This window comes from Conger conger, chromosome 12 (genome assembly GCF_963514075.1).
Source record: "Conger conger chromosome 12, fConCon1.1, whole genome shotgun sequence".
NCBI classification, from domain to species: Eukaryota; Metazoa; Chordata; class Actinopteri; order Anguilliformes; family Congridae; genus Conger; species Conger conger.
In genome coordinates this window covers 21798986-21941756 of record NC_083771.1, presented here as the reverse complement: position 1 = coordinate 21941756, position 142771 = coordinate 21798986, and the positions used below count along the sequence as shown (strand labels likewise).

At 44.0% G+C, this 142771-nt stretch overlaps 6 protein-coding genes across 16 annotated transcripts in view; 5 read left to right on the top strand and 1 right to left on the bottom strand.

The window, feature by feature from the left end:
- The first annotated feature begins 1222 nt into the window (after positions 1 to 1222).
- Positions 1223 to 41749, top strand: LOC133105446 (tropomyosin beta chain). 8 transcript variants are annotated; one of them, XM_061215567.1, is made up of 9 exons: positions 1223 to 1512; positions 6489 to 6614; positions 23326 to 23459; positions 25258 to 25375; positions 27069 to 27139; positions 29617 to 29692; positions 31334 to 31396; positions 32080 to 32149; positions 40347 to 41749. In XM_061215567.1, exons 1-9 carry the CDS (start codon positions 1399 to 1401, stop codon positions 40427 to 40429), a joined length of 855 nt encoding a protein of 284 aa, XP_061071551.1. In that variant the 5' UTR covers positions 1223 to 1398; the 3' UTR covers positions 40430 to 41749. The 8 variants fall into 8 exon arrangements, with proteins under 8 accessions (XP_061071551.1, XP_061071549.1, XP_061071553.1 ...); XM_061215565.1 differs by lacking the exon at positions 29617 to 29692 and adding an exon at positions 28597 to 28672; XM_061215569.1 differs by lacking the exon at positions 40347 to 41749 and adding an exon at positions 34469 to 35182.
- Positions 41750 to 47805: 6056 nt separating this feature from the next.
- zgc:114200 (Gamma-secretase subunit Aph-1b-like) lies at positions 47806 to 58364 on the top strand. Of its 2 annotated transcripts, none has more exons than XM_061262911.1 (7): positions 47806 to 48376; positions 48831 to 49001; positions 51558 to 51631; positions 53076 to 53198; positions 53662 to 53789; positions 54924 to 55047; positions 55597 to 58364. In XM_061262911.1, the coding sequence occupies exons 1-7, from the start codon at positions 48264 to 48266 to the stop codon at positions 55623 to 55625; spliced, it is 762 nt and encodes a 253-aa protein (XP_061118895.1). In that variant the 5' UTR covers positions 47806 to 48263; the 3' UTR covers positions 55626 to 58364. The 2 variants fall into 2 exon arrangements, with proteins under 2 accessions (XP_061118895.1, XP_061118896.1); XM_061262912.1 differs by lacking the exon at positions 47806 to 48376 and adding an exon at positions 48445 to 48703.
- Positions 58365 to 61255: 2891 nt separating this feature from the next.
- LOC133105458 (arginine/serine-rich coiled-coil protein 2-like) lies at positions 61256 to 68165 on the top strand. Of its 2 annotated transcripts, none has more exons than XM_061215589.1 (10): positions 61256 to 61424; positions 62227 to 62323; positions 62816 to 62853; positions 63926 to 64101; positions 64652 to 64804; positions 65462 to 65584; positions 65732 to 65811; positions 66200 to 66663; positions 66989 to 67078; positions 67536 to 68165. In XM_061215589.1, the coding sequence occupies exons 1-10, from the start codon at positions 61419 to 61421 to the stop codon at positions 67719 to 67721; spliced, it is 1413 nt and encodes a 470-aa protein (XP_061071573.1). In that variant the 5' UTR covers positions 61256 to 61418; the 3' UTR covers positions 67722 to 68165. The 2 variants fall into 2 exon arrangements, with proteins under 2 accessions (XP_061071573.1, XP_061071572.1); XM_061215588.1 differs by having other exon boundaries at positions 65462 to 65608.
- si:ch211-110p13.9 (uncharacterized protein LOC562347 homolog) lies at positions 67873 to 71861 on the bottom strand. Its single transcript, XM_061215590.1, has 4 exons — positions 71218 to 71861; positions 70822 to 70951; positions 70599 to 70732; positions 67873 to 70172 (listed from the first exon to the last, which is right to left on the bottom strand). The coding sequence occupies exons 1-4, from the start codon at positions 71338 to 71340 to the stop codon at positions 69342 to 69344; spliced, it is 1218 nt and encodes a 405-aa protein (XP_061071574.1). The 5' UTR covers positions 71341 to 71861; the 3' UTR covers positions 67873 to 69341.
- Positions 71862 to 76447: 4586 nt separating this feature from the next.
- Positions 76448 to 122072, top strand: LOC133142209 (CAP-Gly domain-containing linker protein 1-like). Of its 2 annotated transcripts, XM_061263283.1 has the most exons (23): positions 76448 to 76566; positions 86040 to 86288; positions 87283 to 87818; positions 89888 to 90012; positions 90393 to 90600; positions 92149 to 92346; positions 92813 to 92916; positions 93167 to 93227; positions 95895 to 95999; positions 97248 to 97760; positions 99218 to 99334; positions 100331 to 100388; positions 101539 to 101622; positions 102710 to 102866; positions 103530 to 103662; positions 111417 to 111523; positions 116859 to 116964; positions 117236 to 117288; positions 117628 to 117745; positions 118475 to 118616; positions 120098 to 120150; positions 120811 to 120938; positions 121786 to 122072. In XM_061263283.1, the coding sequence occupies exons 2-23, from the start codon at positions 86201 to 86203 to the stop codon at positions 122000 to 122002; spliced, it is 3411 nt and encodes a 1136-aa protein (XP_061119267.1). In that variant the 5' UTR covers positions 76448 to 76566; positions 86040 to 86200; the 3' UTR covers positions 122003 to 122072. The 2 variants fall into 2 exon arrangements, with proteins under 2 accessions (XP_061119267.1, XP_061119268.1); XM_061263284.1 differs by lacking the exon at positions 99218 to 99334.
- A 4883-nt stretch (positions 122073 to 126955) lies between these two features.
- The window catches only part of ttc28 (tetratricopeptide repeat domain 28), a 300074-nt gene continuing 284258 nt past the window's right edge, over positions 126956 to 142771 (top strand). Inside the window, exons 1-2 of the mRNA XM_061263292.1 lie at positions 126956 to 127194; positions 141442 to 141729. Coding sequence (XP_061119276.1) covers positions 127165 to 127194; positions 141442 to 141729 — 318 coding nt within the window. The 5' untranslated portion in view covers positions 126956 to 127164. The remainder of the gene's footprint in view (positions 127195 to 141441; positions 141730 to 142771) is intronic.

Here is a 142771-nt window from a genome sequence, read left to right as displayed (position 1 = left end):
TTCATTTATCTTTTATTTTGATACTATTGGCTATGAAACGTAAACTGCGCGATGCGGTCGCCAACTTTAAAGCATTGTAAAGGACAGTTTTATGTGTTTATTTGAAAGCATTAACGTTCAATAAAGTTGGTTTTCTCTAAGAAAATATCAATGTTATTTCTTATTCGTGTTGATAAGAGTGCTTTTAAAATGACAAAAATGGGCAGAACATTCCATTTGGGCATTTAGACTAAATGGAATGGAGCTATATTTCACATTTTATACACAGACACGTGGCGATTATCCAACTTGGACTTGGCTCTGCACTTTCCGTAAACAACAATTCACAAAATATTTGTGCCGTATCCATTATGTGGACCGTTTCAACCTGTAGTCTAAACCGATATTAATTTTGGTTCAGTAAATATCGATTTTCCACAGTGTTCGTGCATTGGAATAGATGTAGAGCCTATGCAATGAGACTACCTTTTCCTTGGAACCCGAGCAGCGCTGTGGAGCGACGGTGGGAGGCTGCACTTTGTGGCAGTGACCGTGGAGACCCTGCTCAAGTTCAGCCGCGACAGCCCCGCGGTCCATGCAGATATCCTGACCACAGCTGAGGGATAAGTCATTCGAAGCCATATAGTCTGATGCAATTTATTCGAAAATATCCGGTCTGAATACTGTATGGACACACTTATCAAGTTACGGTCAAGGTCGTCATGAATACACGGTGGTTCATTCTGCATACCGTTTCAAAGAAGCCGAACTACCCAAATTTGCAGTAGCTTCTGTTTAGAGACACCGGTATTCGCTCAACAGAGTAAGCTTATACATGGGTTGAGTATCAACAAATGACCAGCATCGACAAGAACAATATGTTGTCGTATTTTAATGTTATAGATGGAACATTTATTTGATTTTAAAATGCACTGACGCTTTTTGCCCTTTATTTACATTATTTACTTCGGAATGAAAAGATTAAAAGAAATCGAAAGTGAATTATCCCTTTTTCCTTTGCTGGTATACGCATCGTCCCTCCAGAGATATATTTAGGGGTGAAATTTCATTCCATTGAGATATGAACATCGAGAGAAATCGGAGCCTTCCAAAGATGGACAAACTCCTTGCGCTAAATTCTAAGCCAATTCTTTCGAACAAATCACAGGCGCCCGACGTCACTCTCGGTTTAGAGTGACTTGACCGAACTTCCCAAAAAAGTCTTTGGTTCCTTTGGCGAGAATTCCAACCTACCTCATTACCCTATCCAGGCAGTCTTTGTTTTATCACTCCACTCGAACCCGGTGGTGGGTGCAACAGCAGTTCTCTGCGTCTCTCGGGGGTCCGCGCGCATCAGTAGTTAACACTGCTTTTCTTATCCTTAACGCCTGCTATTGGGAGAACACCACAAAAGCAACCATGGAGGCCATCAAGAAGAAAATGCAGATGCTGAAACTGGATAAGGAGAATGCTATTGACCGCGCTGAGCAAGCCGAGGGAGACAAAAAAGGGGCAGAGGACAAATGCAAGCAGGTAGGGGCGACCACTGTATTTCCAAGTGTCTCAATTCAATTATACAATATGAACAAGTAGCCTACTGCCCACAGTGTTAACTATAGGAAGTTCATCCAGTGGTTGGATTTGAAATGGACTACTTTTTACGCCAAATAAAATGTAGCAAATGTTGCTGTTTGATATTTATTTTGATTAACGGGAATTTAATGTTCAACTGCTTTTCCTTTAGAGAAAAAAATGAATTAAACCTCATATGCAGTTGATATTGCTCTTCAATACATACCATGATACTCATACATTTCTCCGATCAGCGTTTAGGGTGTCCGTTAATTGACTGTGTTCACCAGGATTGATTTATGAATTTCAAAAACATGTCCAGTCAACCTTAAAAGAACACGTCGCGGGGTTACACGTATTTGTCACAACACTTAGGCAAATTGAGTGTGGTTTTGGCTACATTTCGTTTTAATGTGTTGGCCAATTCATCCTACTCCACAATTATAAAGGCCTACATATATTTATGGAATATCTTAAGCAAAAAGCACGTATTATTTGAATTTGTTAATGCGCCTATCCTATTACTGACGACGTATTTTATGTGGTCTCTTGGAGGAGTGTCGACTCCTCAGTCATTTGATTCTATGTGACAGATAACCCCGAGTTATACAACTCGTGTCCCCAGCTCGCTCGAAGTTTCCTTACACAGCACTCTCAAGTTCTTAACACGGGAACGTGTCTACCCTCTCACCTTCAAAACCAAGAGAAACTCGGACCGTGAACGCAATGCGCACGGTTGCGATTCTTGATGGAAGCCGGCAGTCGCGAGGAAGAAGTGCATTAAGGAGAAAGCTTGGGTCTATTATCACGCTTGTTTCTGGTTCATACCTTTCTGATACTTTCAAAGTAAAAAAAGATAACGATAATTACACATACAGGCCTATTATGTGCTATAGGCAAAAATCTCTGTCATGATCTGTTCAGGTAGAGTGCAGCTCTTCTGGGCATGGGAATGACTACATTCTGCAATTAATCAGTTACAGTAATTTGTATTGCAATTACTGGCGATACAAATATGCTCATACAGGATTGACATGTCAGACGATAATAGGAGTTATATGCGTTCTCAAGGTCAGACACACGCGGTGCGGTGATTGGATAAGGACAGCAGCAGCATTACGTTCTACGGCCTTACATCGATGATGGATCCCTGCCGTTGCTCTGGATTGTGGGTATTCGTACCCTAGACGGTTATTACATTGTCACAATGTGGTTCTGCCTTGTGTTTTCACAACACTTTGAGTGAAATGTAACAGCTTGTGCCAGGGGCAGAGTAGCTTCTGGTCTTTACATTACTTGTTTTAGTAGAGCTTCTTCTTTACTGTAAGCTCTGGAGACTATATTTTTATTCCCTCCCCGTCCTCTGATTCTAATTGCTTTTGAGATTTCTGTGGTCACTCTGTATTTTGGCCCCTCTCCCAGAATGCAAAGCTCTCATCTTGGCTCCACATCGAATTTGGTTTTCCTCTCTTCCCTACTTGGACAAATATTCTTGGAGAAACATAAATTGGGCATTCCGTTGATGGATTGCTGTGGGAAGTTACTTTTACAGGGTAATCTGTCGAAAGATGCCATCTTGATGCTTCGAGCTGCAGTTGTGCCCAAAATCCTCCCAGTAGCTTTGCCACAGATGTTAATTATTTAACCCAGGTCTGGTGGCTTGGCCATCGTTGACATTACATTACAGTAATGTACATTGAGCTGGTTATTGCTAGGTTTAGAGCAAGTCGGGGCACTTTCCAAGGAGAAAGCCCACCTCTGGCCAACCCTGGAACACACAGGTCACAGCACTGGGTCCAATCGGACTGCACAGCTTTCCAACAGCTGCTTTTTCATTTTAACCTACTTCCTCCATCTCGTTAAGTGTGGACTTTGGCCTCGGCCCACTGGACCTTGACATCATTTGGCCTAGTCCTAATTTCTGCCACTGCCTGCAGAGACTAGGTATCCTGTATCCTGATATTGGAACTGGCGGGATACGCTTTTCTGAATCTCAGGGCTGTCTTCGCCCTGTTTAGCCCTACAAACTTCCAGTGTTATGAGCCCAGTTTGACTCTGTGATATAAAATAAATTATATCTGAAAATGTGCTTTGTATGTATATATCATAAATTAATATTCAGGGATTCTTCTTCTGACAAATCATCACAATCATGGAGGCGGAACTTCAATCGGAGGTTATTGGAGTTAATTTGGTCATTGACTTACAACAAAAATTCCCATTGATTTGTTAAGTCCAATCATACCTCAGGAACTCTCACAAACGAACTCCCATTTCCAGGCACAATAGAGAAGGAATGTCTGGGGTCAAGACCTTTCTGAATCCATCCCAGACGTCTCCCTGGAACCACCTGCATGCTGATAACATCTTCAGGCTACCAGGATTCCTGTCTCCTTGCTCAGTTTCTTTTCCTTTTTGTAAGATGTTACCGAGTTCATGCGGTATGACCCCACTGGCCAGCCATACACAGAATGACCAATTAAGGAAGTCTTCCTTTCTGAAAGAGAAGTGGATCTTTTCTTCTGTCGTTCAGCATGACAGTGGCCTGTCCTGTCCGGGCCTCTTTTTTTGAGGAGATGCCTTCCTTGAATACTCATTCCACCCTTGTGGGGGGGGGGTCAAGGCTCTGCCAAACTGGGCTATGCCCGAGGCCTTGTCTCCTGCCCACATGAGACAGCGGCAGTGGATCAACATGGCTCCAGTCTATTTGTGTTCGGGGAGCTGCGATGCCTGGCATAGCTGGATCCAAAGGCACCGGTAGAATTTGACAGTGGTAACATAAGAATAGCATTTGTCATGGGCACATGCCACCGTGCCGCCCCCTCCCCTCCCCTCTTGACAGCTAACGTCAAATGGCATTGACTGTCACATTTTTTTAACCTTTGTTTCCATGGTGACTCATCATATCCATTCACAGGTGAGGTCATATCTTCGATTGGAATCTGACCGGTGACAAATAAAACTGTAGGACCACTGTTGGGGTGGGGGTGGGGATTTTCGGGGTCCCTTCAGCGGAGCGGGTGCCAGGAGATTCCAAAAAGGAACAGCGCCCCATGAAAGCACATCCCCACTGCCTTCAGTCAACAATGCCGTACTGGCCCAGTTTATCTCCATAGACGGGGCCGCTGCGTACCTCAGAACCTCTCCCCCGATATTCCCCACAGCTAAATAAAGCAAGGGAGACGCCTTCATCCAAAGAAGACAATAAATGTATGGGAGGGGGGTGGTTTTTTTTGTTTTGCTTTAATGAGACGGCGCTGTTCATTGTGTTGTGGCCGCCAGGATTCTGGGTAATGCGTGGCTGTCGACGGGGGGGGGGGTTAAACGGGAGAGGGAATGTGACCAGCTGCGGCCATCCTGCCTGGTCTGATCCACAGTGACTACATGAGCTGTGCCTTTATGATTCCATCCTCCTGCCATCCCTGGATCTGCCCTGGCACTCAGCTGAGCGCTGAACAGATTTACTGTCTGATTTTAACAGCCAGGACACGTGGTCGCCGGGATAAGACAACCTACTCAGAGCCGTTCAGGAGAACACTTAGGTATTAGGTATTTATTAGACTTAAAAAAAAAATTTTTTTTAACTTATTGGTCTTCAGCTGCTGTAGGCTATTTGCGTTACTGTTACCTTCCTGTCAGCTTTGACTAGTCTGGCCATTCTCCTCTGACCTCTCACATTAACAAGGTGTTTCTGTCTGCAGAACTGCTGTTCACTGGATTTTTTGTTCTTCGCACCATTCTCTGCAAACTCTAGACTATAGTGCTTGAAAATCCCAGGAGATCAGAAGTTTCTGAGATACTCAAACCACCCTGTCTTGCACAACAATCATTCCACGGTCACAATTCTGACATTTGGTCTGAAAAACAGCTGAATCTCTTGACCATGTCTGCATGCTTTTATGCAGTTGCTGCCACATGATTGGCTTATTAAATATTTGCATTGACAAGCTGGTGTACAGGTCTACCTAATAAAGTGTTCACTGAGTATACAATGGATCCTAAAATACTATTAATACCATCAATATTTTAGTCAAAACGTTTGACACATACTTAAAGCAAAAGTGGCAAATAATTGCCCTCTACGCAAAGGTTTTGGTCTCATAAACCAATACAATATACCATGACCCCCATAAACGTTGATAACTGATTTTCAGGTTTTGGTGTCTAGTTTAGACCATTCTTGTAGGAAACAATCAATAAACAAAGTAACAGTGTAATGATTTTGTGAGTATATGCTCTACAACAACACACTGAAACTTTTTGAATACATTGTCATATTAATGTTAGCCATGACTGTAATAATGGTGCCCATGTCAAAATAATGAATTGCCATTTTCACTATTGGTATAACATGCCAACAGTAGTCCATACACAATTTTACGCGATATTAAGTAGAAAATATAAATCAGCATTAATCTTTTTCTATTACAGACTTTTTAATTACTTTATCACTGTGCAATTCTCAGATAATATCATGTTTAAATTCACAATCATACATCACAGAAAAGTTTAACATCCATCACAGGAAGGTTTTGCAATTGCAAGTAATTGTAATGTGGTGAGATAAAAGCATCTGTTGCATCAGTAACCAAGGCTGCAACAGATCCATAACTTCAGCATTGATTAAGAGACCAAAAACCAAAAACAATGACACAACAGAGCCTACGTGCTTATTTGAAGAAAAGCAACATTTCTACCATTGATAGATGTGGTCAGTGATAGACGTGATCACTGAGAGATGTGGTCAGTGATAGACATGGTCAGTGAGAGATGTGTGCAGCGATAGATATGGTCAGTGAAAGATGTGGTCAGCGATAGACATGGTCAGTGAGAGATTTAGTCAGTGAGAGATGTGGTCAGTGATGTGTGTCAGTACCAGCTATGGGCAGTAGGAGCTACAGAGTGCTGACGGCGGTGCGTCTCCCCTTGCCTCCCAGCTGGAGGAGGAGCTGCAGGCCCTGCAGAAGAAGCTGAAGGGGGTGGAGGATGAGCTGGACAAGTACTCCGAGTCCCTGAAGGACGCACAGGAGAAGCTGGAGCAGGCGGAGAAGAAGGCCACAGACGTGAGTGATCGCACAAGAGAAGTCCAACACTGACACAACACTGACATAACACTGACGTAACACTGACACAACACTGACATAACATAAGCTAATGGCAAGAACAGGCCATTCAGCCCAGCATTGCTTGCCTTTTCCTTCCCCTAAGTGTACCTATTGCCTAGTTTGCCTAAAAGCTAAATAGAATCGAACAGCCCGGTCTTGAAAACCCCCAGTGTTTCTGCCTCCACTACATGTACTGGCAAGCTATTCCACACATTGACCACTCGCAGACCTGGGCAGACTGCACTGTACTTAAACCCTGACACACCTGCTGATTACCATCATGTTTAAACCATTTCTACATTTTTCTAACACGTAGGTATTTGTATGGTCACATTTGCATTCCCTACATTCAGTGAGCTCACATCTAGGAACTGCTATGACCCTAACCCTAACCTAATCTTATTAATTTAGCTGGATAAACAAAAACTCTGTTTTATAGCTAATTCAAATTAATTCTGTGAACTCATCACTGTGGACACCAAATCACTGTCGTAAGACTTGTGATTGGATCTTGGATCAGTGTCAATTTATATTGTTTTCTATGAAAACCACAAGATGGCGGTGTTGGTACATATATCACAGAAATGCAAACAAAAATCATATTATGTGGGAAAAACTACTAAAATATATGTTTTTTATGTTGGCAGAAGCAAAAACATCAACACCCTAGTTATAATCAAGTATATACACAGATGATAACTTAGTAATACTATTTACAGTATCTCATACTGATTTACTGATGTGCGCCAGGTTATGATTATGTTATCAATGATCATTAGCAGTAGATGCAAAGTATCAGCAGTAGGATCGAATAACATAAAACAAAAGAATGTTAAAGTGTTGAATAATTTTTAAATGGATGGCATTTGCAGTTTTACAACTGCTTTGGCTGTAAATTTGGCCCATTTAGCCATTGCTGTCATTAGAGCAGATTTGTAAACTCATACTCTGTGCAAATGTTCTCAGTCGTAAATGTAGGTTTATAAATTATCAGGCTGTCATATCGCAGCGTTCTCCATTGCCCCCTGGTGGGCTGAGTCAGCACTACATAAGGGTCGACAACCTGTACCTGCCACTCAAACAGTGACAGCCCCTCCTCTCCGTAGTTATCTCTGAGTCCCAGTAGAAACTGGGCTGGGCGGGTGACCTTGGTGTCGACAGCTGGGGTGGAGAAAGTGGCAGACTGTACAAGTATCGGATTCTGTAAACACACCATAAACCGTGTCAACGCCCTCCTGTGAATGCTGTGTATTTTAATGAATTTCAAGGAGGCGGAGTGAGCCTTGCTCTTGTAAGTGCATATGCAGGTGTGTGTGTGTGTGTGTGTGTGTGTGTGTGCTTGTGTGTGTGTGTCAAGCTGGACCAGCCGCAAGATCATTTGTGCCCATCGCGGAGATGAATGATCTTGTCGACTCGTTGACAGTTTGCTCTTTAAATATCGCACAGGTGACCTTCACTAGGATTAATTCCCAAATAATCTCTGGAGCACTTTTAGCTGCTGTTTTAATGGTGGAAAAATTGCCCGCCATGTCCTGGCACACACCAGCGCACCTTCTATGCTGTAGCAGCCTGTGGTGGTGCACAGACCCTATAGGTACACATCTTCAGTGCTGTTCCTACTAATGAATTTTTCACCCCTTCATTTCATCTGGGAAGTGCGTTGAGTGCCATGTTTAAGAATCACTTTATTAAGTTATTTATAGTACTATTCCTGACAACTCTTCCTTTCAGGTGCAGTGAAGTTCATAATTATTTGGACAGTGACATTCTAAAGGTGTGTAATTCCTATGATTCACTCCACATGGACCTCTACTGTCAACTTTAATTAGAGGGTGTATACATCCATATGGAGCGCACCGTGTAAGAATTAAACTTGTGTGGCTGTCCAAATACTTATGGACCTCACTGTAATTGTGTTTATCCTCTGTCTATCCATGAGGAATGAATATATTGTATATGCATGGTGTCTTTAGAGAATAGTGGTGCATAAGCTGAAAGTTTGAAACTAGGAATGTTTCCATGGAGTTTTCAATGAATATGTGGAAATGAACACACTTTTATTGTTTTGAAAACAGTTCCATGTTAGGCAACGCCTCACAAGGACACTCTAAGCTGCTCTGCACTTTTGACCCAACAGAGTTCAGTGCTCGGCTTTGTGAATGGAAATAATATAACTGCCTGTGTTTTAAACACTAATCTACTGCACTAAGAGAAGGTCAGGTCACCACACCTGCTTGAGAGTTTTATAAATGTAGGGCTATACCTGCCTTCTTGTGTGGAAGTGTACAAGAAGCAAATCTTAATATTATTTGGAAAATTTGCAAACTTTTTTTTACATTTACTGTGTGATTTGTAAAGGGTCTTAATCATAATGCCATTTTCCAAATTTACAAACCTTGTTGTAGTAAGCACCCATCCACACTGGCACATGGAATGGTGTGGGAATGTGTGCTAACTGTAGCCCTCATAGCCACACTTATAAGGCAAAATTCATCACAAACATGTTTGAAATACTTTCACTGGTGTTACTAAAGACACCAGTAAAGTTCTTGCAGCTAACATATAATTATAAAAAGGCATCTGTTTTCAGTAATATTCAGAACAAGATTCTTCCATCATATGATTGTTTGCTTAGTTGATTTTCAAAATTATCCAGCATCTCAATCTTCAAAGTATTTTTGTGTGACAGCAATGATATGCAATTGTTCGCATGGTAAAGAACATTATCAGCCCTGTAACATTGTTACATTCTGAGGTTCTATCATGGGCCTGTCCCCACATTGGCCACTAATTACCCCATTAATCAGTCATAAGGCCATCCTGACTCTCCCCTCATAATCCCACCCTATCAGAAAGCAGAGTGTTGCTGCCAGTAGGGTTGTTATTTTAATGTTTGCCCTCAAATAAACCTTCAAAAATGCTTGGCTTTAGTAGTCCTCCCCTCTGTCAGATCTGAGAATGAAAGGGCGTTTATCCCACGCCACAGCCTAACCTTGCAGGACAGAGGATCCCAGCTAATACCATCTGTCTGCTCACTCCCACAGCTCAGCCCTTTTTTAAATCTCCCTCCTTTTCCTGCCACTGCTCCATCCATCCCCGATTCCATCTCTTCCTGCCCGTTCAGCACCTAATAAAATGACGTCAGTGGTGTCCATCTAAAATTTCCCTCTGGATGAATAAAGTATCTATCCATCTATCTATCTATCTATCTATCTCAGGTTCGACCATCGGTTTGTCCTCTGTGATAAATCTCTCAGCTCTCCCAGGCTTAGCGTAACTGCACACACTGAATAACACCGTGACACACCTCCACAGGGGCCTTTTTTCCACAGCGTAAGTTCATACACACACTGCATATGAAGGGATTGTATCTCACACAAGTAAGAATTTAGGACTGGCATCTTGGTGCACCCGCACTCCTGACTGCAGATATGTTAACGCCCGGGGAACTCCTCAGGGCAATCCAATACCCGTCTCACCACGCGATGGCGGCTCCGTTTTTAGACGTGGCAGAATGTTAGATGGCTGTATCACTTTGCGGTAATCACTGCTGTCACAGAGATGCTGAAATTCAGACGGTCTTCAAACTGCCCAGTGACCATTATATCAAGTGTTAATTTGCTTGTATACGTTGTGCCTGCATAAGGTTCTGCATGGAGTAGACTTTTAAGATTGGAAACGTCAGAATCCTTTAATAAACTGGCAGTTTGATGGGGTTAACAAGCACATACTCTGAGTATCCCAACTCTGTATCTTATCTTTTTTATAAGTCTCTGGGGGGGGGGCACAGTAGGGAGTGGTTTGGAATAGCCCCCTGCCCCGCCCCCCGCCCCCCCGTTGGGTTTTTACAATTATGTGACTAAAAAAGGAAAAGAATCACAAGAATGCAGCCATTTGTTTATAGTGTAGTGAAGTCATGGTTTCCAGCTCTGGCTCAGTGCTTTACAAGGAGCGACTCCCTATAGACGTGACTGTGTGAAAATCCATCACTTTCTTTATAAAAGAGGATCAATCTCTTGCTGTCTCTCTCTCTCTCACGCGCGCACACACACACACACACACACACACACACACACACACACACACTCTCTCTCTCTCTCTTTCTGTCACTTTATCTGTCATTCTATCTCTCTCTATCTACCTCTACTGGTAAATCATTACCCAGAGCTAGGCCAAGCCAGCTATAATATAATTTTCTGAGGTTTGGCCTAGATTCATACAGTGCATCCGGAAAGTATTCACAGCGCTTCACTTTTCCCACATTTTGTTATGTTACAGCCTTATTCCAAAATGGAATAAATTCATTTTTTTCCTCAAAATTCTACACACAACACCCCATAATGACAACATGAAAGAAGTTTTTTTTTTTAATTTTAGCAAATTTATTACAAATAAAAAACTAAGAAATCACATGTACATAAGTATTCACAGCCTTTGCCATGAAGCTCAAAATTGAGCTCAGGTGCATCCTGTTTCCACTGATCTACCTTGAGATGTTTCTACAGCTTAATTGGAGTCCACCTGTGGTAAATTCAGTTGATTGGACATGATTTGGAAAGGTACACACCTGTCTATATAAGGTCCCACAGTTGACAGTGCATGTCGGAGCACAAACCAAGCATGAAGTCAAAGGAATTGTCTGTAGACTGCCGAGACAGGATTGTCTCAAGGCACAAATCTGGGGAAGGGTACAGAAAAATTTCTGCTGCTTTGAAGGTCCCAATGAACACAGTGGCCTCCATCATCCGTAAATGGCAGAAGTTCAGAAACACCAGGACTCTTCCTAGAGCTGGCCGTCCCGTCTAAACTGAGCAATCGGGGGAGAAGGGCCTTAGTCAGGGAGGTGACCAAGAACCTGATGGTCACTCTGTCAGAGCTCCAGCGTTCCTCTGTGGAGAGAGGAGAACCTTCCAGAAGGACAACCATCTCTGCAGCAATCCACCAATCAGGCCTGTATGGTAGAGTGGCCAGACGGAAGCCACTCCTTAGTAAAAGGCACATGGCAGCCCGCCTGGAGTTTGCCAAAAGGCACCTGAAGGACTCTCAGACCATGAGAAACAAAATTCTCTGGTCTGATGAGACAAAGATTGAACTCTTTGGCGTGAATGCCAGGTGTCATGTTTGGAGGAAACCAGGCACCGCTCATCACCTGGCCAATACCATCCCTACAGTGAAGCATGGTGGTGGCAGCATCATGCTGTGGGGATGTTTTTCAGCGGCAGGAACTGGGAGACTAGTCAGGATTGAGGGAAAGATGAATGCAGCAATGTACAGAGACATCCTGGATGAAAACCTGCTCCAGAGCGCTCTTGACCTCAGACTGAGGCGACGGTTCATCTTTCAGCAGGACAATGACCCTAAGCACACAGCCAAGATATCAAAGGAGTGGCTTCAGGACAACTCTGTGAATGTCCTTGAGTGGCCCAGCCAGAGCCCAGACTTGAATCCGATTGAACATCTCTGGAGATCTGAAAATGGCTGTGCACCGACGCTCTCCATCCAACCTGATGGAGCTTGAGAGGTGCTGCAAAGAGGAGTGGGCGAAACTGCCCAAAGATAGGTGTGCCAAGCTTATGGCATCATATTCAAAAAGACTTGAGGTTGTAATTGCTGCCAAAGGTGCATCAACAAAGTATTGAGCAAAGGCTGTGAATACTTAAGTACATGTGATTTCTCAGTTTTTTATTTTTAATAAATTTGCTAAAATTTCAAAAAACCTTCTTTCATGTTGTCATTATGGGGTGTTGTGTGTAGAATTTTGAGGAAAAAAAAGCATTTATTCCATTTTGGAATAAGGCTGTAACATAACAAAATGTGGGAAAAGTGAAGCGCTGTGAATACTTTCCGGATGCACTGTACATTACTTGTGGGACAGAGTTTCTGATTGTAGCTTAAAAAAGCATTTGAACAAGTCATAAAAGTCATGTTTTGTAAAGAAAAGAGAGAAAAAAACCAAAAATAAACTACTGACAGGTATAATATGTGAATACCTTCCATATCATCTAAACCATAAAACTCTTCATAAATAGCTATGTTAAACCCATCAGCTTTCACAAGCTTACTTTCTCAACCCCCTGTTATTTACTTGAAGAGGCCTATGGTATAATACCACAAATATTTACCAAGTCCCTGATTACACAAATCTAATAGCCACAAGTCACTTATTTCCTCAATGGCTTCTAATTCATACAATAACAATACCACATGCATTAAAGTCAAATAAAACCTATACATTGCATGCAAACCAATATTTCTTCAGGTGTAAAAAGGTGTTAGTTTGTTCTTATTAAGCCTGCCTTCCAAATAGTTTTTTTTCCTGAAGTCATGTTTCCATAACTTGTAGCTCACAGGCAATTCACAGCCAACCTTTTGCAATGTTTAAACCAAGTGTTCAGGGCTTTTCCTGAGCGAACAGTAAGACTGGGCAACTGTCACAGAGGCAGTTGGTCAGGGTGCCAGGGCATTTTCACCTGAATATCAAAGCTGCATCTGGACTTTAATCCCCCAGGTCTCCTGTAGTCAAGCCCCTGGTGTTCTGGCTTTATGTGTTGCTCCACTGTACCTCACACCACAGTCAGTATGGGATAATATACAGTACAACAGGCCAAAGGATCACCTGAAGAAGGGAGGGTTTCAGTCCACTGTCTCTGGGGGTTTTCAAGGTGTGAGACCACAAATATGTGACGAGAATGTTCTTAACTGAACATTCTAATGCTGATGTAACGATCACTACCGGTAATTGAAAGCAATGAGGTTGGAGAACACTGACTTAAGTGTACTCTTCAGAGGGTTACATGAACCACTGATAACACCGAAAACGCTAAGACCAGCACACACTGTGGCCCTCCAGGACTACAGTTCGACACCTGTGCATTAAACTGAAGCACTTCAGTAAATATTCAGCTCCATAAATTGATTGTATATATATTTTTTAAAGCATGTAGGTTCTGGGTAAAACAGGGTAAATGCCCAAATGTAAAAGTGAAAGTCTAGTTAAAGGCATTAACTGGGTAAAGAGGGTCAGAATGAGGTGGATAGGGTCTCACCAACAGGGGGCAGTATAATCCCTATAAGCTCTCTCTGCAAGTCTCAGGCATCTGATGGGACCAGGCAGGGAAGGGGGTCAACTGTGACACTTTGCCCCAGGCCCAGGGTTTAGTATATGAGCTGGACATTACATTTCATTACATCACATTACAGTCATTTAGCAGACGCTCTTATCCACAGCGATGTACAATGAAGTGCAAATGAAAGGGAAAGCCTGATGAGGTGAGTTCAGTCTGTGCTTGAAAGTGGTCAAAGACTCTGTCATGCACAGGAAGGTCATTCCACCCGTGTAGGGTCAGAACAGACAGCAGCAGTGGCCGAGACGTGTAGGGTGTGACTAATCGAAATTGGATTCGGAAAGGATAGGCTGTTCTTTTTTTATGAATAAACTTTATTCAAATTAATGTCAAATTACAAAACATACAGTAGAACATTTTGTACAAGAGACAAAACAGCACAATACCTTTCATTATTCCCCAAGGAATGTGCCTCTTGTTTTTATATGTCTAGAGTGCTTCTTCGTTTTAATTCTGTTGTAATTTGTTGTAATTTGTCTCTCCTGGAATAAAAACCTGATGTGCTGTAAAGTCACAACTTTGCCTTTTAGACCATAGCTCTTATTGTGGCAGGACATGGACCAGGGAAACCCAGAGCACTGATCCCAGTTCAGTGCTCCCTAAGGCACAAGCCAATGGTCCCTAATTGACCTCATTGTCACCATGCTATCAACTGAACCTGACAGACAAAGGGGAATCGGGTTACATTTAAACATGAACATGTGTCGAAGGAAGCTTCAAAAAACAACACTGCAAAAAAGTCTTAAACACTTTTATTTTGTAATGAGACCTCAAATCTTTTTTTTTCTCAAAAGTAAAAAAAACTGTAGCTTGTTTTAAGTTAAATGTCAAGTCTGTTGGCAAATCTAGAAATGAGTCAAACTTCCTCACCTCATTGGCAATATTTTTCTTATTTGACAAAAAACTTATAGAAATAAGATTTTACATCGATATATACTACTAAAATAATTACTGAGATTGACTTATTTTTTTGATGCTGGCAGTGAAGCAAGTAAATGCATTAAAGAGAAGCACTGTAGCGTAGGTTAAGGCAAATGACTGGGACACACAAGGTCGGTGGTTCTAATCCCGGTGTAGCCACAATAAGATCTGCACAGCCGTTGGGCCCTTGAGCAAGGCCCTTAACCCTGCATTGCTCCAGGGGAGGATTGTCTCCTGCTTAGTCTAATCAACTGTACGTCGCTATGGATAAGCACATCTGCCAAATGCCAATAATGTAATGTTTGCCACTGCTGCAAAAACAATGACAGGAATACAAATAAGCCATCATCATCACCTCAAAGCTGTCACAGCAGAGTAACTCAGTCTGACTCACATAATAACTATATTTTTGAGATCTATGCAGGTAATTTTCCTGCCATTTAGCAGAAGCTCTTATCCCAAGTGATGTACAACACAAACACAAGTGCACAGATGAGGGGTTCTGCGCAGTATTTTCCTCTTGGTGGGGAAAAACAGGGCTGCCAATTTGAGTAAGATTTTCATTTTGAGACTCTCTTGTGAATAGGAGGGGGGTGGTTAGGGGGATTGGCGAATTTTGATCGCTGACCAGGCAGGACGTCATGTAACCCTGGGGTATAATCTACGAGAGAGAGCAGCCTGACCTTGCTGCAGCTGTGTCACTGATAATGTGCTAGCTGAAGGGTGGGCAAAGGGAGGGGTCAGGGGCCGTGTCTGTTTCTGGATTGCACTCACACTTCTGCTCTTAAACATTCCCAATCAATTTGTGTGATTTGTACATTTTACATGAATGTATTAATAGGCTAGTGAACGGTGACGCCAGCTGAAGACTACAGTTGTGTCCCTGTGTGAAATGTTTTACCACAGTCTTATCTTCAAGTCAACTCCCGTTGGTGCATGCAGCTAATCAGCTAGTTGAGACTGTGCTCAGGTCAATGGTGGAAACCAAATCCTGCATGTACACTAGCCCGACAGGAATGTAATTCTCCACCCCTGCGCTAGTCGGCTTGCTGTACTGTATTTGCATGCAAGCCATCACTGGTAAATTCATGCAAGGATATGAGGGTACTCTTCATTCCTTCACGAGTCTTTACATGTAGTAATGTACATAATGCATGATTACCTTCACTGTTTTTTCATTATGTAACTTATTTATTTATTTGACTTTGTAGGTCAACTGAGAGGGTGCATCCCAATACTCGGGCATCCTCCTTTCCTCCCCCATACTTTGGGCAAGGAGACGATTGGAGGAAAGGTCTTTTGAGTATTGTGGTTTGCTGTGGTGACTTGGTGAACCCAAAGCTGTAGGGTAGGGAATAATCAGGCTTTGTGTTGTCAGTCATTTACAGGTGGGTGATTAGGTGGACAGGTGTAGAGATCAATTTTTGTGGGAATTTGTCCAATATGCCACCACTTTTTATAGATATACAATAAAATAAGGTAAAGACTGTGGTGACTCAGAAGTTAATGTCTCTCCAGGATGGAACATTGCCAACCCCATGTTTTTTGTTTTGTCCTGTACAGTAAATTTGCACAGTTAATTTGGGAGTCAAATCTAGTATTGCACTGTCACAATTCCAATCTTAGTACAGGCTCTAACAGAGCATTGTTTGGTTTGCTTAAATTTACTCCTGGAGGTTGGTTTCAGCATTGCCTCAGTATTACTTACGTGCTATTTTACAGAACTGCCATCTGATCAAAATAAATTACCTTAATGCGCATATGCGCATGTATGCAGACAGTATGACACTCTGCCAAGGAAAGCAAGAGAAAACTTCAAGAACATTAATCTGAATTACACTAAAAAGTTGTTTTGTAAATACGCCTGTTTCTCATCAAAAATATAGAAATATAGTTTCTAGTATGTAATCCCAAGGGCGAAGAATATAAGCGTATCAATGAGTTATGGACCATTTGTCATGTAACAGGGGTGTGCACTAGGGCCGATCCGTTTCAGGATTTTGTCCCAACTTCTCTAAATTATTTTATTAGCTCAACCATATCTTTATCTGCCATTTGTACAAACACCAGCTGCCGCAAACTGCATGTGTATCGTGAAGATGTCTACTGTGCTCAAGTAAAGGAATAAGCCAGTGTAGTTCAGTGTAGAGCTGTCAGAAAGCTAAAACTAAGGCAATTGGTATGGACAAAACGCAGCATGCAGATCTGTACCCTCTGGAGTTCTGCACCCCTGTCATATAACAATAAGCTGTCCTCGGGGTTTTTTTCTAAGGTGTTAGTAGTTCTTTAACATTCAGCCGGCCTCTGACCTGTGACATCATCCGAGGAAAAGGAAAAAAAACGGAGGCGGAGAGGTGGGGAGTGCGGCGGAGTTCAACTCGACCCCCCCCCTCATTCCGAGAGAATCCCGAACGCGGTTGTTCTGCGCTAGAGGACAATGCGAATTAACAGCTCACCTTAAAAGGCAGGATTTTCACAAACCCTGACGCATCTTTCCCGATACAGGCGTCACAAAATAGCCACTTTTTAAGGATTGGCTTACGCTTAGGTCGACCCCTGGAAGTGTTGAGTCGTTTGTCTTCGCTTTACAATAGTTAAGGTGTAGACAGACGTTGTCTAGTTCATTTGAAAAGACGAAAGCGAAATTGCCTCGACGCACAGAGACTTTGGCATTCGGAGAATACTTGGGACACACTTGCCATGGCTGGAGCAACGTCGATCGAAGCAGTAAAAAGAAAAATACAGACCTTGCAACAGCAGGCTGACGATGCGGAGGACCGGGCCGAAAGTCTCCAACGGGAGGTGGATGCAGAGAGACAGGCCAGAGAAAGAGTAAGATCACTTGTAACATTGTTGAGTCAGACTTTGTCATGCGAATATATCTTGCGTTAGGAAATGTGCATGGATAATTTCGAGTCTATTACCGTGCTGCATCGTGCTGCATGTTCTTCGGTTCACGCTACCTGCGTGTAAATACCCGTTACCTTTCAGCATTAGAATGTGCGTAAACGGTCGCGTCATTGTCCGTCCATCCCGTGAAATAAACTCTTATGAATGTTACATTATTTCCAGGTTATCCGTGATGCGCAAGTAACCTGTTACAATATTTCGTTACAGCAGGTTACAATCGAGGACATGCGAAAGACTACATGGAAGCAAGCTATCCAGTTAATTCAGCTATTACTAAAATGTCGATACGGTTTGTGTTCAACTGCACTTATGGACTCGACAAGTTCATTGGGTATTTAAAAAATGCATGATTAGATGAACGTTTTAGCGGCCTCATATTGTAACCGGGAAAATGCAGTCTACACTTTTATTGTACACGCGGATATAGACATTCAAAATTACAATTAATTTTGAGTTAAGAACATTCGGGTTTAAAGTTTCATTTTGACACATTAAGCACAAGGGAACCCCCAACTTTCTATGCATTATTTAAAAAAGGATAGACTGAGTTTCAGATAACATATGAAGCGATGAAGTCTCAAATGTCCTGCGGTGTGTGGGATGGTGAATTATTGTGCAGTAATGAAGCCTTATTTGGGTCTGAGTCAACGATTTCTTCAAAATGGAGGGTGGGTGTTGGCCGAACTGGATGTTTCCCAGCAGAAACGATGACTGCCCAGCGTGAAACTCAAAATTAAGTGCTCTCTAAAAATTACATTTCACAAATACGCCTTCTGAAGTCGTTTTGCGCCGCGAGGTTGCGGAAATGTAAACTATTTTTGACCGTACACTGAAGTCTGAAAACCAACAGCGAGACCTTTTTTTATTTATGCTTTAAATAATCTCTCTTATTTCTCTAACGAGGAAAACATTAAATCATCTGCAGTCCTCCCCTCTGATTAATGCTTGTCAATTTATATTTAAAACGTTCTCTTTTTGAGTCCGTATTAAGGATGTTCGAATGTAGAGCTATGTATTAGATTGTAAGACATGGTTTTGGAGCATAATACTGTACTCAAGGTTTTGTGTCTCCAGTTTACCGTGTTACATTGCATGCTTAGAGTGGTCTGAAAATCAGTAGTTCTCTTTACTCCAGGTTGTCGATAATTATTTTAAATTATGCTTTAATACTTCCAGTTGCGCATTTAATACGTGTATCTTGCTGTTAATATTTGAAAAGGGTATAGCTTATGCTGTAATTCTTAAAGTAGTGGTACGGTAAGATCCAAGGCCTTTACTACAAAGGAGAATAACACAGTGCCGTTTACAGGTCTGAAGCCTTTCCAGAATAGTACTTGTATGCGCTGCTTCTACACACCCTGGGGGCAAATCCGGTTGAAGTCATTGTAGCCTGCCGCCTGTTTGTTTAAACTGATTCACTGTTGTCCATGAGATGAGTACTTGAGCTGTTGGCTGGGAACGGCGCCGATGGCCTGCTGGACAGTGTACAATTAGGCGCGCTTTAGCCCGCGTGCATTTATCCCTGAAATCCAAAAGGCCATCGTTTAATCAGTTAATGAGCCGATTTCCCTCTTGTACGCACTTCAGAAATGCTTATTCAACTCCCCTCACTGCTTAAAATAATTTCCTTTCGATTTCTCAATTGGAACAGTGACCTGCAAATGATTAACCCTTTTTGTGTTTTGTATCATTGCAATGCCATGTTCAAAATAACTAACACAAGAGTACACAGTATATTGTCGAAGTTTTACTTCGCTTAACTGAATAAAAGCCTGAGGGAAAAAAAAAACTATAGGCAATGCAAGCCTGTTTTACATATGAATTTATTGGGGGGGAACTCAAGTTATTTGGATACTAATCGGAAATGGAGCCGTGGGGAGGTGATTTGGGGTGCTGTTTTGTCAACTTGGATCTGCTTCCCGAGCCCCTTCCTGAGGGCCTGTAAGAGTAGGCCTGGCTTTCTTTGGCTGTGTGCCTGGCAGGCCAGGTGAGGTGGTTAATAATTTCCTGTCTTGTCCTGGCCTTGGGAATATGAAGTGTGCGCATGCCCACTGCCGTGAAAACAAGGCCCTAAGATTTGCACACCAAATATTTCCTTCAATGGGCTGGCATGTGGTGGGGCTGGATGTGCATGATGGGGGGATATTTTAAACTGTTGAAAAACACAATTTCGGGCTGTGGTTATATGTCCTTTTCTCTTTGATACAGTTCCAAAATCGATTGGTGCAAATTTGATGGGAATATAGGTTAGGGAATTAAGTGGCTATGCTGGGATGGGATGAGATGGGTGGTCTTAATTCTGGGTCACCTTCAGGAAATTCCTTCTCAAATCAACCTGAAGCCTCTTGTGCAACTTGATCAGTTTGCCAAAAAAATGTCAGTTTAGAGGTTGGTCCTAATTATTAAAGAGCCTGTCGTGCATCAGGAATGTCTGTTATTTAGTATAATAGAACGAGAGCAGAGACTGTGGGGGACGTGGAAGTTGGATGAATTGGGCGATTAACTGAAGGACATTAACAGGCTCTGGAATGTACAAATTGTCACAAGTGGCATTCCGGGCCTTTCCCATCCAGTCCCTGAGGAATGGGAATAGATTTATAGGATTTTGCAGACTGCTGGTTTGATTAGCCGGCTTCCATAAGGGAAAACACTGGGAGCCATTGTTCGGCCGTGGATCGCTGTCGGGACCCCCACGGCCGACCGGCCGGCCTCACTAGGAATCTTGGAATTCCGGAATGTGCATATGTGCACCACCCTCCTTTAAAAAATGTAAAAAAAAAAAAATTAAAAAGAGATTGGCTCTTTCAGCAACATTCGCTTACTTCCATGTCCACTTGATTTGTCCACTTTTTCTGTTCTGTGCGAGAGGAACTCTTCATGTACAAATATGTGCTCCTGGTCTCCAGCTTAGCTACATCCATGAAAGTTCCCCCCGGCCATGTTTAGGGGCTGAGCGACACTTGATATCTGAAAGGCAATTTGATGGAATGCCTGGTCACCAAATGAGAGCTCAGCGGTACAAATAAAAGCCCAATTTCATCTCTTTGAGACGTTAAAGAGCAAATTCCTCTGCTTGTCGTCTCATTAAAGATTTTCTGAATATTTCTATGGATTCCATGGCCTGTGCTGGGCAAGTGACATTTCTTGTCTGGCCAAAATTGTTGAACTGTTTCCATGCGTCATAGAGGGACAATGCTGAAAACGTATTTATTCTTCATAGTTGTACCCTGCTTTGACAGTTGAACATGACGGTAGAATTTCCATCTGTCTTCTATGAACCTGGAAACATTTCAATACACAGAATAATGCAAGCAAGTTATTCCTCACAAGCATCAAAATTTAGATCGATTGGAGCCGCTGTCAGCATCTGCACATCTTGAACTAGGCAAGGTTAACTTTCCAATTTGTTCAAATTGAGCCACATTATGGGGAAAATGAACCCGGTGATTATCGCATGGACCCATCACCTTTTGGACCATCGGGTGTGGAGTGAGCTACTCTCAACAGCATATTTTCTTAGTAGCCAGTTTCATTGACTTTGCAGTTTTATTGACACAACTGTTGTGTTTGTTCTGTGCTTTGTGTTACTTATAGTTTATTACCCAATTGTTTTAGTGGACAGTTTTGATTCCATGCATACAAGTTTACCGGCCTATTGTTTCGCTAATTAGCCTGGCATTTTTCCATAGCAATGGAGTTTAGTGGTCAGCTGAACAAGCTGCTGAGTAGAAGAGTGCATTCATAGCTGGAGTGTCCCATTAGCCGTTTGCAGTGCTCTTTAAGTGGGCCTTTTGAAGTACAGCTGTAGCCTTGCCTGAACAGAGACTCGTCGGACTAAAACAAAGGAGTCTGTCTGTGGGAGTCTCAAGGTCAGACCTGTGAATCACCTTGAGCCGCCTTCCAAATCTCTGCCAGAAGACTCTCCTGTTGTGTTTGTCTTTCTTGGTCTCACACAATGTCAAAGCTAATATCCCAACCTGTGTTTCTAGGATGACATAAGGTATGCTTCAACTCACCGGTTTGGGAATATGGTCAGCCAAATCAGGCTATATGATGCTCACATAACTGCTGGATGCAGGTTCTTTTTCATTATAAGTCACAGGATAGGAGCATGTACTCAATGAATATGATCCAATCCAATGCAGTGGATCACCTCCTCAAAAGCATTGTTGGACCTGCTGTGTGGCTTTCACAGTGCACTTACTGTTATTTAGCTGTTGGTTTTTTTTTGGCTACACTGGGCCTTTAACCACCAGCCTTCCAGGTCCCAGTCAAGTAACTTAGCCACTAGGCTACAGGCTGCCCCTCCAATCTGAGATGAATATTGCTGTGTCATCCTGTGACAGCATAGAGGCTGTGCTGTAACTAAAGACAAACTGAAACTAAAGACAAACTGAAAATAACATCAAAATTTGATTATTGATATTTCTCTTTTGCCATTATTAATTCTGTACATCTGTATTTGCGAGAGAAGGGGACTTGTGAGCGAACATGGGATGTTTATTCACTCTGGATTATCTCTGTAGTTGGAACTGGCTAGTTTGCTGCCGATTACAGAAAACATTATGGTTCTGTAAAATACTTTATTATTTCCGCAGTTACTGAGCCAGTATTATCAGTAGTTTCAGAAGATATTTAATTTTTTCCATCACTGTGCCACCGTGAAACATCTCATGTACACTGCACAACGTCGCACAAGTTGGCTCTTTGACTGTTAAGTGCATTACTCTGTAGAGTATGTTTAGACAGTGGAGACTGCGATTGATTTGTTAGACGGTCAGTTCAATTTGGACGGTTGAGCAACTTTGAAATTGACATCCAGAGGTCAATGAACTGAACAATTGTGTGGCCCTTAACTAGAACGCAAACGCAGCACTTTCACGCAACAAGCAAGCCCATGGACCATCTTGCATATATTCCTTTAAACCTCACCACATTTCTATTCTAGGATGAGAAGGACTAGCATGAAGTCATGACAGATTAGGCCCTGTATTCAAAAAGTGTCTCAGAGTATATTGTCTGTTTTAGCATTTCGATCATAATGAAAAGTTTCGGATTAGCACTCTTAGACACTTTATGAATACAGGGCCCATTGTAAAGTGGCCCACACTTTACAATGGGGGTAGATGGATTGCCATATACTTATGTAGTAGTTACTGTGAATTAATTGAACAAATGCATTAAGCATAAAATGAATGTATTTGTTACATTTAACATAACTTTCTATTCACTAAAAGTATTGAACTACTAACTAATGTGTTAGTTGCATGAATATTTATGCATTAGCAAACCATAGGGTAAACTTAATAAGTGGTTAACTAATAACCAAGACATTAACTGTTTTTCTCATTTCAATATGAATTGCCATCAACTAATATAGTTGAATGATGTAAAATGAATTAATGATGTAAAAATACGTAAACAAAGCTTTATTATAGATTAAATTCTCATATCAGTAGTTAGTTTAACAATTACATGCCGATTCATGTAAGTTGTTACCAATATTCAACCTAGAGTCAGCTTTGTCCTTTAGCTCATGTTGGGTAAGGTCAGGATATGTGCAGGCGAGACCTGATCCTAGATCAGCGCTCCCACTCGGAGATGCTTCGTGAACGGTAGATTCGGATGCGTTCTTTTGACCAGGGCGTTGGCCGGCTGTCTCTTGGCGCTGACCGCAGTAACCGGAAGCCTCTTGCTCTCCCTGTTTCCCGCAGGCCGAGGCGGAGGTGGCCTCCCTGAACCGCCGCATCCAGCTGGTGGAGGAGGAGCTGGACCGCGCCCAGGAGAGGCTCGCCACCGCGCTGCAGAAACTGGAGGAGGCCGAGAAAGCAGCCGATGAGAGCGAGAGGTGAACGACCGGGAACTATCCGCCCTCCGAGTGCGCCCTGTCAGTGCACTGCACTGTCACTGCACTCAGACTGTGCCCTGTCACTGCCCTCCGAGTGCGCCCTGTGACTGCCCTCCGAGTGAGCCCTGTCACTGTACTCAGAGTGCGCCCTGTCACTGTACTCACACTGCACACTGTCACTGCCACTGCCCTCCGAGTGCGCCCTGTCACTGCACTGTCACTGCCCTCCAAGTGCGCCCTGTCACTGCACTGTCACTGCCCTCAGATTGTGCCCTGTCACTGCACTGTCACTGCCCTTAGACTGCGCCCTGTCACTGCACTGTCACTGCCCTTAGACTGCGCCCTGTCACTGCACTCACACTGCGCCCTGTCACTGCACTTAGACTGCGCCCTGTCACTGCACTGTCACTGCCCTCCGAGTGCGCCCTGTCACTGCACTCACACTGCGCCCTGTCACTGCCCTTAGACCGCGCCCTGTCACTGCACTCACACTGCGCCCTGTCACTGCACTTAGACTGCACCCTGTCACTGCACTCACACTGCGCCCTGTCACTGCACTCACACTGCGCCCTGTCACTGCACTCACACTGCGCCCTGTCACTGCACTCACACTGCGCCCTGTCACTGCACTCACACTGCGCCCTGTCACTGCACTCACACTGCGCCCTGTCACTGCACTTAGACTGCGCCCTGTCACTGCACTGTCCCTGCCCTCCGAGTGCGCCCTGTCACTGCACTCACACTGCGCCCTGTCACTGCACTGTCACTGCACTCAGACAGGATGGGCAGAGGCTGTTACGGGACAGAGATGGGGTACAAAATGTGGTGGTTGGGAATTGAGCCCCCGGCCACGGGGGGGGTGGGGGCTGGGGGTTCATTTGTGGGTTGGGAGTTGGGACTGCAATGCATGGTATTGTCTCAAGTGGATATCTCTGCTCCAGGGACCCCAAAATCTGGAGGGATGCAGTGTCTGCTGGTGTTGTGCATTCAGCACTTGAGCATTTGACTTGGGCTGACAACGCTTGTTCCCAATAATGCCACAGAAATGTGACACTATATTGGTGCTTTTTTGATTGAATGTTTTATAATGTCAATGCAATGACTGATGTTAACATTTGAAGAATTCAATCACTGGTGTGGATTAGTGTCTATTAGTTGTCATCTATAAACTGTGAGTAGGGGCTCATCTTAACCAGGACTACTTGATCTCAGAATGAGATGAGAACATACATTTGGGTTGTGAAGGATAGCTAAAAAGAAGTCATACAGTTTGTTTGTAAGCAAACTCGGTTTGCAAATTAGGGCATTTGATGGAAGGGGCACTTTATACTGCAGACCTACACAATCTATGGTATGGGGACTAGGAGAAGTTTCTCCGCATCAGAAACATTTTAGCATGCGTACCTCTAAAACTATGATGAGCAATAGCACAATAAATGAAGAACTTGGAATAATAGGGTTCTCTACAAATCGTGTAGTTGCTTTCAAGATTTAGAATTCCTGACGTCTGACATGGCAATGCTTTATATATTGTGCTTGTTAGTTTTAAGATGCTTTAAAGTAATTTTAATCAGGTAATTATATGTTGTAAACCGATATACAATTTTAATCGATTGTTTTTGAATGGTAATGCATTTGGCAGAGCCTTATCTACTAAGCAGCATTCCCTGTACACGGATATTGTTCCAGCACTAACGGACTGCGGTACAGCGGCGTTGGGCCTGTCTGTACTAATGGAGGCTTTTGTGCTGGGGAGGGACGCCAAGCTAACTGCCGCCTGCTTTGTCCTTCTCCCCAGAGGCATGAAGGTCATCGAGAACCGGGCGACGAAGGACGAGGAGAAAATGGAGATCCAGGAGATGCAGCTGAAAGAGGCCAAACACATCGCAGAGGAGGCCGACCGCAAATATGAGGAGGTGCCGTCTCCGCCCGTCTCTGCGCCTCCCCCCCTGTTCGGGGCCCCCGTCATTCCAGCGCCCTGAATCCAGACACACTCCACTGCCCTTTCCGGAGCTTTCCTCCTCCATGTTTCGCTTAGCAGTCCGTTGTTCCCACCGTGCTGCCCCATGAAAAACTTAAGGTAGCGCAGTCGAAAAGGTGGAGGAACACCCTGGGCCAGCGGTGCGCTGAGAGGCGGGCGGAGGTCTCTGAAGCGGTCGCTCAGCAGCTGCCTGCGCGTGCTGTAGGGAGGCCTTCAAAGTGGCCCTTCCCCTCTGGTGTTGAATTAACATTCCTCTCTCTGCGCGCCCATTAGCCATTAGCCCTATCCTTCCCATCTGTCCGGCCTTTATTGATGTGCCGTGACGACGGGATTACCCCTGGCTAACCCTTCTCAGGGTGAGCGAGCCACCGTTTCTTCAAGGAGTCATTTCAGCTGGGGTCTGGGGAGTTTTCCCTCCTCTTTCCGATCTTAAAATAAGCTTGTGTATTTTTTAATTATTTTTATTTTCTTTGTTTCAAATCTCTCCTCTGTACTTTTCCATAGCCCAATACATTTAGGCTCGCCAAAAACATGTCCTGTCCTGCAAAGGGTCAATCGGGACTTTTTTTTTATTTCGGTGAAATGTCTTCGATGGCACTTGGTATACCTACAAAGTCTTACAAAAAGGTTATATTATATTACCCACAAGGTAGTTAATTAATTACTTAACAATATTCATGTCCCTTGCTTCGTGGACCCAGGGCATTTCAAACCCCCTCGCTATCTGCTTTTGAATCACCTTGGGAAATGTTGTTGCCATGGTGCTAGCTTTTGTGTATGCCGTGTTTTGAACTGCAGAACAGTTCAAAGTCTGTTTTCAATGCACTTTCAGTGCTGGTAGAGTTTCCATAGAGGCATGCTGCCTTTAGAGACCAACATGAGGCAAGGCACTTTAATTCTAACTTTCTTGAACAAGATGCCGTGGTTTGATGTGCTGTAGTTTGGTCGGATGCTTTTGCCCAGGTCCTTTGACAGGCATTAACAGGGCGTTGCTGTAAATGAGCATGTGTGCTCAGTCGACCTACCCTGTATAAATGAAGGTTAAAGGTTATTTCAGGTACATGAACTGTATTGATTTAAGCCCCACGTTGGCGGGATGGCATATTACAGTACAGTGCTGTGGATTAGGCGGTACTGCAGTGTTGCTTAGCACCTGGTGTGGCACTGCAGGTCACTGTAGAGGGGCTCCCGCCAGCATTTGGGTGGGAGAGGACCGGTCTAAAGCTGCCTCATCTGGGGTTCTTTCCCTGGTCACAACGCAATCGGTCATGGCTGTTAGGGTGCAGCCAATGCAGCCAAATGTTCAGGGTCCAGGCAACTATTTTTGATCTCTATTGCACTCATATAACCTGCAAGTCAAATTATCTCTCTACATGTTACTGTTGACTGTTTCATTATGGAAAAATGTCACGTTTCCAGCAAACAAAGCTAATGAGTACATTGTGAAAATTAAGTCACTCAATTTTCTTTGGGTCACTATCACTTCTGGAAGGCTCCGTTTCTGTTTGTCTTTGTGTCTGTCTGTCTTTATGTTTGCGTTTGTGTTTGCGTCTGTGTGTGTCTTTGCATGTGTGTGTAATGCCCTTACCTGGGCAGGTTTTAAAGCTGGTGTGTCTGGCCCGTTGCAGGTGGCCCGTAAGCTGGTGATCCTTGAGGGCGATCTGGAGCGTTCTGAGGAGCGTGCTGAGGTGGCTGAGGCGTAAGTTCACTGCCCTCCGTCATTCCCGCCATCCCAGTGTCCGTCTGTCCCGCGGCACGCTGGCGGCACAGCTAGCGAACAGCAAGCAGAGCCTGCCACACAGGCGTGGCTCATCCATGTGTCTTAGCGTGCAATGGGCCGGGCAGGCCTTTTCTCCTGTAACTATGACTCATGTCTGCACGAGGAGATCTCCATTACTTTTAAAGGGGAGTGATCGCTTGGTGCTTTTGGCAAAAGCAGCTCGTTTCGTTCAATAAGGTGATGGCCTAGCACCCTGTGAAGTGACTGTCGGTGCTTCTGTTTTTTTTTGTTCGCTAGCTGTACCCGCCAAAGTGTTCTTGTGCAGTGCCTTAATTCAGCCTAGTGGAAAAACACATACTCTTAGCACCAAGGAACTTTCAGCCTCTTAAGTCCTTGATTATAAAGTAGTAAGATTAAATGCTATAAAAGTAAGTAAAAAATAAAAATAATAATACATTTTTAAAAAGAAAATCAGTTATTTGTTGCGCAACTTAATATCTTTTACTGATAATCTAAATTTTAAAATCTTTTAAGGAATGTTATAATAACCCCTGATTTTGACCTCATTATGTAAACATTGTGTACTGCAGATATTCTCTAGTCTTTCACTGTGTTTATGTATATTGCCATGTAAATGTCACTTTATTGAATACACTGTGAAAATATAAAGACTTTTCTTGCACGAATATGTCAAAGTAATGCATGATTAATATGGGGTCTGAAATGGTCCACAGTGCCAAGCTGTGTGGTGGGATTCAGCTGTTGTGAAATTGGATTTCTAGCCAATCAACACAAAGGTCATGGGTCACGTTGGAGCAAAAGGGTGAGAGATGTAAAACCATCAATAATCCACTCGGATCATTAATGACCTTCAGAGGTCACGTGAAAGTATTTTGTGTAGTTTTTTCCCAGATGTGGGGTTGCATACCCCTGCCTTAAAGGGCATCAAGGGGCCTGTTTTGGAAAGAATTCTCTCACCAGTCAAAGCTCAACAAGTCCTCATTGGAGAATAAATGTTGATGGCTGTTGAAAAATGTACCCAAAGGAAACCGTTCATCTGGACTGAGTGCGCACTGAAGTCAGTGGCCTTCAGAGGCCCCCTTTGTAGCCGCTCAGGGTGGCCAACCAGACGTTCTTCCTGGGTTTAGTTTTAACACGCAGCTGTTGCCCGAGGCACGTTTCAGAGCTTACGTTGGCGACGCCCACCCCACACCTGCTGCCAGCAGGCCATCCCAGTCCACGGTCACCTTTTTGTGTTGCTCAAGTGTGAAACCGGAGATGTTGGACACGCTAACCTCAGCAGAGCGCCTGGATGTGTTCTCTCCCCTTTTGTTTGTTTTTGTAATGCATGCTCGAACGCACCCCCACCCGGATTTGCCTTGTTTGTGCCCCCCCTCCCCTCCCCACCCCCGCCTCTTCGCTGTGGACTAACCCAGTCGAGTCAGGCAGCTGGAGGAGGAGCTTAGACTATTGGACCAGAATTTGAAATCCCTGATGTCCACAGAGGAAGAGGTACTTACTGCCCTCAACAACGGTCAACTTGCCACCCCCACCCCCCCTTCCCCCTCCCCCTTCACTTCCTGTGTGACTAACCTGCTTCCTTTCCTCCCTTCTGGTCAGTGCTGTCCTCTTCTTCCTCTTCCTGTCACATGACGAGAGCGCTTCCTGCCCCGCACGCTGAGCGCTTCCTGCTTTTTGTCTGGTGTAGGTCATGAATAGTGGGAGCCCGGCCACACACAACTGCTTGAGCCACAGGCAAATAGGACACCCTTTACCCAAAATTCAAAATCCACGCCACGCCAAGCCCCCATTGCTTCATAGCTTACTTAGTTAAATGTATAGTCCCCAATATCCTCTTCTATATATGTTGAGTATATTTTTGTTCTGTACATTTTCACTCTTATGTTTATGTACTTAAATACAATTTATATACTTGGGTTGTCAAGTATATTTAAAGATATCCTAAATGAACTGCAGAACCTCAGATTGTTATTGAATTGAATTCATAATCTAATAAGTATCATCTTTCAAACTTAATTGGCTGTGTCGTGTTGGCTTCAATTTCACCCCCCTGTCCCCCGACCAAACAAGAATGTTAGCATTGGCTCAGGTTTCTTTTGCTTTAGATGGTTATCAGCACACTGCTTAAAACTAGATGGTGCCACGTTTGTTCACATAGTCTTATTTTTAACTGAAAAACAAAAAAAAAAGAAAGGGTCCTCCATTTTTCCAGGAAAACCACAGTGAAACGGCTGGTTTAAGCTGGCTCCAGCCCAGCTGCCCCTGTCCCTTTTAAAGGGGGCAGATCACACTCAGGACGGGTCTCCTCTGCTTGCTCTTTCTGCTCTGTCTCTCCGACCTCAACTTGCGCTCTCTCCTTCCTCCCCCCCTTCTCCCCTCTTTTTCTCCTCCCCCCTCTCTCCCCCTCTCCTACCACCTCTCTTACTGTTGGACAGTAAATCTGGTGACCTTGAGGAAGAGTTGAAAAATGTCACCAACAACTTGAAGTCTCTGGAGGCTCAGTCTGACAAGGTAGGGGCAGAGGTGGGGGGTGCTGGGGGTGCCGGGACGGGGGCTTCCTGTCCCCCCCAGACCCCATTCCTAGGGTTTTGATGAACCCTCCTGCAGCAGCATACAGTTTTATTTTTTGTATTAAAAAATAAATAAAATAAATTTATTTATTTATTCCGCGGGCCAAACCGTCCGGGTTATGGTCTCCATGGAGACCAAATCCAATGCAGTCTACTGTAATTCAACGTCAACGGAAAAGCCCAGTCACCGTGAGAGCAGGGAGTACCCCCCCACTTTCACAATAGGGGTGACAGATAACTCACAAGTTACTGACCCAGAGACATCTCACGGCACACTGGAGTGTAGGGAAGCTTATGTTTCGGGAGCTGCTGTGCGGCTACGTGTTGTAAGCGCTGTAATTTCACCTCCACATGATGAAAGTGGAGATATCGCATTTCGGAGGAATGACGATTGGCAAGTTTTTACTGAAACGCTTGCACTTCTGTTTATGACTTTAAGCAGTTAAGTACATGGAGTTATGTTTTTTAACAGATTTCGTTTTTGAAATAGAGAGAAGAGCTAGAAAATGACACCTACTGAAGTTAAAAGAAATGGTGAAACTTCTTAGACAAACTAGTCTCGATTGAATGAAAAGTTTTGTAATTTTTTTCCTTTTTTATGAAAATGTTTTGTAGACTGACTCTTTGGATCTCATATGGAATTAAGTGGGCATATATTATTAATTTTTTTTCATATAGTGCGTTGCATAGGTACTTTTTTTTTCTCAATTTTTCCTCTATTCCATCATGGTCTCCTGTATTCCTTCTCCAATGCAAATTCCTGTTCCCTTCATGGATCTGTCAATGTAATAATGAAAGTATGGTATACAATTATGCTGGTATTGTCTCTTGGTAGCCTAACACACACTTGTACACACACAAGTTTAGCCCATGTTGAACTGTAAAATAATAATATTCCTGACATATACTGCCATACGTGCCATAGAATGCATTTAGGACAACTGGGAAGCAAGGATGTTTTGCATAGTGTTTCGATACACCACGTATTTAACCCCTTGATGTACAACATGGGTCAAAAGTGACCACTATATCTTTGCATACCTTGTGGATAAAATGGTTAAAACATAAGAACCTGACAACATGGTTATAAAACAGACCTCTCAACAGCAGGGCTACTCAACTCTGCATCCTTCTGGCTGTAGTGTTGCTCTAACCATGCACCACAACATCTGATTTCACTAATGAGCTTACTTCCTGAACCAAGGAGGTAACATAATTAGTGAAATCAAGCCCTGGAGTTGAGTAGGACTTGCGGTCCAGAGTAGGGCTGTTCAACTGACGGCCCTGTGGGCCAAACGAGGTCATCCACAGGCACATATGGCCCTTTGAACATGAGGGAATAATTTGGATGCATCCAAAAATTGAGAGCAAGTCCAGGTCAGCTTTGGTTTGATGTCGGTCCCCCCCCCTCCACCCACCCAATTGTGACAATCATCAATAATGCTTAGACAAAAACGATGTACATTAAAGAAGCCAGTTTTGTCTGCAGATATAAACATTAACATAGGTCTGGAAGGTATCCACCATTTATTTATTAAGTGTTTTCCTGCATTCATATGGCCCTTTCTTCTTTTCTTTCTAGTACTCGCAAAAGGAAGATAAATATGAGGAGGAAATAAAAGTTCTTACGGATAAACTCAAAGAGGTGAGAGACTGCTAATGTGTGTCCACCGGACTCTAGACTTTAATTGTGACTTACAATAATGTACAGTGCCATGCAGTTGAACTGTGGTGACCGTTCTGCCATTTGAAACATCTGATCTGATTGTTATTTTATATTTGTTCATTATTCATAACTTGATAAGTAGCAAATGGTATTTTTGTAGCATTAATTAATCAAAGTCCTTTGGATTCGCATAAGAAGCTTCATTGGTATACAACGCTTGTACTAATATAATTTACTACATGGCAAGTTGCTGTGGATAACGGCAACTGCTGAATAACTATCATGTTGTAGCAGTAGTAGTAGTAGTAGTAGTAGTAGTAGCAGTGGTAGTAGCTGTAGTGGTAGCAGTAGTAGTAGTAGTAGTAGTAGTAGTTGTACTAGTAGCAGTGGTAGTAGTAGTAGTAGCAGCAGTAGCAGTAGTAGCAGTAGTTGTAGTAGCAGTAGTAGCAGCAGTAGTAGTAGTAGTAGTAGCAGCAGCAGCAGTGGTAGTAGCAGTAGTAGTAGTTGTAGTGGCAGTAGCAGTAGCAGTAGTAGCAGTAGTAGTAGTTGTCGTAGTAGCAGTAGTAGTAGCAGTGGTAGCAGTAGTAGTAGTAGTAGCAGCAGCAGCAGCAGCAGCAGCAGTAGTAGTAGTAGTAATGTATCCTACTATGTTTGTTTTCCAGGCGGAGACACGTGCCGAGTTTGCGGAGCGCTCTGTGGCTAAACTTGAAAAGACTATCGATGACTTGGAAGGTACTTTTCCTGCCCTAATTACACCTGAAGTCTTTAATCGCCTCACACTTCCACCTTTGATCTGAAACCGCTGAACCCGCATAGCCCTCAAAGCCCCCTTTGTTTTGTTTGTTGGATCTTTTTGTTAACTAATACTAACTCCTGTGCCAGGCCTCATCCATGCTGGTAGTAATGGTACTAAGGTTCATACAACTTGCAGCTGTTACTGGTTAATATTTAAAGTCTTGCATCAGGCAGAAGGCTAGCAAGCTAGGGTTATAAGCCAAATGCAGAAGTTACATAATGGCAATTGCTTCAGTAAATATCCAATAACCCATTTATATAGTTGGATATTTGGATAGGTGTATAAGAATAATCTGGCTCAGAGCGTCTGTTAAATGAAACAAGAAAAATAATGCCTGCATTTTCAAAGCGCTTATTAGCCTGCTTCAGCTGATCTGGCAGATGATCGGTTCCCATGTAAACTACAAACCAGAATTTCCTGTGGACACACAGACTACTTCTCTGTGATTGGAGAATAGTTTTTCTTTGTGTGGGTAAACTTATTTCAAAGAGGTGTGGCATGTGTAGGTATGGGATTTCAAATACAAAGAAGGGTCTTTATGCTATTTTAAGGAAATATTATTTAAAGAAAACAATGGTATCTGCCAGGGCAAATGTGGTTGTTTTGACATTTGTGGTTGACGTGTGCCAAATGTTGATTCAACTTTACGAACTTGGAGCTTGAAGATAACTTCACACGTAGTTTGTTTGATGATTTAGTCCAAAAGTACTCGGTTGGCAGATATGCGTGAAACCTCTCTTGGGTGGCAAAGTAAAACCATCAAACCCACACCATGGCACATAAATTTGCTCATTTTGAAAGCGAAAGCATTCCAAGTTGAATTTCAGGCAAACTACTTGGAAAAAGGAAGTCATGGGGGTGATGGCCATTTTGTTTGGTTTCAATCTCTACTCCAGATGTAATCTGTCAGTTGTTTAGAAAAATAAGAAGTACTAAGTAATAAGTTTGACAGATGGTGCGATGGTGGTGATTTGTTTTTTTAAGAAATTCTTTAAAACTTGTGGCTTGGACAACCGTTGTATTCTGGTCCATGCACAGCATAAGGGCTAGCTCAATGTAACAAACACATTCACAAACAAATTCAAGATTGATTTAAATATTCTTAGTTTGACGAAGTTCACCAAAGTGGATGAAGTTTGTTTTTATTGGTGTGGAGGTGCGAATCCTTTCAACCAAACTTGGTGTGAAAGCCCTTGAAGTTGAGGACCTCTCTTCAGCATAGTTTTCATCTAATGAAGTTGCATTTATTCATGAGCGGATTCTGTGGTTCCTTTTGCACAGTTAAGATGTAGCTATTCTAGAAGTACCACAGAAGCATTTCACAAGGTCCTCTTACAGATGTGTACTACCGCTACAAAAATATCTTGCCTTTGTGTCAGGGAGAATGATCTTTGTTTGTTGCTTTTTTTTTGCTGTCCTGGTTTAGCTGTGAACCAGAATGTTTGCGGAGAACTGGGGGGAATGTTTGATAGTTTGGTGTGAGGTCTTAACATGTCTGAAAATGTCCTACTGACAAAACTGGCTGCATGTTGATAATACTAGATTGGATTTGTTGTTTTGGGGGGACATTTTTAGCTAAAGGAGTGTCTTTGCATGTTTGCCATGCTAATGTGCTATAAAATCAACACAGTTGGCATGATTGATTGTTGCATGATGTCCAGGAAGTTGGGACTCATGGTCTTTATGTAATCTTAGAAGAGCAATTTTTAAAATCCTTTTTGTGTACCTAAAATATTTGCTGGTGGATATTTCTGAATTACTTCATAAAGTCTACTGTTCAGATCTAAAATTGATTACTGCAATTATTTTCAAAAATGGGCCCTGTCATAATATCAGAGGAGTGTTGTAATTGTAGTTCTTCCTTGTAATTCTGATGTAGAACTATTAGTCGGTAGATGGTAATGTTACAAATCAAATCAGAATCTGTTAGACATTTTAATTTAACTTTGTTATTGTACTGACAGTTTGAGTTCTGGAAGTGTAGGGGTATGTGACCACTGGCCAGAGCTAAATTATTGTTGTAGATGGTGGACTAGTCAGCAAAGAGACCAAAATCTTTTTCTGTGGTCCTAATGTGCGACACGTTGATCAAACCATCCACCACCGCCTTTTCTTTAGTTTTGGTTATTTTGGTTTCAGGAGTGTCCTTGGCCATCTGACCTTTTCATTTTCCTTCCTCTTTCCACCCTGTGTTGTCCTGTTTGGCTGTATGTCTGTCCCTCTGTTGTCCTCCTGTCCTTCTGGGACCCCCACAGACGAGGTGTACTCTCAGAAACTCAAGGGGAAAGCCCTCAGCGAAGAGCTGGACCTTGCCCTCAATGACATGACTACCCTCTAGATACTCTCTTGCTCTCTCTCTCTCTTTCTCCCTCCCTCCCTCTTCCTTCTCTCTCGGTCTCCCCATTGCCAACACAAGCTCTCCTGTGGATCACACCACCGCCTCAATGTTGCATTTCATTCCAGGCTGATTTTTTTGAGGGGTGGGGGGATTGCAGTTGGCCTTCATACAGCATTATAGAGTGGTTTTGGTTTCTTTTTCAATTTTATTTTGTTACGGCGCAAAGTGTACAAAGCCAACCCTCATCCCATACAACTCTCTATGGGGTCCAGTAAATGGCGTTCTTTGTAATCAAAAAGAAAGGGTGGTTGCTTAATCTTTTTAATAAAGGTCCCCCCCCCCCCATCTGTCTGCACCACTATTTTGAGACCCCTGCCCATACTGCCCGTAACTCCTTTTCTGGTTTGGTGTTGAGAGGTTTCGGCCCTGTGTAATGAACCCGTTTAATTTGGGGGGGAGAAGTGCACCCAACACAGGGTAGGCCAGCCCCTTCCCGCCAGGGTCCCATCAGCCCCACAGAGCTCACCCTGCTTGAACCTCCCTCCTCCATCCCGAATTGGGTCAACTCTTGATCCGGATCCCTTTCTCTCATCCCTTTTTTTCTGTCCTGTAATAAACACCTTTCTCTTGATGTTTCTCCTCTGTTTTCTTTTATTATTTAGTTGGGAGTGTCACCTTCCGTGTTTGCCTTAGGCTTTTGTTCTCCAGTTAGCATATGTTGATGGTGCATGGTGACTCTGGAGATTTAGGGGAAGGACTCAGAGAATGTTATGTGATCTTTGTGGTTTGGGTTGGACATATTTAAGTTAGATTGCGGTAGATTTCCAGAGCTATTCAAACCTTTGTGCGTTCTGCAAGACCATTGTGAATCTACACCACAGAAAGCCAAACTAAAATTTGTGTTACTTTAGTCTGTGTTGATAGCTGGGATAAAAAGGGGTAGAGCACAGAGGTTCTATGAATAATCCATCAAAACTAATGAAGAAGCCAGGAGCTAATCTGGACTAACCAGCGCCCTCTACCTGTAACTGAGTGCTCTGGTGTGAATGGAGATCCAGGAATGAACAGAGAGGCCACCCCAGTACAGACTGCACTCAGTAACATGAATTTAATGATAACATAACATGCTACGGTGTTCCTGTACAACAAGTATCTCCATGGTCTCCAAAACACATTTTCTTCCTTCTCCTTGTAAAGCAGCCATATCTGAAGTCTTATGTGTTCCCGGTTTAAGCGAACATCTGAAGTTAGCTGCAACTAACAGTAATGAGGGTATCATTGCGAAAGTTAGGCTGGTTGACAGACAAGCTGAAACTGAAGTTAGTGCAGCACTTTTCCATCCACTTCCTGGAAGTCAATTTTAATTTACATGTTATGCCATCGTGTATCACTGAGCTTGTATTTCAATCAAATGTCTGTCAATTTTCTACTGCAGTCAATACCCATGCACCAGCGTGCATCCTCATTGGATGTCCCCCTCCTCATTTGACTTCTGTCAAATGGATTCCCCACCCCTCACACTCCCCCTGAAACATCTGCTTCACTAGTGTATATGTGCCATCACTTCCGTTTTAGCTTGTCTTTAAAAACACTGATATTTAAGCTGACATTTACTGATGCCTCATTCTGTGATTGAATTGATACTTGCAAGACATCCTTTCAAAATAACACACACCAGCATCACAAAATGAAATATGTGACCATTGTATCTGAACCTTCCTTGCCCAGCCCAACTAGATTCTTTCCACCCTGTTTAAAACAAACATTTATGGCGTCTGACATTTTGGCTGCATTTCTTAAGTGCGTGAATGATGGCCAAAGTGTTTTCTGTCGCTATAAGAATTGTTTTAGTGTGACCTAATCTGAGTGAACCCATGTTTTGTGTAAACTGGCATTTATCTAATTTAGCCGGGGTAATTGATGGAAACAAAGGCCTGCATCCACTGACCCTCCAGGACCAGAATTGCCCACCCCTGCTCTGGAACTTCACCTCCGAGTGGTGTAATATTCTGCTGCGTTTTTTTTTTTGGGGGGGGGGGGAGCATTAGTGTTCTTTTTTCCTTGTCTGTCTGTTGCTGTCCGACTGTAGTCTTGTTTAAACTAACTCTGCCCTCTCTCTTTCTCTCTCTCTTTCTCTCTCCTCTTTCTGCGTCTTCCTCGTTGGCTTTCCGTCGTCCCTCCACTGTCGCTGCAGATCGTTTCCACAAGGAGGTGGAGAAAGGCCGGGTCCTCAGTAACGAGCTGAGGGTCGTGCTTAACGAGCTGAACAGCTGAGGGGCTCACGGCAGTAGCTGCACACCCCCTCCCTTTCTCCAAAACACACGCACTGGTCACTGATTAACTCTGAACCGATTATTCACACCTCTCCACTTCCCAAATACAGAGAACACTTGCAGCGTTTTAGACCTTAATCTGCCTGAGACTTTTCCCTGGACCTGGTAGTTCATTCCAACTGCGTTGAAACAAAAATGAACAAAAAGAAACCTTAGTAGTATTAACTTCATGCCATTTTCAATATCTTGAGTCCGCTTTCTTTTCCGTGGAGTGTCTTTCCACACTTTGAGTAGACTTAATCCACAATCTGTCTAAAATTAGCAATGAAGATGCATGTCCTGTAAAAAAACAAAACAAAAAAATGCTAATGTCAGTTTTATGTATGAGCGCTCATAGCTAGGTTAGAGGAAGCCCCCATTGTGGGGCTGATCACAGACCTAGTGACAAAAAGCGGGACGCAAATTAATTTTATGCATTTTAAGATTCATGTAAAATACCTGGAAAAGTATGTAGCAGATAGTTTGTAAAAGCAGGAGATATTTTGGTTTCCAGTTCATAGTTTCTCCCATTATTTGACAACATAAGATTCTTACTCTGGTGCCCCAAATTGTTGGAAGAACAGTATGTTGTGCATTTTTGTTTTTAAATTATATTGCACAAAAATCTTAATGGGTACAGTAAGGATCCAGTATCAAAGACCCACAATGTTTTCAAATTTATTATGAAAATGAATATACCTTTATATATTATTTGCACTTTAATTGAACCCAAGTTCTAATATTGAGACCAATGTAGTTTAACATTCATTTGTTTGTCATAATTCATCATTCGCCGCTGAGTGCAACAGTCATTTTAAGGCCAACCATGTGAACACTTAGACCTATGTTTGTACCCTTTTCTTGGTGTGTATTGGAAACACTCAGCACATGTTCAGTTGTGGTGGATAGGGGTGTTTTGACAGACATAAACAAGCATAAATTGGCTTTTTATCCATTTAAGCAGCCTTCATCCACCTAGAGCAAAGATTTCAGCTGAAAAAAGGAGTGGATGTCCTGTGCTGTCTGCATTTGCGATGGTTTTGTTTCATACACATGATTTTGTAGCAATACTTCATTCATATTTATGTCCAACCTCAAACTCAAATTAATTCATTTCTAACTTTGGTGGACAAGAACAGAGAACACTAGAGACCCAAAGTCCAGTATTGACAGTCTGTTACTGATACTGTATGCATTACTGTGCCAAAGGCCTTCACTTTTTCTATTCTGATGCAGAAAGACTGACTAAAACTTTGAATGGAACTAACTACCTTTTAAGAAGAAAGTGTTAAAAAATGGATAAAAGGTTTACATTATTGCTAGTATTTCTACCACTGTGCCAAATTTCTGTCAGGGGTTTAGAAAAATTCTGGCATGATCACACTTCCTCCTGTGGCTTACGAACATTCTGTGAGTTGCTGGCTTTGTATCATTTTTTATCATATTTTATACATACTTATTTTGTACCTTTTTCACCCCAAAACACAGCTTCAGTTTTAGTTTAGTCTCAGTCTACCAACATGTTTAACATTTATATTTGTGTTATACAGCGGTGTAGTATCAGGTTTCCAGCATTCCTTGGGCTGGTCCTGCATGTCTAGGCAAATGTCAGTCCTTATGTGACCTTGGTTTGCATAATATTGCATATATATCACAAATATTTAAATATAAATATCTGGCCATGTTGCCCCACCTCCCCCCCCCAAAAAATGGGATGATGAGACGTGTTCATCGGTTCAAGGTTTTTCAGAAAAAGAATTGCTTAATTCACATGCTTTGACACCTTTACTTATAACAGCACACCGTTTCACAGGTATAAAAATGTGAACTGAATACATCTAGGTTCAAAACCGAGGAATTCACTCTTTAAAGTTGGGTAAAAATGGAAGTATCACACTTGTATTGGACTGCTATTGGCAGAAGTGTGTGTGTGTGTGTGTGTGTGTGTGTGTGTGTGTGTGTGTGTGTGTGTGTGTGTGTGTGTGTGTGTGTGTGTGTGTGTGTGGGGGGGGGGGTGGTGGTAACTTACTGTCAATATTATTGTCATCATGTATGTTAATGTTGTGCTGCTGCATATCGCATTTGTGAACCTGCATTTGTGAATAACTGCCTCTTTTGCACAAGCTCCTGTTGTGGCGTAGGGACACACATTGGCTTCCATTTGTTCTGATGATGCAATTCCGTAGACTTTGTTCAGAATTTTAAATGCTTGGTCTTCCAGTTTTATTATTTTTATTCCGAATGCAGGCATCCACTTATTTCAAAGTGAAAGAATGGCAACACAACCTTACCCAGGTCATTGCGTTAGAAATGCTGCAGTGTACGAAAAATATTTGAAAGAAGTTTGTCTAATGTCTTGCTTATGCCAATGATCTGTGCTACACAACATGTTTAATGGATCTGTACATTTTTAATTGTGTATTACTACCTCTTAATAGCAGCCCAGTTGAGGTATATTGTAATATTTTCATATTCGACTATAATATTGTTGCAATGTTGCACATGGAATATTATCTTGTTTTAAAAGCACTCAAAATTTACACTTGTATTCATATAATATTATATAATGTTATTTATACTACATGAAATGGGATTCTTGATTGGTTTCTTAATTCAGCTATAATACCGTATGTTTTATTTCAGTTTTTGTTTTTGAATTATTTGGCTTAGCTGCGCTCTCGGTACGTGTTACGCCACCTGCTTCCCTTCATGAGTGCTGCATTGTGCATGCTGAAACCCAAACCAGCCCTGACATTCACCACACACAAAGACCCGCTCTCTCGGGCCAGCTCATTCGCTCTCTCCGCGCCGACTCGCCTAGTTACAGTAGAGCGCTGGCCAACCCGGTCAAAGGGCGCATTCGAAGCACCCGTAGTCATTTGGTGATGCTTTGAATCCGCCCGGGACCACTGGACACGTTGGCAGGCACCAACGTGGACTCCCTTTGCTTCCCGGGCTCAAACCCCCAGCACTCTACCTAGATTTACTTGTGCCTTTCAGCCCATTTTGAAGACTCTTAATTGAGGATTTGTATTATAAACACACATTCGACTGAAGACTAAAAACAGTATGTTAATAGGATACCACAGAGTTTGTATAGAAACCTCTTTGTGACTAATGACAAAACTGCAGTATGTTAAGAACCCCATGCTGTAGCCTCATGCATTGGCCTATATGGTATTATTTGTGTTCAACTCAACTCGCTTGATTTCAAAACTTCCACAAAGACAGTAATGACGTGATATTTAGTGTAGCAGTTTGGAGATTACAAAACTAATATTTGAATCCGAATTGGACTTTTCTACATATGTTGTATTTGGCTTGGTTATTCAGATTCCTTGCATGGAGAAAAACAATTGTTCATATGTCAGTTCCTGACGTATGCTTCTATGCTTCTATAAGTTATGTACACCTAAGGGGAGGGGGAGGGGTACAGGCTGTGTGGAGACTCACCATTCTCCTCTTTCTTTCCCCCATCACCAGAGAAACTGGCTCAAGCAAAGGAGGAAAACCTTGGCATGCACCAGGTGCTCGACCAGACCCTCTTGGAGCTCAACAATTTATAAAGTGAGAAAACAAGCTCTGCATATGAGGGGAAATGAGTGAGAATATTGAATAAGATTAATAAAATTAAAATAAAACCCAATAATATAAAAAAGAATAAAGACCCAAACAGCTTTATATGGGACCCTCTGCTCACTGACACAAACATCACATCCTCTGTCCATGTTTAAAAGCGCCTTGATCGATGGTGGCCCGAGACCAAATGTCAACTATTTGATTTACAAAGATGGGTCCATCTTGGGGAAATATTTATTGTCATTAGATTGCTGCAAGGGGACTTGCTCAGTCTTGAGGGACAAGGCAAATCAACAACAGTGTGCTAACCACACAATGTAGACCCATTACTAATAACAGACAGTGTGGGAATTTCTTAAGTAGGTTTTTTATTAGTAATAAGTTTGCAGTGTGTGGCTACAGTCATTCAGTCTTAATTTCAGTGTCAGTTCCCAGTACCTGAATAAATTCCATTTTAGGGTTAGAAAGCAATAAGGTGCTGCTTTGTTTACTGTTTGTTTTTCTTGTAGCAAGCATTGATGTTGACCTCAGTCTTGACTTCATATTAAAGTTCATTTCTGCAGTTAAGAACAGTAATTGAATGTTTTGTAAGGGCAAACTGCTTGTCAGCTTTTTGACCATCAGACGAACCAATGGTATAACGCCATTTTCTAATATAAAGGTACATTTTAGTTGTTATTCAATGACTGTTAAAGCAACAAAGCTTGTTACAAAAGAGTGAAAAACGTCTTCAACCACAATGTCCCAGACTGAAATACTTCTTGACAAGTTTTAAAGTGAATGTATTTTTGGAATTGTTTAACTACAATAGCTTGATTTTGTGTTTTGGAGGGAAATTAATAAAATGGAGGGGAAATTTGTCTTTTAGAATTTTCTGGAAAGGTCAGTGTCATTCAGATCTATGTCGTCAGCCATTTTGAGTAGATGTCACTGTCTTTCTTTGCCTTTCTTTGTTAACCTTACATCTTTGGAAATATTGTAGTCCTAAGTCTTAATAAAATCTTCCAGAACCTCTGGCCGGCGGCATATATCTTGCCAAAATTTACGAAAATGTAATTTTTAAGAAGGTGACAATTTTCCTAGTTCTCTTAAAATGTAAAAAAAGAAAAGAAAAAAAAATTTCTTGCAAGCATTGTACTCTTTAGGAATTCCAATCAAAGTTGTATGCATACTGAATTTGGGGAATCTCAACAATATTTTGAAAGCATCTTCCCTATCTTATACCTACACTTGTATCCTATGCAATTACCTGTGTAAGCTCCTTGTTAACGTTTAAAAGATTAAAGACCAGAAATAAAACTCCCAAATTTTGTCAGTCCCTTCTGTATGGTCTCATCATTTGTCACTTGATTGTAATGAACAATACTCTGTTTAGCACTTTGCAGGACCTGTAGAGTACATACAGATTGCTTTAGTGAACCAAATGGCTTCAGATTAAACAAATAAATGGTACTATGAAACATTACATTACATTACAAGGCATTTAGCAGACGCTCTTATCCAGAGCGACGTACAACGAAGTGCAGATCAAACACAAGTACAAGTGCGAAGAGGACCTGAGAGGACAGTACAGTTCCGAGTCCTAGTGTAAACATACAGATACAATCGGAACCCTTGAAGAATACATCAACTTCCAAACTAGCATACCCCAGTTGGCAGCTAGAATACCCCGGGTACAACAGTACAATAGCTAATACAAAAAAACAACAACATCTATACAACTATATAAGTGCCATTACAGTCTATGGCATATATAAGGCTAATCATGGTGGTGAGTTAGGGAGGGAAAGGTGTAGCCTGAAGAGATGAGTCTTCAGTCTGCGCTTGAAAGAGGTCAGAGAGACTGCCGTTCTGACATCCACCGGGAGGTCATTCCACCACCGTGGGACCAGGACAGACAGCAGTCGTGAGCGAGAAGTGCAGGTGTGGCAAGGGGGAGACGCCAGACAGCACGAAGTAGCAGAACGGAGGGGTCTTGCTGGTGTATAGGTCTTGATAAGTGATTGAATATATACAGGGGCTGATCCCTTAACTGCCTGGTATGCGAGCACCAAAGTTTTAAATTTGATGCGAGCCATAACAGGCAGCCAGTGGAGGTTGCTGAGCAAGGGGGTGACATGTGAATGTCTGGGAACATTGAATACCAGACGGGCTGCAGCATTCTGGATCAGTTGTAGGGGTCTGATGGCTGATGCTAGAAGGCCAGCCAGCAGAGAATTGCAATAGTCCAGGCAGGACAGGACCATTGCTTGGACAAGGAGCTGAGTGGAGTATGTTGTGGGAAAGGGTCGGATTCTCCGGTTGTTGTACAGGAAGAACCTGCATGCCCGGGTCACCATAGCGATGTTCTCGGAGAAGGACAGCCTGTTGTCCATCACCACTCCAAGATTTCTTGCACTAGGGGTTGAGGTCGCTGTGGTATCCCCGAGTGAGATGGAAAACTAGGAGAAGGGAGAGGTTAGAGCAGGGATGAAGATGGATGTATTTCAGGCAGGCGGAGATACAGGAAGGGACCTGTGTGTCTGATGGAGGGAAGGAGAGAAAGAGTTGGGTGTCATCGGCATAACAATGGTATGAGATACCATGAGCAGAGATAACAGGGCCAAGGGATCTTGTGTAAATGGAGAAGAGGAGGGGTCCGAGGACTGAGCCCTGGGGGACTCCTGTAACAAGGGGGCAAGGGGTTGACACTCTTCCAGCCCAGGACACCTGGGAGGACCGGCCAGAGAGATAAGATTTAATCCAGTCTAAGGCTGTGCCACAGATCCCTGTAGATACCAGGGAGGTGAAGAGGATGGAGTGGTTGACCGTGTTGAACGCTGCAGAGAGGTCAAGGACAGAGGAGAGGGAGGTTGCTTGTGCAGCCTGAAGGGACTCATTGAAGGAGCGGAGTGTGGTCTCTGTCGAGTGGCCAGGTCTGAAGCCGGACTGGTGGGGGTTCAGCAGGTTATTCTGTGAGAGGAAGGAAGAGAGTTGGTTGGATGGATTTGGATAGAAAAGGAAGGAGAGATACCGGACAGTAGTTTTGAATGCAGGAGGGGTCTAGAGTGGGTTTCTTTAGGAGCGGGGTGATGTAGGCCCTCTTGAATGATGAGGGAAAGCAGCCAGAGGACAGAGAGGAGTTAACAAGGGAGGTGACAAACGGGAGGATGTCAGGTGTGATTGCCTGAAGGAGGTTTGAGGGGATGGGGTCCAGGGCACAAGTAGTAGAGCGGTGGGAGAGCAGGAGGTGAGACACATCAGCATCTGTAAGGGGACAGAAAGAGGAGAAACAGGGGGCAGGCAGAGAAAGGGAGGCAGGCACAGAGGTGGTGGTGGTCGCGAAGGTGCTGTGGATATCTGCGACCTTCTTGTCAAAAAATACTGCAAAGTCATCAGCACTGAGGGAGGACTGAGATGGTGGGGGAGGTGTGCTGAGGAGAAAATGGAGAACAGTTGACGAGGGTTAGAGGTGGAATTCTGAATTTTTGTTTGGTAGCAAATCTGGAAACAAAAAATTGGAAAAAATCTTTTAATGGAGAAATGGATAAATGGTAGGCCAACTTGAAGAAGTTAGCTGAAATTGAATGACATTTCAAAAGTGGAACAGCGGCATTTTCTGTTGAGAAATTCCACAAAGGACATCACAGAACCTAGCAAAAGTCATCTTGCAGCACATTGGAAGCTACAGTCCAATTGCTGAAAAAAGGAACATCTCAACTGCCTACCTAGGTGAGTAGTGTACTTCACAGCTGACTCATGACCAGTGTGACCATGTTCAATGGCCATCTAATGCATTAGCCAATTTAGCCTTATTAATGTGAGCAATACTGTAGCTTAGTACCGACATTGCCAGACTCAGTCCAGAGTGTTAGGAAGCAGGGAGTAGCCTGAAGTTAAAACATCAGTGCACATTACCTATAGACGGTAACCAGGAACCAAAGTACAAATTCTAAATGCCAATAATATGTTGATTATAGCATGCATTGAATGATACCATTTGGTGTGTTATTACAGGTTTATTGCTTTTTAAAATATTTTGCAAAGCATAAGAAATCCACGTTGGGACTGTTTTTCCTGAAGCCAAATACAAGTATAACAGTTTGACCTGCCAATTCCGATGATGCTTGTGTAAAGGTCTGTAAATCTTGATGAGTAAACATGCACAGGTTTATAGCAGACAAGATGTGTCTCACTTAATAAACACTGTTGCAACATGGAAGGATGGCTCATTTAAAAGTCATTTCATCCTGGAGACCAGAAAGGGAGCAGCGCAGGAGGCCATCTTGGATCCTGGAAGGAGGGGGTGTGTGGGTTTGTGTGTGCTGATTTTTATTCTAACCCAGGTGTTTTCAACCCTGGTCCTGGGGGTGTATTCTGGCTATTGGTGTAGTAGGTTGCTGAACACACTCTGTTCCAAGTTGTTCCATATTTGTCACAATGATCTTGTTTCTGGGACCATACACCTGTGATCACCTGTCTGTCAGTTGATTGATCACTTTCTTCTATTTGCCATATAGCAGGTTGGAGTAAAAAAAAGAGGGGGCCCCAGGAGTTTGTACATGGTTACAAAACATTTTTTTAGACGCTTCGTATACCAATAGTAGGTAGCTTCCCAGTGGGACTACAGGTAATTGTTTGTAAATGTCAAGGATATGTTTGCAGTCCCCAGCTGTGGCTTGGTTTATTTAAAAATAAAGTTGCGCTTCTCATTGGCCTCCACTGGCTTCCTATTGCCGCACGCATCCATTTCAAGGCCCTAGTGTTGGCATTTCAGGCTGCTAAGGGGACTGCCCCACCTTACATACAATCCCTGATCACTCCCTACTCCCCAGCTAGACCACTCCGGTCTGCCAGCTCTGGTCGCCTTATGGTTCCCTCTCTACGTGCACCTGGCGGTCGAGCTGCACGTTCACGCCTGTTTTCCGTTCTGGTTCCTCAGTGGTGGAATGACTTGCCTACCACTGTCAGAACAGCAGAATCCCTCCCCCTACTTCGACGCAGACTCAAAACCCACCTTTTCAAACTCTACCTTAGTCCTCCTTCCTGATTTCCCCTGCCCCTCCTTTCTGATATCCCTATCCTTGTCTAACCCCCCCCCCAAAAAAATTATGGTAGAACCTATGCACTTGTAAGTCGCTTTGGATTCAAAGCATCTGCCAAATGACTAAAATGTAAAATGTAAATGTAATGTAACTGACTGGGCTAATTGGAACATGAACAAAACAAACACCCCTGCACCCCTTATGCAGTAACTCAGTGGCACTTGAGGAAATTACCCATTCCTGTTGGCACTCATGCCAAAAATTGCCTGGATTGCAAGCTGCTGTGGAGAATGGAGGTTTTGTGTGTCAGTGTGCTTCAGTGTCTGGTTTCCAGGTGGGCTTGCTCTGCTAGTGTGGGAGGGCTTTTAACAGGCTTTGAAATAATTATGAGTGCTTATGTCTCCTGGGATGTAGAGGCTTACACACTCCAACTTATCCAATGTCATAATGACTGGCAATCCACACTTAATGGATCAAATAATTTAAACTTTGACAGTTTCTACATTTTGTTGTACACTGTCCTGTTTTGAGTCCATTGTGTTGCTATGTTCAGTGAACTAAAGATAAGGATTATGTAGGCCTATCTGATTCTAAGCTCAGGTCATGTTCTTAATGCAGAATGTTCTGTCCCCATACAGTTGAAATGAAATCGATTTAAAGGAATACACCAACATTTTGGGAAATATACCTTTTTTCCGACTTACCCAGACTTGGACAAGATATTTGATTGAATTCAGAAGGTGAGGAGATCACTGGGCTTGTCAGTGGAAGATGGGAGGATACGTGTGTTCAGCGGTTATAGTTCCAACCATCTAACTTCTCTGAAAACAACGTCTCGTTTTTACTACTTTTCTCCCAAACATGTATTTCAAATACACATGATAAGACAGCTTTGGAGTTGCTGTACGGTTTATTTCTTCACTTTGACGGAGGTAGGCTACTGACTCCTATAGGCTTCAAGACTTTACGCTCAGCTAACACTTTTTGCAAAAATTTAAACCAAGCCAGTGAATCCACAAAGGTCAAAATAAAATCATACAACTAAGTCTGGGTAAGTCGACAAAAGGTATATAACCCAAAATGTTGGTGTATTCCTTTAAGCGGTTAATGGTTGTCTGAATAGTATTACTCCCACATTACACATTAATTTAAAAAAAAATGTTACAGCATATAATTTGTGAAAATCTAAACGAATCGAAAATATATTAATATGCAATTATGTGTTATTGTTATCTTATAAATATTACTTCAGTAGGATAACATGTAATTATTCATTTATGCACTAGGTGGCACAATTTTTTTCTCAATATTCTTGGGGTGCCCAACTGAAATGAAGCTATTTCACCACATCGATTCTGAGGTAAATTGATGTAACTTATTGTCCTTGAAAAACAGTTATTAATGTTTATTAAAGGATGTTTGAACTATAAGTCTGACTGCAAACCGTTATTAGTGAAGCCTTAAGGGAACCAATCAATCAGTTTAATAAAAAAAGTCTTCAGGGTTTTCATATTAAATATTCAAATTTGTGGGGAGGGTAGGTCTTCTGGACAGACAATGATCCAGAACCTAATCTGTTTGAGCCTGAGTTTACAGATGAGGAACTATTGCTTTTGGATGCTGAGCGGGCAAGAAGGGAGGCCGAATCCTCTGAGCCGGTGGAACTGCAAGGGGCTGGATCTAGCTCTACCTTCAGAAGGTGCGCGGATCACTACGCTCAATCAGCGGATAGACGGAAGGATACGTGTGTGTTCAGTGGTTATAAATTCAACTGTCTAACTTCTTCGAAAACAACATCTCTCATTTTTACCATTTTTATTCTGCACATGTATTTCAAATGCACATGATACCTTGTGTAAATAAGACAGCTTTAGAGTTGCTGTAAGATTTATTTCTTCACTTTGATGGAGGTAGGCTACTGACTCCTATAGGCTTCAAGTCTTTATGTTAAGCTAACATGTTATGTTAACATGGAAACTGAGTCAGTGAATGCACAAAAATGAAAATTAAATCGAACATCTCTTTATTAAATTGAACAAGTCTTTGTAAGTCGGAAAAAAGGTACATGTTGGTGTATTGCTTTAAAAGTTGAAAGGTTGCATTCATATACTGCATTAACCAGATACTGGAAAATTGGGGGTATTTGAAAAACAAAAGACAAAGTATCACCGTAACCACTGAAAGTAACAGGTGTCAATCATGTGAGGTAAAATGCCACAGAAATTGATTTTTTTTTTAAACCCCTCTTTTCATTTTAAAATGGCTGGCCCCTCGTGCGCAGCACTGGCCCTTTAAGAGGTTATGGTGGGCCTGGATGTGAGGTAACGGAGTGGCAAACCCGGAAGGACAAGGAAATAACTTGTAACAAACAAAAGCCAGTGGAAATGGCGAGCAGCGTATTAGCAGAAAGGGGAACACAGGCTTAAGTTTTTAAATACCCAGGGGATAAAAAGGACCGATGGAGCAAAGCAACAGAATCTAAACTGAGGTTTTCTTAAACAGAATATTGGTAATAACACCGTAGGCAGCGATTTGTTTGTTGGTAGTGCAAATGTTAACAAATCATGTTGCAGAATATAACAGACGGAATGATGTAGTCTAGCTCAACATTTCTTGTGGACGTAAGCAATTCGCTTGATTTTTCAAAATTGCCATTTATAAAAAGAATAATACTTTTTGCAGAAGTGAGGGGGTGTAATGATCGTCGAGATTTCGGGACATGTTGAGTTATACACTTAAAAAAAATATCCGTAGGTTAGTATAATTTAATCAATGTGTAAATGATAGAAAGATAGCCATGACTCTCGCCGTGTTTTTTGGGTGTACATTTATTGCGTTTGGGCCAGCGTTTGCCCTTTTTATTTTCACAATCGCCAGAGACCCCCTGCGAGTCATCATCTTAATTGCTGGGTAAGTTTCATCCAGCCTTTCTTTTAAATCCACAGGTGCAGCCTTTAGACTTGTCTCGATGTCACGTGTCTAATGTTACATTCCTTGATCTAGAATTTTTCTAAATTCTGATTAATTTAAAGACTTATAGTGAGCTATAGCTATGCCTATAGTGGGCTAATCTGTGACATTTTTACATTCCGTTTAAACGTGATTACAGCCCTTCGATACACTGAAGCGCTCGTAAACTCACATTGACATTTTTAAGTTTTAATACATTTCTGTTGTAACCTTTTCGAGCAGATTTTGTTCGTGGTGCTTATTTTTCATTTATTGCCAGATGATTTGGTAAATGTTTTGCTTTTCTTTTTTTGACAGAAATCTTGATTTTTGAAATTGCTAAAGTGGGGTATTCATTTCATCTTCGAATTCGGTCAAAAGGTTTAAAATGCCTTTTCTCGCCTCCGCACCTCAGGGCCTTCTTCTGGCTGCTGTCGCTGCTGCTCTCGTCTCTGGTCTGGTTCATCGCCGTGAAGGCCAGCAACAATGAGGACCTGCGCCTGCAGAGGGACCTGCTCATTTTTGGGGTCACGTTCTCCGTCTTGCTGCAGGAGGTCTTCCGCTTCGCCTACTACAGACTCCTGAGGTCAGTCCCTGTCCGTGGCGGCCATGTTGGCTCATGCCGCTTCCGTTCTGCATGTCACCTGTGCAGTTGCCACACATTGTAGGCCAAAGGCCACCCAAGTGCTTTCCTCATAAAACAGAGGTCAATTACTTAGAGAAATCATGTAGTTGGGCGTGATTGGAGATGGTGCCAATACAACCACAAACTTATAACATACAACTGGCAAGGCTTTTTAGCACCCGTCCGGTCTGCAGGAAACCAGTATCAAAAAGCTGCAGTGTTTTCAGATGCTCTAGACAATCCTGGGGCTCATTCCAATTGCTTATTTTTCTCCACTTTTTCCTCTTTTCCTTGCTCCTGACCCAGAAATTAATATAGGTCTGCCATCTTTAAGGACATTCATTCCAACCCCTTATATGTTCCTTCTCAGAGCTAGAATTAGAAGTTAGGAACTTCCAATCTTGCCTTCGAGCAAGGAAACGGGAGTGCATCCTTTGCGGAAGTATTTTTTCAGAAAGAGTGACGTATAAACGATCCACCTCTCCCCATCTGCCACGCACCTGCCACGTTTGCAACTAACGTGGCTTCAAACGGACGTTTGAAAGAGCAAGGACATTCCATTTGCCTAATTCATGTTGTATCGATTTCACCATCTTCACTTTTTTTTTTCAAGCCTTTCCCAATAGGTGTAGCAAGGAAAAGAAGCAAGGGGAAAAATAAGCCATTGGTTTTTGATGTGTTCCTGATGTGATCCTGCTCTTTAGTGGCTAATGCAGGGTGCACAACCTGGGATGATCTGTTCCAGGACTTTGCGCTGAGTCTGACTTTATTTAATTAGCTCAACCATATCTTGAGCTGACATTTGCATACACACTAGCAGCAGACTGCAAATGTATCCTAAACGTATTACTGTGCTACAGTACAGGAGTGATCCAGCCAGCTTTGAAAAGCTCTCAGAAACCGAAAAAAGAGTCGGCACACCCTGTTGTCAAGGGCTACATTGGCTGCTGATTGAAAGGAAATCACAAAAACTGGCAGAGAACTCAGCCTTCCAGGACTGGTGTTTGAGACCCCTGCAAGATTAAGAGAGTGCATTGTGGGTTGAGGCTTCCTGTGCATGATGCTCCAAATCGAGGGGTGGTGCGTTTTATGGAAATTGAGCAGAAGTGATACATCTCTCAAATGAATATAAAGTACCTGCCACTGCTCACCTACCATCCTCCATTATCTTCAGCACAGTGCATTATTGTGTGAGATTGTAGTAATTTGCTTGCTCAGAATGTGTGCCCTGTTACAATTGCACTTCAGAATGTCAATAGGTTTTATTAAAACACTCATTTTTCCAGTCGTGATGAGAGATTATAATGCAAATGTACTAGTCGTTTGTTGACACGCACTCTTCTCAACAAAGGCTATGTTTTCCCTGCAAATATATTCTGTGTGTGTTATTATGAATAACATGCACAGAGAATGTAAGCTTCATGTCACACAGCTGGGAACATAATGTTTACTGCAGTCAGGACCGATGTATTTGTGTGATTTAATGTGAAATTACACATTCAATATAATTCAATGTAAATCAATCAAGTCATTTAAAATGATGTCCAAAAGTCCTCTAAGCAAGCGACATATAACTTGGGAAAGTTGGTCATTCTCATAGTGACAATCATAGCTAGCTGGATGCTGAGGTAGGGACACATATGGAACTGGTCCACAGTTTTCAAACATCTGAACCCCCAAGAAAAGTGTCCAGTATCCAGAAAAGTGTCCAGTATCCAGAAAAGTGTCCAGTATTCAGATTGTTTTCGAGTGCTGTCACTCAGTTTGGTTATTTAACATTTTCTAAAAATCAGGCCTTGTGATGAATCGGTGTTAATGGCAGTGACAGAAGCTAAACGCAAGTCCTGTAATGTATAACCACAGTGGCTTGGTGTCAGACCAGAGAAATGGGACGTTTTGTAGGCAAAGAGAGTAGGCAAAATGATAAGCCTAGATGATCGGTCAACTCTCGTTAAACATTTTTATGCTCTCGTGGTGTGGTTGGTGTAACTTATGACTACTGACATTTGAAAAGGTCCGCTTCCTTGTTTTTCTGTGATTAATGCTTGAGTGGAAACGTTGACGCGTTTCATAAAATTTGAATTCAAACCTGCGAGATAATCATGTCTAAACATAGCCCAGAAAAACAGAGTAATTGGTTTATCTTACAGAGTGCAGTCTATAAAAGTGGAAGATTGTTACGAGCATCTCCTGGAAATTATAGATGCTGTATTGTTTCAGGAATACTGTATATCTGTAAAGTTGCTGTGGCTGTTATGGTCTTGTTTGGACCCATGCCTGGCATGTTTTGTTCTGGTCCGGTCCAGGCTTGTTTTGACCTGGTCCAGGCATTTTTTGTTCTGGTCCAGTCCAGGCTTGTTTTGACCTGGTCCAGGCATTTTTTGTTCTGGTCCAGGCTTGTCTTGGCCTGGTCCAGGCTTGTCTTGGCCTGGTCCAGGCTTGTCTTGGCCTGGTCCAGGCTTGTCTTGGCCTGGTCTGGGCTGTTGCTAACGTCTGTTCTGTCTTCTCCCTCTCCAGGAAAGCCAACGAAGGCCTGGCCTCCATCAGCGAAGAGGACCACTCTTCCATTTCAGTCCAACAGATGGCTTATGGTTGGAAATGCTCTTTTTTCTATTCTTTTTTTACTGTAGGCTCTAATTATTGAGCAAAAATGTATTGCCACAATATGGCATCTGTCTCCCAACTGCCAAAATCTTCACTTCCACTGTATTGTCTGTTAGGACAGCACACATTCAAGAGCTGACTCTGGCTGTGTTGTGCGCTGCTTTTTTAAAACCTTCAAAAGCTCTGCCGCGAAGCACTCGGCAGCTGACACGCTATTCAGAGCAACTCCACTGGGCCACAGTCACTTTCTCCAGAATAGAATACAGTAAATCCTCAAATTGTGTCCGGGATTCTATTTGAAGCCGGGCCTCGGATAATAGCCGGGGGCGTGGTCGATTCGGACAAATAAAGGCCGGCTACCAGTCGCTTGCCGCCCCCTTCTGAGTAGCTTGCCAAAGGCTGAAGCAGTGTACATATAAACACAATTGTTGCCGCGAGGCATTCCAGCCTACGAATTTAATAAAAAGTAAATCAGGCAAAATAAAATAAAAAATTTACTCAATTTAGGCTACTTGGCTATGCAATATGGTTTCCATGTATTTACAGCACAGCGCACGTTCAATGAATGAATGAAAACGGCTGCCTTGGCTCGCAATCAACAGACGGGTGGAAATCCCGACACTCTTTCAACTACATAACACTTAACAGTGAACCATCAAATACCCCCCAGATTTCAGTGCCCATCAGTCCCAACATTTAGCAATAGAATCAAACGGAACAAAAGTAAATTAATTCCCCAACCAAAGCGAAAATATTTTGATAGCCTGCCGGTATGCTGCTCCAAACGAAATGCATGTCTCACAATAAAACGCACTTTAGGAAAAAAAGATCCTTAACTTGCTGTTATCTACACTTATCATGAAGGTGTGTCAAGTTGTTATTTTATGGATTCTTGACTTGCATGTGATTTATTGTGTTTGAGAATATTTGCAATAAACTAAGTCTGTTAAGACTGACACTATGACTTACCAAACGGTGTTCCTGATTAGCCTACACTAATTGATTTCTGAACGGTTACAGGAAGTGTTGAACAGTGTTGGCCCACTAAGTGTAGCCTTTTACTTTATTTCTAAGAATAAAATTCTACAACAGAAGCCTAATAAGAAATAAAGGACTGCCTCGAATACAAGCCTGCCCCAAATAAAGGCCTGTGCTTTGTGCAGCCTAAGTAAATAAAAGACCCTGGCCACAATTTGAGGATTTACGGTATGTCAAGGAGATGATGCAGCTACACTGGTGTTTGAAATGAAGTGTGGGAAAATTATCACAGCTACGCATGAATGCTGAATATGTGTAGAGCCCTAGAACAGCATGGGAGCGTATAGCAGATGGGTAAATGAAGGAATTGTGTGTGTTCCTTGGTGAATATTGTCCACTTGGTTATGACATAACATTCTGGTGGACTGTGATTGGTTGCTCTCCCCCCTGCAGTGGCTGGACTTGGGTTTGGGATCATGAGCGGAGCCTTCTCCGTAATCAACATCCTGTCGGATTCGCTGGGTCCGGGAACGGTCGGCATCTTCGGGGACTCTCAGTATTACTTCATCAGCTCAGGTGAAAATAATAAACAAACACGCATGCAAAAACATGCATACACACACACACATGTATGGGCACGCAGACTCACATGCAGATGCTTTCCTTGTCTCCGCGAAGTGGAAAAATACATGAGGAGCACCAGCTGTTTGCTGTGTTATAAAAAAATTTAAAAAAGATTTGATAAAACTATATATAATGGTGCCATCTAGTGGCTGTAATTGTTTACAGCCTGAGAACTGTAACTGAAAATGAATTTTGGTCATGAGATTTGAATGTTTGTTGGACCTGCTTTAAATGATATGCGTCCTCTTGTCTTAACACAAAATTAAAGTATTACTTAATTGCCATATTGGTCTCATATCTACGTTTTCATTAAGAAAGACTCGCTTATCCAGAGAAAACTGACAAGGATGTGTATTTGTCTGTTTTGTTATTTGACACCGATGACCTCTGACCCACCGTAACCCCCCCCCCCCAGCCTGCATGACCCTGGCTGTGACCCTCCTCCACACCTTCTGGGGCGTGGTGTTCTTCGATGGCTGTGAGAGGGGGCGGTGGTGGGCGGTGGCTTTGGTGGTGTGCCTGCACCTGCTGGTGTCGGGACTGGTGAGTCACCCAGCGGTCTGACCCTGTCCCCTGCTGTCCTGATCTATACATGAATATCTATACATAAATATCTATACATATTTCCACCAGAAAGGCTCTTAGTATGTCCGGATGATCTATTCTGGGAAATTGTGATTCTAGATGCAGCACGAATATGCCGAGTTGGGACGCACTCGCCCTTGCCAACATGGTCAAACACAAAGTCCTCCATGAACCATTAAAAATATAATACAATAAAGCCGTAAGTGAACCACAATTAGGAATTTAAAACACACATTATAACTGTAGTACAGTAGCATTACATTTCCTCTCCTTTCACATTCATAACCCACAGAAATAGCCAAAAATGGCTTGCTATACTGACTAGCTAGTCGATTGCTAGCCTTGTATGTAAGCAGTCTGACAGGAACTAAGAAACAGCCGCACACAAAATAACCCGACATCAGTAGAAAGCAGGGTGATTCCACCCCCCGCGGTCCGGCCCCTTATCTGAGTCTTGCGCTCACACTCCCTTCAGAAGTCTAGAGCACGTCTGACCTATCTGGCCTCATTGGCTTTACAAACACAGATAAATATTTCCATCACATCAGTACCTTCACTAACTCGGCGTTTATTTCCTGTTGGACACACACATGCTCTATTACAGTTAATTTAACACTGCATTTTGTCATTTGCAGTGTCTGATGAGCACAATTCCTAATTCCATACTCCTAAAACGTAATAGTCGAAAGATGTATACAATCTTTTTATCATGAATGATGTTCTGCATATGAATATTTTAGAAGGAAACTCATTCAATTTGTAGCACCATGAACCGATTTAGGAAAATTGACTTGCCTTGTAATTTCTGAATTTGAATCACCAATTCTTTTCTGCTTATTTTAAGTAGCTTTGTGAAATTGTCTTACCTCTAATAATGACATTGGTAAAACTGCCTCACATCACCCTTATCTTATTTAGCAAAAAAAAAGGAATAAAATCTGAAGTTTAAATACAAGACTGAAATACTTGTTAAGATTGACTTAAGATTGATTACTTTTTGCAGTGTGATTGACAGCCAGTGGTCATGCCCCCATTCTCATTATCAGTCAGCCATTTTAGGCATCTTATTTCCCTCTCCCTTCTCCATTGTAGTCCTTCTTGAACCCCTTCTACGCGGGCAGCCTGCCAGCTGTGTATGTCATCACTGCTCTGATGGCTGCCTGGGCCTTCTTCTCCTCCGGTGGAAGTTTCCAGAACCTGAAACACCTCTGGACATGTAAGGCTCTTCTGCCTCTTGCACTGTACTGTACTGAAATGGGCCCTGGCAAGGCTCAGTGGTTGTTCTGCCATTTTAATTGGGAGCTGGGATGGCTGCCCAGTGTATGAAAGAATAAAGCCCACTCCCAAAAAAAAGATTCTTGAATGAATTTCTCTTTTTTTCATAAATTAAGTTTTCCATTGCCTTTCAATTGGCTTACTAATGATTCATAAAAGTGCTTGTGGCTACAGAACTACAGGTCAGATGAGGGAACATTTGCATAAAGTATCGGTTGTCTACCGCCATGATCAAGTCAGTAAGTAATGCCATGGACATTAATCAAAGTGCTTGAGCAGCTGAGGAACTGCCCTTCAGACCTGGCTAAAGGTAGCCTCTAGTGGAGGTACCTCATAGAGGTCCTCAAAATCACTACATTGCCTCTTCTGGAGTTGCAGTTTTAGTTTATGAGCTTGGGTACCGTTTTTAAACTCCATTTTGTTGGCCTCTTGTAAATAGTGTGTGCGAAGCCTGTCACGGGAGCTGACGTGTGCGTGTGTGTTTTCGCAGGCAGAAAAAACGATGTGGACTCCTCTTAACTCCTCCGCCCAGGATGGGGAGGGTGAGTCTGCCCCCTCATGACTGACCTGGAGCTCTGTCACTCAGCGGAGGAAGCGCATCCCATACTTCTCCTCTAATGGAGGCGGACAGGACCGGAAAGGAAGTCTGATTCTGTGCCATTTTCTCCCAGGTCCACCTGGCTGATGCAGTTAACGGCCTATCCCTCTTTCTATAAAAGCGCTGTACATAGCCTGATCCAAATTTTTTTTTGTCTTTGCCTTAAGCATGCACTTGTGACTGAGATTGTTTATAAAGGCAACTTCTTTGAGGTTTGTTAACATTGTGACTTTTTTAATCAATTTAACAATTTTACCATGTTTGACTTTGTTTTTTATTTCCAACCTTAACCCTAGAACAGAGAGCTGCTGTCAGTATTGTTCAGCCTCCGAAAGGCTATTGGCCCAATGGAATGTGCTTCTTTTTGGAATGGCAAGGAATGCTTGACTTGGATGTTGAAATTCAATGAAAGGTCTAATTTCCGGGTTGCACCCAGAACAAGTGAACAATGACCCAAGGATTTACGGTCCGAATCCGTAAAGTACGTGAGCTCCAAGCATCTGACATGGGATGTTCGACTATGAAGTCTTGAACTACTTTCTTTTGAAAGTAACAAGTTGTGGTTTGCATCCACAGTTAATTACCAAATTTGATTAACCATTAACCATTTTGAACATTCTTGTTCTAAAAAGAAACCAAGTTTGCAGCAGCTCCTGTAAATGTGTTTTTTCTTCCATTTTAGAATTTGTTTGTGAAGATATTCTCTATAGCATAGGACTTTTAATTTGTTTTTATTTAGTTTAGATTTTTGGCTTTTGCATTCAGCTGAGGACCCTTCCTCAAGGCATCAGACAGTGGCACTGGGATGTGAGTCGGTCCTATAAGAATGTTTCAAAGAAAGAGGGCTAAGACCAAACCTTCTTTCTAATTCTTTTTCAGCATTATTAAATCTTTTGTTTTATGACATGATGTAAGTATGAGGCTTTTCCATTTCCTTTTAAGCGTATTGTTGCATCGTGGATTGCATTGATGGACTTTTATATACTGTGCATCTGAAATTTATTTTTCTTATGCAAGCTAATATTTTCTTTTCATAGCTGTGCGGAGCTATCAAACCATTGACACGGTGCAAAAGAAAAGTGCAGACAGTTACCTGTTCTGGAATTAAGGATCTTATCAAGTGCTCCGTAGTCATTCGGCACCACTGTTTCTCCTCTTAGCCATGGAAAGGTCTGAAACATGGTGTGCTGTTCCCAAGAACAGTGAAGGGGGTTTATTTTTCATAACACAATGGTGCTCTCTCCACCAGCAATGTAGCAGTCACTAGATACATTCCATGTGTTTGGTAGTATAATTTTATTTTACACTTGAAGATGATGAGAAACCAGACATTTTAATCATTTCTCCAAATGGTTTTTCTCCCAGCAGTTTGTATTGTTGTGACAGGTGCATAAATCTCTCCCCATCTCATCTCTCAGGCCCCTACAGATAAACATAATCAGTTTGACCCAGTTTGATTTCACAGGTATTGAACCACATTGCCTGATGTCACAGGGCATTCTGATGTCATTGGGCCTGGTTAACTCCAGGGTGGGCGATTGGTCCCTTGCACATTTCAAAAGCAAAAGCTAACCATTCCTAGGACAGCAATGTATTCCGTTACCTTGGAGATACCCCATGTACCCAAGGTCTCCCAATGGCTGTAAGGGAATAGTGCTTTTTATTTCATTTAGTCTTCTGTGTGCAGCGAGTGTATACACAACTCTGACGGGGCGAGTAACACTGCTGTTCAAAAACTCAGGCTTCCGGGGCAGGGAGGTGGTGATCTCATCCCTGGAATGAGTGTGAAAGTCAGTTGCCAGTTTCCTGCAAAGTAAGCAAGGTAGATTTAGCAGCAGTATTTCAGAAATGGAATTCTGCCTTTTTATGGTTCTGTGAGCTGCTGGTGAAATGGAAGCTTGCCACCGTCAGATTCCGCCTCACCGCATTAAGTTTAAATTCCAGATGGTGAAGTGTGAATCAGCAAGCCAGTGTGCAGGAGACAAATTAATGAATCAGAATATTCAACTCATTTCCAAAGAATGTGTTTCTCAGTTTTGATCACAATGTGGCATTTGGCCCCATATTTGGTACTTGCGTATTGAGTAAATCCCCATTTGCACACTGGGGCGGTCCCCATGCACTCCAGTGACTGAGAAGGACCACATTCCATGTAAACGGGATGCCAGGAAATGGTGCAAGGCAGCGGTGGTTTGTATGATTTTAATCAGAAGCACTTTAACTGCCAGTCCTTGCAGCCTGCTCCCACGTGTCCTCGACACCGTCAAAGGAGACTGATTACTGGTGTCCGTTGCATTCCTGCATCATGGTGACCAGACCCATTTGGGTTTGTGTATGCTTGGTCATACCCTTTGTGGATGGCAGCTGGGCTTCACATTCTTCAGATTTGAGAAGGGGCTAATGTACATTTCTAAGGAACTGGATCCTTGAGTTTATCATTTCAAATCGGTTTAGCATAAACTCTCACTGTTGTAATTGGTGCTTTGATTCATCATGGGATTTGATTAAAGTTTCACAAATCCAGACGAACCAAAAAACAAAAACGGCATCTGCGATCAAGCCACTGTACATATGAATTTTTGAAATGTGCCAAACTTGCTGTCAAGTATCATTTCACAAATATCTTGCATTTTTTAATGATTAAAGGCACCTTTAATGTACCAATGTGCATATGATTGTTCTTTCTTTTTGAATGACTTTGAAATGAGCTCGATTGAGTGTTTAATGGAGATACAAACACTACCTATTCCATATTCACACGACCTTCCCCTCCTGTTGTTTATGAAGTCATAGTCCATGAAAAGACTGAAGATAAAGGTCTTCAAATGCATTTTCTGGGAATACAGTCCCCTCCAAAAGTTTTGGAACAGCAAGACCAATTCCTCTATTTTTGCAATACACTGAATACATTTGAGGTTGAGATAAAAAGATAAACACGAGAGTTCAGAATTTCAGCTTTTATTTCCTGGTATTTTCACCTAGATGTGTTGAACTACTTAGAACATAGCACCTTTGGTATCAGACCACCCAATTTTTAGGTGAGCAAAAGTATTGTAACAGAGTATTTATGTCAATGAAAGAGAATAACACTTAATATTTGGTAGCATATCGCTTGCTTACAATAACTGCATCAAGCCTGCAATCCATTGACATCACCACACTGTTGCATTCTTCTTTTGTGGTGCTTTCCCAGGCTTTTGCTGCAGCCTCTTTCAGTTGTTTGTTTCGGGGGGGTTTTCCCTTCAATCTCCTTTTCAGGAGGTGAAATGCATGCTCAATTGGGTTAAGGTCTGGTGATTGACTTGGCCAGTTTAAAACATTCCATTACACCTTTTCTCCCTAATGAAGTCCTTTGTTCCGTTGGCAATGTATTTTGGTCATGGTCATGGTCATGGTGCTGCTAACATCATGAGTTACATCATGAATAAAGATTAGTGAGCCCACTCCAGAAACAGCCATGCAAGCCCAAGGCGTGATACTTCCTCCATCGTCTTTCACAGATGAGCTTTTATGTTCTGGATCATGAACAGATGCCTTTCTCCACACTTTGGGTGAGGTTAATCTTGGTCCCATCAGTCCATAGAACTTTTGTGGCTCACCTCTGTGCTTCTTTACAAACTGTAATCTTGTAAAGAAGTCCAAATCTTACTAGTGATGAGTGGTTTGCATCTTGTGGTGTAGCCTGTGTATTGCTGCTCTCTAAGTCTTCTTTGAACAGTTGATTGACATACCTTTACTCCTGAGATTATTTGTGATGTCACGGACTGATGTTTTGGGGTTTTTCTTCACAGCTCTCACAGTGTTTCTGTCATCAGCTGCTGTTGTTTTCCTTGATCGATCTGTTTGAGATCTGTTACTCAGTACGACAGAAGTTTCTTTCTTTTTCAGGACATTCCAAGTTGTTGTACAAGCTTGTGCAATGGCTCTGATCAATTCTCCCTCTTTTCTAAGCTTTAAAATGGCTTGTTTTTCTCCCAAAAACAGCTCTCTGGTCTTCATGTTGGTTTATTTTTTCGAACACAAATGCAGTCTTCACGGGCAAAACCCAAGGCTAAAACCAAGAGTAGACATTCAGAATGATTTATTGTTTAACCAATCAATCTAACAGGACACATCTGGGCAACAAGAAACACCTGTCAGTCACATGTTCCAATACTTTTGCTCATCTGAAAATTGGGTGGTCTGATACAAAAGGTGATATGTTCTGAGTTGTTTTAACAAATCTAGATAAAAATCTAGATAGGAAATAAAAGCTGAAATTCAGATCTTTCATCTCATATACATCTCGTGTGACCTCAAACTCAATTGTTTTCAGTGTATAGCAAAAACAAAGGAATTGTGCTGTTCCAATACTTTTGGAGGGGATTGTATGTTCTTCCTTTTCAAGTATTGGTGGATTTCTAATAAATCTCAATAGGAAAAAGATGCATTTTCACACTTTTTGGAGAAAAAGATATTTTCAAATATCAGTGATTTTCAGCATACTGTACATTTTAAGTTAATAATTTCTTTATATTGATAAACAAAAGATGATTTCACATCTTTCTCTTCTCTCCATATTAGGTAACTTGAAATGTACACTTTAAAAATGCAGAAGTACACCTTTAAGGAAAATTGCCTCAAACAAATTACCTGGGAATACTTTATTTTTTATACTTTACAGAACTCATTCATTAGAATAGAAAATGACACATTTAAAATGACTGTTTGGAAGCTTAAGAGCACTATGATGGTGGTCCATACGCCAGCCACAAAAGCCTTTCTTCATTCACATCCTGGCCCAGCAAGCAGATGTGTATCTAATAAGAATGTTGGGGTGACAGAGTGCCATAGGAAACTATGTTTGTACACTACCCACTAGGTTGGTTCAAACAAACAATGGATGTAAGAGTGGTCGTCTGTCAGTTGGAAGGTTGCCGATTCGATCCCTCGCCCTGGGTGTGTCCCTGAGCAAAAGGCCCAATTTCCAATTGGTCCCAGCAGCCTCTTTTGAGCTTGTGTGTGAATGGGTGAATGAGAGGCATTCATTGTAAAGCGCCATATAAATGTAGTCCATTTACCGAACGTAGCCCTCAAAAGTTTATTTCATTGTATGCAACATGTTTAACATTTGTATGCAAGTCACCTTGTTGGATCAAATCATTTATAAAATTGTTTTCATTTTTTCATTCCTACCAAAATAAAGTCCAAGGCTCTCTACTTATTTAACTATTAGGCGCTGAAAGTTCCTCGGCTTTACCCAAGCCGCTTAACTTCATTTCCGCGCGAACTACAACAGACTTATTTAAGCAGCTCCTGCAAAGTCTATCGTGACTTTAATGGCATTGTAAAGTTTATCTTGTATTTTCCTCCACACCATTTGCTCCCGAGTCCACGTCCCTCCCGAACAGAGCCGTAGAAAGGCTACAAACTCTGCTACCGACCACTGGAGGCGCTCCACAGTAATCGTTTTGGTTTTGGTTTTACTGGAAGAGAGCATTTATTATTTTTGGAGAACGCCTCACTTCCGTGAAACAAGTTCCGGGTTTCTTTCTTTTAATCTAACGAGAGTTCCGGTAGAGCCAACGTATCGGCATGAAGTAGCTTTTTACCGTATCTTTGTCGTCCGTGATCTTGGTACATTTTAGAATCTTTCCACTTGCTTTATGTGTGGTCATTGGCAAAAGTGGAACCCGTAAAAAGTCATGTCATTTTGAATTCTGTAAACATCTGATATGGCGGTAAGAATGATATAAATTCTTCGTTTAAGACTAATTCCTGAAGTTTAGCATTTGTTTTTATTACAAGAAAATGAATCAACACAAGCAGATTTAAGATGGCGTCATGGTGGAATTATCTAGCTAACATTGGCTAGCTATATAGCTCACCAGTTTGCTTAATGGATTTAAGGCTAACTGAGTTGCTAAATTTGAGCAAAACAGGGTCGGTAGGGTAGCCTGAAAGCAGACGATGTTCGCTTATAAAAACACTATAAATCCAGTTTCTCCTCTGGTGCAATTCTTAACTCGAATAAAGACAACGTTGCAGACATTGCATTGTAGCTAGCTAATCACGGCGAAGTGGCTAAAAACCGCAAACGATCGTCGTTCCTAGTAAAATGGCTAACTTTTCCTGAGAAACGAACGTTAGTTAATTCATTTTCTAACGTTAGAAGTGAGTCCGTCTGCTAGGAGCAGAGGTAACTTTACGTAGCTAGCTAGCTTGTTTGGCAATAACACTTGGTAAGTTAGCTAATGACATCAGTGTGAACGCATACGAACGCTAAGCGGTTCTTGGCTTAATTTTCGCTAGCTAAGTTAGCTAGGCGATGCATAGCTCGGATGATGAAGTTGGTTAGCTGCATTTAGCCGTCCACGAATTGTCCTCTTAGTACTCTCAAAGCTGAATTAATAACTAGTCTATTCTGGCTTGATAGTTAAGAATTCGCTGCCGATTTTACCAGCTAATCCGCGATTTTAACCAATACGTCCTTTGTGTGTTTGGTTGCCTTGCTTTGTCAATTCCTTTCCAAACACTATTCAGACGTATAAACGAACGGAGGGAATGGACTCCTCTAAATCGCCAAGAAGTTCGAAACACCATCATTCAAGATCACGGTCAAGATCCAGAGAACGAAAACGTAAGTCAAATTAGTAAACAAACACACAACCCTGCTATACAGGGGAGCGACAGGTGTTGACACATGGATCTAAACCACGGGAGCGCTCATGTAAAACTGGACTTAATGTGTTTTCACATCACACCTGACGAGGTATCTTTTTATTAGTAACGATTATTTGCTACCTATGTCTATATTTTAAAAGGGCACTTCTTTATTCAGTTGTGTAGTTTGTCATTTTGACAATTGTGGCATTATTTCACTAGTTTCTGCAGTATTCTTACTTTCACATTGCATGGGTAATCATTTGCTTGAGGACTTGAAAGCCTGTTTTGAAGCTCTTCTATGGTAAGTATTGGCAGAGCATACAAGAAAAGCTTGCTTGGCTTAGCTTAAGGCAAACAAATGATTGTGTGTGTCTTGTGAAAATATTTGTGATATGTTCATTTCCTTTGTCCGAAATACAGTTTCTGAGGAAATCTAATTGATGTGGTTTTTTCCTCTTGTGGTTAGGTGACAAGAAGCACAGAAGTCGGAGCAGGAGCAAAGAGGTAAATTATTTAAAATTACTGCAGTAAGAATCACCATCAAATATAACCGAAACATAGGCATACAACACAGCAGAGTAGCCATCGGCCATTCAGTCTCAAATACGACCTCTTTTTGAACATAATTTTCATAATTTGAAGCTGTTTGCCAATGCCCCACTGTATTGACTGAAGTGCAAATCAAATTTTATTTGTACTACCTGAACAACTAAACTGTTTGACATGAAAGAGGGTAATGGACGTGTATGAGACTTCTTTAAAAATGGAGAGGTGCATGAAGTCTGGTATGTGACTGCACACTATTTGTAGGTTGTATTGCTTTGTTGCTTTTGGGTATATGACATTTCTTTTTTTCTCTGATGCCATTTCAAATGGACCTTTCTGTAAAGACTTTACTGTGCGAGAGTACTGTGGAAAGCAGCTTAGAAATAAAATGTGTTTATTATTATTATTATTCTTATACTGCATGAAACACTGGAGATGGTGTGCACAGGAGTTCCATTAAACTAATGGATAGATGATCTTGCACATCATAGCCAACAAAACTGAAATTTCGGTCTCAACTGTGATCAAAATATTCCGATCTGTCGGTGGTCTCTGATAAAGGCAGTGTTGTAGTATAAGGGGTAGTGAACTGGGTGGTAACAGAGGTCGCAGGTTCTATTCCCAGGCACTGGAATTGTACGCTTGAGTAAGGTACCATATATTCAATTATATATCCAGCTGATTATATTGATGCTGTGTAAAAACACAACTTTTGTTCAGTCATTCTGGAGTCTGTTAAATGTGTGTCTTTTGCACTGCACTGAAAGGGGGGGAAGGAAAACAAGTGACGATGCCTTTGGGCTACATTAGAATTAATACTGAGTACTTAGCATCTGTAACAATAGCGTTGTTTCTGCTGTTGATTGCGGATGTGCACTTGGTTTGCACAGGTTGTGGAGTATTGGTGAGAGGATTCTCTTTCTCAGAAGTTGCTAAAGTCTACATGCTTTGGCGGACATTTTAAGGGCCTCACAACTAACTCTCTTTGTCGTGCTATTTTCCTGAAAGAGACCAATTCTTCTCAAAACAGGCACGGAGGAAGGACTCAGAGGACCGGCCCTCAAAGCCGCGGAAGCCGGAGGAGAGACAGGAGCAGGCGGAGCGGGTGAAGGAGCGGCTCTCTGAGAGCGGGGACGAGCGGCACCGGCGGAAAGGCGGAGCGCCGCCGCGGCGTAGGAGCCGCTCCAGATCGCGTTCCCGCGACAGGTGAGGGAGCGAGGCCCCGCACGCGCACGACACCCACGGACGGGCACGTCATTTTCATTAATCCAGCAATGCGGGCTTCAGCAGTGCTTTAAATGCAGGCCCTCTTCACCTTACCTCGACACCGTGAACATCTCAACCGTAGACATCGGTATTTCCAGATAAATGTGGAAAAATAATGCTTTAAATCTCACCGATATCCTGTTTGTTTCAATCTGCATAATGTTGGGGCTGAGATCGCATTGTGTGGAAAATGTATACAATTGGTTATTTTATAAACATACTGTATATGATATTCAGACAGTTAAAAATGTAAGTGATCAAACTTTAATTTGCAGTTAATGTGATTTTATGTATTAATGGGAATTTTATATTGAATTGAATACTCCCACATTCTGAAACATCAGCAATGCGTTTGCTCTTCACACCCTGGTGGGCTACCGAACCTGGGGATATCGCAGCTTTTAATGACAATGGAACCGGCGTGAATCAATTCCTGAGCGGTCTTGCGTTGCAAAAGAGTTAACGCGTGCTTGTGGTGGGTGGGTTTCAGACACCATCGCAGCCGGAGCAGGGACCGCAAGCGCTCGTGTTCCCGCAGCCGGGAGAGACGTTCCCGGAGCCGTGACCGGAAGCGGCGGCCGAGGTCCCGCTCCAGGTCCCGCTCCAAACACAGACACAGGAGTCGAAGCCGCAGCAAGAGCAGGTGGGCACACTGGAGGAGACGGTCACATATTTCCTTCCTGGTAGATGAGAGAGGGTGGCCTGTGGCGTAGTGGTTAAGATCAATGACTGGGACCCGCAAGGTTGGGGGCTCAAATCCCAGTGTTGCCACAATAAGATCCGCACAGCCGTTGGGCCCTTGAGCAAGGCCCTTAACCCTGCATTCCCTTAACCCTGCATTGCTCCAGGGGAGAATTGTTTCCTGCTTAGTCTAATCAACTGTACGTCGCTCTGGATAAGAGCGTCTGCCAAATGCCAATAATGTAATGTAATAATGAGAGAGGAACTACCCAATAACAGCACATTGCCACCAATGAACAGCAACACAAGCAGTGATTGGTGGATGCTTTTTAGATACTTCCTGACTGATACCCACAGGGAGCCAGAAAGTATCCACCAGTCTCTGTTGGTGTTCTCCAACATCCTCAATGATTGGTGGCCCTCTTTTCTGTTTTCTGCTAAGGTGACATTGCAGCAGTCGTACCCCCATTTTATTATCCAGTCACTTTGATTGTCAGATGCTTGCAAACAGGGTGTGAATTAAAGAGAAAATGTAAAAACATTTGAGGAGTTAAATCTAAACTGTGGGTCTCCCTCGACACTGTGTCTGAGTGGCAGTTCTGTGTCTCCTCTCCTCCAGGGAAAGGAAGAAACGGATCGAGCGACCACGAGCATGCAGCAAGAGCCGCAGTAGGTCAGTGAGTCCCCTGGTTTTCCCGGGGAGAAACACTGCAATGGACGCCCAGGAAGCCTTGGCCAGAAGGTACTACAGCTGCTTTAATGAACTGTGAGGCCGAAACTTATTTATCTCTCTTCACCTGTGGGTACAGTACAGTGTTCGCCCGTCTGGTTGTGCAAATCCAGGTGTTGTTTCTTAACCCCCCTCCTGCCTTTCTCTTTTCTCCACAAGATTGGAAAGAGCAAAGAAGCTCCAGGGACAGAAGGAGAAGGAACTGCAGGAGATCCAGAAGCGGCAGGAGCTTGTCGCCGGTGAGGGACGTTTAACATTTGCCTTGATGAAATTAACATAGTCAGAGTGTCCCCATCTTAAATCTTACCACCTCCAACGTGGGAATCATAGGGCCGGTTTCACAGATCAAGCTTAGTCCTGGACTAAATTGAATTTTAGACAGGGTCTAGGACAGGGGCCATCAACTCTGGCCCTGAAATCCAGCCCCAGATTTATTTTTTCAGACCTGACTCTCAGGTTAAGGGAGGGTAGTTCTTGGCCTTCGGGGACTGAGTTGCTGATTCCTGGTCAAGGATGAGGCTTAATCTTGGTCTTAGCTTTTAAAAGTGTTAATTCTTTTTTTCTTTTTTTTTGGTGAATGTGTTTGTGATAGTGAAGCCATTACTGAACTGTAATGGGTCATTTCAGGCTGTGTTGGCAATCTGACGGTGCCTGGCAGTTTGGCGGTGCCTGGCAACCTCCCAGTGCCTGCCGGTCTCTCCGTACCCAGTGGTATGCCAGTGCCCGGCGGTCTGCCGATGTCCGGTGGTCTGCCGATGCCCGCCGGTCTCATGATGCCCGCCGGTCTCACGATGCCTGCCGGTCTCACGATGCCTGCCGGTCTCACGATGCCGACCCCTCTCATGTGCGACGCCGCTGCCACTGCGGCTGCGGGAAGCTCCATCCTCAACATGGCCGCCCTCCTGGCCGCGGGCACGCAGGTCACGCCCCAGATCGCCATGGCGGCTCAAATGGCCGCCATGCAGGCCAAGGTGCTGGCGGAGACCGGCATGTCCGTGCCCAGCTTCTACAACCCCTCCGCTGTCAACGCCGTCAAGCTAGCGGAGCAGGACAAGAAGAGGAAGATGCTTTGGCAGGGCAAGAAAGAAGGGGTGAGGCGCTTCACCCGGGAACCAGATCAAATGCGTAACTGTTTCGGATTCTAATACTTCATTGACAGTACGCTGGTAATACTGGTTTAGCGAGTTTTGTAGACATCATGGTGTATAGAATCAAGGGCTGTTGTCAAATGAATAAATCGAGAACCTGTTTTTCATAGAGGTTAGTGAAACGATTCTGCCTGCTGTAGCACATTGTAGATAGTGTTTGAAAGCTTTGGAATTGGATAAAATAATTTTGTTCCATTTCGATTTACCGGACCATCTGTGATGAAGATGGACCTGCAAAAGAAATGATTTGAAATGAATTCTGTTCCAGGATAAGTCACAGACCGCTGAGCTGTGGGAGAAACTAAGCTTTGGAAACAAGGACCAAAATACGAAATTCCGCAAGTTGATGGGCATTAAAGTGAGTTTGAGCATTTAAAGGCTCCCCTTTTCCTGATATTATTGGTAAACAAATCACAAAAAGGTGTCTATATTTTTCAAAACTTTGCTAAAAAAGTAACCGTGTTCCAGAGTTCTTGGACTCTAGGATGTTACACTTTTAGTTCTCACTTTGGAGGTGTGAACCTTAGGACCAGCTAACCAAAATTGGTATGTAGCCTAAACGCCACCCACAATGCAATATTGGGGAAATGAAACCAAATGCTGTTGCAGTAATGATATTATATAGCCAACTTCAAATCCATAGTTTTTAAAGTATATGAATCGGAATGGTTTTGCTGACAGTTGCACAAGATCTACCGCTAGCTGTCACCTCTACCTCATGCACTTGCTATCTGGAGGTTCAGGTCCTGGTGGTTTCTCTTCCGTTACTCTGTAAAGCTTTCTCTGTGAAGTGTAATTTTCGGCACCCTTTGCAGGAGGAAGGCGGCGATGCGCCGGGGGCGATGGATGAGGAGAGCCTGAAGACGCTGCGGCAGCAGGAGGAGGTGTTCCGTAACCTGGACGTGCAGTACGAGATGGCCCGGTCACAGACGCACACCCAGAGGGGCATGGGGCTGGGCTTCTCCTCTTCCTTCACCTCGCGAGGGATGGACATGCTATGAGCCGTCAAGCCCCGTCTCTCTCTGTCTCTCTCTCTCTCTCTCCAGCTCTCTCGCTCTCACTCCGTATAGCTCCACCACAGTGCTGAAGTGTTCCAAGCGCTTTTTTTATGTTGTAGTCGACAAGCTTGCATGGATGTTGCACTGAGTATAATTTATTAAGAGGAAGAAAAAAAAGCATTTGTACATTTTTTTTTTTTTTTTTTTTTTGTAGATAGTGGAGTGCTAACCATAACTGGATTCTGTACATTGTCAGAATTACACGGTTTGTTTGTTCAGACAGACAATGGGGGAGGGGCAGACTGGGAATTACATTGCAATCACCCCTGCCCCCCTTTTCCTATTGTACACATTTTCTTTGGTTTGAACACCTGGTTTTTAAATGCTATAATTATACATTGATTGCCAGGATTATAGAGGATAATAAATAAACAATACTGAATTACAGTAGTGTGTGTAAAGATTTGGGCACCCCTGGTCAAAAAGCCTTTTACAATTAATGTCTAAGTGAACAGAAGCAATCCTGACTTCTAAATCGTACAATGTTAAAGAAAACACATTTTAAAGCAAGATTACTTTTATTGGGAATCCTGTCAGTTAGTACTTTGTAACACCCTTTTTTCTCCAAACATACCTTCTTTGGTGGTGGCCAAAAAGTTCAATTTTAGTTTTGTCAATCCAAAGCACAGGCTTCAGGCTTCTCAATGTCTTCTTTTGCATACTTCAGACATACCTTTTTGCAGCTCTTTTGCAGTGATGTGTGGGTTCTTCCAGATCTTGCCTTGAATTCTGTTCCATTTTTCTTCCACCTTATAATGTCTGACAGTGGAAATAGGTAAGAAATGGTTTTAAACATCGCAAGTTTTTGTAGCCTTCTTCTTGTGGAAATGAACCCCTTGGACAGGGCCTTTATTTTTCATAATTTATAAACAGTAAAAAAAAAAATCTTGCTTTAAAATTTGCGGAAAGGTCTCATGTCTAACTACCATTTAGAGTTCAGGTTTGCTTTCAATCACATGCAGATTCATCGTAACAGACATTTAAACCACCCAACTGTACGTACTGACATGGAGACTGAAGTGGCAGGAAACTTGCCGTACACAATCACTGATTGTGTTAATTCTGCAGAAGATTGTGGTTTGTGCAACTTGTTACACCACCGTTAGTAATATCACCTTTATGTGGTCAATGAAAACCTCAAACCAACAATCATTTGTGGTGTATATTTCTGTTCATATGATATTTAGATGCCATTGAGCACAATCACAAATGTGTTTTTTATGGCCAGGAATCAAACACAATCCACTGATGAGAAGTGATAGTGTTAAATTGGCAGGTAATTTAGGCCATGGAGGAGTCTTGAGCTAATCAGAACAAGCCTCTGGCTGATGAACTTACTGATCAGCCAAGGATGATCAACTCGCAGTCCTCAAGGGCTGAGAACTGCTGGTTTTCCACCCTCCCTTTATCAGTCTGGCCAATCGGTAGCACCTAATTACCTGGGATTTCGATTTGAGGGCCAGAGTTGATGATCCCTGTCTTAAAGGCAATTCAAACACTTGAAATGCACCAAAAGCCAGTGGAAACTGCAGCCGTGTAGGACTGGAGTCTGAGTTCCCTGCTCTACTTGCATATGAGGCTGGAGTAGAGGACATGGGCCACGCCAGTGATGAGGTTGTGGTTGGCGAACTCCAGGATGAGAAGCACGATGGGATACTCGCTGTGACGCTTCCACAGGGCCGAGGCCTCGTCCAGGCCCATCCAGGTGAGCAGCAGTATCCTCATGGCCTCCGGGAAGAGTTCCCCTGCCAGCTCCTCAGCTGGAGGCAGGTCCGTAATGCGCTCGATGTGCCGCACCTTGAAGCCTTCCACCTGTTGGCTGATGCAGGTGTTGGCGGAGTGGAACTGTCGGCCCAGCCAGCCGCCAACGGCCCGGAGCAGGGGGCTGGAGTACACCGAGTCCCCCGCCCCGGGACCTGGGCCCTGGGTCCGTAGGAGCCCCAACACCGTTTCAGCCAGCGCCTCCTCATCTGGGCCCTGAGCCGCGAGCTTCTCTGTGTGACCCAGCAGGAGGAGCATGGCCTCCTGCTGCTCTTTCCCAAAGAGCTGCTCGGAGGCCTTCAAAGCCTTTTCCAAGCTGGTAAGTTTCTCGAAGACAAGTCGAAGATGACCCGGTCGATCGGCCGGCTCCCCGTCGGCTGGACTGCAGTAGTCGTGGTCGGCTGTGGACTTGCCGTCGGGGGGGGACGTCCCCTCCTCGTGGCCCTCATCAGGCACCTCTGCCACCTGAGGTAACTCCAAACGTGCCCTTGAGATGTTCTGTGATCTCAGCTTGTGAAGCGTTTCTCTGTCGTGCATTGCCACAATCTCATCGGGCAGAGGGGCATTCAGTTGGGCACTCAGGTCATAGCATGCGTTCAGGGGGGCATCATTTATTCGCGACTTCCATAGTGCCTGTGGGAGGAAATGCATTGAACTGTGAGGCAAGTGGCTAAATAATATAAAGGCCTAAGTGTGGCAGGTGTATGAGTGAAGCTGATGGGTGGGGAGATGATGGATCTTTTCTAGGATAATAAAGCAACAATATGACTGTTGTGATGCGACCTAACAGGTAGAAAATGGACAGGACCCCCACCAATCAAGGAGTATGTTGATGAGAATGAACAGAACAGCACTGATGGGGATCGGTGGATGCTTTCCGGGCCAATACCCATATCGGGTGTGTCCCGATATTTGATAAACTTTCCTCCACTCCTCCCCCCTATACTCATCGGAGATTCTCCATACGAAACTCAGTTTAGTCCAGGACTAAGCTCAATCTGCCTGTGAAACCGGCCCTATGTATCTGATATGCTGGCGAGCAGCTGGTTTGGGTGTTACCTGAAATGCCTCCAGCACAAAGAGCTGCTCCTGTTTGCTGTAGAGTTCAAAGGCCACCCGGAAGAGACCTTGGATGCTGTAGAACCACAGGCTGCAGCTAGCCGTGGGAAGTCGCAATCCATGGAATCTGAATTCTGCGGAAGCACGGAACATTGGAGGTAGAGTTCTGCAGTCTTATGTGTTCATTTATTAAGAATGATCTTAAGTTGAAGTTATACTTTACCAGAGGAAAACACAAGCTTTGTGGCCAGCCCTTTTTTGGCAAACTTGGCATGGTATCTTGGATGATTTTCCTTCCTAATATCGGTTTTTGAGAACAGGTCGGCACCCAGAAAAAGAGGGACCATAGTATCCTGAAATGAGATCAGACACTTGTGTGAGTTTCTTGAAACTTGGCATAAGTACCCAATATGTCTGGTGAATTGTGGTGTAGTCCTGTGCTGTTTCGTGGATGTTTTATCCTTAGTATTATCCTTAACTGACCCCATTCAATGTAACCATTCAGGGTATTTTAAAGGCAGGGTAACTTAAAGCCTAAAGTTCAGGTTGTCTAAGAAACAATCTCAATACAAGCTGCACAATAGTGAAAACTCAACAAATAAAAGTAATTTGGACAAACCTCAGCATTACCCCTGTCGCAGATTTTAAACGAGCTGGAACCAGCAAGGTACAGAAAGCGAATGCTCCTCTCGCCAGTTTGCCAATGAGGTAGAAACACAGAGATCATCTCTGGTGTTGACATGCTCAGAGTCGGTATGCCTGTCAGCTGCCACGTAACGTTAGTACCAAATTAAAGGTAAATTAACGTACTGCAAATGTGTACTCTAAGCATGTAGACGAGCTAAGATCTGGTTAAATAAGCTAGGTAGTGAGAAAAACGTCACATTTCCTAGCGACATGGCTTAGCTAAACCTGGGGCAAGCCAATGAGACGACATTTATGTACGAATAGAGTTGGTGACTTAGCTAGCTAGCTATTGTGTGGTGGCTGGCTTCGAACAACAGCCAACGTTTGCAACACCGAGCAGCACTAAACATTGCTAATATAGCTAGCTAGCTAACTTGGCATATTACCGATTTTAGAAGTGATACCAGAATGGTTAACATGCTACATGTACTTAGCCTCTACATGTGTATTACTAATATGTAATTCCAAGTCAAAAATAAAAACAAATCGCATAACAATAAACATTAGCTAGCTTCTCCTACACAATAAAGCAACTCTGTTGGCATTTCGTGAGGGTGGGCATGGCAACACCTCTCAACCAATCGTTGATTTCTCTGGGTTACCTCCGACCCTGTGAACTGTGACCCCTTTGCTCTCATACAGGGACGAAGACCATCGAGCGTATATCATATAGTTAATTGACGAAGACGGCTCGGTATTCCGACTAAGGTGGTATAACTGAACTGTTTTTATACAGTTCAATGGGTGGTATGGTGAGCTATATCGATGTATGGGAAACGACTTTTTATGTTGTTTGAGCACAGTCTATGGGTTTTTTTAATAACATTTTCACGAGTTAATATCTGTATACGGTAACCATCAACCGATCCACCATAAAAAAAGATTAAACGCTTGTGAAATCTGATAGCTGGCAGTGCTCTGGTTCCTAGACCAAAATAATTATTAAAAGGTATGGTTTTATTTTCCGATATCTCTTAATTATATGGTTATTTTGAAGTTTGCCCTCATTTTATTCCCTTGAGATTATCTGGTTCTCGTATTGGAGTGGTCTGATTCATAGCAATGTCCTTGGCTAGCCAACTATGATGGAATTCATATCGCAGGGCGACTCCAGGTTTTTATTACTCATGTACTTGATGCCGTACCCTGCTATTTTGTTGCCTACTTGCTGTTTATGTGTGCAGTCTATGGGTGTGACTTGATTCCAAGATAGAATGCTATTTGGTATTTCTTGGCCGCAAGGTGGCACTATAGTAACAGCCCGTGCCAGCTCAAATCAACCTTTCTTAAAATATTCAGACAACTTAAAGTATTTAGAATACCGCTGCTATAGGCTTGCCAAAATGAAGTTCAAGGAAAACAATTAAACAGTAGTCTGAATAATATTCATTAATTCCCAGTTGCATTAAAATGGACCTGGCTCATCTTGCACAATTGTTTTGGGGGGACAGTATGGAAAAGGCAACCTTTCAGTATTAGGCTTAATGAAAAGTTGTGATGGTTTAATGAACGCAATGATCAATGGCTAAATGATTCATTGTTAAGCAGGAATGTTTACAAAGAGTGCATTTTGATCAAATGGCAAACCCCTCTCTACAGGAGCGTTTACCTGGCAGACCATTTCATGCGGCTCTCTGTCCAACAGTAATTGAGGTTTGTGCTGTAGACATGCTTTGAAGAACCTTTTCTTAAATTGATGCTAATTCTTCAGATTTGTCATTGCAGGTGGACCATCGTTTTCAATAAAACATAAATGATTTATCTATACAAAACTGGAAATGGCAGTCTTAGTAAGGTATCCTAAGGTATCACTCCTCATGTATCCTTCACTGCCAGAACCTGCTGGTTCTTCCTCTACAATATTCGCCATATCCGTCATCTCCTGACGGAGAAAGCCACCCAGCTCCTAGTCCGGGCGCTAGTCATTTCCCGTCTGGATTACTGCAACTCCCTCCTAGCCGGTCTCCCAGCTTGTGCCATCAAGCCCCTCCAGCTGGTCCAGAATGCTGCAAGCCCGCCTGATCACCAGTCAGCCCAGGTCGGCTCATGTCACCCCACTGCTCATTGGCCTCCACTGGCTTCCTATTGCCGCATGCATCTAATTCAAGGCCCTAGTGTTGGCATTTCAGGCTGCTAAGGGGACTGCCCCACCTTACATCCAATCCTTAATCACTCCCTACTCCCCAGCTAGACCACTGTGGTCTGCCAGCTCTGGTCGCCTTATGGTTCCCTCACTACCAGCACCTGGCGGTCGAGCTGCACTTTCACGCCTGTTTTGCATTCTGGTTCCTCAGTGGTAGAATGACTTGCCCACCACTGTCAGGACAGTAGAATCCCTCCCCCTATTTCGATGCAGACTGAAAACACACCTTTTCAAACTGTACCTTTGTCCTCCCTCCTGATTTCCCCCCACTCCCCCTTTCCGATATCCCTCTTGTCTAAACCAAAAATATATATAAAATAAAATAAATTTGCACTTACGATGACCGTATTTTTTGTTTAGAACAGTACTTCATATGTATTTTACTAGTTATGGATGTGATGTGGAAGAACCTATGCACTTGTAAATCGCTTTGGATTAAAAGCGTCTGCCAAATGACTAAAATGTACACTACCGGTCAAAAGTTTTAGAACACCCCAATTTTTTATTGAAAATTATGCAGTTTAATGTCTCATTGTACTCTGAAATGAAAGCATAGAACAAATAAACAATTGAGGTTAAAAAATAAATCATGGAATGAATTTATAAACCAAAATGTATTCTGAACTTTTGACTCATCAAAGTAGCCACCGTTGGCAGATATAACAGCTGAACACACTCGTGGCATTCTTTCTACAATGGAAATCAAATATTCTGCAGAAAGTTCTTCCCAACTGTTGCAGAAGTTCCCATAAATGTGTAGCACTTGTAGGTTGCTTTGCTTTCACTCTTCTGTCCAGGTCATCCCAAACCAGCTCGATGGGGTTTAAGTCTGGAGACTGTGCTGGCCACTCCATGTTTTCAAGCTTACCATCTTGTTCTTTTTTCCTGAGGTAATTCTAGCATAGCTTGGACGTATGTTTTGGGTCATTATCTTGCTGTGGGATGAACCCCTGACCAACTAGGCGCATACCAGAGGGTACTGCATGGCGCTGCAGAATGCTGTGGTAGCCGTTTTGGTTCAGGGTGCCTCTCACTCTGTACAAGTCACCGACCCTGGATCCAGAAAAACAGCCCCAGACCATCACGCTTCCTCCTCCATGTTTGACAGTTGATGTCACACACTGAGGAACCATCCTTTTACCTACTCGATGGCATACAAAAATCCTGCGTGATGAACCGAAGATTTCAAACTTTGATTCATCAGTCCATAACACCTTCTTCCAGTCTTCAGTAGTCCACCGGCGGTGTTTCATGGCCCAGGAAGCCTCTTCTTCTTATTCTGACGTCTTAGCAATAGCTTTCTTGCTGCAACTCGACCGTTCAAACCTGCAAGTCAAAGTCTTCTCTTCACAGTTGAAACTGAGACTTGCTTACTACGACCACTATTAAGCTGTGCTTGAAGCTGTTGTCCTGTGAGCCGCCTATCACGCAAGCTGTTGACTCTCAGAAACTTGTCTTCTGATTCTGTTGTGGCTTTGGGTCTGCCAGACCTCTTCCTGTCAGAGTTTCTCCCAGTTTCTGAGTGCCTTTTGATGGTGAAGGAAACTGTACTCACTGACACCTAGACTTTCTTTGCAATTTCTCTGTAGGAAAGCCCTACATTTTTAAGTGTCATGATGGTCTGTCTCTCTTCCATTGTTAATTGCCTTTTTCTCGCCATTTTTATAGTAACACACTACTTTCTACAGTACAATACTGTTCAAATGATGCTCACAAGGGTATGGTACCATAGTGTGTTCCAACACTACTTTTATGCAGACAGAGGGGGTTGTAAGTAATCAATAAAAGTTGGAACACCTGTAGGTATTGGTAGCACCAACTTTCAAGGCTTGATCAACCTCCATTGCTGCAGAACAGCTTTAAGTTGTTAACCCATTTCTTGTTCCCTGAAAAAGGCCTTTTTGTATAATTCTGAAATGTATATTATTTTTCAGTTTTGGGTAACCTTGCCTTTTTTTTTTCAAACCTCTAGCAGTTCACTACTTACCTTTGTACCATTTCAAGCTATTCCTTGGACTTGAACGGAATTTGAATTTCAATAAAAAAACTGGAAAAATTGGGGTGTTCTAAAACTTTTGACCGGTAGTGTAAATTTAATGTAAATGTAAAGGAAAAACTGAACTAATGGTAATATACAATGATTTATAGGAGCTGAATGTTTTCTTTGTGGTTGCCACTACTAAATGTGAATAAAATGTTGAATGTTGAAAGCATACCCATTGCATATGTGAGATGTGAATTGAATGACAAAATAAGCATAATTTTAAACCTTCCCAAGAAAACCATATGCTAGTTGCATGTAATTGACTGTTTTGTCATTGATTTCGTGTGCGTGTGAGTGTATGGTTCCAGAGTCAAGAAAAGCATAAATTGTAAATTGACGGGCTGACAGGGATCAAGAGAATACCAGCATTTGAATGCTGAATTGCACACTTCAGCTGCAACAAGCTTTGCATGCAGCAGCAGAAATTCAATGTATACATCTCACATACAAAGGGGATGCTTTACATTATGCAACATTTTATTCACGTGGTATAATATTTGCTTTTGCCCCAAAACGAGAACGGTTTTACATTTTACACAACGGTTTAACACTCTTTTCAGTGAATCTACACTCATCCCATATAAAGCTGTGTCTATCTATAGCCTGTACAAGTGGGGTTAGTTTCACAGAACTTAGACCTGGACTAAAATTATTTTTGTATGGCCAAATTTAATTTAATCTATGATGGGCTTCATCTTTGTCTGCGAAGCTGGTCCCTAATGAAAGTACAGTAATCGCATTTTTTCATTTTCAATTCCACTTTTAACTACTAGCAACAATAACTTGTGACACTTTACACACCGTTTAAAAATAAACACTAATCTTCGGGTTTTATACGCAAATTACGTGGTCCAAAAAGCCTACATCTAACATCTGCCAGCAACAATAACTAGCAGCCCCAGCCTAGACGGGCGGAGAGAAACAAACAGATCATGAAGACGATGACGTAATCGCGCAGCCCAGTCGGCATCTGAGAAGGCGTTGTGTGTGAACCGCTAGCAACCTATCCCCAGACGAAAGGGGCTCAAAGCCTGGGATTATAGGGAGCGTGGTTGTACTGCTTCTTTTTGAGATATTTCACGATTATAATCCAGGTAAGGTGCCATCACTACTGTGGCATAGCTAGCTACATCGTCTGAATAATTATTATGTCATGCAATAGTTTGCGTTAGTTACATTAAAATGTCAAAGGAATATAAATCGCAAAACAAGTAGGTAGCAAGATAGCCTATTGCTACGGCAGCTATCCTTACAGTTGGTGATAAACAGTCAATATCATCACTACGCGTTTTAAAAATGTTCATGTATGCTGATGTGTTATTGTGCTCTGATCAGAATCGAGTCCATGTAAAATATCATTCAGGGGTCTAAGAGAGAAACAATAACACATCTCACACCGCAAAGATGTGGAGTGGAGGAATTCGGTGGGCTGTCCCTCTTTATCCACTTAGCTACTGAAGCTAGAAAACGTAGGTGTGTGCTCGATTGTGTGACATGACGTTGTGTGCTTCGAGGACCTGCCACACCAGCATAAATTCTGTGGAATTTATGTGTATTTTAAAGATTACAGTGTTGCCTGTTAGCTAATTGGAACTAACTGTTAGCTAGACTACGTAACTTTAATGTTGCATTTGCTTGTAAAATGTATGCAAAATATCTATATCAGGAGTGAAGGTTGTCGCTGATTTGATCAGCGATGTCTGGATCATCCATTAAGAAAGAGCCATGGTCGACCACAAATGAGTGTTGCTTCTTGAAAATGTAACGTTATGCCATTTGCCACGCATATAAAAATATCCGTGCCTGTCACCTCACGGCGCAAGCGGTTCATCGTGTCAAAACACCTGCTGATGAGACCCACGAGAATGAAATGAAAATGGTGATTGAAGTTAGCCTACGTGTTGCAAACTTGAAATATTATTATTTTTATTGCCTGTTTATTACCGTGTATTTCGAGATTAGCCTAGCTACTTATTAGTGGGAAACGCACAGTCATGGGGTGGGTTTATATTGACTCATTGTTTGAATTAAGGGGTGTGATTCCATAGTCCATAATTAAACATCCATTCCATTTTATCATTGTTGACGTGATACTCCTAGTTCTGACTTGCTTGTTCTGTGAGCTTAACTTAATAAAATGCAACAAGTAGCTTTGCTTGTGTGGTGGATTGACAAAGGTAAAGGCAAGGATACCCTGGACTACTTGTCATAGGATAAATATTTCATCATTGTTGCCATCCAGTTCTTATTTAGGCCTACTTGTTCTGTGACCTTGATTTTGATGTTAAGCGCAACCGTGAGATAATGATGTGTGAATAAAAATAAAGGCACAGATGTTTTGGCCATGTGGTGAATAATTCAATTTTATGTTACCAGATGAATGTTAGATACTTTTTTGTTTTAGTGTTATAATTGACTGGATATTTGAATAGTTTTGTAGGCAGTTAAGGTGTCTCATGGTAGCTGTTATTACAACTGTAAGCCTGCATAATGCATGGCTCAGTTGTCAAACTGCTCCTACGTATCATCTTGCTTGCTGTGAGCCTGCACAAGGGCGGGCAGAGGTATAACTGTCTGGGTATCTCGTTCGTCTCTTTATGTCCTACAAACCTGACCGTTATCACTGAGTGTACCTGTCCAGGATCAGGAGAAAAGCTGCCAGGGCACTGTCCATGGGAGGGATGTCCTTTAAGTTCCGTGTGCTGGCCAAGCAAGTCTTGGAAACAGGTGTCTGTGCAGGACTGTGTTCTGTTCTGATTCATACAGCAGTGGAATGGAGTTTGACACATTTCATCGGGCATAATACCCCATTGTTTGTGATGACATCACATGCCATCTCTGGATTGCTTACAACAGCATAGTGAGGCAACGATGTGGTGCTGCACATCCATTTGGGGTGTGTATGAAATTGCGGGGCTGAAAATGACTGCACTGTCCTGCCAGTGTGTGACACACGCTGGATTTTGCTCATGCTCTGCCCACACAGTTCTCAGGCTGGCATTGGCAAGCAAGCCACAGAGTGTTACAATGGGACAATGTGCTTGCACTACATGTAGTATGGGGTAGACTAAGGGGCAGTGTACCCCAGGTCCTGACACACACACACACACACACACACACACACAGACACACACATGCAAAATAATGAGAATTTCCTTATAAAGGGAAGAAGCAAGTTCTGTCTGCTACAGAGTAGAGTTTTATTTTCATAGGAGTTTTTAGCCCACATTAAAATTGCATTCTATCTACTACATTTCAAAAGGGTGGTTCTGAGAAAGATGTGATTCATAGCTGGCTGTAAAGGCCACCATCTGCAGGAAAAGCCTTCCTGTAACTGCATTAAAATGTAGAATATTCATGAATACAGTCCAAGTGAAACAAAAACTAAACAGTTTCTGCCCGTCTTTATTTTAAATGATAAACAATGGCAAAGGGCAATTTTCCACAACGTATTGGCAGTTTTATATACAAAACAAAAAGGTTTTTGCCTTTATTGTGATAGTGTACCACGACAATTGTTCTTGGTATTCAGGATTATTTTTTTCTCAAAATTCAATGCCTTGCAGTTTCAGAAATTGGATCTCGGTTATCCTTCTGTTGGACCAGTTCTAGGGCTGCAGGGTGGATCTGGGACCGGTCTCACAAACAAAGTTGAAGAGTTTTCTAATCCATGGCAGCAGTGCAGGTGACATGTTTTACATATGATACAAATCCAGCTGGGCATTTTACTGAAGCACTTCAGGTTAAGTATCATGCTCAGGCATACCACAACAGCTTCCCAGGTGGGAATCAAACCCACAACCTTTGAGGTACTCCGCTCCCTAACCATTACTGTGGTTGTACAGTTTACATTCCAGAGGTGATGTAAAAGACCCTTTTTAGACAGCCAGTGAAGATCAGCAGCTGCTCCTCTGTGTGCCGGGAAACACACAGAGGAGCCAGTGACTAAACGCAGGAGCTTTCTCAGTCAGCGGTGGGAGATGTAACCGGCTGAGACACAACACCTCGGATCTGTGAACGCTTTCTGGAGCTCTGGAGCTCAGCAGCTCTATGTCAGCCTGTATGTGCTTACAGAACTGGATCCCATGATCACCAATTAACTTTTTGGGATGCCTTCCTGTGCTGCAAAAACCTATAAATAAGTGTCAAATATATTTTAGTCTTGTATTTAGACTTAAAATCTCATTTTTATTACAGTTTTTTACTAAAACACAACATATTGCCAATGAGGAGAAACAGTTTTACGACTTTCAAGATTTGCCAATGGGACTGCACTTGTCAAGCATATAGTAACTTAAAACAAACTAACTTTGTTCTACTGGGAAGAAAAAAAAACACTAAAGCATTTAAGCCCGCCTTTATTTGCAGTGTGGCGTTTGATTCAGCAAGTAGCATTTTCAGGGAAGATGATGGTAGTCCATAATGGACTTTCTGTGCTCAAAAGTCCTTGGGTACTAAGTGGTAGCAGCTTGCCCATTTAATTGCCCTGGTCCTCTGGGACCAATGAGAAGCACTGTATTAATAACAGTGTCTTCAACGTTTAGCTTCAGCATGCATGACTAACAAAAATGCAGCTTAGTGAAAGAGAATATAGAGCTAAGAATTTAACATTTCTTTAAATGTAGCCTATTATTTTCACTCCCCATTTTGGAATCTCCAGTCATGCTCAAACTACAAGGCTAAGGAGAGCATAGACAAGCACAAGCTCTCTTCTGAAGCACCAGATGTTTATGGGAGTTCGCAAGTCAGAGGAACACACTCAATGAGCAGCTCAACTGGTGAACTTGTGGGTACCATAGACTACAAAAATATGGACGAAATGACTCAGCTATTGACTGTCTATGGGCTTGTGAAAACGTTTTGAAGCTGCCGAAGTGCCCTTTTCGTCCTAGTAGAGACTGTGCAGTGGGGAAAAAGGGGGACCCTCATATGGTAATGAAATCCAGATCATTAATTGGGCGATACTGTGACGAGCAGAAACTCAGCAGGGACGCAAACTGTCAGATTCCATCACAACATATTAAAATATTGTCCAAATAACACAGTAGCTTAACAAATCAAGAAAAAACTCCTATTGCGACTGCATATAGGCTAAATTAATTACTTTATTTTGACTGTATGGGTATCATTGGCTTCCGTTGAAATGGGTGGCTGAAAGACATATACTTGAGCCGACCCCACTGGAGCTAGTGAGCAATGTCTCTAAACGAGCAGGAAGTGAGCTTCATAAACAAAGCCCAGTCGGCACTGACGAGGTGCAGGTCCAATACCAAAGGTTCCAGGTCCTCTCTGTGGAGTTTGCGTGTGCTCCCTGTGTCTGCATGAGTTTTCCTCCAGGTAATATGTATGTCAGGTTAGGTGGACTCCTACCATTGCCCTTGACCAAGGCGCTTGCCTCAGAACTGGAGTTGATCACTGGGTGCTGCACTGTGGCTGCCCACTGCTCCTAAGTAGCAAGGATCAAATGCAGGGGACAAATGACCCTACATAGTCAATAAAGTGGGGCCACACTTGCATACAGTGAGGTCTGTAGGTTTTTGGTCAGTGACATAATTTTAAAGGGCTGTAATTCCTGTATGGTTTACTCCATATGGATGTATAGCTATACCCTCAAATGAAAGCTGACAGTCTGCTTTGGGATCTGCCCAAATCCACATGGAGGGAACTGTGTAAGAATTACAGCCCTTTAAAATTGTGTCACTGTTCAAATATTCACCAAATTGATTAGGTGACGCCATACAGAAATGGTGTGTACAAAGTGTGAGTTGTGACTGGAAGGCCTCCATATTATCCTATCTGAGAAGGTTATTGTAAGCACCACACCCAAAAAGCATCCAAAATCTCTGCCATTACATTGCAGTTCCTGGACGGAGGCGGTTTATAAAGTGGTCAGCAGGGCTCCCGATGAATGGGTATCTTTCAGAAATTGTTTTTTTGCGTCACAAACGTCTCATTTTGTGGCGGGTGGAACACAAAAGAGGGAGCCGGGCTCCTGTCTGGGAGACTGGACTGTCCCCAGTCCTTCTCCTGCAGCGGATAAAAAGGGCAGTGTTTCAACTGGCAGCTGTAAGGTCAAACTAGAAATGTCTTGACAACTTTGAAGATTTCTATTTACTCAATTTATGCATCCAGTGAGTTTCTTCTTCTTTTTTGGAGCGAAATTGCTCTCTTTAAACTTAATTACATAAAGTTCTAAAGTCATAGGAGTGAGCGTTGTTTGATAGTGTAGAACTTGTAGAAACACTGGTCACACAAACTAATTAATAGATTGTAGGGACTGGTAAACATTCTGAAAAGGGAATTCACACAAAGCTGTTGCCGCACTAATATAGGATTTTTAACAGGCATTGTATATTTTAACTACCTTGTTAGCAAGGTATGGAAGAAATGCAAGTGTAGCACTTTTTTGAGCACACAATGCTGATTCTTTTTTTTTTTATACCTACAGTACTGGAAAGACAGACTGCTTGCAGCAGGGCCCATATCTAATTTAAATGAAAGCCCAGTGCTCCGAATTTGAACATTTCTGCCATTTTGTTGAATGTGATCATGTGAAACACTAGGTTTTGTCAATCGGACTAGGTGATATGAACAGAGCTGTTTCACCAGAGCATTAATGTCCTCCAGCAATTCCGTAAGCCCCTTTAATGCACCGGTGCTGGGTTAATCTCCATCTCCTATCTGCACATACAGAATATAGTGTACATTCAATGGAACTCTATAGCAGAAGAGCCCGTTCCTCATCTGGCTTTGCATGGTTCAGGAGGCAGCCTTAAGCTGAGACAAGAGATGTAAAGACAGTGTATGGGTGGGTGGGTGGGGGGTGGTAATTGGAAACATAATTTGGTAGCGCATGGATAAGTACATTATCAAATATTTTTTGCCGTCTCCTACAGAACAGTGCTTGTCACTGCACTGTGCCATTTGTGTTTTGCCTGGTCCAGATGAGTTACTACAGATGAGCACCTACCAGTGCAACTTCCAGTAGCTACCAGTCTCGTGTTTGCACACTCTCAGAAATAAGGTGAACAGTGGAAGTACATTTTTGTTCTTCAAGGATAAAATTTCCCAAATGTACCCTGGACGTACAGTAATGTTCTTCTATGATACCAATGACTGACATTTTCCAAGCAAAAAAGGTACAAGGAACCACTTTTCATACCTTTATTTGGAGTGTGGAGACTTGTGTTACACAGTATTTGGAATCCCAATTCAGACGATTCACTAATTGTGAATTCTTTGAATTTAATGGGATTAATTAATTAATTTGTCAATTCATTAACTAGATTTCATTTCATTCTGTGAATTGAATGAATGAACAAAATTAATCCATCATAAACCAAAAGAACAGGACATGTGATTTTTTTGTTTTGTCATCTCTATGGCCCGCATGATCTCTAGCCAGGATGGATCTGTGGGATATTGGACTAGTGCACCCCAGTGGCAACCAACAAATCCGAGAGACGGAATGCCTTTGAGAGGGGCGAGGGTGACCCAGCTGACCCGCCCTTTATTCTGGGTTAGAAAGTCCTGCTGCTTCTCCTGCTGTTCCTGTGATGTCAACGGAGAGGGCGGGCCAGGCCTGGGTGCCGCATCTCACTGTTGCCAGGCGACCAGATCCATTTGCATTCCAAAGCAGCTGCTCGGCTGGAGCCGGTCCCGTTCATCTGAGGCCCGAGAACGTCGCTAACTCAAAACTAGCGGCGTGCCCTAGCCTCTCTTGATTACAACCAAGGTGTTAGCCTCCGGTGTAAGCTAACACGGCTGTTTCTGATGCTGGCCCTGCCTCAATATTGCCTTCTGTAGCGTTTGTCAGCTGCCTGGTTTTCCAGAGTCCTGCTGTTTTATCTGTTCGGTGTGATGGGGGGGAAACTGGATCTGGGCCAAGGAGCGCTGATAGTGGTCCCCTGAGTGAGTGCCCTGGATTCTTTTGTGGTAGTCAAGGCAACAGTCTGAGCACAGTTGAGTTCCAGGAGGCAGTCATCACTTAATGAGTCCTGTGGTTGCCCGGCTAATGCCACGGCAACCCAACGTAAACTCTCTCTGGCATATGAGATGCCGAGCGTGCTGAACCTGGCCTTATTGCCTGGAGGCGTTCACGGCACATGTCTCCAGGAAAGAGCGACTCCACGGAGAGCAGGTAGGCAGCAGCTGAGGTGCCAGGGGGGCAACACCATCTGTGGGGGAAAAACGAAAACAGGAGAACCAAAGAAGAGAATTCACAGCAGTCATGAGTCGTGGGAAGTAGTGTTGAGTAACAGCCGAAGCTAATGCCTTGTTGTGGTCTCCTTGGTACAGTCATATTGACTGGTGGTCAGATCACCCGTGAGAGGTGTGGCTTTGAACTCTGAAAATGACCAGCTATGGATTCATTTTCATATGGTTTGAGGGCCTGGCAGGAAGCCTGTTGGGTGGCCCCAGAGTGAGATCTGACAGTGTGGTGTAAGGCAGCGTGCAGCCATGTTCTCCCATCTCTCCAGGCTCAGGGATTCAAACCTGGCTCTGTTTGTAATGCTTGGCTGTTATTGCCTTGCTTTCCTCCAGCTAATCTCATTTCCCCCCATAGTTACAAAACATGCCAAGTTTGATTGGCATCTCCGAATTGTGTGTGTGTGTGTGTGTGTTTTCCACCCTGGCTGTGGCCTGCCCTGGACCCTTGTGATTCTGGCTTATGCGGCCTTCTCTATTGTAAAGTCATTAATGAAAGTTGGTAGACTGAACATTTTTTTTTGGCCAGAATAACTATGATGATTAGGGCCTAGCGAAGAAGGCTAACCATGTTATAGCAATCGCATGTATTTCAGTCCTCCAGCACTGAGTAGACAATAATGCCTCTGTTTCCGGTCAAAAATAAGAATGAATCATGCAATTAACTGTCGCAATGTTCTATATTAGTCATTCAATTGCAATGACAGTGCAATGTGTATTTGTATTTTGTACTCGTATAGGAGTAGCATATTAGTCAATAGTGTGTGTTTGGAATATCCATATCTGAAAGTTATGAATGGTGTTGTGAGAAGCGCCTCCCATGTTTGCTGTCTGCTGAGGTCAACATTCCAGCAGTACCTTTGAACATGCCCACTCCACTCTGCTTATAGGCCCTGCCCCCATGCCACATCCACATGAGAAGGGCCAGCCCTCCTCTCCTCTCTACACTGAGGGTGTCTTGCCTGCATGTGGCTCAATCACACTCTACGTGTCCAAGTCACACAGGCCGGTCAAACTCCAGTCCCGGAGGGCTGTAACGTCTGTAGCTTTCTGTAGTTTTCTTTCAGTCAGCAGCCAGTCAGGCCTTAGAAACAAGGTGTTTGTATACTTAGCCTGGCAAAGGCTTTTGGAGGGACAGGAAATGTGTGTTTGTGATGGCATATGGACACATTGAGTATTACAGGGGTGGAGTGGAGCACACGGGATTCACACAAAATCCTGCCTCCTCTTTGACTGCCTTTTACAAAACTGGACAAGTTTCTCCCATGCTTTTACTTTAATGTACTGGTATTTAGCTGATGATTCAGAATGACGTACTGTGCAAACACAAGTGCAAAGTCCGGGACGGAAGTACAGTAATTCCTTGGAGGGAGAAAGTTAAGTCCAAAAAGGCACCACAAGCACAAGAAGACCAGATTCTCTGAAAGACAAGACTACCCTGAAAAATTGTTCAAACAAAATGATATTTGAGCAAGAGCAATGAACCATAGTCTCTGAACAGAAAAAGACCATCAAGATATATTTGCTGAGATTTGACATTGCTTCAGCATTGTTTTAACAATGTTGACACTGAGCCCCAGAATACTGGTGTACTTTGGTTGAGATACACAGTTGGCATACTTTGGAAGAAGTAGTTCTAGATGAAATGGTGCACAAATTAACTTGGATGTTTGTGAGTGAATGTGGCATTATATTTGGAAAGAGATGCTGATGTACAGTGATTTTCCTGGATATACTTTTTGTTGTGCTTTGAGTTCACAAAAATCCCATTGAGGTCCCTTGTATCAGGGTGAGCTGCAGCAAATATCTAGAAAACTTGTCAAATCTGGACTGGACTCTCGGGGGCGACATGGCTCAGGCAGTAAGAGCAGTTGTCTGGCAGTTGGAGGGTTGCCGGTTTGATCCCCCGCCTGGGCTGTGTCAAAGTGTCCCTGAGCAAGACACCTAACCCCTAAATGCTCCTGACGAGCTGGTCGGTGCCTTGCATGCCAGCCAATCGCCGTCGGTGTGTGAGTGTGTGCATGAATGGGTGAATAAGAAGCATCAATTGTACAGCGCTTTGGATAAAGGCGCGATATAAATTCCAACCATTTACCATTTACCATTTGGATGGATAGGTAGCACTCTGGGTAAATGGTCAGTGGAGGAGCTCAGTTGCATTCTGAAGAGGTGGGTCTTCAGTCTGTGTTGGAAGATGGCTGACATCTATGCTGTTCTGATCAGTGACCGCTGTGGGAAACTCATTCCGCCACCACGGGACCAGATCAGACCTCTCCCAATTCCAAAGTAGTGACCTGGCTGCAGAGTGACTAGAGTAGCGCTCTCACATGCTTTCTCCTCTCTCTCCCTCTCCTCCTAGGGTCCCCCTTTGACGTCCACCATTTTGTTTCCGTTTCGCTTTTTGTTGCATCTCTTTAAACCTGTCCCCTGAAAGAGGAGCGTGGGGCGGGTGGCCCATGTTTTGGCAGGGGTAGCACCCCACCTGACACCCGTGGACTCCCCTGCTCTCAGAAGGGAACCATGAGCACCCCCAAACCCAGCGGCCTGAAGGCCCCCAGCAAGATCGGCAGGCCAGCGGGGGCAGCTACCAAAACGTCCCCTCCCTCCGGTAAGAGCCCCCCGTTGGCTGCATTTACCCTCACATCCAGGGACTGACCAAGGGTAGGACAACCATGATGGAAACAACACAAGAAAATAGAGGAGCTCCACCAATCAAGGAGTATGTTGGTAGCAAGAAATGGACCATGGTGATGGTGATTGGATGATACTTTCTACACTCACAGGATCCCTAAAGGTTTATTGGCAGAAGGTGTCCATCAATAACCATCAGCGTTGTTCTATTTGTTAGTGCAAATATGCTCTGTGATTTGTGGAGGGCTCTTGTCTGGTTTCAGATGTGACAATCCGTTCTGCACTAATTTTATGAGCCCCGATACCAAATAAATGGCAGTAAACTGGTGAAGCTGGAGTATGATTGTGCACAAAGTAGCAGGGTGTGGTGCACAATGAGGAAAGATGCCAGTTTCAGGACTTTTCTCATATTATTTCAGTAGCCCCAGTCTGACCTCATTCATAAACTATGGGCTCCAGCTGCACCCTGCACATGGGGCCTTGGGGGAAGTGTTAGCGGTCTGATGCGGGTGTGAACCAGGCCAGGTGTGTGCAGCCGTTCAGAGAACCAAGCCAGGCTAATGGGACGGAACAGAGACCCCAACACACAACTCCTCCAGGACCACAGATACCCCTGATGTTAGGTCACGAAAACAAACCTAGGCTTTAGCTGAAACAGGAACTCTGGTTGATATAGTTGAGGGAATTACTGCACCAAACAGCCGGCCAGCCTCTACACAAGATGTGTCTGGAGGACTGTAAAAACCTACTCTCTAAAGGGTTATTTGGTTTTTGTTCATTGTTTTACATTTACATTTTGCATTTTAGTCATTTGGCAGACGCTTGAATCCAAAGCGACTTACATAGGTTCTTACAAAGCGCATAGGTTCTTCCACAGGTTAAAAGCTTCAAATCCATAACTAGTAAAATACACATGAAGGGCTGTTCTAAACAAAAAGACAGTCATCGTATTTTTTCTCTCCCCCCTGCAGCCCTGCCAAAACCTGCCTTGGCTGAAAAGCTTCCCCCTAGCTCTGGGGCCTCAGAGGCCCAGGGGGCAGAAGAGGTCTTCCAGGTGGGGGAGCGCGTTTGGGTGAACGGGAACAAGCCCGGCTTCGTGCGGTTTCTTGGAGAGACCCAGTTTGCGCCCGGTCAGTGGGCGGGCGTCGTCCTGGACGACCCCATCGGGAAGAACGATGGCTCGGTGGCGGGCGTGCGGTACTTCCAGTGCGAGGACCAGCGGGGCATCTTCACCCGGCCCTCCAAACTGTCCCGCACCGCCACGGCTGAGAACGAGGCTAATGGGGCACAGACCGCGCCCGCCTCCCAGGCCAGCACCCCCACCTCCAACACCCCGGGGGCGTCCGTGGGGGCCCCCGCCGCCTCAAAGAAGCCCCCGCCCACCACCATGCCCACCGCTGCCAGCAGCAATCTGGCCCGGACCACCAGCGAGTCCATGTCCAACCTCTCAGAGGGGGGCTCTGCCAAAAAGGGCGAGCGGGAGCTGAAGATAGGCGACCGGGTGCTGGTAAGACCCGGCGGTCCTCTTACACTCTCTTTCTGGCGGCCATCTTGTTCTTCTGACAGACCTAACATTTCCTGAAGGCGACTGTACATTACTGGAACATTTCAGTGCAAATTTAAGCGGAGGTACCACTGGTTAAGAGAAAAAAGCTATTCCTTTCAGATGTTTTCAAGTTGAATACATGCTAAAACACAAGATATTTGTGTATTATGAGACTTTTTTGGCTATTCAGGTAAACAAATTAGGTACTATATCATTATGTGGTCATTTGCACGTTACGCCAAATCACTTTTTGTTATTTTCCTTGTTTTAATGTGATAAAAAAATTGTGTATAGTTCATTATGTATATTTGCCAAAATATATATATATTTTATATATATAATACATAACAATAAAAATACATGTATATATATAATTGCCTGTTTTTACACATATAATGTGTCATTAAAAGATTGCAAAATATATCAAAAAAGAAGAAGTTGAGAAACTTTATGAAAATAGTTGTAGTATCTAATAGGTAGCAACATATCAGAATATCTGACGTTCACCCGTGGTACCTACCCTTAAAGGAAAATGTATACAGAGCAGTTCCATGCTCTACACGAGAGCAGCTCATTAACTGCTGTAGCCTGGTGCCACTGTTTCCACTCATTAAACACCACAAAAGCTGTTTAATGTTTTACATAGTCTTTCTTCAACGGTATAGGCCAGACAAAAGAATGCACATTAGTGTTCCCAACAGGAAAATTCAGCTCTGGGCTGGGTTAGATAACGCAATATCTTCGTGTGAATACCATGATGAAACCTGATGAAGCGTGAATAGATATTGAAGGCATACGCAGTGGACAGCACAGGCAAATAGGTTTGTTGTGAGGTCATTTATTACATCATTACTCAGCTCATTAATACTGATAAAATATCAGTTTATTGTAATCCTTGTCACCAACTTTAACTGTAACCATATTTTCACATTGTGCTCCCCTGTGTTGTCATATCCTGTTGAGTAATAGTAGAAAGTTATAGGCGAAGTGATATCCTACATAGCCTGATTTACCCCAATGCCTATTATTACTCTAAACATGAGATATATACGACACATACGTGTTAGAATCTACCATGGGACCTGATGGAGGATGTTCCCAGTTTGTGTGCTCCCCCTCGACACCTGTCCCAAAAGCCCAAAAATACTCCTTGTTCCACATCAGCCTTTATTTAGGCCGGTGTAGTCGATGTCATGCTCTGTCTCACTGTGGTAAACTCTGAGGAACTTGGGTGGCACCACATGCCCTGGGACAGAGGGGTCTCTGTACACCCCCTACTGGAAGCTGTCTGCTAGCAACTACACCGTCAACAACAGGGATCATCAAATCATGGTCCATGAGGGCTGAGAGCTGCTGGTTTCCCACCCTCCCTTTACCTGGGAGTCAGGTGTGGAGACGGTCTGGACAATCAGTGGCACTAATTGTTGAGTTATTTACCCGGGAGAAAAGAAAATGCTCTGTGGGGCAAAAGCAGGGCAAGATTTCATGATCCCTGGTCAATAATGTTCAGTCAACCTGGAACTGGTTCATTGTCAAACAATCCGTTAAAATTGTATATATATCGAGCATTTACAAAGGATTTCTCACAATACACTTTGCACTTTACTCTGGCCTAAACCCCCACAGAGCAATTCAGAGGGGACAGTGGCAAGACCACTCCCTGGAAGACTCAGTAGGGAGGGGGGGGCTGTGCCCCTCTTGCCAACTCAGGAATGGGGTAAAAGGTACAAACTTTTGGACAGGTAATGGAGAGTGGTACTGGGATAACGTCATGTGTTGATTGCTAAAAGTCCACCTTCTCTGTTTTCCCTCTGACTATCAGAGATTTAATTAAAAATTAGCCACATTGTACAATCAGTGTTCAAATATTGCATTGTTGTTGCAATGAATGTGACACTGTAGAAATGCAGTTTGTCTGTGAAGAGTGGCTGGTTGGCTGTGAATAGTCCTCTGAAATACCATTGGTCTGTGAAGAGCGGCTGGTAGGCTGTGATTGGTCTTATGTGACAGCGCTGTTCATACTCCCACAGGTAGGGGGCACTAAAGCGGGGGCGGTGCGTTTCCTGGGCATGACGGACTTCGCCAAGGGGGAGTGGTGCGGTGTGGAGCTGGATGAACCTCTGGGCAAGAACGATGGGGCAGTGGCAGGCGGCAGGTACTACTGCGAAAAGGCACCCCTCTCTGACCCCTCTACCTTTCCCAGCAAAGCCCTGTTCACATATGGGATGCTCTTTATCCAGAGCGGCTTGTATACATAAGTGTGTACAATGCAGTAATCCACAACTCAAATAGAAAGTCACATGTCATAGTAATAACCTCCAAGCACTTTTATTTATTTACTTTTTGACTGTAATGCTGCTTTATGGTTTCATGTGGGTGGTACCTATTTGAATCTATGATGAATTATTAAACACATTTTGTCATGTGGCCCTTGGTTGGTTCTGGGTTACCTTTATTAAGCAAACAAAGTAGCGTACAATAGACGGCAGTGCATTGTTATCATCTTGTTGTTGCTCTTTAACCCGTTGCCTCCAGGTACTTCCAGTGCCAGCCCAAGTACGGCCTCTTCGCCCCCGTGCACAAGGTGACCCGGATTGGCTTCCCCTCCACCACCCCGGCCAAGGCCAAATCGAAGGGGCGCAAGTCTGGGGCCAGCCTGATGCGCAGCCCCAGTGCCTCCTCCATCAGCTCCATCAGCTCCCTGGCCTCCTCCGTGGGCGGCAAGCCCAGCCGAGCCGGACTGGTGAGAGCCCTGCTCCCCTCGAGTGATGTCACTTCCTGTCGCCAGACCTCTCGCCAGACTCCCCTTGCTGTCAGAGAGCTGGCCCCTCCTTGCTGCGTTATCTCATGACGGCCCTTTTCCATTGCCAAAAACGGTTCCGGAAACATGCGTACCCTGAACGTTAGTAGTTACTGGAATGCATTCCTGTTTCTGTCTCTGTGAGAAGAGAACTGTGACAACGGGGATTTGGGAGGAAGTGACAAAAAATAAATTATGGTCCAGAGCAGTACGGTTTTGTGATGGAAAAGGGTCATAATTTACTTAGACTCTCCAGTCAGTTCCTGCATTCCTTACATTCTTTTCTGCTTCGTAAGTACAGGAAGCTTCTATTTGTTTAACAGAAGTTTCCGGAGCTTGGTTACAGCTCTGCAGTGCAGATCTGCCATTGCCACAGTGTGGTACTTGGCCAGAATGTGCAATTAATTTTCAGAAGACAGGTCAATGTTTCAGTGTCAGTGGTAGGGAGACCACTGTGGTGTTAATAATAATGTTAAGAGTTAAGAGTATAAACATTAAGGCAGGACATTTCATCATTCTGACATCAATGTTGTCCATTGTTTCCAAATCTGCTCCCTGTAGTGTAGCATTCGTCTGTTTTAATTCAGATTCTTCCTTTGCCCCAAGTATCTTAAGGGGAACAAATCTATGAGTCTTGGAGAGCCACTTGACATGTTTTTTCATGACTTCTTCCTTTAACATGCTGTTCCATCCTCCCAATGCCAATAGGGTGATACAGAACTTTCTGAAGGCCCTTGTTAAGCAAGAAGTACATTGTAGTACCATGGTCATCTCAAAAAGTCAATCACAGGGACTTGCATCCTTGTAGGAATGAGCTCTTCAGATGGTCCTTAATCATATAATTGGTCATATTCCTCTGACAGCTATGACAGCTGTACCACTGATCTCTGCAGTTAGAGTGCGTACAGTGACACCTTGAGGATGAAGCCTGAAGTAAAGACCCATTTTATTACTTGCACAAAACTAAATCAATTTGTTGAGGTCACTCACAGAGAGTGTGAGGTGTTTAGTCAAGGCTACATCAGCAGACACACACTCGTGACACATCCCATCGCATTACATTACATTTATTTGGCAGATGATTTTATCCAAAGCGATGTACAATAAGTGCATTTCGAAAGTCATTGACAGCTACAGAACACAGGATAGATAAGGCACAATTCCCATAATGCATCTGTTATCCATAGCCATTAAATGTAGTTTACATGGTAAATATAGGCTAAGTCAGTAGCATATGGTATGTCATACACTAGAAGTGAGGCATGATTACAGAAATGATGGTTAGTAACATCATTAACAGGGAGAAAGCAGTGCAGAAAGCAAAACGTTGTTGTGGTAAAAGAAATGCAGAACAGGGCAAGGAAAGAAAACTGCTGGGACTCCTTTGTGTTGCTTCAGCCCAAAGGGTGACCGAGAACAAGCGGTAAAGGGTCTTTCAGCCCTGCGCCCGCCCCTCTGACCTCTCCCTCTCCCTGACCCCCCCTCCCACAGCTGACGGAGACCTCGTCCCGCTACGCGCGGAAGATCTCGGGCACCACGGCGCTGCAGGAGGCCCTGAAGGAGAAGCAGCAGCACATCGAGCAGCTCCTGGCCGAGCGGGACCTGGAGAGGGCCGAGGTGGCGCGCACCATCAACCACATGGGCAAGGTGGAGCAGGAGCTCAGCCTGATGCGGGAGAGCCAGGAGCAGGTGAGGAGGCCCTGAAAACCGCTCCATTGAGCTCAACATTAACGGATTAAAGTTGATGGCAGAGTTGTTTCGCTTCAGGTGCCCCAAACATTTGAATCGCTCTTCCCCCAGATCAAAGGCGAAGCTCTTTAAAGCCTTAAATTTGAGACTCAAGTGAGTTTCCTTCTTTCCTTCAGCACCTTTCCTCCTAAATTTATACCCGACTGCTGTTGAGTTGTTCTGAACTGTGGTTTGAAACGGTTATAACTGTGGTTATCAGTCCGATTGTGAGGTGCTGTTTGACGATAAAATGAAAGGCTAATTAATAACAGCCATGCATCATGGGTAACTGATGGCACAAAGAATGTAAGACTGATCTCATTCGGACTAATGCAGACCTTAAGGCTCTGGCCAGCGGTGTAGCTTTTTTGTTCTTCGCATGACAACTGAACTTGCAAAACCATTGAAGTACCCTCTCCCCCATCAGTATGTGCTGGAGATGGAGGCTAAGATGGACCAGTTGCGCATGCTGGTGGAGACGGCTGACAAGGAAAAGGTGGAGCTGCTGAACCAACTGGAGGAGGAGAAGAGGTGGGCGGTGTTTTTTTGGGGCTTCTTATGGATGTAATATAAATTAATGGTTAGCATAGTTAACTTGCATTACTGCTTCAGTGATGTGGCATCTATACTAGTGTTGCTTTTATAAAAGATGGACACACTTATCTTTTACACTAGACACACAGAATATAAGCATCTGCTACTATAGTGTAATGTAAGGTAATGTGATGTAAGGCAGTGTAGTGTAATGTAATTGACTTAATCTGCCCTGTTTCTCTGACAGGAAAGTGGAGGATCTTCAGTTCACTGTAGAAGAAGCTTGCATTACCAAAGGTGACTTAGAGGTACAGAGGCTCTCTCTCTTTCATGAACAAACACACACAGGTATACACAGGCATACACACACACACACAGACACACACACACACACACACACATGTTGTTTCATTTTCTTAACTCACTTCAGATGGTAACAATAAGGCTTAAATTATTACTTGGGTCCTTCTCCGAGGTCCCAAAATATATTTTATGGAGCATAGCAATAAAACCTCAAAGCATTTAATCCAAAAGTTTTGTGTAAAGTCATCAAGCCTGTCAATGTATAATGGAAAACGATTAACAACCTATTATCATAACAAGCGCAAGCTTGACAAGGTAATTAGCTAATTGAAGACTGATTCCCAAAGGACTGTCATTTAAAAATTTGGTCTGTGAAGTAGAACACATTCCCATAATGCAGTGCTCATGTGAAACCGTTACAAAAGGACAAATGCACAATGAATGAATGATCGTCACGCACACTGGACGTTACTTTGGAGTGTCACATGACACAAAACTTGGTCTTGGTTGGTCTCAACCATGTGAAAACTGGACACAATCTGACAAACTTGCAAAGTAGTGGTCAGCAGCCATAAATGGCCTCCGATAACACCAGAGCAGTAGTCCTAAGATCAGTTGTCTGACTGCCATTAGAGAGAACCAGGCAACCAAAGTTTACAAGACTAAATTTCAACATCATGGGTTCCTCAATAATTCAGAGAATCTCCGCGACATTCTACTGATTAACAAAATCTCATAATAATCAGAGAGCTGGTTGTCAGGTCAGATGGAATGCTGATAAAAGCGAAAAGAGAAATCTGTCTAACTGCTCAATACGAAATATACAGCACATTACAAACCACGTTTACCAAGACGATCACATATACAGACGTATAGGGTCAGACTATAAGGGATATGAGTATAAACGGTGTCTATCCTGTAAGTATAAAGAATCTATAAAGCTGGTTCATTTTGGTGTACAGCATGACATTACAGGCAGTGTTTTACTGGCTGTTAGCTGCCAGGTTTCTAATAAAGACATCACTTCCAACGACTACACTTGACTACGCTACACTAACTGGACATCATTTCCCAGCATCCACTTTCACTCTCAACTTTATTAATGTTGTGCATGTTGTCTTTCAGAAGAAAAAACTCAACTTCAGAAATATATTGTGATTAGTAGTAATAATAATAATAATAATAATAATAATAATAATGCAATACGTGCTTTCAGTCGTTTAATGAACGTGATGCACATTTCCCCTCATGGTATCCAGCCTCACCCATGTGACCAGAAGGCAGAGCACATCTGTCACCATCCCCCACACCTCCATCCAACAGCTGTCTTTTTCCTCTGTTCAGATTTGATTTCATCCACATTCTCATCATTATTGGTTTGAACGGCTTCTGTGGGTTTGTGGTGTTTTAATTGGTTGGCTTAATAACAGGAAAATCAGGTTGGTTGGCTTAATAACAGGAAAATCTGGTTTTATTTATATAGCACATTTTAGGTTTTTGGTCACAACAAACTCCATAGGATACCCCCACGTAAACCTAAGCCCCCAGAACAAACAAGGCAAAACATGGAAGTGGCAAGGAAGAACTCCCTGGATGTCATGTAGGAAGAAGAATTGTGAGGAATTGGACTCAGTGGGGGGAGCCTATCATCCTCTGACAGGTGTGGATTCATGGGGACGAACAAGGTCGAGTTTATTATCAGTTCATCCACTCGTGAACTTCATTCCTGGCCCTGGGGAGGTGCAGGCTCTGCTGCTTTCTGTTGTTACACACTTAACAGTTACACTAAGCAGTCGATAACACTGTTAACTCGCCTCCCCTGGTTCCTTGGGTCTGAATTGGTTGCTGATATTAAGGGGCAAATGAAAACCAGCACACCCAGCGGCTCTGCGGGACCAGGAATGAAGACCGCTGGTCTAATTGGTTAATGACTGGCTGTGTGAAAGCAGCTGGCACTGGTGTTCATGGGGAGGGGTGGGGTAGGTGGAGCAGCGGGCGAAGGGGTCGCTAGCCCTGATGTTCCTTCAGGCAGGTGTCCCGTTGGTGAGAGAGCGAAAGAAGAATCAAGAACAGGGATTTAGGGAAGAATGGTTCCTGTAGAATGGCATACTTTTGAGTAAGTTATGTCTTAATTAAAGCCATTCATGCTTTCTCTTCCTAAGGGCTCTTAGGGCGGTGTGACACTGCCTTGCAATTTTCCACGTCCCAATTTACCACCCATTCTGAACGGGCGGTCTCAGTCAGCTCTTCCTTTTCCTTTTCCATTCCTTCACCCTTTCGCTTCCGCCCCTGTCCGCTCTCAGCACGTTAGCCAGCTCTTTCCTTTCAGGCACGCTCCCATTTCACGCCAACGGCTAGCATCGCCCATGCTGTCACTCCAACTAACCCTAATCGCTCCACCCTCCATTCCACCCTCCCTCCACCCTCTGGTTCTCCATCTCCTCTGGTTACCCTCACCCTCCACCCATCCCAACCCCCCCCCCCCCCCCCACCACCACCACCACCACCACCAAACCCTGCCCTTCCCCCCTCCAATTCACCTCATTGCGGGATCTACTCACGGATGTTCTCTCGGCATGGCCTGCATGAGGCCCACCCCCCTGTGCGGCGTTGGGCTGGCATGTGACGGTGGCACTGGTGTGTTCTCTTCCTTTTCCCTTCTCCACTAACAGACGCAGACCATTCTGGAGCACGCCCGCATAAAGGAACTTGAACAGAGCCTGCTCTTTGAAAAGACCAAAGCTGACAAACTCCAGAGGGAGTTAGAAGACACTAGGGTAATGGATCCTCACCCTCGTGGACGGTTGGGGGCGACTGACCCAGTTTAGTCCCTTTACCTGGGACGTTGACAGAATAAATCTTTGAGAATTTATGTTTATCCTGAAAATATCGTTTTAAAAGGCGTGGAAAATAGGTGGTTGCTTTGGTTGAAGGTCAGCCTGAATCGTAAAGACCTTCAGAGTATTCGAAAATCCGCTGTTAGGTTGTAAATGCGATAGCTCATTTTTATAGCCTGGTCTTATTATTATGAATGTATCTGAAGTAAGTGATTGGCTGTGGTCCAAGCCTTTATGGGTGTAAAATATTGCTTTAGTTCTCCAAGCTGAGGCTATGGCAGTGGCCGTAATTGATATAGATCGAGGCAAAGTGAAGAATGCTTTGAAAATGGCCAATAACCTCCACTCTCAATGTCAAGTTAAAGACTCGAAGGGCTACTCCAAACAGGCTGAAAACCATCACACACAAACACACTGGACGTTGCCTGTAGCGAGTGCAGTGACCAGTCGCCTCTAATACTAGGTGACTCAGGGATTTTCTAATAGCTCTCTCCAGTTACTTATTAATTCACCTGGCCTTGGCCATTGTCACCCTGCTCTACTATAGATGCTACGACCCCCACTTTGACCCACAGCCAGCACCCCTCTCTTACCCCTCTCTGACCCCTGTCCTCTCCCCTGGCGTTCGTTTCAAACCCCCTGATCCTGCCCCCCTCCCCATCCCGGTTCCCCCTCTCTACCTCCCGTCTTACCCTGGGCAAGAATGGACTATAATTCTCACGTCTGTGTTTTTGAAAGGACACCGTGTTTACCTTTGTTCTAGGGCTCAACCATCAGCAGTATTGAACAGCATAAGTGAATCCCCCCTTACAGTGTAGGCAGGTGCCGAAGCAGACGTTTCAGTAGGTTAGCCATTTCCTTAGGGTCCCTCTGCTGTCCCGGAGTGGTACTGCAAGCCTCTGTGACACTATGCCCACTAACTGTCGACTCAGTCGACTCAGTCGGGACAGTTGTCGGTCCACCAGTGTTTCTCATATTACTGCAATGGGAGTCCGCAAGTGGGCAGTTGAGGCAAGGATGAGGATTGGCTGTTATAAAAGAATGATGAACGGTTGTGGAATGGCACCAATGGTGCTGTACTGTCAAACACTGGCGGACCCACAGTTGGCACCCGCAGCAGCTCGACGGGTACTCCCCTGGTAAGGCCTTGGCGGGTGGCTCTTGACAGAGAGGTTCACTATCCTGCAGGTGGCCACCGTCTCTGAGAAGTCTCGCATCATGGAGCTGGAGCGGGAGCTGTCCCAGCAGGCCAAGGAGATGGCGGGGCTGCGGCTTCGGCGGGAGGAGTCTCCGCAGAGGCCGGGTGGCTCGTCCGGCCCTCTCCTGGAGGAGCTGGGCGCCCTACGGGAGCGACTGGAGGCCCAGAGCGGGGAGCACCAATGCGACCTCGCCGCCCTCAGAGACAGGCTGGCGGGGGCCGAGAGGGTGCACGGTCAGGAGCTGGCCCTCCTGAGGGCCGCCTCCGAGGAGCTGTCCCGGGACAACCAGCGGCTCAGGGCCCACCCGGGGCAGTCCAAGGAGGGGGGCCCGGCGGGGGCGGGAGCTCGCCTGGCGGAGGAGCTGAGGGCCTGCATGCAGGAGGCGGCTGAGGAGAAGGAGCGCCTGAGGGAGGCGCTGCGCGGGAGGCTGGAGCGCACCGAGGAGCAGCACCTGGTGGAGATGGAGGACGTGCTGAGCAAGCTGACCTCCGCGGAGACAAAGGTGAGAGGGGAGGTGGAGGCGAGGAGCAAGGGGAGGGGGTTTAGGGGAGGTGGAAGAGTAGGGGGTTTAGGGGAGGAGCAAGGGGAGGGGGTTTAGGGGATGGTCGGGTGAGGAGCATTTCCCTCGGGGATACCACACTCACGCCGTCACCCAGTGCAAGGAACCTCGGCGTGGTGATGGACAGCAGACTGTCCCTTTCCGAGAACATTGCGGCGGTGACCCGGTCTTGCAGGTTCTTCCTATACAACATACGGAGAATCCGCCCCTTTCTCACCCCCTACTCGACCCAGCTCCTGGTCCAAGCGATGGTTCTGTCCCGCCTGGACTACTGCAATTCTCTCTTGGCTGGCCTCCCAGCGTCCGCCATCAGACCCCTCCAACTCATCCAGAATGCAGCAGCTCGTCTGGTCTTCAACCTTCCCAAATACTCACATGTCACCCCCCTGCTTACTTCCCTCCACTGGCTGCCTGTCATGGCTCGCATCAAATTCAAAACATTGGTGCTAGCCTTCCAGGCAGTTAAAGGGACTTCCCCAGCTTATCTGCAAAAAATCATCAGACCCTACACCCCTGCCAGACCTCTTCGTTCAGCCTCCACAGGCCGCTTGGCACCTCCCCCTCTCAGAACCTCCACCTCACGCTCACGACTACTGTCTGTTCTGGCTCCACGGTGGTGGAACGAACTCCCCGTTGAGGTCAGAACTATAGAATCTCTCCCCACCTTCAAGCGCAAGCTGAAGACACACCTCTTCAAGCAGCACCTCTCCCCATCCCTCCCTACCTCCCTGTGAACCTTAATTGTTGTCTCTGTGACTTGCTTTGTGTATCAGTATTTTTAGTTGGCTAGGTAAGCAGTGTTTGGATAGTTAACTTTGGTGACTTTTGCTCTGTTTGTTTGTTTGTTTGTTTGTTCAAAAAAAAAAAAAAAAAAAAAAAAAAAAAAAAAAGGCCCTTGTCCTTCTCCTTGTTGTACAGGTAGCAGTTGAAATTGTACTTACCTCTAGGGTCTTTCAGCGAACTTATCCCTGGTTATGGGTATGCACTTTGTTGTACGTCGCTCTGGATAAGAGCGTCTGCCAAATGCCAATAATGTAATGTAAAGGAGCAAGGTCCCCAAAAAGCAGGGCATTGGGGCTGGGGAAACAGGTGGCCATCTTGCACACCCTGCAACCAGGAGCTGCAAGGTGAACATGACAGCCTTCGGAGAGAAGCCCTGTCCTTCTGGCACAATGGGCCCACTTGACATTTCCATCCATTTTGTGTTTTAACTCATTATTGAGCTTCATCCTTAATCATTTTTCAGGCTGTGCCTGTTTTTACATCAGCTTTGTTCATTTGAATGTACTGCACAACATATTTTTGTTTATTTTCTGTTTTAGTATGTTCTTACTTTTTCCATATTCTTCATCCATGTCTTTCCCCCTTTCACTCCCATTGTGGCCCACATTGCACCCCAGGTCAGTGAGTTGACCAAAGAACTTGAGAGCAGGTTCCAGAAGGTTCTCTCCCTGCAGCAGAGTCTGGACTCTGCAGAGCAGAACAGGGCCTCACTCAGGGAGGAGCTAGAGAGCTTGGTAAGTTTTAGGGTGGGTGTGACTCTGCTGGAAGGGGGCAAGTGGACTAGGCTCCATTCAGTAGTTGGAGGTTTTTTGTATTAAAAAAATATATATATATCTTTTTAAAAAGTTGATACTACAACTATTACCAGTAGTAATTGTTACATTAGCATTATAATGTTCAGTTGAGAACCTTCTAATCACATATTTGTGATCTTTTGTGAGTTTGTAGGAATGGAGGTTAGGGTGAATGTCACACTTTATGTCTAGTCTATAGTCATGCAAATAATTATTGCAGTTGAGTCTGTAGAATAGTCCAGAACAATTACCTGAGTGTAAATTAACCTCCATGCATCTGGGTTCAACATGTGCAAGCAAATGTTTTGGCAGGAATTATTCTTTTGCATCGATGAAAAGATGCAGTACGGTGCTCTGTACATAATGAGCTGTCCATCGTTCATGATTCGTTTCTTTGGAGAAATGTTTTTGCCACTAGAGGGACTCCCCATTCTGTGTTTGGTGTTGCATAAATCAGCTATGCTGACTCATTGTGCCCACACTGGTGCCTTCTGACCACAGTGAATGAAACTAAGGTATCCTTACCTTACCTATACCTTCTCAAAACCTTGTCTAAACCGTACATCAACCTAATCCAAACTACCTCAACCAAACCAGTATATTTACCAAACCCAAACCATAGTGTGTGAAACAAAACCTGGTGCACGGGCAACTTTTGTGCACAGAAGCATTTCTGGTGTTCTGTCTGGTTGGTGTTGTCAACACCATTGCCTATAATCCCTTTGTGACATGCAGTGTATGAAGTATACTGTTTTATGCTTTTGAATACTTAAGTAATTACAGTTCGTATAATTACACTTCACCTACGCTGAAGTATACAATTTTAGCACTAGGGTCTGTAATCCATCCATGGCTGTTTGCCAAATGAGGGGTGATCAGGCCTTTTTCTGCACTTGAGCTAATAATTATATTGGTTTTGCTCATTCGCTGTTACAGAAGAAGAGGTTTGAAGGAGATTCGGAGGAGAAGGCAGCGGCCGTGGAGGCTATGCAAGGTAAGCGTGCTCCGTGAATCGCAGTCGTGTTGTCTCAAATATTTAAACCCAATGTTGCATTTATTTTCATACATTTATCGTGTTTAACAAACAGTGTTTTTTGTCACCTTGAGGGGGGGATGTTGGAGAGGGGGCTGTTGGATTGACATTTTAGTGGATATTATTTAAGAAAGTGCAAGTTGTAATGTGACCTAAAAATGGAAAGTGGTGTGCTTTATGCATATTTTTCTAAGCTACTGATAAAGCAATATCCAATATAATCCAAATGAACCAAATGACTGAACAAAGTCATTAGATGTTACCGAAACATCAGTTTTCCATGCAGCTTTGAGCTCGCAACCTCTGTATTGAGACTGCAGTTGTCTTTGAACTGTGATGTTAGCCATCACAGTTCAAAGGACTCTGTTCATGAAGAAAGTGATTTACTGGTAGCCTCTCTATGGATGCATGGCACATCATACTGAAAGGCAAAATAATAATATTTGGATCGAAGTTGGGTGAACTCACTTTTAGCACTCATGAAGGTAATGGCTACTGAATGAAAAGGGCTAGAATAGATATTACCAATTACATAAACACAGGTCACACTGATCCTGGAAGTTACTGCCCAGTTAGTTTGACATCCATATCGTATAACATTTATTGTTAAGGATGAGACCATAAAATGAAGTCCCCAAAGGATTGGTGGTGGGTCTGCTGTCTTTGTACAGCATATACAATATGAGTGATCTGAAGAAGTGCATTATGCTGGGGGACAAGTAAGAGGCTTGGAAGTGAAAGAAGTAATTGGGATGGACAGATAAGTTTTAAATATAAATTTAATACCACTCAAAGGTAAAGTTCTGCATACTCACAATTAGAAGAAACACATTACTTTATGGGGGCATATATCCTGTGTGCTTAAAGTAATATTTTAAAATATTATCCAATTCTACAGAACTGAATCAATTCAGGTTAAGCACCTCACTCAAGGTTGCAGTAGATTCCCCCAGCGGTGATTTAAACCTGCAAACCCATGAGTTATGGGCCGGGTCTGACTGCACTGCACTGTCGCCCCCAGACATCGAAGCAGTAAAATTAACACCACTTTCTCTCCCGTATTGCTGAAAATAGACGACATGTTCTGGATTTCTCTCCGTTCTGATTCCAGTGACAGTCAAGAGGCTTCATGAGAAAGAGGAGCTTTGCTTGTCCCTCTCAACTGCAGTGGAAGACCTGAAAACCCAGCTGGCAGGTTAGCTCTGTGTGTCTGGTGTTGTGTTGCCTTTGATGCTGCATCGTTGGAGAAGGTTTAGGAGTGACTCTGTATCCGTCTGACTGGGAAATGCCCATATGGTTCCAGTTCCCTGGCGCTGGACACAATTTGTGTCAGGTCAAAACCTTATTGTAATACAAGCCTGAGAGGTTGACACTGTGGGATGTATCTGTCCAACATTCAGAGATAGTGCTTTGCTTATAAACTAATGATCATTCTAGAAGGTTGTGCTACTTCAAGTCATTATCTTGTGTAAGTGGGGTTCAAATTGGAGGTGTTGATTCAAGCCAACTCGAGCTTTGGCTTTTGACACAACACTGGCTAAAATGTTTTTGAATCAATCACATTACAGGAAACCAATCTCACAAACTCACAACTTCCCTTTGCAGACACTCTTGAGACTAGGTTGGGGACTATAGCATCAGTGTCGCTTGTCTCCTTAGTGTTTTTCATTATCTGCTACAGTTACCTACCTGTGGCTTTACATTTTACATTTTAGTCATTTGGCAGACACTTTTAATCCAATGCCTTACAGTGCATAGGTTCTTCCACAAGTTAAAGCAACACATCCATAACTAGTAAAATACACATGCAGTGCTGTTCTAAACATACCGTCATCATAAGTGCAATAGGGATAGGGATATCGGAAAGGGGGGGGGGATCAGGAGGGAGGACGAAGGTACAGTTTGAAAAGGTGTGTTTTTAGTCTGCAACGAAATAGGGGGAGGGATTCTGCTGTGGCAGTGGTAGGCAAGTCATTCCACCACTGAGGAACCAGAACGCAAAACAGGCGTGAACGTGCAGCTCGACTGCCAGGTGCTCGTAGAGAGGGAACCATAAGGCGACCAGAGCTGGCAGACCGGAGTGGTCTAGCTGGGGAGTAGGGAGTGATCAGGGATTGTATGTAAGGTGGTGCTTCATAAGCTCATTGTGTGTGTGTGTGTACGTGTGTGCGTGTGTGTGCGTGTGTGTGCGTGTGTGTGTGTGTGTGTGTGTGTGCGTGTACGTGTGTGCGTGTATGTGTGTGTGTGTGTGTGTGTGTGCGTGTGTGTGTGTGTGCGTGTAGGAATGGAAAGGAAGATGAAGGCAGTGGAGGAGAGACGAGACCAGCTGACTCAGGATAAAGCCAAACTGGAGAATGACATCACAGTCATGATGAGATCATCAGGGGACAGCTCCTCCCAGCTCACCAAGATGAATGATGACCTCATTCAGAAGGACAGGTATTCGCTCTCTCTCTCTCTCTCTCTCTCTCTCTCTGCCTGTGTGTCTCCCTGTCTCTACATTTGATGTTTTTAGTAATGAGGAAAGTGACATGGCTAAATGGAGTGAAGCAGGGAGGACGAGAATAGAAAACATCATTTACAAGCTTTTAGGCTCGTGGGCCTGTTACCAAAGGATGAAAGTGGGAAACATTGATGGATGGAAATGTAAGTTATAAGTAACTGTTCATTCCTGTGGTTTCTTCAAAGTGGCCTGCTTCTCTAAAAACATGTTTCTAAAAATACACAAGAATTCAAAATAATCAGGTGACAGAGAAAACATCCAATTCAAAATTAGGAAAGATTATAAATAGTCCAGTGCTCTAGTGTATTCAGAAGGGGTGAAGTTTTGGCTGTGTATCTTAGATGGTTTGTGGCAGGGATATTCAAGTCTGGCCCGTGATTGATGGCAGTAGTACTGCTGGTTTTCAGTTTTCCACTCTAATTAGAGCCTGATCTTCACCTGAGAACCAGGTGGAATTAACTGTGTAATTGACTGTCTTCACTGATCAGTGAAGTGCCGAGTTGCAACAAAAACCAGTGCACCCTGTGGCCACCTGGGCTAGGAATGAAGACCACTGGTCCGGTCCTTTTTGCGCGACTCACCCAAAGCTCCCTCTGCAGGCGGCTGGGGGAACTGCAGTCGCAGCTCACGGAGGCCCGGGAGCAGGCCGCTCGCTCGGAGGAGGGCCGGACGAAGGACCAGGCCCGGGCGGAGGCGGAGCTCAAGGCCCTCCGGGAGCGGTTGGAGCGCAGGGTAAGCAGGAGCCCTGGTGTGGGGGGGGGGGGGGGGGTACCGTAGGTGCTGCTGTCATTGTAATGAACTTGGGTTTGGTAGATTGGGGTGCTGTTTTGTGAAGTTGCTTCCTTGTATTTCATTTCTTGAGGTGATTCCTTTGAGTACTTGATTGATGGTTCCTTGTTTTTAGACAGTTTAACTTAATCTGAAATGGCACTTTCCTAGTGACATCAGACGATGGTCTTACAAAAGGGAAACTGCAAACGGGAGCAGTGGGTATATGGTATATTTGTGGACCGCACCTGCATTCTTTTTCATCAGTAAAATGAGTAAATTAGTAGAAATTAGTTCGTTCTCCTTTCATTTTTGTAGTCTATTGCTGTTGAGCTCATCTCCAAGTGGGTGACAGAATTATGGAAATAATCTGAATTTAGTGCCTAGGGCATCTCCAGTGAAGTGGCAGTGCTCGTGGCTCCAATTTAAGGCACTTCAAATCCACTTTGATCTGGAGTGTTGTGACGTCTTTCTCATTGAGAGAGCAGGCAGCTGCAGTTGTGTGTGCCAGTACCCAGCAGCTGGGTAGAGCAGTGGGAACCATGGATACCCGTGAGCCAATCACATCTTCTGAAGGAGAGTGGGAGTTTGGCTGAGAAGTTTTGCTCACCCTCTTGGAAAAGTGTTCGAATCCAAGTTGATGTTCCAGCGAGAGATGGTAGCTCCCGCTCAGATGAATCCTGTTGTGAGAATATGGCATAGGAAGCATGGTGTGTGTTTGTGTGTTTGAGAGAGAGATTCTCCTTTATTTTTACAGATAAAAAAGGGGACATGCACTTCTTGTTAGCCAAATAATTTAACATAAAAAGTAGATGACAGCCAAAACCACTAAACCACAAACCCCAGAAACCCCCAAAACAGAACCCTCCACTTATAAATAAAAACAACCACCTCCCCCCAAAAAAACAAAGATAAAAACCACAAAAATAATATGATAAATAATGAGAGAGAGAGAGCGGGGGAGAGAATGTACAGAAGTGAGGAGATCTGTGGAAGTCGCTTGTTTGAAGATATTTGATGTATGAATTCTGGAACATCTGGGGAAAGCCACCGTGGAGAACAGCAGCTAGCTAGAGACTGGCTGTTGGAGGGTGGATTTAAGCTGAATAATGTGTGCAAATCAAAACTTCCCACAGTGGATTTGGAGGCAATTATTATTTTTATTGGAAGTCATTAACAGGAAGCAAATTGGGGTGTAGAATTTAAGCAAGGAAATATGAGATGGAGAAGTCCCTTGACCTAGGGAGGGACCAAATATCCTCAGCCTAGGAACCAAAGTTAACTTTTTTTCACTATGAAGACCGAACCATAGAAATAAAACCAGGCATTGCTTACTGGAGAGAACAGGTACAGCTGCTGTCCAAGATCCCAACCTGGTCCCTCTTCGGCTGTAGGAGGGACCAGGTACAGCTGATCACAGCCAAACTGGAGGAACAACCCTCCTCGTGTCTCAAACTATCAGAATATTTCAGCTCACAAACTGAAGTTTAGTGTCCTGTATTCAGTGAACTGGAATGAAATGGACACACAGACCATGTTACTTTTTTACCTCTTTATTTATTAGCTCAGTTTCAGCCTCCCTCATCATTAATAGCAGACCATGATTACTGTTCCTGTTTCTGCCGATGGGATGGGTGATGGACACTGCGTGGGTACTCATGGTTCAATCTGCAGAATTATTAGTTCAATCAGTGACGTTCTCGCATTAATATTAATATATTGAAGAACCAGTAAGATACGTTGAAGGTATATTTGCGAACTTTTGCTGGAAAATAATTGTCTCATGGTATTGCCCTCTGAAAAAGCCCTAAAAGAAGAGATAGAACTTGGATAAACCACTGTTTTGGTTTTCATTATTATTATTATTGATTATTATTATTATTATTATTATTATTGTTGTTATTTTTGTTATTGTTATTATTGTAGTAATACTTATTATTATTATTGTTATTTTTATTCTTACCTTTATATGCACATTGCAGTGGAGTACAAAGATTTTTATTACCTTCAGCTTCTGAACTGGATTTGATGCCAGAAGTTAATCTAATGTTGAGCACAGGGACCACGGAGCTAGTTCGTTTGCACATGACATTTGTACCTGGACAATTACAGTTTAATTTGCTTATGTAACATTTATGTAAATGTGGGGGGGGGGGGGGGGGGCGTAGGCTAATTAGCCTCAGAGCTTTTATGTCATGTCACGTTTTTAATGGTGTTTCAGCTTGACAAGCCATTCTGTTAAATACATTCATGATTTAAAGTCTTGTGTAAAATTTCAGACAAAGGATTGCTGAAATTGCAGTTGAGGAACAACAAAATATTGATATAAGATTTAGTGGAATGATGCAGACATGGCCCAGGCGTGGCTGTACACGTGAGACTTTTCTGAGTGTCTGTCCTTGTCTCCCGGATGCTTTTTGGGCATATGTTTTATTCATGCTCCATCGTCTCTTTTTTTGCACGCAGGCTTCCCAAGATTTAAATCCACAAAATACTGTCTGCATGAGCTGCGACAATGCGTATTAACTTGCTTGGCTCGTTTAACCCTTTAAGGTGTGCGATCACAAATATGTGCTTACAATGTTCTTAACTCAACGTAATGTAACAATCAGTACCAGTAATTGAAAGCAATTGAGTTCTAGAAGGGCTAAGAGCCTTGGACGGTCACGGAACTCTAATTTTGGAATAAAACCATGAGCTCAAAATCCCCAAATTTCACCCAAGCCATTTTCTCAAGCTCTGACAGTGTGAACTATTTTCATAACCTCCCTTTGGGCGATGCTCTTATCTAATTTGTCTTAAGCTTTGATTGACGCTAGACCAAGTATGCTGATGTGATTCTTTTCCATTTCAGTTATAAAACGCAGTTGCTTGAGTGAGCTGAACCAATTGTTCCGTTCATGCATCGTTTTTGCCGTGGCTTTAAGAAACCGATTGACACGACGAATATGCTATTTTTAGAGCCCGTAGCCGTTTTCGAAAAAAGTATTGGCGCTATAAGACAAATAAAAAGGCTGACGTAAACTCGTGTGTTGTTCATCAGATGAGCTACCGAGAGTTTACATAATTCAAGACTATATGCTCACTTGTATAAACCCCCCTCCTTTTTATCCCATGCTTTTGTTGTTACCCGGATCTGCTCACCGCAACGCACGTGAGGTTTACTCACAGTGCCGTTTATTTATTTGGATTTACCGTACAGTATGTGCTAATGCTATGAGCATTATTATTATTATTATTATTATTATTATTATTATTATTATTATTATTATTATTATTATTATTATTATTATTATTATTATCGTTTGTTTAGGATAATGCAATTTGATATTGTTACAAGTTAAAACTAGAAACAGTCTCTATGGCTAGTTTCCACCATCGACATGATTTTTTGAAGATACAGAAGTTGGTGATATAGAAAGTACAAAATAGGCCCACACATTAAATACAGATTAGATACAGCTCTGATACAATTTGTTCATATTTCATCGCTGAATTGCTTAAATCTATTAATCTCAAACTCTCAGTGCTGTATGTGTATGGGGTGTTTTTATATGGTCTATGGGTATACATGCCCCACCAAAGTGATTCATGGCTGATTCTTCACGGACATTCGGAAGTATTTCTTCAGACAGAGAGTGGTCACTGTGTGCAACAGCTTGCCAAGTCATGCAGTAGATACAGACACTGTCAAGACAAGGCTTCATACACTGCTGGATAATATTATCGTTTGGAGGTAAATGGTGAGTGCTCTGTACCCTTAGTGTGGTATGAAATATATAAAATGGTGATCATTGTTGGGCTGAATGGCCTGTTCTTGTCATTATATTATGTCATGTTATATTGTGTGTGTGCGTGTGTGCGTGTGCGTGTGTGTGCGTGTGTGTCTGTGTGTGCATGTGTGTGCGCATGTGTTTAGAAACTAAGGATGTTCATTTCGGGTTAGAATAATGCTATACACCCTGCAGTCCTATACTGGCACGTGAGCTTATGTAAGTACTCCAATAATAATGAGCTCTTCTTATGATGATTTGCTCCAGTCTTTGAATTTATATTCTCGTGTGATTTGTACATGTGGGATTATGGGTAATGGCAGGTGGAGTGATGTGATGGGGAAAACAGATTAGAGATTAGAAGAGAATAGAATCCAAACACAAGTCTTTGAACAGTACAAAGATATGCCGTGTGTGTGTTTGTGTGTGTGTGTGTGTCCACATGTATGTGTATTTCTGTATGAATGAGTGTTTGTGTGTATATATGCATTACATGGATGTGTACATGTGTTTTGAAGCATGTGCATATGTACTTGCATGTGTGTGTGTTTGTGTGTGAGATGGCGTAGATTAAAACTGGTCCATCTAGAAAAACAAATCATGACATTAGCTGAGTATTATTGGCATCAAAAGTAAAAACTGGCCACTGCTTTGCTGATTGGCTGACATGCAGTCTGTGACCACACCCCTGGTCTCAGGGCAGCTGTTTTCGCGCCTCGCCGAGCGGGACCTGCAGTCGCACGTGTCCTTCTGCACCCCCGCCCCGCCCCGGTCCCGGGTCCCTGGGGCCTCCCTTTCTGGGACAGCTTGCGGTCATGTCACGTTTCCCGGTCGGGATTAAAGGAGGAACGCGGTCTGCTGAACGGGTCTATGGTGTCGGCGGGAATCGAACAGAGCGCGATGTGGCCGGGGCTGAGGGTGACCATGTGCTCCCTCTCAAAATAAGAGGAGACGGGGTCATTAGAACGATGGCATGCTCCCGGGCTGGCTGCTGATTGGCTGATGATGGAGCAGGTGGAGGAGCTGGCTGCTAATCGCTTAGAGAGAGTGTGTGCATGTGTACAGGTATGTACAGTCCCCTCCAAAAGTATTGGGACAGCAATGCCCATTCCTTTGTTTTTGCAATACACTGAATACATTTGGGCTTGAGATTAAAAGATGAACACGAGACAGCATATCCCTTGCTTGCAATAACTGCATCGAGCCTGTGGCCCATTGACATCACCAAACTGTTTCTTTTGTGATGCTTTTCCAGGCTTTTGCTTCAGTTGTTGTTTGTTTCTTGGTGATTGACTTGGCCAGTCTGAAACCTTCCACTTTTTCTCCCTAATGATCTGTCATCTCATGTACATCTTTTGACCTCAAACTCAATCGTCTTCAGTGTACAGCAAAAACAAGGGAATTGATCTTGCTGTTCCAATACTTTTGGAGGGGACTGTAGATGTGTGTGATGTGTGTGTGTATGCATGTGTGTGTGTGTGTGTGTGTGTCCCTGCATGGGTGTGTGTGTGTGTCCGTGCACGTGCTTGTGTGTGTGTGTGCATTTGTCTGTGTGTATGTGTGTGTGCACGCACATGCTTGTTTGTGTGTGTGTGTGTTTGTGTGCATCCATGCGTGTTTGTACTGTGTGTGTGTGCGTGTTTGTCTGTGTGTATGCATGCATGTGTGTGTTTACGTCTGTGTGTGCATGTGTGTGCGTGCGTTTGTGTGTTTGTGTGTGTGTGCGCATGTGTGTGGTATGCGTGCGTGCATGTGTGTGTGTGCCTGTGTGTGCGCGTGTATGTGGGCATGTGTACGTGCATGTGTGTATTTGTTTGTGTGTGTGCATGCCTGCATGGGTAGTTCAGGAGAAAGCGGGTTGTTGGTAATTTGGAGCGTGTGTAAGAGGAGCAGGGAGGTGACAGGAGGACTGGAATCACTGAATTAATGAGGATGAAGGATGGGGGGATGACGAACAGAGCCAAAGAAGGGGAGGCGCCTCACAGCGTCAGAGAGACTCGTTACGTAACGCAGCGCTACAGCACACAGAGCGCTCTCTCTCACTCCGCTCCACACACACACACACACACACACACAGCTGCTCCGCGCGCTCTCCTCCGCGCGCTTTCCTCCAGCCCCGGTGCCGTTAGCGACAGCGCGGGAGATCGGACATGGACGTGGCGTCTCTCCAGCAGAGCTACTCCAGCCTGTACGTCCCGCACTTACAGGTAACGGGCAGAGGCAGCTGTGACGTCCCGGGTTTGAGTTTATTACCGCGGCCGTCCCGAGCCAGCACGCTGCCTTGTTGTGGGATGATTCAGAGCCAGGGCTTTTTGAATGGTCGCTGTGGCAGGTGGAGCTGCTGGCGGATGGGCGGCTGGTGCAGATATAGCGGATTTGAGTGTTGATACGGCGCGGCGGTGCGATGTGGAGTCGGACAGGGACGGCGTGGAAACGTGGCGGGTGTGGGACGCGCGGGATCGGCGGCGGTGTTGTTAGAGGACGGGAGGAGAGCGGAGAGGAGGAGAGCAGCTCGGAATGAAACCACGCCGGCTCTGTTGTGTAAACACGCGCGGTCTGTCGCCGCCTGTCTCTCCGACCGCACGGCGGAGGAAAGAGGCCGCTCTCTGTTCTTATTCTCAGGGGCTCAAGCACCCTGGAGGGGGGTCGTGTAACTGGACTTCCTGAACATTGAAGGATGTCAGTTTGAAAAACGGGAGCAGTGTGAAGTAGGCTGTCTGTGGTGATAACACTTCTGTGTTGCCGATGGAAGTCCGAGGCGGTTGATCCTGCCATGAAATGAATTATTGCCTGTGGTTATTTTTAGTTCTGCTCGGTGTGGACCGTAATTAAGAGGCTAAATTGTGGGAACAGACCGTGAAATGCGAAGGATTCTTGTCTGGCTAGAGCAAGAAAATCAATTTAGAAATGCCTCTATCCCAGACCCGTGAGTGGCAAGAGATCCTTTCTGGATTAAGACACCAAATCGAGAGAAACTAAATTACTGTTTTAGGCACACAAACTCTGTAATTGAATTTAATCAATGTGTCTGTTTTCATTTTTCTCATATTCCTTTTAGATCATTACTCATTTCACTGTGACAAATAAATTAAGGCTGTTAGATTATCCATGGCTTACTTTTTTGGGGAAATTGGAAGTGTATCACCGTCTTTCTTCTGAAGGTCACAGGAGTCTGTGCATGAGGCAGTTTTGGGGAAGACTGCTGGACCATCTAGTCTCATCTTATGTCAGAGCTTAGAGCAGGGCTACTCAACTCCAGGTTTTACCGGGTTGGTTCAGGAAGCAAGGTCATTCCTGAAATCAGGTGGTAGTGCATGGCTGGAGCAAATACCGACCCCCCCAGGACCTGAAGTTAAGCACCCCAGTCTACCTAGTCTTGCGAAGAAAATAGTGGAGGTCTCCCTGCCTTACCCCAAACCTCCCCCTAAACATTTACATCTCCCTGCCGTGGCTTATTAATGACACTTAAGTACTGAAATAAGTTGTGTTTAAACTGCAGCTGATGAATGTGGAGTTGTGTCCAGGATGACCGGTTGCTGTGCTTTTGTATTATGTTCTTTGTGCGTGATAAGATGATGAAATAGTAAATGGATTGTATTTATATAGTATATATACTTAAATACTTTTTCCCTCAACTACAGCTGCACAACGCACCTTACAATTAGTGCCTCTCATTCGCCCGTTCACACACACACACACTCACACACTGACGCCGAAAGACAGCCGTGCAAGGTGCCAACCAGCTCACCGGGAGCAATTATGGGGTCGGTGTCTTGCTCAAGCAACCTTTCGACACGTTTTGCCCAGAGGGGCTGGTAGCCCTCCGATTGCCAGACGACCGCTCTACCTCGTGAGCGAATGTCTGTGAAGTGCCTAACACGTAATGCAATGCATCGTTTTGCTGTACGGTGGTAAAACGCCGCTCTGTGTGTTGTCTCTCTGCAGCTGGACGGTCTGATGCAGCAGAACTCAAAGTACCAGGAGGAGCTGGGCCTGTCCGAGCAGCGGCTGACCATGGAGAGCCAGCGCGTGGGCAACCTGTGCAAGGAGATGTGAGTCTGCCCTCGCCCCCCGCTGGACAGGCAGGGTACTGCTGACTGTAAAGACGCCAGGGCAGTGGTCCGCTCTCCTGGTCCTGAAGAGCCGCAGGGTGTGCCGGCTTTTGTTGTTGCTCAGCGCTTAATTGATCAATTAAAGCAGTTAGTTGCACGGTTAACCCTGGTTTCTTGGGTCTGACTTGGTTGCTGATATTAAGCACACCCTGTGGCTCTCCGTGACCAGGAGTGAGCGGCACTGTGCTCTCTTGCGCACAGTGAGTCCAGGTGTGCTGGTTGTGTTCTCTCTTTGGGGGAGAGAGAGAGAGAGAGAGGGAGAGAGAGAGAGACCAGGTGGAGTTGGAATAGCCCTGAGGAGCTTTGTGGATGCCAAATCATCTCAGAGAACACCAGTTTGGAACAGGCACACCGAACAACAACAGATAAAATGGAAATGAAACTCATACATTAGAGCAACGTATATGCTGAATGTTGCCCGGAAACGGGAAGCGGCTGATGTGATTGGGTAAGGAGCTGCAGGTGGGTCCCTGCCTGTGTCCTGTTTAAAGGCATATCCCCTTGTTTGTTTGAGGGCAGTGGGCCTTTTTCTGGCTTTCTTTTTGGTCATTCTGCGCCATTTGCTACTTTTGGTTTTGCCCTGCCGTTATCCTGTAGGCACAAGGCAGGCACTATCTGTGGTCCTGGGGAGTCTTGGGGCATGGGGCTGATACAGGATCAGGTTTGCACTGTCTGTGGCCTAACCGTATCCATGATGAGCTAAAGGCAGAACTGACCTCAGATCAGCACTACTCTGAAATGCTGGGGACAGGAACACATGCTCATCCATGCTCTCCTGATAGGGGCTATAGATGCTAGTGAAAAGATAGATGCTGGGGAAAAGCGGGAAATTAGATGGTAGCTGGGTTTCGATTTAAAGAGAGGAGAGAGGTACGACATGCAACCCTGAAGCCAGACAGGCAGCCATGGGCTAGGGAGGGAGAGAGAGAGAGAGAGAGAGAGAGGGGGAGAGGGGGGGAAGGAAAGGGAGGGAGATGGAGAGAGGGAGGGAGGGAGAGGGATAGAGAGGAAGGGAGAGAGAGGGAAAGATAGAGGGACAGGGATGGAGAGAGAGGGAAAGATGGAGGGAGAGGGAGTTAGATGAGAAATGACTGGGGTTTGTACTGGGTGTGGACCAGTGACCGTTAGAAAGATCAGCCTGATACAGCCACACCGCCCTGTCTCAGCTGTTTGGCTCTGAGCGCAGAGAGGAGAAACGCCCGCGTGCAGAAGGTCAGCCCCTCCCCCAGCACTCTCAGCAGTATGCACGTGGCCCAACATTCCCCAGAGTGACGACTCCACGCACAGTTATTACGCTTCAGCGGAGTCTCATATGTGCGCACGACTTCATACCCAGCGTTAATTTCATGAGTACCCAGCGGCAAAAAGTAGCACGTTTACATCTTGAACTTATATGCTCTACTGAAGCTGCCGTCTGATTTTATCTATTCATGTTCTCTTTTATGAAGCCATTTTAGAAAGATTACGATGTACAGAATTTAAAGTGCATGCCCGCCAGCTGTATTGCGTAAATATTGTATGTTGGTGATTGCGGTTGAAGGGTTATCAGTAGGTTGGAACTTGGACTCGCATCTTTTTCCTGCGGTTCAGGCTTATGTTTTCTATCCAACAACAGTAACAGCAAAGCAGCGAGACTTTGGCATGTGCTGTGGCCCTAAAGGGGCAAAGATGAGTCATATTGAACATCATCTGACGAAGAGTCATTGCCTCCATTTTCTTTAACATGACTGAGATCTACAAACATTTTTTCTGAGGAGCACATGTTAGGAGCACGCTAATGCATCCCAGTTAGTAGGTGTGATCCAAAATTATTTTCCCAGTTAGCACACGTGTTTTCAGCAGCAAAATAAAGTATCCTAAAATGGGAGCACTGTAGAGCACAGCACGACAGGGGAAGTTGGCGGGGAAACTTAGTGTCTCGGTCCACGCCATACCCTTTTGAAGGACTGAGAAGGAAAGCGAAGTGAACTTCCGGACGTCTTATTGGCTGGGAGGGCGACGACACGCTGTGGGGGATGAGGTAAGTTCCAGCAGCTGGCCCGAATACGGAGGACGGGTTCCTCAGCGTCTTACTGGAGGAAGTGTGTCCGGACCCCCGCGGTGAGCCCGTCTGTCTTTTCCAGGCTGAGACATCTCTCTGGCTGCAGAATGAGGGTCGCTCTTTGTGGGAGATGGGGAGGGAGGGGGGGGGGATTCGTTAGTGCCAACGTCTCACGTCCCTGACTATTGGACAGGCGTCAGAGCGAGCCCCCCTGCATGCCAGCTCTGTGGACCGCAGGGCTTCTTACAGCGCTGCCAAGGCTGCAGAACTGCTGGAGGAGAACTTGTACTGGAGCTTCAGTGAGCTTAGCCATACAATCCCTCATGTGTGTTTCTATAGTACACTTTACAAACCCAGATGTGTGTTTCTATAGTACACTTTACAAACCCACATGTATGTTTCTATATTACACTTCACACTCTGGGTGATGGCTCAATGTATAAACCCTGTTCCTGGAGATCGACCCTCCTACAGGTTTTCATTTCAACCCTATTTTTGCACGCCTGATTGTACTAATCAGCAGCTCACTGAGATCTCTATCTGTTGAATGAGGTGTGATTTGTTAGGATAGAATTTCATGGCATTCATTTAATGGATCCAGCTACAGAATTGGCCTTGTGGTTTAATGTTCTCGGACCTGGGCCTGCAACTTGGAGGTTGCAGGTTTAACTCACAGATAGGGCAGTGCTGCACTTAACCTGATTGTCTGTCTCACTGTACAGTATATACTGCATGTCCTAAAACAATACAGGTTTCATGCAGTTCATTTAAAGGCACTGATTGTCTGCTGGAACTTGTTAAGTGAGCAGGACCAGTGATATTTGTATGGAAAATGACCGGGACATTTTCCTTAGATAATTCCTTGTACCCTTCTGACAGAACACTGTCTTCCTACGGAAGTGTATCTGAACTCGGCTTCCCGAAAGGTTTACGTAACGTTCTGACGGAAATCTGCCCCGCTTGGCGGATGCAGTCGGCTCCTCCTTCTGTGCCTTTTGAATTTTTGACGAGGCCGCATTTAGACTGCTGACGCCATGCCGACCAGGAGCTGCCCCATCCACTCCCCCTGGAAGCAGTTAGCTGTGAGATGTGAATGGCATGTTCGATTTGTGTGTAAAACTGTTTTTTTCTGTATAAAATTGTCTTTTGCTATGCTTTCCCCCCAACAAAAGATCACTTTATTTATCCTTTGATTAAGTACACTGGTTCGCCTGCACTGACAGGACTATGCATTTTTTATACTCATATATTATTTAATGTCTGCATTGTTTGAACTTTAAGTGCTCTCTGGTTGGCACAGACTGTTCTGAGGAGAATCCTGAAGCGCACATTGAAAATCTCGAAGCATGCATTGATGATCTTGATGCACACTGAAAATCTAGAAGCACAGGTTGAGAACCACACTTCAAGAACACTTAGAAACACGTAAAAAATCTTGAGGCACACACAGAATCTTGAAGCACTCATTGCAAATCTTGGAGCAACAGTGAGAACCTTGAAGAACACATTGAGATTCCGGGCAGATGCCGGGCAGATGTTGAGAATCTTAAGGCATGTGTTAAATCTTGAGTCACACTGAGATTCTGGAGGCAGATGTTGAGAATCTCGAGGCACACTGAGATTCTGGAGACAGATGTTGAGAATCTTGAGGCACGCTGGGATTCTGGAGGCAGATGTTGAGAATCTCGAGGCACACTGAGATTCTGGAGGCAGATGTTGAGAATCTTGAGGCACGTGTTGAAAATCTTGAGGCACACTGAGATTCTGGAGGCAGATATTGAGAATCTCGAGCCACACTAAGATTCTGGAGGCAGAGGTTGAGAATCTTGAGGCACTCTGAGATTCTGGAGGCAGATGTTGAGAATCTTGAGCCACACTGAGATTCTGGAGGCAGATATTGAGAATCTCGAGCCACACTGAGATTCTGGAGGCAGATGTTGAGAATCCTGAGGCACGCCGAGATTCTGGAGGCTGAGGTTGAGGCTGAGATGGTGAGAGGGAAGCTGAATCTAGGAGCCCTGTATGAGCATGTCATTGGACCAGTGGGTGGATTTTAGAAGCGTAATTAAACTTTGGCTCCAACATCCATGAGCACAGCTGGGAGGTCGATCACATATGAGCTGTATGCCCTCTGCAGACTGCATTTATCCATCAAACAAATCAACATGCCTTTTACACGGAGACACCGTGGGATATCTTAACATCATTCAGGGTTCAAACATCACACTGCGATGCTGGAATCTTTTCGCTGTCATAAAGTCACAACAGTATAAATAAGAGAATAGAGGTTAATAGTTAATGGTGGAATAATAGTACAATTAGGAATGTTGTGGGTTAATATGATTTCATACTCATCAATGAAATGGAAATGGAAGAGTTTGTATTGAGCGACATTTATCTGTAAAATGGAGGAAATGCAAAAGAAGGAGAGCAGAGCAGAGCGTCCTTGTGGCTGAAGGAGAGACACACAACATGAAGGGAGATCTGTGCAGCCTGGCCAGTCAGTTAGTATGCTGCAATGATGACTTTTCTGCAGAAATGTGTTCCTGTGGAGGATTTAAATGGCTGCTTAGTTCTATTATTCATCAGCATAATCAGCATTAAACACCGTTTCTCTTTTTTCAAATTCAAGTGAAAAGAAGTAAAAAATAAAAAATAAAATGCGGCTGAAAAGAAACATTTGTGAGAAGTCGGCCATTTTGTGAAATGGTGTAAGTTGTGGTGAAAGGCTGGTGTGGCGGTGCAGTAATGGCGGTGTGGTGAGTGTGAGGCTGCGGCTGTTGTTCCGGTGCCTGGTGCCCCGGCCTCTGCAGCAGTGAAAGGCCCCACTGTGGCCCCGGGGCCAGGGGGAGACGGGCCCTTTGTTTCCGCCGGGGCCGCTGCAGGGCCTCTTTGTGCACACCTTGCATGACCTCACAGGAGACGGCGTTTCCTCGTTTGGAGAGGCATTGTTTTCTCCCAAGAGGCCGGGGACCGATGGGGGGGGTTAATTTCAGGGATTTCAAAGCCCATTTTATAGCATGTTTGCACCACAAACGATTCCTTGAGTTTATGAGATAATGGTGATAGTTTTTAGTAATTCATCCATAGGCCCCACCTTCTTTCATTCCCCACTTCTATGGTGTTGCTGTGGCGACATGCTCCCGGCCTTTTTCGCGTGCGTGTGTGCGCCTGCGAGTTCCACGCGTGTTCATGATCCGCTGGCGGCTGTTTCCCCCCTGTCAACCTCTGCAGCGAGGAACTGAAGCTGGCTGCTACCCAGAAGTCTCTGAGCCTGGCTGCCCTTCAAGAGGAGAACGGAAAGCTGGCCAATGAGCTGAGCCACGGCGGCCAGCACAAGGTACTGAGTCACCCAACCACGGCCCCACAGGCTGTGCCCACTGCTAGCGTTAGCATCAGCCTCGCTTTCCTCTGCGCCTGTATGTCACTAACCTTCAGGGCCCTCTGGCTTTTCTGTCCAAACGTCAAGCATACAACATGAAAACATTCATTTAAAAAACTCGGAACTCTATAGGCCTTTGCAGATTTCTTGATTTATTTGGCTGTATGTAATTATTTAGCTTTTTTAAATGTATGTAAGTGTAAAAGGCCTGTGTTGGTGGCTCTTTCAGGGTGGGGAGGACCGTTTGGTGCTGAACAGCGCATTGCCGGACGTGAAGAGAAGGTAAGGAGATCAGTGCATCAATCTCTTGCATCGCAGTGTGTTTCCTTCAGTGTGCTCTAAAGCAGTGTGTTTCCCTCAGTGCGCTCTAAAGCAGTGTGTTTCTCCAGTGCGCTCTAAAGCAGTGTGTTTCTTCAGTGTGCTCTAAAGCAGTGTGTTTCCCTCAGTGCGCTCTAAAGCAGTGTGTTTCTCCAGTGCGCTCTAAAGCAGTGTGTTTCTCCAGTGCGCTCTAAAGCAGTGTGTTTCTTCAGTGTGCTCTAAAACAGTGTGTTTCCCTCAGTGCGCTCTAAAGCAGTGTGTTTTCCTAAAGTATCTTCCTAAAGCAGTGTGTTTTCCCCACAGAGAGAGCAGTTCAGAGGCTGAGCGAGAGGGAGAGAAGGCTGACCTCCAGCAATCTTTGCAGAACACCAGTGCCTTGATCCTGGAGAAGGACAAAGAGCTGGAGACCCTGAGGAACGAGGTAACCATTCATTCTCAGGGGGTCTGCAGCAGAGGAAAGTCTAGTGGTTAGCATTGTGGGTCTACTTTGTAAATAAACCTTCAGTTGTGCTTTCCATAGAACCCTTTCAAAGAAAGACTGAAGATACTTAATTCATTAGAGAATGGAAAGCAGGGTGCTTTAAGATCTAAAATGACTACTTAGGACCAGAAATTCCCAATTTCATCCCTACTTCACTCACATCCAAATGTCTTAATTCTGGCATGCAGCTGAAAACATGTATGGCCACAAGTGTGCAGCGGAGTCACAAAATGGCCGCTCTAGGCACAAGTTTAACGCCTAGTGGTACCTTAACGCCAGACTCAGACAGTTTGCTGACTGTGGGGATGGGGCAGTTTGCTGTGGGGACGGGGCAGTTTGCTGTGGGGATGGGGCAGTTTGCTGTGTAGATGGGGCAGTTTGCTGTGGGGATGGGGCAGTTTGCTGTGGGGATGGGGCAGTTTGCTGTGTAGATGGGGCAGTTTGCTGTGGGGATGGGGCAGTTTGCTGTGTAGATGGGGAAGTTTGCTGTGGGGTTGGGGGCAGTTTGCTGTGGGGATGGGGCAGTTTGCTGTGGGGATGGGACAGTTTGCTGTGTAGATGGGGCAGTTTGCTGTGGGGACGGGGCAGTTTGCTGTGTAGACGGGGCAGTTTGCTGTGGGGATGGGGCAGTTCCCTGACCCTGGGGGATGTGTCCCTCATGCTGTGCAGATCGCGGTGCTGCGGGGGGAGAGCACCATGGCGAAGACGCTGCAGGCGGCCGTGCTGACCCTGGAGACGGACAAGGCCCAGCTGCAGGCCCGCGTGCGCAGCCTGGAGCAGCGGCTCACCGGCCGGGACGACACCTCCACAGGTAAACCCACCGCCCTCCCGAATCAGAGAGAACAACCGCCAATACAGCGGGAACAACCACCAATACAGCGGGAACAACCGTCAATACAGCGGGAACAACCGTCAATACAGCGGGAACAACCGCCAATACTGCAGGAACAACCGCCAATACTGCAGGAACAACTGCCAATACAGCAGGAACAACCGGCAGAACCTCAGAGAGAGGAACACTGTGGGAATGGAGGTTGTTCAGTTCTCTAATCTTCATAACTTTGCAAATGGATTCAGAATACACCCATTTGAATTATAACAAATGATTTGAGTTGTCTACACTGCATTATTCTGGCCTTCATATTTCAGCTTCTATACATGGTTTTGTCTCTTTAGTGGAGAAGTGAAGTACTACAGCGTTAAATGGGGACAACTGCTCTTAATGTTGCAGTGATCAGCTGTGCTCAAGATCATTTTTTACATGTCTGCTGATTTCTTCTAAGAATTACAAAAGCGGAGGCTTCCTTACCCATGTTCAGCAATTATCACCATTATATCAATGATTGATTCAAGTATTGCATATGAATATACCAAACAAATTCTTGTTCGTGATTTTAGGTGCTCATCTCCAAAATCATATTCAGTGAATCTAATTGCATTTAGCAGTCATGGAGTCTACTCATCTACCTCTCAAAGACTCCTACTTTGACATTAGTCTTTATCTTTACAAGACAAATGAGCTTTCTTCCTCAGCCTGTGGCCTGGGTGACCAAGTCTAATGTGTGTGTGTCTGTGTGTGTGTGTGTGTGTGTGTGTGTGTATCTGTGTGTGTGTGTCTCTATGTGTTTGTGTCTCCGCGTGTGTGTGTGTGTCTGTGTGTGTGTGTGTGTGTGTATCTGTGTGTGTGTGTCTCTATGTGTTTGTGTCTCCGCGTGTGTGTGTGTGTCTGTGTGTGTATCTGTGTGTGTGTGTCTCTATGTGTTTGTGTCTCCGCGTGTGTGTGTGTCTGTGTGTGTGTGTGTGTGTGTATCTGTGTGTGTGTGTCTCTATGTGTTTGTGTCTCTGCGTGTGTGTGTGTGTGTCTGTGTGTGTGTGTGTGTGTGCGTGCGTGTGTGTGTCTGTGTGTGTATCTGTGTGTGTGTGTCTCTATGTGTTTGTGTCTCCGCGTGTGTGTGTGTGTCTGTGTGTGTGTGTGTGTGTGTATCTGTGTGTGTGTGTCTCTATGTGTTTGTGTCTCTGCGTGTGTGTGTGTGTGTCTGTGTGTGTGTGTGTGTGTGCGTGCGTGTGTGTGTCTGTGTGTGTGTGTCTGTGTGTGTGTGTGTGTGTGTGTGTGTATCTGTGTGTCTGTGTGTGTGTGTGTGTGTGTGTGTGTGTGTCTCTATGTGTTTGTGTCTCCGCGTGTGTGTGTGTGTCTGTGTGTGTGTATCTGTGTGTGTGTCTCTATGTGTTTGTGTCTCCGCATGTGTGTGTGAATATGTGTGTCTGTCTCTGTGCGTGTGTGTGCCTCCTCAGGTGACACGGCCCTGGACCAGCTCCGGGAGGAGAAGGAGTTTGCGGAGGGCCAGGTCAGAAGCTACACCGTGCTTTTCACTGCTGTTTGTTAATGAGATAGAGACCTCAGACAAGATGGCCGTCTGTGGCCAGAAGCCTACACTGAAAGAAGACCTCTCTATTAGAGGAAGAATTAATGTACTGAGATAATAGTCTCTGAGCTTTACTTTTTTTAAATACATGAGAAAAATTTTTTAAAAGCTTAAATATGATAGCACCGCTTGAACAGGGAGAACACCAAGTGTTCTTCAGTGTACACTTCATATATACATAATCATTTACTAATTTACAAATTATTGCAATATTTGCATCTTAGGATATACTGTGTTTTCTTATTTCTCAGCCTCATAATGACTGTCAATAACAGACTCCAAAGGCAACCAAATCCTTATACTGAAAGCTTTCTTATACCTGCACTAAGGACGTGATTGAATACCCTAGATTATTCAGAAGCAGCTGAGAAGCCAACCTTCCAATTACTTTTGGTCCCCTAAAATTGAGGAGGGGGGCTATTTCTAAAAATGGATGCGATTCCTACACCCGATATGGATGCTACACAATTTTCCGGACTAAAAGAACAGAAATTGTACCAACTGTCCAAGTACATACGGACTGCACTGTAGGTTTTGGTGTACAAGGAAACTGACATGTCCTCCTGGTCTCCCTCCACTCAGATTGACTTCCTGAACTCGGTCATCGTGGACCTCCAGAGGAAGAACCAGGAGCTGAAGAGCAAGCTGAAGAAGCTGGCGGAGGCGTCCTTCAACGGGAACGCTGACGGAGAGCTGGACAACCACGGCAGGTGGGTCCTACTGTCCGCCCCCTCCCAAAACCTCCAGCCGTTCACCACTCTCCTGCCCCTACCAGCCTGGTTCTGTCCCAGTTCTGATTACAGTGCCTTTGTAGGAACATGGGTAAATATATTATATATGCATTCCCCATTTACATTTTTACATTTTTGTCATTTGGCAGACGCTTTTAATCCAAAGCGACTTACAAGTGCATAGGTTCTACCATAAGTCAAAGCATCACATCCAGAACTAGCAAAATACACATGAAATGCTGTTCTAAACATAGTCGTCATCATAAGTGCAAAAAAAATGTTTGTTTTTTTTGTTTGTTTTTTTTTGGGGGGGGGGCGGGGGGGTTAGACAAGGATAGGGATATCAGAAAGGAGGGGCAGGGGAAATCAGGAGGGAAGACTAAGGTAGAGTTTAAAAAGGTGGGTTTTGAGTCTGCGTCGAAATAGGGGGAGGGATTCTGCTGTTCTGACAGTGGTAGGCAAGTCATTCCACCACTGAGGAACCAGAACGGAAAACAGGCGTGAACGTGCAGCTCGACCACCAGGTGCATGTAGAGAGGGAAATGTTTATACATATGTTTGTACATATATTTTACACATTTTATTATTTCCACGTATTATCCAGCAAGAGACAAGAGGTACATTGAGGTATTGCACTCTCATGAGCTAATCTATTCCTTTAAGTATTCTGTCTAGCTTGGCTAAATGGACTGTTTATGTATTCCTCTGTTCTTATGTTCTAGATGGGCTAAATGGCCTCTTGTTCTCATGTACTCTGACTGTTAGGTAGTGGTGTGTATCTGACTACTGATCTCCCCTCGTCTGTACCTGTCTTTCTGTCCGTCAGTCTGTCCAAGAAGAAGCCCACTCCCCGGCTCTTCTGTGACATCTGCGACTGCTTCGACCTCCATGACACGGAGGACTGCCCCACTCAGACCCAGTCGCCCGATTCGCCGCCCCACACCGCCTACCACGGTAGCCGTGGTGACGAGCGGCCGTACTGCGACATCTGCGAGGCGTTCGGCCACTGGACCGAGTCCTGCAACGACGACCAGACCTTCTGAGCCCCTCCCCAACCACCTCCCCAACCCTGCCCCTCCTCAAACCTGCCCCTCCCCCTCCCCAACGCTTGCCCCTCCCCTGCCTCACATACACACAGGTGCGCAGCCACACATTCACACACACACTCACACACACACACACACACACACACACACACACTCACACACACTCACACACACACACACACACTCACACACACTCACACGCACACACACTCTCACACACACACACACACACACACACACACACACTCACACTCACACACACACACACACACACATACACTCACACACACACATACACACACACACACACTCACACACACTCACACTCACACACACTCACACACACACACACACACACACACACACACACACACACTCACACACATACACTCACACACACACACACTCATATACACACAGGTGCACAGCCACACTCACACACACACACTCACACACACACACACACACACAGATAAAACAAAAACTCACACATACCCACACAAAACAAAAACACATCCACACAAAACAGACACACACATCCACACAAAACAACAGCACACACACACCCACACAAAACAGAAACATCCACACAAAACAACAGCACACACACACCCACACAAAACACACACATCCACACAAAACAAAAACACGCACACACACTCCTTCACAAACACACAGACACAAATACATACAAACAAACACATAGACGCACAATAGGAAACGGAGTGGTGCTGCCAATAATCCTGCCAGTGTGTGTGCGTGCGTGAGTGTGCGTGCGTGCATGCGTGTGTGTGTGTGTGTGTGTGTGTGTGTTTGTTTGTGTGTGTACATGTACACATTGGGTCCAGAGAAATAATCGAGCACGTGGCTGTCTGGACTGTAGAACCACAGCAGTTCTGCTCCAGGCCTCCCCACATGGTTTCAGCCCTTAAGCACTGAACTGAAGTCATAGCTGAGCTATAATCCACACACATTCTTCCTCCTTCCCATGCACCTGATTGATGCTAATTGAATGATTAACTGAGATGATTTCCACAGCTAATTAAACGATTAAAGAAAGATTTAAATGAATGTTGGCACCCAGCTTGGGGCCAGGTATACCCAGTTCCCAGTCTAATTTGTAATAATGTCCCGACGATTTGCAACTGCTCATGCGTGATCCCCGCTGCTGTTTCAGCAGAGTGGACATCCATGTTACCGGCCTGTCTCTCCTCACACCAGAGCACACCACAGCGTTGCTTTAGAGGAAGCTGGGCCTGCAGTCCACGGGCCCCTGGTCGGGCAGCAGGGGGCCCCTAGAGAGCAGATTGTACTCAGCCCTATGGAGCTATCGACCACAGCCACCTCTGGCACTGTTTTGACCAGATACGACCACACAGCCATGGGGCCTCAACCAAATGCGTTTTTACAACTCAAAATGGAGGTCCCGGTGTGTCTCAGCGGTGTAGTCTGTTGAGCCTTTAGAGCACATTCTCACTGCGAGCCACAACTTCGGTGGTTCAGATCTGGATGCGCAACCTTTGTCCCGTCTCTCTACACTGTACTGTCCGATAAAGCTCAAAAAGACCCTCAAAAGCAAACCAAAAAAAGCTGAAAAGATTTCTTGGTGAAGGATGACCGAAACGTACGCCGATTATTTCTCTGAGCCCGACGCCCATCTTAAACCCGCTCAAACCCTACATCCCTCCGCTCTGAGCGCCTTCCCCCAGTGTGTTCCACAAAGTTCCGCTATGCTTCTGTCAGCTGACTGCTGGCCACCTTCAGTAGATAAAATGTACAGAATATGCTACAAAAAATATTGATGTGAGAAAAGAAAAATATGCAACTGACATGAAAACACGATGCAAACTGCTACCGTCCAAGAACTGCGACCTCTAGTGGCAAGTAGCATCACTGCGGTCAGTAGCCAGCCGGCGAGAGACACTATCTTCCTTTTGGCTGCAGGCTTCCAGCCACAGCCAAAACTAAAACGTTGTGTTTGTTTTTGTTATTTTTTATTTATCTGTAATGTCTACAGGAACGGTGAGCGTGTGGTTGTGTTTTAGGACACGTCCACGCCCTCCCTGAGCAGAAAGCAGAGGTGGGCCTGTGAGACTCGCCCGCAGGGAAACTCAAGCCAGGTCTCCCATGGCGAGGCCAAACCGCTGACAAACACACTGCACAGCACACTTTAAAGTTGAAACCTCCCGTTTCCCTCCGTAAACACACGGCTCCTTTTAACTGCCTCTATGTGAAACCCGTTTTAGCAACCAGTAAATTATGAATATGGAGGATAGCGATTATTCTGTCGTATTGTATGGATCACTTTTTCCTCTCCTCTTCTTAGAATGTGGAGTATGTGTACTGAACATGGAAATATATGATATTGTTCAAAACCATGTCTCGTAACTCTCAGCATACCTGTAATATAAATGTGGAAAGTAGAATTGTTTTATTGTAAATAGCTTCTGTATTTACTCTGTAAACTGCACTTATCTCGGCACAACAACATGAAAACGGTTCTTTTGTCTTTTCCTCTTTCTGCACAGAACGCTGGTTAACCTGGGCTGACCCATGAGTCAGGGGTGGGGAGCAGTCCCATTTTACTTAATTCAGTTAAAAAAATACATTTAAAATGCGTTTCACCACTTGAAAATAATAGCACCCGTAGTGCTCTATTTGAAGCATTTATTTGAAACGCGTTTCTGAACTGACTAAAACAAAATGGACTGTTGCCCAACTCTACTGCGGGTCCCCAGGAGTATAGCGCACCTAAGTCAGTAACTCCAAGCACATTGTGGACTGTTTCTACTTTAATAAAAAGGTGATCGTCTTTGATGGGAATTTTGTCATTTTCGAATATATATATTTTTCATAACGCAGAATGTCATGATATATTTATACGAATCCACTTCTTTAACCAACGCTGCAGCTTGTGTGTGCTCTTCAGACCCTCTCGACGCCTGGGTTGAGCTGCTTGTCGACGGCGTATGAGTTAAAGCCAGTCTTGCATCTCTAAAGGGGCTAAAACCCCCTTTCAACTGTTAAAAAATAAAATAAATATACAAGAAATAAGTTGTTGTTCTGTTATGCTTTCTGTTTGCTTTCAGATGGGTTAGGAGTTCTGTGGCTGGTTTGCAGGTGCTGGCTACTTGACCTCTGTACACTACAGCCAATGAGCTGTCCACTAGCATTGATGGGGGGGTATTTCACAGAGCAGGGTTTCGAATTGGCTGGATGATTGTGAGTAAAACCCAGAACAGCTCTTTTTTCCCTCGGCCCATGTTTCAGGCTCATGAGGGCTTCGGGTTTTAAGTGCACTTATCCAGCAAACAAACTAATCCTCCTTTATAAAAGCATGTGACATGTTATTATTAAAATATCTACATTTACTGCATATGTGCGCTAGTCTCTGGGACTGACCGGTTGAGCGAATCCCATTTTTAGCGCCCTGTACCATCTAGTGGTTAAATATAGGTAGTGGTCTCTTTTAGTGCCCTGTACTACCTAGTGGTTAAGTAGCAGTACTGCCATTGTTGTGCCTTGTACCGTCCCACATGAGGGTGGGCAATTCCGGCCCTGGAGGGTCAGTGTGTAGATTAGATCACAGTAAAATGTCTTTGGTTGTCATTCGTGCTCATAGGAATATAGCTAAAAACACCAGATGCTGTAAATGTTAAGGGCTACTTAAGTCATGAAGGACAGATGTTTGCATGAAAACTATAAACGTAATGGCTCTCATCCCCCATCTCTAATCTAGTGGTTAGGTACTGGCACTTTTTTTAGCCTTGTACCTACCGGTGGAAAGTCTTGAGGTAAAAGTCCTACTATGTGTGTTTCTTCCACCCATGAACTCCGCCATCTGATTTAATAAAGTTTTAGCTTAACAATGGTGCCAATTAGCAAATCCAGGCGCCTGAAACAACATACTGGGGAGGAGTTTTACTTTTTGAACATGAATTTCCCCCCTCCACCTGAAGTATTGCGCTTTTTTAAGTCCCTTGTGCCCTCTAGTGGTTAAGTATAGGCACTGCAATTTATAGGAGCTGCCTGGAATGAGAATAGTGAATTTTAGGATACGTCTGAATGCGTGAATGCAACTGTTTAACCACCACATACCAAGTTTGGTAAAGGAGAACTGATATGCTTAATGAAAAGGGGTCTTCTGCCCCACGTTTTACTCTGTGTCGCATTACACTTAGATCTGAAAGGTGTATATTAAGAGAATGAGACGTGACAGAGACTCCATTGCTTTGTCCCCTTAGCATTTCTAAAATTAGAAGCGCTTTGATTGTGAAAACACATTCTCGGTTTAATATAGACTCACTATATCCACAAATACCACTGTCGCAAGATTGAGTGGCTCAAAATGATGCCCTTCATCTATTGCACCCTGATATTAAAGACGCTTGGGCATTTATACAACTTAAATAAGACACCCGTAGACCTCACCAACCCGGTTTAATGTGAAAATATGAAAGTACTATAGCATCTCAATGACATGGCTCGATATACATATTCTGTGCATCAAATCACGTGCATAATCGGGCTAATTAGATAATTAAGGGAAAAGGTCTGAATGCAGCCCAGAAACGCATCGCCCTAAAACCATGATGCCGATGTTTCTTGGAATGTTTTGTTTTTCAGAGAGTTGGTATATTGAAATATGGATGTAATAAAATGTAATTGTTTTATAACGATTACTTGCGAACTGTAGCTCCTTTTTATACTTACAATTTTTTTTTTTTTACTAAAAAAAACTACACAAATGTGCAAGTTCCAGTTTTGACAGAGGTGCGCCAATAAACGCGATTACTTGTAGGTATAGCCTCTGATGTCATTGAGCGCGGTTGAAACCTGGCCTGTTGCGGCCATACAATTCAGGCCAACCTCCGCCGGGAGAGAAAATCCGCTTCAGCAATAGAAAAAAACGGGGGGAAAAAAAGAAAAAGGCATCTGACAACATGGCGAACTTTTTCTGAGAAGTTTCTCTTGGACGCTAAAAAAACGTTCTTGGACGAAACTGTGAGCACTTCTTTTTCAATCACCTAACGCTACATCATAAATAAAGACTGAGAATATTTGAAGAGGCAATAGGTTCGATTTCGTATCGCCGTAGAAAGTATCATGGGATGAAAGTTGCTTGTTGCAGTTGCTGGATACTGAAGTAGCAGGACAGGATGGAGAAACAAGCAACGAGAAGAGAAAAGGTAACTGATCCCGGACGAAACTTGAGCCTGCGAGGTTCGACATTTTAAAAGAATTGTTACGGCTGAACTCGGAAGGTTTGCTGCCGAGTTGTCTTTAGTTCTTCGTGTCTGCCTTGTGGAGGGTGACCGTACAGTAACGGCTTCAAATCCGGGTTTCATGCGTGCATATTAGTTTCATTTTTTTGTATTTTCATATTTTAGATCATCATCAACAATAGCTGGCTGCTGTTATAGCATATTCTGGTAATGCGTGATTTGGAACCATGTTAATCTGTAACGGTGTCAATGCAGTTGAGGGGTAGTTGTGTGTGTCATATTTCTTTGCTATTGTGTTTTTTTGTTTTTTTTCGGAAGAGGACACGCTATGAAATCAAACCGAGATCAGAATGATAATTTCATTTCGGGGCATTATTTGTCATTGTTTGCAAGAAACGTTTTTACCAAAGAAGGCCTATAATTATGAAGCAAACTTACCACGATACACTAAAAATGAAAGAGATCTGTTAGTGCAAAATAGCTTTCATTTGCCTGTTAGGAAGAGATCTGGCCAAGTACTTTTCATCATTTTTTTCCTTTTTTTTCTTTTTTTTAACCAAACGCTCCACGCTCAATGTGCGTAATTCTCGAGGACTCGTTTGCAACGCAATAGCGCATGACAATCAGACGTTCAGCGCAGAGGGCGTATCTGTCAAATCTTAATCCTCGGTGAAAATCTACAGCTGTGGGTACAAGGGGAATTTGCACAGTAGAGCTGATCTCTCTTCAGATGTATTCCAGTGATGTTTTACATATGCATTTCGCATATCAGTGCTTTTGCAATTTCAGCGACTGCCGTTGATGCTTCTGGGAAGTAGTTTTGTTTCCGTCTCTTGTACAAACACGATAAACTATATAGACTATATATATAAGTTATTACCATGATATTGCCTACATTGCATCTTTATAATACTATTCAAAACTCAGTAACGTGACATCTGGATGTGTCATTGTACTATTAAATTAATGTTGCATTGCATTATTTATTTTATGCAACAAGTTTGAGGCCCATTCCATTGCATACACTCTTTGTTCTGTTGTCATTTGGACCAGCTGATTGCAGCAGAGGTGTATGACTTTGTCAACAATGTTTTGTGCTTAATGTTAATTATTTAAGCAAAGTACTGTTCACTATATTGCAGTATCAGCACCCCCTTCTATATTACAAAAAAAATATAAAATGAAGCCGTAAGTGCATTTTCTCAGTTATATTACTCAGTAGGAATGCAATGCTTGTGCATATTTTGAAAGCATGAGTCTGTGATGGCTTGCTGGATTTCTTGAATTTGCAGGCATTTCTGTGACTGGCGCCCAGCATCAATGCCCTCCTCACATTGTTGAGGAAAGCAAAAACCCTTACCAGCACACCAGCTTTTAGTCTTATGACGGAAAGCTGCAGAATTCCCCATTATAATCTATCAAGTCACTCTTGGCTGAACGCTTAGCTTGTGTGCTACCAAGAGCAAACCGAAGTTTCACAGCAAACTCTTGCATGTCTTATTGAAGGTGAATTTAGAATTTAATGAGGCAGTTATTCCCATTGTATTGACATGTTAGGCGTGTTTTATTATGAAAATTTCACCACCAGTTTGATTTATTTAAACACTGATGAGCATTGGCAGTGTGCTATGAAGAAGAGGTTGTCTTGCTCCATGGTGTGTGGTCCTCTCTCAGCTGTAAAACAGCAGTTGTTTGTCTCAGACAGATAGATATGTTGTCATAACCACTGGACCTGGCTGTGTTGAGCAGTTGTCTGCTGAACATTACAACCAGGCACCTGCAGTGGTTGGCTGAAACGGCCACATGTTTCACAGGATTTAGAAAGGGAAAGCTTATTAACACGCTAAGACCCCCATGGCTACGTTACCACTCACCAATGGAGTTGGGGGGGATGGGGGGGGGGGGGGGGGGGGCAGGGGGGTTGAGTTTAATCAGTTTAGAAAACAAATTGAAGTTCAATTCAGGTATCTGGAAAAATAATCTCCACAGAATATTATGGCAGTTTTGCAGTTCATAATCGTCCACACTCGTTTAAAATGGTCATCTATGTTTTAAAAAACATGACATCTTATGACCCAAAGCAAGCTGCCTGAGAGAGGCGCAGATCAGAGGAGGTTTTGGAGAGAGTGATAGAGAGAGAGACAGAGAGAGAGAGAGAGTGAGAGAGAGAGAGGTTGAGGAGAGAGAGAGAGAGAGAGAGATAGAGACAGAGACAGAGAGACAGGTTGAGGAGAGAGAGTTGGGCTGTTCCCCTGGGCTGCTGCTGGGAGACCTCCCGTGCCACAGGCTGAAACTACTCCAGTGCTATACCTCTACCACCAAACGCAAAGTAACATGTTTATTATCCCATATACTGGATGGCTAATTTTGGACTTTTAGCAAGTTATCCAAGTCATGCACTACATCAGGCAATTCCATTCTCTAGAATTATTATTATTATTTTTGATCACATTTTAATTTATTTTATGTATTTTATGCATACTTTAATTGCACACTTCAGCTAAAGACAGTATAGCACAGTAAATCGAATTTAACTTAAAACATTTTAAATCTTCGCTACTTATTGAATTTAAACAGTAAATGCAGCTCAAGTCATTTGCTTGTTATTTGTGTAACACGTTTACAGAGACACTCACGGGCAAAGCGTTGCAGGAAAACAGGAAGTCTTTTTTTCACTGGACAGTGCGGCTGCCCTGCCAAGGAGGTGCTGGGGTTACCCTGCCGGAGGGACACCTTCCTCCCTGGCCCTGCTAAAAGCTGAGATTATGGCCTGTACTATGGCCCGATATGATGATGCATGCACCACATGATGAGGCAATATGCACGCGCCATGTGATGATGCAACATGCGTGCGCCATGTGATGATGCAATATGCGTGCGCCATGTGATGATGCAATATGCATTCGCGTGTTGTTAAGCTGCTGAAGCTGCAGTTTATATAATTCTCAAGAAGTACTCCAACCATAGTCATCTGAAACTCTTATTTATTATTTATGTTAATGTATTGTTTTTACTGGCCAAATGTGCACAAAAATCTGTAAAGAGATTTGGTACAGTAGCTATCTGCTATCTGCTTAATAATTAAGCAAGCAAGTTTAAATATTCTTTATATAAATAGTTATGGTTTCCATTACTTGGAAGTTGAAAATCTATGCTTATCAGCTTCTTCTGTGAATGTGGGAACTTGGATGCAGTTCGCATTTGTGCTTTCATTTGAGAAATATGGGTCATGTATGGTAGTCCATGAAGGTAGTCCATTTTTTTGTTTTGTTTTATGTGATAAGTACCTATCTTGAGGTAAAGGGACCAAAAAGATATATTGCATGTGATCTAGCGACTTCTGTACCAATTCTCTTGTCAGCCACAAGCCGTTTAAGTGACATCTCTGACACATCACCCCAGGGCTGGCTCTCGGCATAGGCAATACCAGGGGATGGCAACTGCCTGGGAACCATCCGGACGGGTGACAAACGCAGGGTCCGTGATAGTGGCCCATGAGTGCCAGCCTGGCACCGTCGAGACTTCAGGACTCTCGCCCCTGAGCTGCTACTTCCAGTATATGTGGTGCTGCACACACAGTGAACCCCGTGCCCCGGCGGGCTTGGGCTTCTCAATCTTGTTTCGGGGGCACCTGCACATTTTCAGCGCTGTGCCTTAGCAACCAGACTCGACACACTGCGGTCACCCCAGTAATGCGATGCCGAACGGGATTACTGTGGGAAACTCTTTTCAATAACAGAGGCTGCCCGGGACTGGGGTCAAGGATGCCGGTCCAAATTCGGGGTAGACTCAGTTCCCAGAACTTTGAGGAGCGCTGCCCCCAACAACCCACGCACAGACGCTGTTGACTTGCTTTGACTCCTGAATAATATGGGAAATTTGACTGGGAAAGGCTGGAATTTATGGCAATGGAGTAGAAAGTTCCGGTGGAATGCGATATGAGCGCCTGTTTTATCGGCATTAGATACCCAGATGTGGAGGGGGGGGAGGGCAGCCGATGCCCCCTGAAGCGTGCGCTTCTTTCAGGGGGGAGCCCGCTGGATTATCCGCTGCCTGTTTTTGCTATGGTGCCCATGCCAGGAGCCTCGTTTTCATTTTCCCAGGAATGTGGTTCAACCTCCTGACCTGCTGGAAGTGGGGGGGGGATCTAAGGAGGCGGGTGGAGGAGGAAAGGGGGGGGGGAGGAGAAACTGTCCCCCTGTTTCCTGCAAAAACAGTCTTCTGTCCACTTTGTGTGAGTGTGTGAGTGCGTGTGTGTGTGTGTGACAGAGAGGGAGAGGGAGAGAGAGAGAGGGCAGGGAGAGATTTTGAGGAGACTGAATCAGATCAGACTGTGGGCCTTCTCAGCAGCTGATTGGATTACGCTCACCCCTAGCCCAGTGCGAAAGCTAGTATCAGCCCAGGCAACATGATGTTTGAATTAGCGTCCCAGCCAGCTGTTTGAAGTGAGCTGGCTGGCTCCCACAATGCAGTGCGAGAGCAGAGGCGGGCAGTAGCAGCGAGATAGAGAGGGTGAGCCACGGACTCAACAGCTGCAGGGCTGCTATGCTGCCCAAACCCCTGATGTTGTGCTCTCATCACAATGAGCTGAACACCAGTTTAGTGTGCGTTCCTGGTACTCCGGCATGGCAGTTTGCCTCATGGACAATGCCTGTGATCTGATTCCATGTTAAATACAGTATTATCTCATTAAATATAATTGAAACGATGTACAAATAATCCATTGTTTAAAACTGTTGTATTTTATTCAAAAAGCAATGAGTAAAATGCGTGTCAACACACACATGCACAAGTCCCAATTTTCACCAGGGTTAAGGATTCATAGATAACTTTAGATTCATGTTATTTCCCCCTACTTGTATTGATAGGAAATTAAATTACAAGCACTGCAGTATTATAGTTAATAACCATTACATATTAGTTAACAACCGAGTAGAAGTTGTGCTTAAATTAGACATAAATTAAAATAAATGTTGTGAGGTGTATGTGAACTAATTTGAACTTGATAACTGCGGTAATTTATGTGATTTCGATGGTTTCATTTGCAGTCAAAGGTCAAAGTGTGATGTATGCGCCTGTAGCAGCCTTTATTTCTGTGAGTGTTGAAACTGAAAGAAACTTCTAGAAATACCACTGCAGTCTCTGACTGGGCTGCTTGTGGCTGTGAGGATGATACAAAAGAAAATGGAGGCAGCAGATTTTCCACACTATCTGGCACTTCCTCAATTTTTTCAGGACATTCCGGTGAGCGTGGTCCAAGACTTAAGCAACACAGCTACAGGTCTCCCTGTAAATATTCTCCACTAGCATTGGCAGGTTCAGAGCACTACCATCTGGGCAAGGAGTATCTGGCAGCTTCTCTAAAAATTAAACAGGTGTGTAAATCACTGGCACTATAATCAAGTACTTTTCTGTGCTTGATTGATCTTGCCTGGTGGAACTGAGCCAACCAAGAGGACCAGAAGGCAGGCTTTGCACTTTATCAGAGTATTTCAATTCCAATACACCAAACATGCTCAGGTAATATATATGAAATAGATTAATCAAAAATGGGTGAGATAATTAGTCATTTGTTTGTAGCTCATTTTTGTTCAACTTGTTTAATAAAAGTCCAGTTTCTGTGCATAAAATGAAGCAGGGAATGAAAACATCATATTTTTTGTACTTATCTTTGTGGTAAGCCACTGGTTGTGTAATTCGTGTTGTTATATTAGGTCAGTTTTTGGATGCGACTTCAGTTGGCCCAGATGTTTTTGTCTGTGGTGAAGAATATTTCAGATATTTCCAGAGGCTTCTGATGTCCAGCCAGATTTACAGTGACATGTGTGGGGTCATTCTGCGGTTTGTGGTCAAAAGCAATAAAATACACTTCAAGTAACTGCAGCAACATTAGGCCTCCAGAGGTTGTAAATGTGTACATTACCTGTTTATTCTTCGAAAAAAAGTTTTAAATATTATCTTGGGTTGGAGCTGGAGCTATGATGTGTGCAACCTGGGACAGCTGCTCAAAGAATAGAGGACTTTATAAAAAATGTTTGTAATTGTGAATGAAAACAATAAAAGGTGTCTGTTCCTACAGCCTCTATGTAAAGCTGCTTTGGAATTATTTGAATGCATTGTTTCTTGATTTTAACCAGAAAACTCCTTAATGCCCCCATTTATGATACTGTAAATCTAGCAGGTGTTCACAAAATTCTATAAATATTACAGGCATGCAGAACAGGTGACCCAGATGCGAGACCAAGGTGTAGTATTTATAATACATATTTATTATAAAGTTGCAGGTCAAACAGGCAAGGTTCAATAGCCCGCAAACTGATAAAAAGTCTGGGCAATGGGTCAGAATTCCATTAAACTGGTGTAACGGGGATAATCCAAAACGTAATCATGGTCACAGGTGAAGGGTCATTCATAAGCGGGCTAAGCAGAAAAAAAACAGAATCCAGAAACAAAAGTCGGTATACAAAAATGGTCAAAAGCAAACAGACAGGAGAATCTAAACGCGGAAGTTCTTATGTTCCTGTGTTCTGTCTGTTAGTTATCATTGTTTATTATTGTTATTCTTGTAATTTATTATTTTTCATATTCATGTCTGGTGTTCTATTTATATTCATTAGTCTTTGCACTCGTCTTCCCCTGTGATGTCTGAGTCTGAATGTTTACTAGCCCAGTCACTCCCTTGTCTGCGTGCCCCACTATTTGGGTGTTTACGGTAGTTCCGGGGTTCAACCTTCCAATCTTGCATTCCTTACTTCCTGCTTTCTCTCCATTTCATGTTTGTACATTGCACTAATATACTAATCCCAACTAACATAGAATTTGTACAGTACTAATTATACTAACACACTAATATGTTTGTCAAACTAACAACAATAGTTCAATAGTAATACTAACATTCAATAGTTTTGGGTATTTGTAATTTAAATCACTTAACTAACTTACTAACGCATCTCCAGTTTCAATTCTGTTCTGTTCTTCAATTCTGTTCTCCCTATTCTATCACTGATTACTTGCTTAGTTTCAGCAAATTATTCGCACCTGTCTCTCCGTATCTCTGCATCTTTTGATTCTCTGCAATTGTCTACTCTCTAGTCCGGAGCCGTTTGTATTACATGTGTGTCTTTGTGAAACCAGTCCGTGTTTTCGTTTCCCCCTCGTTATTGTCATATTGCCCTTTCATGTGTCTCACCTGATGTTTATTTGTTAGACCGCCCTCACTCCCATGCCCCGCCTAGTTTGTCTCATTCCCCTGTGTATTTATACCTGTCCTTTTCAGTTGTACGCTGCTAGTTCGTCTTGTCCTGTTTCTTGAGTCTCGAGCCCTTTATTCCTTCCCCCTGTTCTAGCCTCCTTGTTCCTGAGTCCCTGCCCTTGTTTTTCTGGATTTCCGGTTTTGACCCCTGCCTGCTTCCCTGGACTCTTCTTTGCTTGTTTTGGATATTTGTACCTCTGCCTTATGGGACTGACCCCCTGGTTTTTGACCTTGGCCTGTTTTTTGACTCCGCTCTGTCTGCCCCTGCTTTTGCATTAAACCTGCCATTTTTTCTGCACCCCTGCCTGCTTTTGGTTCTTCTGTTCCCCCCGGCATAACAGAAGTCGGGGGCGAAACAGGTCGTTATGGGTATCAACAGCTGGAAGGTATGGTAAAGACACATACGAATCTGGTGACGAGACATACAAACTGAGGGGTTTAAATAAGACTGGGAACGAGAGGGAATGGCAGTCAGGTGTGGGAAACAATCAGAAAGTAAAACAGGTGAAACAAATGAATGAAGTGACAGGGTGACTACAGTGTGCACGGAGGTAACAAAAACACGGAAACGCTAAAACATAGAATACAATACATAAAAAACACAAATCCTAAGACAAAATATCCTTCATTGTACATAAAAATGGTCTGGGTCAAAAAATAAGAATGATAATCATAATAATGAACACCATAAGAAACAAACTTTTCGATGGAATTGTTCAGCTTAGCACAAGGAAACACTTTTACTTTTGTTTTTAATGGATTGTTATATTGCACATTCCCAGAGAAACTGATATCAAAAGTCCATTCCAAATACATATTTATTGCCAAAAAATGAAGAAAAACTACGTTTTTCTTCTGTTTGGTTAAAGCCACCAACAACAATGTATTGCATTTGTATCAATATTAAGTAGATTGGGTGTACAAATAGGTGTAGATGGATTATAAGTCAGCAGTATCATGCGTGATCTACAGTGCTCATACAAATGACACGTGGACTGACTACTCTTACCATGAAAGCCTCAATGTCATGTTTCCACAGTGAAACTTTCCGTAGTTTAGAATTAGAGAAAAGTGTGATTTTTGGCATGGTCTGTTGAGTAATTATAAAAGTAGAATATTTTCAATATTGTAGAATTATAAGTGTAACTCAGTACCTGTTATATAGACTTTATACCACATTTTTGGGAAATCTCTGAATAATTTTTGGAGGGCAGTGTACAGTCTAATATGACCGTGAAATCTAAATGAACCAACATTCTGTGCTTGTTGCTTTTTACTCAATGGTTGCCAAGCCAATTTTATGTTGCTTGGGTCAGACAAGCCTTTTTTCCCACTGTAAGAAGCCTATGAAACCAAGCAGACATTTATAATGAATGTCTGTGTTCGGGAGCTTTTTCACTAATGCACCCACACTGATCACATTTTAAACTCTTGGCACAGATGCAAGATCTTTCTCAGAAACCACATTGTTGGACCTTGGTCGTTGGTCATGCTCACCAGTTCTGGTGAGGTAAATCCGTTCAAGTTACAGGCTAATTCATATGCTGACTGTATGATCATGCTATCATAATTGTAAGGCTGAAGCAACATTTAAAGTCAATTGAAATTTAATTAAAGCTTTGCTTTTTCCTTATCAGCAGTGGGTGTTACATGGAACAGTCCATATTATTAGGAAACTTTGAAGCAATAAATTACCACCTGCATATTTACCAGCAGCCTCAAGTGTGATTTGTCTTGACAGTTGTAGGGCACCTGTGTTTTATACATTTTGGTCAGTGAGAGTTGTGCTAATCTTGCCATAGAAGTCTTTCTGCTGTTGTTTCACTTAAAATACTTAGCTAGCTTTTCTGACTTAGCAACAGTAACCATGGTAGACAGAGTTGAACAAGTTGCGTAAGGCTTGTGTAATAAGCTTTTAATGATGTGTACTGGACCACCTTAAGTGTTCATGATAGGTCCATTTATTTATTTTAAGTCATATATTTTAACTGTGTCAAATTGTCTCATAGCTGTAGGTTTCCCTAACCAGATATGACTCTCAGTCATTTTGTCCAAATCAAAGGAAAAAGATAAAATCATAGTTGGCAAACTCTCTTCTATATTCGCATTTAGAGCAGCTTCCTAGCCAAAACGGTGCAAAACAAAACTTTTTTCCAGCCTTGTCTACTGCACATATAAATGGATAGCAAGCTTAACTGAAAACAATACCATTGCCATTTCTTATAATAGTTAACTGTAGTTGTTCTTCATAAGTTTATTTGTGTGGCTGTGTTGTATCAAACGCCCTGACTTCCAGCCTGCCAGCCCCCCCCGGCCTGCAGCCCCCACTGCCCCCCTGCTGCCTGGGGCCTGGGACGGCAGGCATATGTAGCTTTGGGCCAGACATGCAGAGCACCATGGTGTCCTAATGTAGGTTTGTGTGTGTGTTTGTGTTTGTGTGTGTGTGAGTGTGTGTGAGTGTGTGTGTGAGTGTTTGTGTGTGTGTTTGTGTGTGTGTTTGTGTTTGTGTGTGTGTGTGAGTGTGTTTGTTTGTGTGTGTGTGTGAGTGTGTGAGTGTGTGTGTTTGTGTGTGTGTGTGTGTGTGTTTGTGTGTGTGTTTGTGTTTGTGTGAGTGTGTGTGAGTGTGTTTGTGTGAGTGTGTGTGTGTGTGAGTGTGTTTGTTTGTGTGTGTGTGTGTGTGTTTGTGTGTGTGTTTGTGTGTGTGTTTGTGTGTGTGTTTGTGTTTGTGTGAGTGTGTTTGTGAGTGAGTGTTTGTGTGTGTGTGTGTGTGTGAGTGTGTTTGTTTGTGTGTGTGTGAGTGTGTGAGTGTGTGTGTTTGTGTGTGTGCACATTCTGCGGTTTTATTCTCGTTGCCACTGCCAAACAGGGTGCGAAGGCCCTGCCCAAAAGCGCAGCCCCTCCCAGATTTGCCTCTTCAGAATGACATGTGTGTCCATAACATTCAGTACTGTGCTTTTCTCCTCTGACAGCCTCTGTGTTAGCCTGTGGCCCATGTAAACACCCCGGCCTGTTATCTGTGCCCTGTTCTCCCAGCACCCTGCCAATGCACACCTCCCAGCTTTTCTGGCCACAGGCAATTTTTACAGTTGTGTCCAGAGACAAACTCCAGAAAATAATGCTAAATTTTAGCACTCCTCTGAACTCAGATGGGTGTTCTGATGGCGACACGAATTTACACACTAACCCTAACCCATTCTCACGTACATACGGAAACACACTCACTAACCCATTCTAACATGACGTACTGTGCAGAAGTCTTAGGCAGCCTAGATTTTGTTATATATATGTTTATTTTTTTGTGTGTGTTAGTATAAAAGAATATACTAACAAAATATTCCAAATATTAGTTTTCCAAAATATTTAATTTTACAGAGACATTTTTGTATTTAATTTTTTAAAAGTTACATTTTACTGTAAACTACTTTTTACATAAAAACTTGATCATGGCTGTCTGAGATCAGAAGCAAGGAGCCAATCAATGTCTGAAGAAGAACTGTGGCAAGTTCTCCAACATACTTGGAACAACATCCCTGCTGATCTATACAGAATGTGCCTAAGACTTTTACACAGTACTGTACTTACAGAAACACACTCACTAACCCTAACCCATGCTAACATACATACAGAAACACACTCACTAACCCTAACCCATGCTAACGTACATACAGAAACACACTCACTAACCCTATCCCATGCTAATGTACATACAGAAACACACTCACTAACCCTAACCCATCCTGCAGCACTAAGATTAGCACCTTTTATGGTATATTACAGTGTGTACTCTTTGTTTTGTGTTCTGCAAGAAAATTGCTTGCAGGAAAGTAGTGACAACTGGTGTGTTTTGTAGGGCATGTAGTGAGCCTATAATTTGACACATGGTGGAAATGGATTCCATGAAAATTGTTTTTTACATTCAAACAAATATTACTTTCTGTGGTCTTGGCCCATAAATCAAAGTGACTCGGTGTAGGAGATTTGATTTAGGATCTTATTTCGCCTGTCCTTATCCTAACCTTATCTGTTATGAGCTAAATGGTCAAATAGATTCTAGATTGGTGCCCAGACAGCAGATGATGGAGTGTAGTCATAACGGATCTTGGAGAAGGAGTGTTAATCTTGGGTCAGGTTTCCCGTGTCAAATTATAGGTTGAGCTAACAGGCGAAACTGATGCTATATCAGGGTTTGTATTCACGAAGCGTCTCACAGCAGGGCTGCTGATCTAGGATCAGTTGTCCTTTGTCCATAGCTTAACCATATTCAGTTCAATTCAATTCATTTCTAGTGCTTTTTACAGAAGACGTGTGTGGGGTCGTTCTGGGGTTTGTGGTCAAAAGCCATAAAATACACTTCAAGTAACTGAAGCAACATTAGGCCTCCAGTGGTTGTAAATGTGTACATTACCTGTTTATCATTCTGAAAAAAGTTTAGGTTTTAAATATCATTTTGGGTTGGAGCTGGAGCGATGATGTGTGCAGCCTGGGACAGGCTCAGGGAGTGAAAGACCGGTACTATATGAGAATTGTATAATTGTGATTGAAAGCTGTGAAAGGTGTCTGTTCCTGCCGCATGTACAGCCTCTATGTACACAATGACTGTCACAAAGACACTTTGAGTGACAGCAGCGCAAAAAAAGCCGCAAAAAACATCAGGCCTGAACCCCCAGATAGCAAGCACTTGAGGTAAAAAAAAGTCCCCAGTGGGGAGAAAAACCCTCAAACAGTGGTGAGAAAAAAAAAACCGAATTAATGGGAAGAGATCTCGGCTGTAGAGGGGGAGCCCATCCTCTGCTGGCTGACGAGGTGTAAAAATAGACTTCTCCATTTGGGTGGCACGGTGGCACAGTTCTTAGCAATGTTGCCTCACGAGGGAGGTTTCGGGTTCAAGTGCGGACCCTCTCTGCATAGCATTAGCATGTTCTCATGTTCTAGCATGTTCTCACCGTGATTGTGCGGCCCATAGACATGTCGCCTCCAGTGCTCACTTCAACCTGACTGTCATTTTTTAAATACAGCTGAAAAAAGGAGAAATAAACAAGCTAAAAATGAGACTGACTCTTTATGAATGTAATCCCGGGTTCTGGAGTGATTCTGGATTCTGGGTCCATATTCTTTGACTCTGTGTCCCCCGGTCCGGTCAGCCGAGGGGTGCAATTAGTGTGGTGTTGCGCGAGGGTGTGTGTGGGGGGCGTTCCCGGGCGATCCGCTGTGCCTGTGCCCGGCGACGGCGTCGTCCCGCCGTGTGACCACTGGCCCCGCCTTCGGTAACCGCCGGTAATGAGCAGTTGGAGTCGGAGATGAAAACCGCTGTTCCCTGCAGTCCCTAAAACAGCCTCTCTCTCTCTCAGTGCATCTCGACCACTCTTGCCCTCGGTCTCTGTTTCTCCCTTTAGTTTTTTCTCTCACTTGGCCTTTCGTCTTTCTCTATTGCTCGCTATTCTCTCTTTCTCTTTGTCTGTCTCTCCCTTTCTCTCTGTCTCTCACTCTCTCCCTTTCTCTCTGTCTCTCACTCTCTCCCTTTCTCTCTGTCTCTCACTCTCTCCCTTTCTCTCTTCTTTCTCCCTCTCTGGAAGTAATTACCCCGTTGCTGTGCTATCCCAGAGTGCAGTGCACATACGTGTGTGGGTAGAGGCGTGGCATTTTGAAAGGACTGAGGGAGGATGGAAACTAGATCTTTTCCAAGAGCTCTGGCTCCCTCTCTCCCTCCCTCCCCTCTCCTGCTCCCGCGGAGGCTCCGGACCGAGCCCTCTGCTCCCAGGCAGCTCAGCGTAAATTGGGAGCAGACTCATGAGTCAGCAGCTGTCACCTAGCTCCGCCCTACGTTGCCGCTACGCTAAAGGCCACGTTTCCGCGGCCACCGATGTGCAGTTTTGGCGGTTCAGGCATCTGCTAGGCTACTCTTACCCCCCCCCCCCCACACACACACTCTCCTGCTGTTCCCAGGGGTTTGCCTGAGAACGGATATTTTTGGGATTCTTTGTCTGAGCTCTGAGCCTGTAGCAATAAAGCTTCTCACAGAGGAGGGCTGATCTGGGATCAGGTTTACCCTGCTCACATGTTAACCTTATGCATCATGAGCTGAAAGACCAGACTGATCCTAGGTCAGAATTTTTAGTTCTCATTTCAAGTTTCTGGTTTATCAAGTACACTTATCACTGTATTTATTATAATTAAATAGTACTTTCACGATTTACCTTCAACCTATCCCAGCATGCATTTGATGAGAGGCGGGAACACTCCCTGGACAGGTTGCCAATTCATTGCAGTCACCATTTTGGGGAGAACCGGCTCATTTGTAACAGTTTTCTTCTTCTATCTCTAACTTCTTACTCAATTACTCCAAGGTAACGCGATCAAAAGCAGTGAAATTTAACCACAAGGAGCACACTTAGTTTGTCTGTTTAGTTTGGTTCGAAGTGATCACATCCAGTTTATGTGCAATTTAAACAAATGTAAAGGTTGTCCGGTGTCACAATTATGAAGTATGTGTGTGACATTTGTAACAGAGGTGCGGCACAATTGTAACAACGAAAGATAACTGCATATCCCCATAAGGCACACATGTTACAACTGTGCCTCTCATGACTTGCTGTTTCATTCCTTTTAAATGTATGCGAGTAAGCAATGCAAGTCAAACATATGCCGTCTTAAAAACAGTATAAATTGTTTGTCTCTCTCTCTCTCTCACGCTCTCATTCCCTCTCACTCTCTCTCTCACTCCCTCTCCCCCTCTCCCTCCCCTCTCCCTCCCTTCCCTCTCTCTCCCCCTCTCTCTCTCTCTCTCTCTCTCCCTCCCTCCCCTCTCCCTCTCCCTCCCCTCTCCCCCTCTCTCTCTCTCTCTCCCTCCCCCCTCCCCCCTCTCACCCTCTCTCTCTCTCCCTCCTCTCTCTCCCCCTCTCTCTCTCTCTCTCTCTCTCTCCCTCCCTCCCCTCTCCCCATCTCTCTCTCTCTCTCCTCAGTTTTCGATCTTCGGGCCGCGTGCGCTGGGCGGGGCGGTGCGGGCGGCGGTGGAGGGGCCGGGCCTGAGCAAGGCGGAGTTCATGGAGAAGGTTCGGCGGAGCAACGAGGCGTGCCAGCGGGGGGACTTCCACGCAGCGGTGCGTCTGTACAGCGAGGCGCTGCAGGCCGACCCCCAGAACTGCATCCTCTACAGCAACCGCTCTGCCGCCCACCTCAAACTGGGCCAGCACCAGGTCGCCCTCGACGACGCCATCAAGGCCCGCCTGCTCAACCCAAAGTGGCCCAAGGTAAGCTAGCCCCTCCCCCCTCTCTGCTTGGAGGGCGGAAGGGACCGGAAACTTCCGGTGCTCGAGGGCAGAGAACTGCTGCTTTTCCACCCTCCCTTTACGAAGGCAGTCTGGCCAATCAGTAACACTAATTTGAGGGAGAAACGATTACGGTGGGCCAGAGGTGACGGCCCCTGGGGTAGGGCCATGTGACAACTCTGGGGTGTATGCACTGCTGGTATAGTCGTTAGGGAAACAGGCTTTTCACCTCGGAGGTTACAGGTTTCACTCCCTGACAATGCCCTTCTGCTGTACCACGGAGCAAGCTCCCTCACCTGAATTACCTCACTGAATATTAAGTAATGTAAAAAAAATCATATTCCTGATGCAGCATTGAGGCAAGCCAAAGGAAGATTCATTCCATTCCATACACAATCGTGATGAGTACCATGTACCCACAATGCACTGTGCCATCTGAAAAAAACACCAGGGGCTCTTTACAGTCGCATGTTTTTCACCTCCTTGCTCCTTTCCTTGGTTGCGGGGGGGGGTGGGGTTGGGGGGGAAGACAGAAGAATCTAAAAACGTGAATTAAGCAAATGGAATATCCTTCAACCATCAGTTGGAAGCCACTTCAGCTAGAGATGAGGCAGACGTGTGGTGGATGGGGAGAGGTGGATCCACAGGTCAATCATTTATGTCAATATTCAGAGAAACCTCCGCCAAGATGCGTTCCCGTTTTCCAGCTCAAGAAATCTTCGGGAGCCTCCTAGCTCCGGCTTCTAGCTCCTAGAAGGAGCATTAAACGGACTGGAATTCCCTTAAAGATGGTGGACATTGATCGATTTCCGGGGTCAGGCGAGGACTAGGGAGAGAAGAGGTGAGGAGTAAGCGTGTGGAAAGAGCCCGGGGCCTGATGGGTCCTCAGGATGAGGGTTCAGGCGTCTCTCATCGTTTACGCGCTGAGCTAAGCAGCAGGTGCCCGGATGCTAATGGGCTCTCAGTAACAGCTTGGCAGCGAAAGCGGGACTCTCTGCTTTCTTGGCCGGTGTTTAAACTGAAA

Coding starts and splice junctions, on each gene's coding strand:
- LOC133105446 (XM_061215567.1), top strand. CDS start 1,399: ATGGAGGCCATCAAGAAGAAAATGCAGATGCTGAAACTGGATAAGGAG. Junction 1,513..6,488: donor CAGAGGACAAATGCAAGCAG/GTAGGGGCGACC, acceptor CTTGCCTCCCAG/CTGGAGGAGGAGCTGCAGGC. Junction 25,376..27,068: donor CCGACCGCAAATATGAGGAG/GTGCCGTCTCCG, acceptor GGCCCGTTGCAG/GTGGCCCGTAAGCTGGTGAT.
- zgc:114200 (XM_061262911.1), top strand. CDS start 48,264: ATGACTCTCGCCGTGTTTTTTGGGTGTACATTTATTGCGTTTGGGCCA. Junction 48,377..48,830: donor GTCATCATCTTAATTGCTGG/GTAAGTTTCATC, acceptor TCCGCACCTCAG/GGCCTTCTTCTGGCTGCTGT. Junction 53,790..54,923: donor ACCTGCTGGTGTCGGGACTG/GTGAGTCACCCA, acceptor TCTCCATTGTAG/TCCTTCTTGAACCCCTTCTA.
- LOC133105458 (XM_061215588.1), top strand. Junction 62,854..63,925: donor GTCGGAGCAGGAGCAAAGAG/GTAAATTATTTA, acceptor TTCTCAAAACAG/GCACGGAGGAAGGACTCAGA. Junction 65,812..66,199: donor GCGGCAGGAGCTTGTCGCCG/GTGAGGGACGTT, acceptor GGGTCATTTCAG/GCTGTGTTGGCAATCTGACG.
- si:ch211-110p13.9 (XM_061215590.1), bottom strand. CDS start 71,340: ATGTCAACACCAGAGATGATCTCTGTGTTTCTACCTCATTGGCAAACT. Junction 70,733..70,821: donor AAAGCTTGTGTTTTCCTCTG/GTAAAGTATAAC, acceptor GTGCTTCCGCAG/AATTCAGATTCCATGGATTG. Junction 70,173..70,598: donor TTGTGCTGGAGGCATTTCAG/GTAACACCCAAA, acceptor TTCCTCCCACAG/GCACTATGGAAGTCGCGAAT.
- LOC133142209 (XM_061263283.1), top strand. CDS start 86,201: ATGAGCACCCCCAAACCCAGCGGCCTGAAGGCCCCCAGCAAGATCGGC. Junction 86,289..87,282: donor CAAAACGTCCCCTCCCTCCG/GTAAGAGCCCCC, acceptor TCCCCCCTGCAG/CCCTGCCAAAACCTGCCTTG. Junction 100,389..101,538: donor GGCCGTGGAGGCTATGCAAG/GTAAGCGTGCTC, acceptor TTCTGATTCCAG/TGACAGTCAAGAGGCTTCAT.